The sequence below is a fragment of the Rhinolophus sinicus genome, chromosome 3 (genome assembly GCF_057876585.1).
Source record: "Rhinolophus sinicus isolate RSI-liver-muscle chromosome 3, RSI-T2T, whole genome shotgun sequence".
Taxonomy (NCBI): Eukaryota; Metazoa; Chordata; class Mammalia; order Chiroptera; family Rhinolophidae; genus Rhinolophus; species Rhinolophus sinicus.
Window position 1 is genome coordinate 363926 of NC_142503.1, and position 139583 is coordinate 503508.

At 54.5% G+C, this 139583-nt stretch overlaps 4 protein-coding genes across 27 annotated transcripts; 2 read left to right on the top strand and 2 right to left on the bottom strand.

Moving 5' to 3' along the window:
- Positions 1 to 1621: 1621 nt before the first annotated feature.
- Positions 1622 to 29129, top strand: CEP72 (centrosomal protein 72). 10 transcript variants are annotated; one of them, XR_012495217.2, is made up of 12 exons: positions 1640 to 1791; positions 2152 to 2279; positions 3251 to 3443; positions 5929 to 6037; positions 11724 to 11902; positions 13362 to 13595; positions 16216 to 16496; positions 18020 to 18146; positions 19280 to 19476; positions 24855 to 24978; positions 27154 to 27511; positions 28712 to 28835. XR_012495217.2 is itself a non-coding variant. In XM_074329151.2 (12 exons), exons 1-12 carry the CDS (start codon positions 1710 to 1712, stop codon positions 28869 to 28871), a joined length of 1926 nt encoding a protein of 641 aa, XP_074185252.2. In that variant the 5' UTR covers positions 1640 to 1709; the 3' UTR covers positions 28872 to 29129. The 10 variants fall into 10 exon arrangements, 7 of the variants coding, with proteins under 7 accessions (XP_088652539.1, XP_074185252.2, XP_074185247.2 ...); XM_074329151.2 differs by having other exon boundaries at positions 27154 to 27265; positions 28712 to 29129; XM_074329147.2 differs by lacking the exon at positions 1640 to 1791 and adding an exon at positions 2982 to 3143 and having other exon boundaries at positions 27154 to 27265; positions 28712 to 29129.
- Positions 29130 to 33815: 4686 nt separating this feature from the next.
- On the bottom strand, positions 33816 to 67745 carry TPPP (tubulin polymerization promoting protein). Of its 11 annotated transcripts, none has more exons than XM_088796420.1 (6): positions 67072 to 67342; positions 46712 to 47029; positions 39753 to 39963; positions 36581 to 39560; positions 36175 to 36207; positions 33816 to 35942 (listed from the first exon to the last, which is right to left on the bottom strand). In XM_088796420.1, the coding sequence occupies exons 1-4, from the start codon at positions 67077 to 67079 to the stop codon at positions 39366 to 39368; spliced, it is 732 nt and encodes a 243-aa protein (XP_088652546.1). In that variant the 5' UTR covers positions 67080 to 67342; the 3' UTR covers positions 33816 to 35942; positions 36175 to 36207; positions 36581 to 39365. The 11 variants fall into 11 exon arrangements, with proteins under 11 accessions (XP_088652546.1, XP_088652545.1, XP_088652543.1 ...); XM_088796419.1 differs by having other exon boundaries at positions 36107 to 36207; XM_088796417.1 differs by having other exon boundaries at positions 33816 to 36041; positions 36107 to 36207.
- Positions 67746 to 97617: 29872 nt separating this feature from the next.
- BRD9 (bromodomain containing 9) lies at positions 97618 to 121511 on the bottom strand. 3 transcript variants are annotated; one of them, XM_074329143.2, is made up of 16 exons: positions 121353 to 121511; positions 120406 to 120620; positions 119965 to 120097; positions 118500 to 118560; positions 118012 to 118156; positions 116367 to 116477; positions 115515 to 115627; positions 114155 to 114287; positions 112334 to 112409; positions 111011 to 111106; positions 109888 to 110020; positions 107784 to 107895; positions 104908 to 104946; positions 101984 to 102083; positions 99438 to 99605; positions 97618 to 98482 (listed from the first exon to the last, which is right to left on the bottom strand). In XM_074329143.2, the coding sequence occupies exons 1-16, from the start codon at positions 121402 to 121404 to the stop codon at positions 98382 to 98384; spliced, it is 1788 nt and encodes a 595-aa protein (XP_074185244.1). In that variant the 5' UTR covers positions 121405 to 121511; the 3' UTR covers positions 97618 to 98381. The 3 variants fall into 3 exon arrangements, with proteins under 3 accessions (XP_074185244.1, XP_074185243.1, XP_074185242.1); XM_074329142.2 differs by having other exon boundaries at positions 115515 to 115630; XM_074329141.2 differs by having other exon boundaries at positions 115515 to 115690.
- Positions 121512 to 121569: 58 nt separating this feature from the next.
- Positions 121570 to 138881, top strand: TRIP13 (thyroid hormone receptor interactor 13). 3 transcript variants are annotated; one of them, XM_019744580.3, is made up of 13 exons: positions 121570 to 121793; positions 122626 to 122791; positions 124152 to 124281; positions 124953 to 125008; positions 125727 to 125817; positions 127075 to 127147; positions 130148 to 130211; positions 130971 to 131057; positions 131286 to 131392; positions 134130 to 134283; positions 136285 to 136397; positions 137587 to 137656; positions 138005 to 138881. In XM_019744580.3, the coding sequence occupies exons 1-13, from the start codon at positions 121702 to 121704 to the stop codon at positions 138098 to 138100; spliced, it is 1299 nt and encodes a 432-aa protein (XP_019600139.2). In that variant the 5' UTR covers positions 121570 to 121701; the 3' UTR covers positions 138101 to 138881. The 3 variants fall into 3 exon arrangements, with proteins under 3 accessions (XP_019600139.2, XP_074185246.1, XP_088652547.1); XM_074329145.2 differs by having other exon boundaries at positions 122626 to 122776; positions 138005 to 138240; XM_088796421.1 differs by lacking the exons at positions 130148 to 130211; positions 130971 to 131057; positions 131286 to 131392 and having other exon boundaries at positions 138005 to 138240.
- The last annotated feature ends 702 nt before the right edge of the window (positions 138882 to 139583 follow it).

Genomic DNA, 139583 nt, shown 5'->3' on the forward strand with positions numbered 1-139583 from the left:
AGATTTGTCACCGTAAAAAGTGGAAACAGATGGTCAGCTACAGAACATGGGTTAAATAAATCTGGGTTTAGTTAATGATCTAATGTGACCATTAAAAACGATGTTGAAGACTATTTAGTTATATCGTGTTGAGAAAATGCAAAAAAAAAAGTATATATGAGAATGCTCAGCATAATCTCATTGTTGTAAAATAGACACAGGCTTGGAAGACATACCTGAAGGAGACAGGTGAGAGTGTCAACATTGGTTATCTCTGAGTGGTGGAATATTTAATCTGTGTTCTTCTGAATTTTCCTCCTTTTCTACAATGAATATGCGATACTTCGATACTTCCGTAACAGCACACAAGGTTTTCAGTTTTTATTGGCGCTTCCATTAAAACAGAGAAGCTGACCCTGTTTGTCTGCTGGTGTCCCACAGGACATGTGCAGAGGTCTGCTCTCCACGACTGTGCCCTGAGACTGGGCCATCTGACCTGATGTGACCCCGCAGGAGGAAGCAGCAGGTGTTTGGAGTGTGTGCTGTGCTGACAAGCTACTTGTCTGGGGTGGCGGTGACAGAAGCCTTTTGTCTGTCTTTGTTTGCTTCTGAAAAGCCAGGGTATTTGTTCATTTGTCTCCTGGCTGCACAAAGTTCCACTCAGTGGACACCTGGTGTGGTGACCAACCGCTAGCCTGGGATGTGCGGGAATCCCTCCAGTCTCCTAGGAAGGGGAACGCGGGGAGTATCTGGACCGAAATTGTTACAGGACTCTCTTACTGAGTGTTCTCCAGTCTCAGTAACCTCCTGGCTCAGAGGCCAAAGAGGGCTGTGCACCAGGTTTGAAGTTCTGCTCTGTTCAGGAGAGGTGAGCACCCGACCCACCGCGCACCCCAGCGGCCTGCGTGCACCCCCCACCTGCCCCCACCCAGGCTGTGAAATGCCGGGACGTCACCAACCCTCCTGGGGTGAGGGGGAGCAGGGGCACCCGCAGACACCAGGAGATGGGGTGGGAGGGCTGGGGCATCAGGGCTCCCGCTGGGTGGGGCGGATTCGGACCCGGAAAAGGGTCTCCCCTAAACCCTGTAGATCTCAGGGGCTCCTCATGAAGCCCATAAAGGGCCCAGAGGGCCGGAGACGCCGTGAACCTTCCGGTCAAGACCGCACCTCAGAGATCGCCGGGAAGTTGCGGACTGGGACGGTGGACCGGCCGCCGCCGAGTGACGCGGCGGGAAAGAACTGCGACCCCACGTGCGGGATTCCTGGCAGAACCTGGGGCGCTCCGCACCCAGACACCGGGAAGGCACGGGGCCCGCGGAGTCCCCAGGTGGGGCGGGGCGTCCAGGTGGGGCGGGGCGTCCAGGTGGGGCGGGGCGTCCAGGTGGGGCGGGGCGTCCAGGTGGGGCGGGGCGTCCAGGTGGGGCGGGGTCCCTCGGGCACGCGGTCTTCCCGGGGAGGACACCGCGCCCGGGAGGCGGCATCCCAGGGACTAAGCGGGCAGAGCAGGCCCTGGGGCGGGTTCCTCACCCCGACAATCTGGCCCGTGGCCCCGCCCACCCCGGTCCCGGCCTCCCCGAAGCCCCAGCCACTTCCCCCGCCCCGTGGGTCCTTGGCCCCGCCCTTCCAGCCCCGTCTCAGCGCCCGGCCCCGCCCACGCGGCGGCCCCGCCCCGCGCGGCCCTGGGCGGCCTCACTGCGCAGGCGCGGGCAGGAGGCGTGCAGTTTGAAAGCATGGCGCCGCCGGGGCCGCGGCGGGTGCTGTGTGAGCAGAAGATCCGGGAGGAGAGCGGCCTGGCGCCGCACCGCGATCTGGGTACGCGGCGGCCGCCGGCGGGAGGGCGGCGCTGGCCGAGGGCGCGAGCTTCCCTCCGGGCGGTCAGGCCAGAGGCGCCGGCACACGGATGCGCGGTTCCCGAACGGCCGCAGGCCTGGGGGTGGGGGCGGGGGTGGGGGCGGGGCCGCGGGGCGGGCAGTGGGGGGAGGGGCAGCCTGGGCCTGGGGGCGTTCGGGAGGTGAACACAAGCTCAGACTTTAAATGCGACTCTAATATTGCTCTTCAAACTTGAGAGTTGCCTTATTTTTGTGACTTTTTCAGATTATGACGTTCCTATATCTTTTATGACAATTTATTTTCAATGAAAAATAAGGTTCAAATCTCATAATTTTCTCTTAGCTGAACTTCGGTCCCTGTCTATGCCTGGAACTTACCAAGAGAAGATTACTCACCTGGGAAATTCTTTAATAAATTTAACGGGTCTGAGATCTCTAGATCTCTCACACAACTCCTTGGTTAGTCTAGAGGTAAGTTTCAGTTTGTTTCTGAAACGAACATGTATTGCTGTCAGTAGCAGTGGAAAGTACATTTATAGTTAAACGTGTTCTGCTTGATAATGATGCCCTCATGCTTGTCGTCTGTACACGTAACAGCGATTTCAGTGCTGTGTCATTCTTCTGGTGTTTACAGTGAGCTAGTTTCTTACACATCACATTGCGTCTTTAAACTACTTTGACAACCGAAAGTTACAGCTCTGATGAAGGTGATTGTGTCTTTAAAGGGATACAGAAAGGCCCAAGAGACTAATGTGTGTGGGCCCATCACTCTCCATCCCTTTCCCAGCCGTGTTTTCTCCTCCATCCACTTTCTGATCTGCACATCTGTTTATGGTCTGACTCCTGGTGGCCGCGGGGCCTTGAATGGCAGGGCCACAAGTGCAGGCCTGTGCAGTGGCCTGTCCGGGCAGGGGCTCAGTCCTCACTCGGTCACTGAGGTGGTGGCTAGTGGGAATGCTGTGTAAACATTGCTGGTGGCTTATCTGGAGAGGAAGGCAGGACATTGCCCTGGACCGTGGTGCTTCAGCACCTCTGACACGGGGTCAGGAGCCTGCCCAGAGTCAGAGGCCAGTTCTAGTCCAGGCTGTACCCAGTTCTGGCTCATCTCTCTGCCCTCAGGCCTCAGTGTTCTAATCTGTGACATGGGGCAACAGTGGTGCTCATCCTGTGCAGTTACGTGCAGGTGAATGAAATCAATTGAGCTCGGTATGTGCTGAGAACGCAGCAGGCACCAGCTGTCCCCAGTGGTCACGACTGTGGCAGACGTCTCTGCACAGGCATGTGACCGTGTGCAAGACAGAGAGGACACTCACATTCATGCTCTTCCTGGTAACGGTATGTGTTCAGCGCAGCTTGTTGAGGGGGCTGATGGTTCTGTGACCGCCCGTGGCGCTGCTGATTTTTCCACGTGTGAGCTGATTTGGCGTTTTGTCCTGTGGCAGGGGATTCAGCACCTGGCTGCCCTGGAGCGTCTCAGCCTCTACCACAACTGCGTGTCCTCGCTGGCAGAAGTGTTGAGGCTGCGCTCCTTGCCCGAGCTCAGGGATGTGGACTTGCGACTGAACCCCGTGGTGAAGAATGAGCCCGGTTACCGTCACTTCGTCGTGCACGCGCTCCCGAAGCTCAGGCAGCTGGGTGGGTGCTGACCCCGCGCTTGCTCGCTGGGGCCTGTCTGTCAGGGTCTGTGCTCCCTGGTCGATCGCGCTGTTGGTCTTTCTGAAAAGGGATGGTGACTTTCTGCTCTGATGGCGTGAGGGTCTGTGTCACAGGGTGGGTCTTGCAGGAGAGCCACCTGGGAAGGTGGCAAGGAGCCCCACGGCCACAGATAATACCCAGGGAGGCCAGGAGCACAGGCGTGGGCCGGCTGCTCGGCTCCTGGTTTCCCTCCTAGCTGTTTGCCTGGGCGCGTTCCTGAACTTCTGGTGCCTGTTTCTGCGCATGGTCCCTGGGCTTTGTCTTAGGCTCAGCCGGACAGCTGGACTCTACCTGGAAGGACACAGGACAAGAGGCTCACTGGGCCGCACCCTCCCCAGGGGACCCGGTGACAGGATGAGCCCACACCTGAGCATCCCGTTTCCCCTGACGGGATAGATCTGTGACAGGCTTGCAGGGAGCCGATTCGACATGGCCTGTCAGGAGGGTGACACTCGGGGAGCCACAGGTGCCTTCCCACTGCCTCCCAGCACGTGTCTGCCGTGAGCTGTGTGCCAATGCCCCTCCACGTCGCACTTCCATGGCGCGCTGACCGTGCAGCGCTGAGGTGGGAGGCTCGGGGCCTCATGCCCTTGGTCCTGCAGTGGAGGCGGGTAACGGCCGGTGCCTGTGCTGCAGGAGTGTCTGGATGAGGGGTGTGAGCATAGTGGGTCCTGAGTCCCCAGCCCGCTCACTTCGCAGCGAGGCTGGGGGTGCGTTCATTTAGGGCCTGTTCTCCTTGGGGGCCGACCTCAAGAACCCAGTGACAGCCACCAGGGCAGCATTTGTCACGAGGGTGTGGGGCACCACTGTCCACGTGGTGAACACGGAGCTGTTGGCAGACTGCGGACAAGGTCCTGCTGGTGCCCAGCTGGGGTCTGTGGAAACCCGTCTGCGTGTCTGGGCTGCGAGGGCACTGATGCCGCGGGCGGGCTGTGCCGTGGTTGTTAGTGACCGGCCCCCAGGGGGTCGGTGAGACCTACTCGGAATGTCTAGGTGCCTGGGAGGGTGCAGGCTTCCACTCTACCTTTGACTCCAAATAACACAGGCAGTCGATGGGGGCTCTTTTTCAGAAGCTTCCCAATCCTGATTATGGGAAATGTTTGTAATCTTCAGTCTGAAATCACTCCTTTCCCTTTGTCACAAATGTTTTAGATTCAGACTCTTTCAGTTTTTGTGTGGGGCGGGGATGTGAGAGTCTCCCACACAGTGGGTCACTCAGTGCGGCACCTCTGGCACCCATGGGTGCCCCGTAAGTCAGAGCAGCCAGTGGCTCTGAGCAACTGAAGGGCCCTGCAGGCTGACAGGAGTGGAGCGAACACCTCGCATGGTCCAGGGGTTGTGAGGTCTGGGAGAATGTTGCAGTCAGGAGAGGGCGTAGTTTTGGGGCAAACGAGTTTGCATTTGATTTGAGCCGTATGGAGTTTGAATTTGTAGTTGAACGGTCCAGAGCAGTATTCTGATAGCGAGGGTTTGGAGCTAAGAAGGGAAGGGAAGGCCCAGGGAGGGGAGTTGTGTGTCATCAGCACCAACGAGTGTCTGCACCTGCTCTCAGGTGCAGTGCCAGGGAATGTGGGACAGACAGGCCAGGAGACCAGGCCATGTCTCATGGATGGGGGTCACTGAGGACACGGCAGGGACGGGATTAGGGAGGCGGCTGTGTCCCCAGAGGAACCCCAGCCTGCAGAGGCGTCGCTGCGTGGTTTTCCCAGCTCCTTTGTTTCCCTGTTTGGATGCGACTGTTGCAGCATCACTCATTTGCTGCGGTTCTGCTCTCTGGGCTGTGCCACAGGAAATGCCCGTTGGCAGGCAGCCTCGGAATGGACAGACGTACCATTTGTAACAGTAACCTGTGCTGTCGCATCGCAGCTGTCCACACACCAACTGTGAACATTTGGGAAGCGCGTCACCTTCAGGTCCTGGAGGGAAGCCCTGGAGATGTTGAGTAGAAGCCTTTGAAGCTGGGGCATGCCCGTGGGGACAGTTTAAACTTGTCGTCTGTGTTTCCCAGTCCTGAGGCTCTGAGGGTGCAAATGTTAGGCGTGAGGGCATCTTCTCTCTAGTGTGTCCAGGGTGCTCACGCATGGATACTGTCAGGTGTGTCACGCAGTGCCCGGAACGTGCATTAAAAGAAGGGGCCAGAGGGTGTGCCGGGTGTGGACCTGTACATGCGTTTCTTTCCTGCGGACACAGCCTGACTGCAGAGCGGGGTCTGTGGAGAGAGCTTTGTGCGAGCGGGCAGCATCTCTGGGAAGGAGCCCAGCATCCTTTCCTGGGTTTGCCCAGTGCTGTGGGGGATACTGGCAGGGTCACCCCAAAGGGAACAGCAGGTCCGGAGCAAGCGGTGGCAGCTCTGGGCATGCACAGGGTGGTGCTGGGGTGCCTTGTGGTGTCGTTTGCTAGTGTCTCGGTGGCATTTGCTCCCTAGATGACCGCCCCGTGAGAGAGAGCGAGCGGGAGGCATCCTGGCTGCGTTTGGCTTCAGAGGGATCACTGGACGCCACGCAGAGCTTGCCAGCTGTGGGCAGAGCCGGAAGGTATGAACACGTGTGGTGTGGGAGCGTGCAGACATGCTGAGGCCGGCCTGGTGTTGGGCGTGTAACCAAAGGATGGAGAGCTCCGCATTAGCTCGAGGTCAATTGTTTTGTGGGTGTACGGCCACTGAAAGGGTAGACACGCAGGAGCAGAGGCCCGGGTACCAGCTGGGGCGCAAGGAGACAAGGGACAGAGTCCCTCTTCCTGTAAGTTACCTTTTAATGTTAAAATGTTTACTAAAGTCACACGTGTGAAGTCAAATAGTGCAGAGGCTTCTGGCGAGAAGCATCAGCCCCTCTCCCCGCTGCTGCCCCCGATGGTGCCGACACATTGCCAGGTCTGGCTGTGCACACTTGGAGCAGGACTGCTGGCTGCCACAGCCCCCACCCCACGCCCTGTGACAGCCTGTGGAGTGCACGTCCTGTGTCCTCTGCCCAGGGCCCTGTGGCCAATGCGCCTGCCTCTGCTCAGCCTGTGCCCGCCTGCCATCCCCGCCCTCGGCATCTTCGGGATTCTGCACGTGGTCACGGCTGGTAGTTTCTAAATGCTTTGAAGCCATGGAGAATCTTCAGGCTTTGTGTACGGGTTGATCTAAAGGGTAGAAGTCAGTTCACTGTTTACGGTGCTTGTCATGTACTAGGATGGTGTCCTCCTTTACACCATCTCCTTCAGGCTGAAGCTTTACGAGTTCCCTTTTTCTCCCATTATATGCCTTAGCTCATCCATAAATTCCTCCAATGTGGAGGTCGGCCAACTTTTTTTGTAAAGGACTAAAGAGAGAATATTTGTAGTGCTGAGGGGACACCCTTGCTTTGTTCCCAATCTTTACAGGAAAGCATCTCGTTTCTCACCACCAAGTGTGATATTAGCTGTAGGTTTTTGTAGGTGTTTTTTTTATCAAGTTGAGGAAGTTTCCCTCTGTTCCTGGTTTGCTGACCATTTTTATCATGAATGGAGGCTGGATTTTATCATCTGCTTTTTTTGCATCTATTGATACGATCATGTGATTTTTATTCTGTAGCCTATTGGTGTGATGGATTGCATTGTTTTCCAAATGTTGAATCAGCCTTGTGTACCTGGAATAAATCCCACTTGGTCATGGTGTATAATTCTTTTTATACGTTGTTGGATTCAATTTGCTAATTTTTTTTGAGGATTTTTGTATCTGTGTTCATGAGAGAATAATTTTCTGGTATTGTCTTTGCTGGTTCTGTTATTAAAGTAATTTGGCCTCGTAGAATGAGTTAGGAAGTGTTCCCTCCACTTCTAGAAGAGATCATAGAGAATTGGTACAATTCTTCTTTAAGTGTTTGGTAGAATTCACCAGTGTACCCATCTGGACCTGGTGTTTTAGAAGGCTGTTAATTATTGATTCAATGTCTTTAATTAATGTAAGGCAATTCAGATTATTCATTTCTCCTTGTGTGAATTTTGGTAGATTATTTTTTTCCAGGAACTGGTCCATTTCATCTAGATGATCAAATTTGTGGGCATGGAATTGTTCATAATATTCCTTTATTTCCCTTTGAATGTCCGTGAGATCTATAGTGGTGCCCCCGCTTTCATTTCTGATGTTAGTAATTTGTGTTAACCTGGCATAGATGTTTTTCAATTTTATTGATCTTTTTAAAGAACTTTTGAATTTGTTGATCTTTCTCTATCGATTTCCTGTTTTCAATTTCATTGATTTCTGCTCTAATTTTTTTAAACATAAATTTTATTGGGAAATATTGGGAGACAGTGTGTTTCTCCAGGGCCCATCAGCTCCAAGTCGTTGTCCTTCAATGTAGTTGAGGAGGGTGCAGCTCAGCTCCAAGTCCAGTCGCCGTTTTCAATCTTTAGTTGTAGGAAGCACAACCCACATCCCATGGGGGAATTGAACTGGCAACCTTGTTGTTGAGAGCTCGCACTCTAACCAGCTGAGCCATCCGGCCGCCCCTCTGCTCTAGTGTTTATTATTTTTTTTCTTTTGCTTACTTTGAATTTAATTTGTTCTTCTTTTTCTAGTTTCCTAAGGTAGAATCTTGGATTATTGATTTTAGCTCTTACTGGTTTCTTTTTCTAATATATGCGTTTAATACTATAAATTCCCCTCTCCGCATTGCTTCACTGCATCCCACAAATTTTGAGAAGATATATATTTTTCATTCAGTACAAAATATTTTTAAATTTCTCTTGAGATTTCTTTTTTGACCCATGTGTTATTTGGAAATACGTTGTTTAATCTCCAAGTATTTTGGGATTTTCCAGTTATCTATAATTGATTACTAGTGTAATTCATTGTAGTCTGAGAGCAGATAGTCATATAAGATTTCTCTTCTTTAAGTGTGTAAAAGTCTGTTTATGGCTCAGAATGTGGTAGATCTTGGTGAATGTTCACGTGAGCTTGAGAATGTGTATTCTGCTGTTGGATGATGTCGTCTGTAGATGTCCTTCTACCCAGGCGACTGATGGTGCTATCAAGTTCAGTGTGTCCTGACTGATTGCCAGCCTGCTGGGTCTGGCTGTGTCTGAGGGAGGGCGTTGGAATCTCCCACTGGGATAGTGGAGTCACCTTTCTCTTCGCAGTTCTCTCAGTTTTTGTTGCATGTAGTTTGAAGGTCTACATCATCAAAAAAAAGTTTGGTAGGTGCATGGATGTTAAGGATTGTTTCGGCTTCTTGGAGAATTGACCCCTTTATTGTTATGTGATTGATGCCCGGCTTGATCCCTGATAACTTTGCTTGCTTTGGAGTCTGCTTTTCCTGGTATTATTGTAACTACTCTAGCTTTCTTTTGATTAGTGTCACCTTGGTATACTTGCCTCTATCCCTTTACTTTTAATCCATCTGTGTCTTTATAGTTAAAGTGGGTTTCTTGTAAACAACATATAGTTGGGTCTTGTTTTTTGGTCCATTCTGACAATCTGAGTCTTTTAATTGGTGTATTCATACCATCAATGTTTAGAGTGATTATTGATACAGTTGGATGAATATCTATGATATTTGTTACTGTTTTCTTCTCATTGCCCTTGGTCCTTGCTCCTGTTCTTGTCTCCTGCTCTTTTTCTTCCTTTTGTTGATTTAAATGAACGTTTTATATGATTCCATTCCATTTTCTCTTTTTGCTTAGCATATCAGTTATATTTTTACTTTTTTTAGTGGTTGCCCTACAGTATGCAATATACATTTACAACTAATCCAAGTCCACTTTCAAAGAGCACCACGCTGCTTCCCAGGGAGTGCAAGTGCCTTGTGATAACAAATGCTCCCAGTCCTCCCTCCCTGTCCCTGGGTCATCGCGGTCACTCATGCCCTACTGTTCTACACAAGCATGTATTTTATATGTATACACATGGGCGTATGTCATTGAATACGTTGTTGCTATTATTATTTCAAACTGTTACCTGTTAGGTCAATTAAAAATAAGAATAAAAGTAAAAGTTTTTATTTTACCTTCACTAATTTCTTCTCTAATGCTCTTCCTTTCTTTATGTAGCTCTGAGTTTCTGACTTATAGCCATCTCCTCTCTAAAGAAGTTCTTTTAAGATTTCTTACAAGGGAGGTCTACTGGTAACAAGATTCCCTCAGTTTTTGTTTATCTGAGAAAGTCTTTATTTCTCCTTCATTTTTGAAGGATACCAAATTCTAGATTGGTAGTTTTGTTCTCTCAACACTTTAAATATTTTACGCCACTCTTTCTTGCATGCATGGTTTGAGGTGAAGTCAGATGTAATTCTTATCTCTGTTCCTCCAGGTAAAATGTTTTTTCTGATCTGGCTTTTTTCAAGATTTTTTTTTTTCATTGTCTTTGATATTTTCAGTTTGTATATGGTAGTCATTGATGTGGTTGTTTTGCCATTTAACTTGTCAGTGTTCTCTGAGCTTCCTGGATTTGTGGTTTGGTGTCTGACATTAATTTGAGGAATTTTCAGTCTTTACTGAAATGCTTTTTCTGTTCCTTTCTCTTACTGGTATTCTTATTATGTATATGTTACACCTTTTGTAGTTGTGCCACAATGCTTGAGCATTCTAGTGTGTTTTGTTTTTCAGTCTTTTTTTTTTCCTCTTTGCTTTTCAGTTTTGGAATTTTATTTTTTGGGGGGAGGTCGGGGGGATGGAGAACAGGACTTTATTGGGGAACCGTGTGTACTTCCAGGACTTTTTCCAAGTCAAGTTGTTGTCCTTTCAATCTTAGTTGTGGAGGGCGCAGCTCAGTTCCAGGTTCAATTGCCGTTGTTAGTTACAGGTGGTGCAGCCCACCATCCTTGCAGGAGTCGAAGAGTCGAACCTGCAACCTTGTGGTTGGGAGGACGCGCTCCAACCAACTGAGCCATCTGGTACTGGCCCATGTGGGAATCGAACCAGCAGTCTTCAGCATTAGGAGCACGGAGCTCCAACCGCCTGAGCCACTGGGCCGGCCCCAGTTTTGGAATTTTCTGTTGACACATCCTCAGGCTCAGAGATTCTTTCTTCAGCCGTGTCTTGTCTACAAATGAGCCCATCCAAGGCAGTCTTCATGTCAGTTACAGTGTTTTGATCTCTAGTATCTCTTTTTGATTTTTTTCTTAGAATGTCCATCTCTCTGCTTATGTTTCCCATCTTGCATTTTCATTAGAGCCCTTACATTATTACTCATAGTTGTTTTAAATCTTGGTCTGGTCATTCCAGCATTTCTGTCATATTTGAGTCTGGTTCTAATGCTTCCTCTTCTTTTTCAAGATTGTTTTGGCTATTTGGAGTCCCCTGAGATTCCAGTGCATTTTAGCATGGGTTTTTCTATTTCTACAAAAATATCGTTGGGATTTTGAGAGGGATCGCACTGATTCTGTAGCTCACTTTGAATAGTATTGACATCTTAATGTTAAGTCTTGCTGTCCATGAACATGGGACATGTTTCCATTTACTTGTGTCTCCTCTAATTTCTTTCAGCAACGTTCTGTAGTTCACCTGCTCTTGATAATCTCAGGACTGCACTGTCACAGATTCTGGAGTTCAGAGGACTAACAGACAGTCTGGGCAGCCTCCTTACTATCCAGAGGTGACAGTGGAGGCCCAGCGGGGCTGGAATGTGTCAGAGGTCAGGTTTCTGTGGGCAGAGCCAGGAAGAGAACCCAGGCCCCTACTCTCTGCAGGGATCTGGAAAACTTTGTCGTAGAAAATAGTGCGTTTACCTCTTCACGTGTGATCACTCGTCATAGAATCAGTTATACTTATAATCCCCAGGATATGGTTGAGGATTATTGTGAAAGGTCACTTCTCAAGCTGCCTGTTGGAAATGAGGTCTCTCTGCGTGGAGGGTCACTGTTGGGAGTGAGGTCATCTCAAAAACACCTCACATTTTAGTCACTTAATGTAAACATAGAAGTTTGGACACTGTATCCTTTACCTTTCCTGATCTCGTGGATCACACTGTGATACGCTAGGAAAAGGAGAGCTTTCCGAACTTCCGTTCTTGAACAAATCCTAGTGGGGCTCTGCACATGCTGGGTGCCATGGTGACATCACATGCCCTTGCTCTCCGTCACCAGTTGTCCTGCCGAGTTCCTCCTTAACTTCTTAACTTCTCTTTAGTGGAGGCACAAGACCCATTTCTCTGCCGCTGCACCGGCTGCCCCCGAGACCTGTGGCTGTGCAGGTGTGCGGCCGCGCCCCTCACAGGGTCTGCACGGGCTGGGGCCACAGCACTGAGCTGCCTTTTCTTTGTAGACCGTTCAAGTCCAGAGCCAAGTGCACTGACCCCTCAGCCAAGAAGTGCTTGGTCGTGGACGTGGACGACGAGGCGGTCCTGAGCCTGATTGCCGAATGCGAGTGGGACTTGAGCAACCCTCCTGGGAGCACGAGTTCCAGCCAGAAGGAGAGAGAGGCCGACTTCCACAGTCCCCAAGGTACGCTGCTGCGCCCCATGAAGGCCAGCGGGTCCCCCTCCCCAGCTCTGAGGTGGCCATCGCTGGCTTCACGATGTACCTGTGCTTTCTAGAGAACTGAAATACAGAATCTTCATGCAGTCTTGTAAATGCCAGTAAGTTGGGTTCCAGAATTACAAGAGAAAAGGTCAATGAATTTAAGTTGACAAGCAGCATACCACGTGCTTGTTTCAGTCACTTTAGTCCTCAGCCCCTTCCAGTTACAGGGAAGGGGTAAGACGTCCGAGTGGACAAGAAGGGAACGTGGCCTGTGGCTGGTGGAGCTGCCGTCCGTGTGGGCCTGGCAGGTGTTCGCTGAGCTTTGGGAAGCGCTGAGCGCTTGGCCATAACCCAAGGGTGTGGGGTCTCTGCCGTGCATGGCTTCTCCACCTGTGCACCTCAGCGGGGGCTCTGCTGGCACCAGGACTTGTGCCCAGCTGTAGCTCCGTCTCTTCCTCCATGTGCCTCCTGGGAGGGTTCCATCAAGACTCCAACAGGTCGAGGTGTAAGTTCGGGCTGAAGTCCCAGGAGAGTGCACTTGCTGGCACAAGGGCATCTGCCCTTTGAGCATCTTCGCCAGCTCTTGTCATGGTCAGTCGTCAATGCTGGCAGTTCTCCTGGGTAGGTAGTCGTAGTTCATGATAGCTTCCGTTTTCATTTTCCGGAAGCCCCGTCATGAAAGTCTCTTCACGCGCTTACAGGCCACGTGTATGTCCTGTGGTGATGCTTCTACACCCTTTTCTCTTCTTGGTATGGAGTCATAGGAGCTCCGTATGGTTTGTGGATACAACCTCTTCTCAGATGTAAGGATTGCAAATTTTCTCCCATTCTGTGACTTGCCTTTCATTTTCTCAACGATGCTTCGAAGAGCAGAAGTTTTATTTTTAGTATAGTCCAGTTTAGCAGTTTTTTCTTTATGATTCGTGTTTTGTGCCCTGCAATCTTTCCCCTGACGCTTGTGAAGATTTTCCCTGTAGGTGTCCTGTGGTCTCGGTGTTTAGTCTGTGACCTGCTCTTGGTCTGGATTTGTGAGTGGGCTGTGGGATGGGATGGGTTGCTGCCAACCCCACCCTGCACATCCATTGGTGCTAATACCATTTGTTGAAAAGACTGTCTTCTTTCTCATGTCATAACCTTGGCACGTTTGTTAATTTGGTTGGTTCTGCATTCTGCTCTATGGGTCACCAAGTCTGTCTTTTTACTAGTACCACACCATCTTGACTCTCGGCTGTGTGGTGACCCGTGAGTCAGGCAGGGTCGGTCCCCTGCCTGCAGCAGTGACCACTGCAGCTCATGACAGGGTTGGCTGTTGCACTGTTAACCCACTCAGTCACCTCTTTCTTATCTAAGTGATATACTTAATAGATTTCATACAGTGTCAGAAGCTTAAAATGTAATCTTTAATGAACTAAAACTTGTTAAATGTTCTCTAATAAAATAGAATCCAGACATCTGTTGAATCCTCAGTCAATACAGTACCAGTGTGGGGACTCCATAAAGAAGGGCCATGAGAGGAGAAAAGGCAGCTCCAGAGGGTCTGGTGCAGTGAAACCTCAGAACCTGGACCTCGGAGAGCGCTCGCCCTCGCCCTCGCCCTCGCCCTCGCCGCAGCATGGAGACCAAGTCCGGGCCCGCCGCCCCCGGGGGCCATACATGCACTTCTCCCCACACCCAGGTAATGTCACACAGCCGCGTCAATTGCTCCTTAAGCAGGTAGCTATTGTCACCATGTGTTTTGTCGCTATGGAACTTCTCCTGTTCTCTTTATTAAGCTTGTTTGTTTGTGGAATGCGCCAAAATGTCTTAAGAAAGAACCTCGTACATTGAAATTTATAATACATCCATATTTTAGATTCCTAGTCTGTAAGTATTTTGGTGCATTTACACACACACACACACACACACACACACACACACTTCTAAATACATGGGCCCAGGCTATGACAATAGCTACATTTTAAAAATTAAAGGTGAGGGAAATGAGATATGAGTTAAATTAAGAGTGTTACATGCATGTATATGGCAAAGTGTCAGAAAACCCCCAATATGAGTGAACACAGTACCTTCTGAGGCTTGTTCAGGCTGGTCCCTGGGGCTTTGAAGGCAGGACGAGTTGTGGTGGTGACCTGCCCAGGCTGCCTGTGGTGGCTGCAGAGCAGGGTGTGGTGTTGAGGCCGGGTCACACCCCTGTTATGTTTTCTGCTGTCATTGTCCCGGTGGCTTTTCCCCTGTATTCTGAGACCTCATCAAGATGCCGCGGTATGTGGGTTCATGGCACCCCTGTTTATGCAACTGTCAGAATTCGTCGTTTCACCTCAGTTCACGAACACACACATGCTCGATGCTTAGACCTCTCTGCAACCTGCAGTCCCTGTGGATTTCCAGAGTGAACTTGGAAAGGCTGCCGCAGCAGGACAAGGGACTTTCCTGTCTGTCCATCCAGACTCCCAAAGTCAGCATCGAGCACCTTTGCTCAGTTGTGCCCCTCCGCCTGTGTAAGTGGGTGTGTCCTTGTGTGGGTGTGGTATATATGCACACATGCATGTGCACGCATGTTGTGTACACGTGTGTATGTGTACATGTGTGCTGTGGGAATCTGTCCTTGTGTATGCATGTATGTGTGTGCATGTGTATATGTACATGCATGTGTGGTATGTGTATGTGTATCCGTGTGTAAGTCCATGCGTGTCCCTGTGGATGCATATGTGTACATGGATGTGTGCATGTGCGCGCACGTGTATGTCTGTGTCCCTGTGTATTTATGTGTATGTGCATGTGTGTGTGCTGTGTGTATACGTGTCCCTGTGTAAGCATGTGTTGCACTCATGCACATGTGTGTACGTGTGCATGTGTACACATGTGTATGTCTATGTCCCTGTGTGCGTGTGCGTTCATGTGTATACATGTGTATGTGTACATGTGTGCCTGTGTTGCTGTATGTGTATACATGGGTGTATATCCATGTGTGTGCACACTCTCTGTCATTGTTCTTTTTCTGAACCTTGGAGCGGGATGTCCTGTCACTCCGAAACATTCCTGTGTGTGGTTCTTAACAGCAGGGACACTCTCCAGAATCGGAAATGAACTTTGTCACAGACAGCCTGTTCACATTTCACGGGATGTTCCAGTGACATTGTTTCTTTGTGATCCAGGACCCCGTCCAGGTGCACGCAGCGTCTCTAATTGTCATGTCTCGCCAGACTCCTAGGACCCGAAATGATTTCTCACGATCTTTCTGTCTCTGCACCTTGAAGGTTAAAGCGTTCAGATTTTATTTGTGTTGGTTGACTCCCAGTGTGGCTTGCTCTGCTGATTCCTGGTGGCCAGATTCAGCCGCTTGTTCTGGAGGGTGGGCTCGTGCAGGGGCTGGAGCGGAGTGTGGAGAAAGAAGAGTGCAGGTCAAGGCCAAGGTGACGCGCTGCAGCAGTGCACGGTCTGTGTTTATCCCTAGGCAGGGTGGGGTGGGGTGGAGTGGCCAGTGGGATCGTGGAGGGGGGGTGGGAGGGCCCATCTGTGTGGACCCAGCAAGAGGTGGAGGGACTCGGTAAGTTTGGTCACTGACATGGCGCTGAAGGCGAGTGTGTCAGGTGACCTGTGCCCCAGGCAGACAAGTGACTGTCGTGTACTCAGGTTACGTGCACAGGAGCCTGGGTTTGCTGGGAGGCCAGGCTTGGCTGCGCTCACGGTCAGCCTAGGAGCTGTGTGGATGCCAGTGCAGTTTGGGAATGCAGAGGGGACCCCACAGGAGACGCCTGGTGGGAGGGCGGCCTCCTAAGGTGGACCTGAGCCTGGGTGGGGAACCAGACAGGAGGGTCCCAGGGCTCAGGGCCAAGGAGCTTCAAGAGGAGAGCAGGGAGGGCTGGGCCCTGGGCCCTGGTCCAGCCTCTTCTACGGACCCTGGTCCACAGCGTGCTGGGCCCGAGCTGCCCAGGTGTGACCCTTGCCTCCTCTGGGTGCTGGGTGGCGCTGGTATGAGCCCACCAGGGGACGTGGTTCAGAGGCTGTGGGGCCATGCGCGGCCCTGGGGGCAGGAAAGTCGCAGGAGCTGATCCGTGAACGGTCTCCCATAGGAACAGTGCTGGGGTCCGCTCTCATTTCCAAATGTCAGCTTTTTGCTCATCTTTGTCGTACGTGATTTTGGGAAGAAAACACATAGTAATGCTTCAGTCCTGTCACTCTTTGATGGATTTCCCGTGTGTATACATGCATACACACGCGTACGCATGCGTGTACACACTGGTCACTGCACCCAGGGAACTTGGCTGACGAGGGCTCTGTTGTTCCCTGTGTTACAGATGCCACAGACGTCGAGGACTCAGCCCCCTCTTCTCAGAAATCAAGTTTGTCAGCACAGAACGTATTCAAGCCCTCGCCTTCTCCCGAAAAGTACAGGAAGCAGAGCGTGCCTGGCGGGAGGTCCCAGGCGCCTGCCGCCCAGGCCTGTGTGAGCTGCCTGGAGGGTGGTCTGCGCGGGCACAGTGGCTCCCAGGGCAGCAGCCAGACGGCCTGTTCCCCCTCAGAGGTGTCGGAGCCCGGCGAGCAGAGGCCCCTTGGCACACGTGGCTCCGACATGGGGGTGAGTGGGCGTTGTCATCGGTCACACTCCTGAGATAAACACTCTTCCTTCGTGTTTGCCCCTGAGTGTTTGGCAGTGTGCCCCTGTGTGTCAGGGTCCAGACACGATGGGCCGGCTGCCCGCTGGTCACTGCCGGTCGTGGGTCGAGCCTGTTCCTACAAGTGGCCTGGCCGCTGTCCGGCTGCCCCTTCAGCCTGTCGCTGTCTCCCTGTCTGGGTGGAGGGGAGAATGTGCTTGTGCCTGAGGGGGGACGTGCGTGGGCCTTTCCTGTTGGCCAGGAGGAACACGGCCAAGTGCAGAACTGCGCCCGCGGCCTCGCACACTCACTGTGGTCATCCTCGTGGAGAGGGCAGTACCTGTGTGGGGAAGACAGAAATCTCAGTGACCGAACTGGGTCCACTGTGGGGACCTTGGCCTGTCACCGTGCCTGTCGCCCTGGCCGAGTGTCCAGATGCTGCTTCGGATCTGGGATGGTCTCAGCTTCAGCTTTGGGAGTGAGCAGTGGGGCCTTAGTGTTAGCACCCTGACCGGTTACCCTGTGACCTCGGCAGAGCAGTGCTCCTTTGGTGTTCTCACTCCTGGGGGCCTGAGGACACGTCCACCACCGCTGTGTTCCCTGGGGCTCCTGGGGTAGGCAGCGGTGGCAAGAGGTGAGGGGTGTCCCACTGACGTGGCTTTACCTGCCCTGGCCCAGGTTGTCCCATCACTCAGGCACTCACTGGCTGTTCCAGAAGTTCTTTAGTAGAAAGGCCTTTCATATGTTAAGTGCCAGTGAAAGGCGAGACTCTCACTGGCTTGCTGCCTGGGAGACAGATGGAAGCTTTTCCTCTTTCCCGGTCCAATGCGCGGTAAGTGTTCCCTGCGCACTTGGGAAGTGGGCAGGAGGGCAGGAGCCATGCCCCTTCAGTAATTCTTACAATTGGTAGTCATTCTTGTAAAGGTAGGAACAGAGTGCCAACTGAATGCTGGCGATGGCTTGCTGTGTGTAGAGGCCCCCGCGGCCGCTGGTGTGCTCGGACGCTGGGCTCTGCCCAGTAGCCGCTGTGTGTGACTTCACTATATGGGGGCCTTTCGCGCCAGTGGCCACGCAGGCCGCTGGCTCTGAGGGGTGTCTGCCGTCCTGGAGTCAATGTGGACTGGTCAGGGGGTTTCTGTGGGAGTCCCCACAGCCGCAGCCCTTACACGGTCACGGTGGGTTACATGGCCCTGTGTCAGTGCAGACCCGTGGTACAACGCCTCAGTTTAGGTCTTGCATCCTCCATTAGCCATTCGTCCTGGTGTGACATGTTACCCTGCCCCACAGACGTGGACACCTGGCACTGAGCTCTCGGAACCTGCCCACCGCCACATGTCGAGAGGGGGTGAATCTTGTATGTCACCCCCTGTGGATTTGTGCAGGGGCTGGTGTGCAGGCTCCGTGGATAAGGGTATTGGCGTGGTGCCTGGTGGGCACCGAGCTTGTGGTGTCAGAAGCCTTGTGTTGGGAACTGAAAGCCGGTGCCATGGTTCTGTTTCTGTCCCAGGTGTCTCCCAAACAGTACCCGTCCAGGAAGGCTACCCTGGAGGTGACACTTCTGGAAGTGCTTCTCGACCTGGTGGACAGGTACTGGAGTGGCTGCAAGTCCCTGCACAGCAACGAGGCGTTCCTGGGTGAGTTGGGAGGGACGGTCAGCTCGTCAGCACTGGCGGCACTGTGTCAGCAGGTGTTCGTCCTCCTGCTGGGTTCTGGGCCCCGGTCCGGGCTGGACCCGGCCTCCCTCTGTCAGCCGTCAGTGTGGCCGCTGCGCTGTAGGGAGCCTGTCCGTGTCCTCATAGCAGCTGGGGGTCCCTTAGCTGTGGGACACGAGGGACGCCACGCAGGCCTGTGGCTGTTGGCTCCCTCCTGCTGGCTCTGGGGTTTGTGAGATGCCTCGTCACCTGGTTTTGTTGGAAGTGCCGTTCACAGGTGTTTGCTTCTCATGGCTCTGTTTTCATGTGAGGATTTGGAGAGATTAAAAAGCTGTTGCTGTTGTGTCCGAATCCTCTGAGATTGTGTGCAGGGCCCGGGATTCGCTGAGATTTTGGTGGAAATGACTGAGGTCCAGGAGGATGGTCCCTCCCCCGAGTGGACTTGGGTTTGCTGTGTGCAGGAGTAATTGGGGACCCTCCCACCCAGAGTTGGGGTGTGAGGCAGGATGGTGCATCCCTGGGGCTACCTTTCTCTTTCTCCTGCAGCCTGGGGTGCAGCCGTCAGTGTCCCAGTGGGAACAGGGGCTTGCCAGCTGTCTCCTTCCTAGCACGCCCTGGGCCCTGCCTGGCCGTCATCTTAGCCACCACCAGAGGCTCCTGGGTTCTCCGTCTGCTCAGTCTGTCGGCCCCTCAGCCTCTCCTCCTGGGATCGGGAATCCTCGAGACGCTGGAGCCTGGAGGCCGACCCCATAAACCTACACCCTCTTGTTAGGGCCGCCGTGGGCCCGGCCTGTGGTACAGACTGCTGTCCACAGTCCTGCAGCTGCCAGGTGGGGCGCTGAAGGGGCGAGGCAGGCTGCGAGGGCAGCGAGCCACAGCACGCCAGGCCTCCCCTCTCCGGAGGGCCACCTTTCTCTAGAGTAAAACTGCTCCTCTGGATGTAGCAAAGCCTGAGCGAACGTCGTTTCAGGGGTGCCCACGTCTCTGCTAGTCTCCAGGCCTGTAGTGTTTTTGAGGCATGTAGTGTGTGACATTCAAAATATATTGAACACATCTTGTTCACACTTCTCCCTTTCCACGTAAATGCTATAATAACACTTGATTTTTGCTTGAAGCTCAGGCAAGACGTATTTTGTCATCTGCTCAAGAATTTTCAGCAGCTCAGGACAATTCGACAATTCTGAATGAAGAAATTAGGTACCTGACTCTCGAAAACAAAGCTTTGCACGATCGCCTGGTTGAGCAGCAGCAGCAACATGGCGTGAAGATGAGTGAGGTGGTGTCGGAGCTCAGCAGCACCCGGAAGGAGATGGTGAGCCACGTCCTGGTGTCATTTCCCTTTGTTCACAGATGGGGGGAAATGTCTTGACTCTGCACTGCCCCCCAGCCACTGTCAGGCTGCAGCTGGAGCTCCTCTCCTGCCCTGCCAGGATCACAAAGCCTCTCCTCACCTGGGCGGGCTCTGTCGCTCCCAGACCCCATGGCCCCAGTGACGTGCAGGTGGCAGCATCACTGCTCCTCCCAGCTCTGCCTCTCCTGGGCGGCTGCCCTCTTATGAGAAAGGCTGAGTGGGAGAGACAGAGAGAAGGTGAAGCTGGGCTTGAGGTAGAGCTTTTGTGGCTCCACGTTCTCTGGTCCAGGTTCCCGAGGCTACTGATGAGAGAGGTTCCAGTTAGCTGGGTGATCCTGGGGTTTCTGCTGCTGTCCTGCCTGCACGAGCCAACCACGGGACCAAGGTCCTGTTGGACCTGAGGGAATTTCTACCAGCAGGTGGCACCCAATGGCAGCCAGAGCCAGCACAGCTGGGCCAGCAGCTGAGCCCAAGACTCCTGGCTGGGCAGGGCCGCCCTTGTCCTTTGTAACCTCACTGTAAGACCATCACACATAAATGTGTACAGTGAAGAAGAAGAAAGATCTCAAATTAACAATGTAACTTTACACCTCAAAGAACTAGAAAAAGAACAACAAACTAAACCCAAAGTTGACAGAAGGAATAAAATAAAGAGTAGAGCAGAAATAAAGAGAATAGAAAAATAATAGGAAAAATCAACAAAATTGAATTGGGTTTTTGAAAAAATATACAAAATCGACCAACCCTACACTAGACTAAGAGAGAAGACTCAAGACTCAAAATTAGAAATGAAAGCGGAGACGTTACAATGGATGCCTTAGAAATATAAAGAATCATAAGGAACTATTCTGAATGATTATATACGAACATATTGAATAACCTAGAAGAAATTAATAAATTCTTGAAAACATACAACCTACCAAGACTGTATTAAGAAGGAATAAAGCCCAAACAAACCAATAACAAATAAGGAGATTGAGTAGTAATCAAAAAGCTCCCCCGAAAGAAATGCCCAGGTCCAGATGGCTTCATGGCTGAGTTCTACCAAACATTTAAAGAAAACTCAATACCGATCCTTCAAAAGCTCTTTCAAAAAACAGAAGTAGAGGGAACACTTTCAAACTCGTTTTGTGAAGCAGCATCTGATACCAAAGCCAGATAGAGACACCCCAAGAAAGAAAACTGCAGGCCAATATTTCTGATGAACGCAGATGTGAAAACAATAATGTACTGGCAAACCAAATTCAACAGCACATCAGGAAGATTTTATACCATGACAAGTGGGATCTTCCCCTGGAATGCAAAGGTGGTTCAACATATGCATATTAATACACCACATTAACAGATTGAAAGATAAAAGCAATTGATAGATGCAGAAAAAGCATTTGACAAAAGCTCAGTATCCATTTGTGATAAAACAAATTCTCAACAAAATGGTATAAAAGAAAATTTCCTCAACACAATAATGGCCGTTTATGTAAAGGCACAGCTACCATCATGACCAGTGGGAGAAAATGGAAGACTTTTTCTCTGAGACCCAGTGCACATGAAGGCTGCCCACTCTCAGCACTTGTATTCAACCTACTAGTACTGGAGCTACTAGCAAGAGCAAGCAGACAAGAAAGGGAAATGAAAGGCCCAAATCAGAAAGGAAGAAGTAGATTATCTCTATTTGCAGATGACCTGGTCATATATACATAGACAACACTAATGATTTCACACCAGAAAAAAAAGAAACAAAACCTGTTAGAACTAATAAATTCAGTGAAGTTGCAGGATACAAAATCAACATAACAAAAATCAGTTGTGTTTCTTTTCTACCAACAATTTATCTGGAAAGGAAACCCAAGGAAATATTCCTATTTATGGTAGCATCAACAATATTAGGAATAAGTTTAACCAAGGAGTTTAAAAATATTAACACTGAAAACTATAAGACATTGATGAAAGAAATTGAAGAAGATGCAGATGAATGGAAGGAAAGCCCATGTTCATGACCGGGAAGATTAATGTTGTCAAAATGTCCATACGTCCAAATTGATCTGCAGAGTCAACACAGTCCCTATACAAATTCCAATGGTAATTTTCACAGAAATAGAAAAAACAATTTTAAAAACTGTAATTATTTTTCTTGTAATTTGTATTCTTCTTTTTCTAGTTCCATAAAAGACCCCAAAGCAATCTTGGGAAAGAACAGCGATGTGGCATCTCTGTCCCCATTGCAGGCTGTACTGCAGGCCAGTCGTCCAGGCAGCATGGTCTTGGCATAGGAGCAGACATGTAGATTGTTGAAACAGATCAGTGAGCCCAGAAATAAACCCCACTGTATCTGGTTCAACTAATTTCCCACAAGGACATCAAGAACACACACTGGGAAAAGGACAATCTCTTTAATAAGTGGTGCTGGGAACACTGGACAGCCACATGCAAAAGAATGAAACTGAACCCTTACCTTACAGCATACACAAAAATTAAAATGGACGCAAGACTTAAATGTAAGACGAAACCGTAAAACTCCTAGAAGAAAACATAGGAAAAAGCTCCTTGATGTGGACTTGGCAGTGATTTTGTTCGATATGACACCAAAATAGCAGACAACAAAGGCAAAAAAACAAAAACAAAAGAAACTAGTGGGACCACATCAAGCTAAAAAGCTACACAGCAAAAGAAACAATCACCAGAATGAAAAGGCAACCTATGAAATGGGAGAAAATATTTGCAAACCACATATCTGATAAGGGGTTAATATTCAGAATATATTAAAAAACTCATATAGCTCCACAGCAAAAAAGAAACAGCCTCATTAAAAATGGGCAGAGGATCTGAATAGACATTTCTCCGAAAAGGACACACAGGTGGCCAACAGGTACTTGAAAAGATGCTCAGTGTCACTAGTCATCAGGGAAATGCAAACTAAAACCACAGTGAGCTATCACCTCACACCTGTAAGAATGAGCATCATCAGTAAATCAAAACACCTGTTGGCGAGGCTGTGGAGAAAAGGAGACCCTCTTCCACTGTTGGTGGGATTGCAGATTGGTGCAGCCACTGTGGAAAACAGGATGGAGTTTCCTTAAGAAATTAAAAGAACTACCGTGTGATCCAATCATCCCCGTCCTGGGTAGATACCTGTAGGAAATAAAATCAGTAGCATGAAGAGATACCTGCCCCCGAGGTCCACTGCAGCGTTATTCATGGTGGCCGAGGTGTGGGAGCAACCTCAGTGCCCATTGGTGGGTGGGTGGGTGGATCAAGAATGTGTGTCCGTACAGTGGACACCACTCATCCTCGGGAATAGGAAACCCTGCCATTTATGACAACATGGTGGCCCTGGAGGGCGCTGGAGTAAGATTGGTGAGAAGAACTGCATGGTCTCTCTTACATGTGGAATGTGAAATGTCCAGGCCACAGAGGCAGAGCATAGACAGGGTGTCAGGCAGGAGGTGGGGCATCAGGGTGGTGCTGGTCAGAGGCAGAGCTGTGCTGTGCAGGACGAGCAGGTTTAGAGCTAGGGGACAGTGATGACTGGGTGACACAAGTGAATCTGGAAATGGCTACGAGTAGATTGTAGGTGTGCTCGTCACAAAGCACAGTAACTGAGAACACATGTTAATGTCACTTGACTGTAGTAGTGATTTCGCTCCGTACATCAAATGTCAAATGTACACCTTAAGTATATACAGTTTTTTACTTAAAAAGAGACCATGGTACATCACCTCACTAATCACTGCAGTGGGTTTTATTGTGTGGAAACCACTGAGGGAGCCCTCCTTTTAAAAACTCACCACTGACGGGCTGTCATGGGGGTGAGGGGCAGGCTGTGGAGATGCAGCCGGCCAGTTGGAGCAGGTAGGCCCGCTGCGGAGCCCCTCCACCTGATGTGCAGTGCCTCAAACAGCAGATGCTGGGTCCTGCGCGCCAGGAGCCCCGTATGCGTGGCCTGTACGTCGGGCTGGGGGTCAGGGCTGTGCTCTCCGCAGGCCTCCAGGCCCTCTCGGGTGGCCAGCGGCCTCACGTGACCTCCCGTCAGGCGTGAGTTGTCACTGTTGGTTAGGAGCCAGTGAGCACACGAGGGCACGAGTACCCGTGGCCATCTCAGCATCCACCCGCTGCACCTCCCAGGCTCAGCCTCCTCGTTTGTGGAAAGTGTTGAAGGCAGCTGCAAGATTGCTGGGAAACACACGTGTCTGCAAGTGCCTGTTCCCTTGTCCTTTCTAAGGGCAGACCGCAGCCAGCTCTTCAGAAGCCTGACAGCGTGGACCCCACACCGAAAGGTGTGCACTGGTCAGTGTTCATGGCGCTCTATCTGCTCATAGCAAATCTGTGATGGAAAAGAGACAGAGAAAGCAGACCACCATGCACATACTTTTGGAAAAGAGTGACACATCCTCAAGAAGAGCCCCAGGCAGGTCCTTCAGGAGGTGGCCCCAGGAGGTGACAGCTCAATGTACCTCACTGCCCGAGACCTTCCAGTGGGACGGGATGTGGAGGTGGAGAGAGTGACACTGACGAGCCTGACCCGGGTTGGCTGAGGCAAGTGTGTGTGTGTGTGTATCTTAGTTTTTATCAAAAAAGTTTAAAAAGTTAAAAAAAAAATTAAATAGGAAACTTACAAAATAAAGATATAAAGAAAGAAAATAGTTTTTACACCTATACCATGTATTTCTGTTTTAAGTTGTGTTTTTACAAGAGTTGAAATGTTAAAAAATGTAAAAGCTTATAAAGTAAAGAAGCTACTGTAAGCTAAGGTTAATTTATCATTGAAGAAAGAAAAAAAATTTAAAATAAACTGAGTGTAGCCTCAGCATGCAGTGTTTACGTCTGCAGTCGTGCACAGTCACGTCCCAGGCTGTCACATCCACTCCCCACTGACTCACCCGGCGCCACGCCAGTCCTGTAGACTCCGTTCTTGGTGAGTGTCCTGTCCAGGTGTGCCATCTTTACCTTCTACACCGTGTGCCCGCTGTGCCCTGGCTCTGGTTAGCTTCCCAAATACCATGTGTTCCAACCTTCTGCAGTCCTTGGTGCCCTCACGCGCTTCCAGGCTTGTGGCCCAGGAGCAGGAGGCTGCAGCACGCAGCCCAGGGGTGCAGTGGGCGGTGCCCTCCTGCCTCTGTCATGTTCACAGACGACGGATCACCTAGCAACACATTTCTCAGAACTGCAGGCCCCTAGTTAGGTGGCCTGTGACTGTACTGCTCTTCCCATTGTGATTCAGCAGTTCTGACTCGAAACAGGAAGCTGGTGTCCGGTGGTTTCAAAGGTTTTCCTTTAACGTTCTGTGTGCCTTCTACCGAATTGGACTTGTCTGCTTTAAGTGTACTGTTCTGTGTCCTTAGGATGACTTGAGGCAGCATTTAGACAGATCTGTGGAGGAGAACAGTAGCTTAAAGTCTCTTCTGTTCAGCATGAAAGAAGTAAGAAATGCAGACACTTCAGCTACGTTAAATGTGCAAATCACTGGTGAGTTGCCAGTTCCTGTGGTACCTCTGCTCGGTTCAAACGCCCCTATGGAGGCTTCATCTCCAATTATTCACAGGATTCAGGAACCGCAGATACCATAAAGCGGGCTGCTGTGCGAGTTGGAGCGGGCGCACTGCTCCATTCCCTTGCCGCCTCAGCCGCTCGGGCATGTGGCACGTGCGGGTGGCCACCCTCTGCTCAGCCTGGACTGTCCCGCGCAGGCGCAGTGCTCCTCCTTGGTCCCTGGCCTTCCAGACTCAGATCGTTTTCATTTCCCTCTCTTCACTTTCTTTGATTCTGTTTTGCCATTTTTACAAAAGTGCTCTCGGTATTTCCCATTCAGATACCGGGCTCTTGAATGAGGTGTCGGCGGTCTGTTTTCCATGGTGTGAAGTGGGTTCTCTTGAAGGTGTTGATTTCAGAGGACGGACAGTTTGAGCACCTTTTCCCATCCGTACCTCTCAGGCGCCCCAGAACTTCTACTTAAAGGGCCACGTGGTCCATACTTCTGGTTCAGGGCCTTCTGGCGTCTGTGCCAAGTACTCACCGTGGCCTTTGTCACGTGAACGTAGCCACCCGTAGTCACCCTGGTCTCTTTGCCCATCGTGTTTATTGGGCCATTGTACTGAGTGTAAAGAGTGATTTACAGTCCTTTCATTTAAATTTTTATTTAAAAACTTCCCCTTTTCACCTTGTTTCTTTCCGATGTCATATGTTTCTTTCCATTGTCATGTTCACTTGCTCTTGGGTTCCTTCTAGTTGAGCCTTCATTTCTTGCGAAGCTTCCCTTTGCTGCTCATTTCTTGCCTGACTGCAGCCACGTCCTTTCTCACACTCTCCGATTCTGACGTAGGTGCTTCCTTCACTGCTGGTATAATTTCCTTTGTCTGGTTCATTTTAACACGGGCAGTTATGGTTTCAATCGGTTCTGGGCATGGCTTTCATTGTCTGAAGGGGCGCTGTTGTGCTCAAATAGTTACTTGTGAGGGGGTTGGCCTCGACTTCCCCGTTGTTCATTGTCATGAATTCCTAGAAGGAGCAAGTCAGGCAGCTTTTCTAACTTTGCAGATACATATGGCAGCCTCCATTGGGGGCTTCAGGCCCTGTTCCCTCCCCCACTTCTCTCTGGTGTCCTGTCCTGCTCAACCTGGACCCCTCACCAGCTGTTTGCAGGGACCGGCAGGCCAGCCTCGAGGGGTCATGGTGGCTCCAGCTCCTTGAGACCGCACGGGACCTGGCTTTACTTTATTAGGGGAGACTGACTCTCCCTCACGCCCGCCCTGGGTCCCTAGCTGGCCTGGGATTTCCCATGAAAATGGGACACAAGAGGGCTCCCACCTGCAGGGCTGTGGCTGTCTTAGCTTTGGGGTCGTGAGGCTACCTGATCGCCAGGGTTTTAACGTTGTCTGTGGGGTTCTGGTCTTGGCCTCCCATTACTCTTGGTGTTAACTGGTGTGTGGCTTCTTCCCAGGGGGCACAGGTCCGGAGGGGTGTTTTCTTGTCTGAGCACATGGCTGTGGCACTCCTGAGAAGGACCTTTGTCATCGTCACCTCCCCCCGCCCCCCACCGCCCTGCTCCCTGCCTCCCTGCGCAGGCTTTGCCATCGCCTCGGGTGTGCTGTGGTCCTGCAGGGCTGTGTCTGCATGTGGATTTATGGGTAGCCTGGTTTTGGATTGGGGAGCCAATAAATAGTATCTTTCTTCTCCCCTTGAGAAGGAAACCCAGAGAGAAGCAGGAGTCATGTAGATGGATGCAAACACATGCTCGGCCATGAGACCAGAGGGCACACCAGAGACTTGGGGCCACCGTGGGCATCCGTCACTTCTCCCCAAAGCTGCAGGCCCTCCCCTTGGGCAGAGGTCACTGCGCTGTGGAAGGGAGGCCTGAGGGTTGCCCTGCCAGCAGGCAGACCACCTGTCACCACTCTGCCCTCTCCATAGGGGTGCAGTTCCTCAGGGTTCCTGGGGGCAGATCCCCACAGCTTCACCCCGAGGAGGGAGCTGGAGCGGGACCTTCTTTGTTCACCCCCCTCTGAGTTGCTCACAGAAGCTCACCTTTCCCAAGCTGCATTCTTTCTCTTGTATCGCCGGTCCAGTTTAACCTCTAGAATTGTTTTAGTCTTCCAAATGTATAAATGAATTTCACTAAATAGCGCTGCCGACTTTCCCTTTCAGGGCTTCAGACAGGCGTGCAGAGGCTGTCAGGTGAGGTCATGGCGTTACAGCAGCACCTGGAGCATTGTGACGAGATCCGGAAGCTCACACACATGCTGCAGGAGAGTCACAGGTACACAGAGGGCACCGTGTTCTGGGGCCAGGCATTGGAATGCTGACGTTCCTTCCTGCCGCAGCGGCCTCTGAGGTGTGACCAGGGCCATGAGGGGAGGGGCACATGAGGGACGCTGGTCAGTGACGGGAGCCTGCGTCCCGAGGGCCCTGGGCCTTGACGTGTGCTGTCCCCTCAGCATGGTCGTGTCTGTTCACTAAGCAACACGGAGATACCACCTTTAGCCCCTGGGGGGCTGTGGTGGAGGTGAGAAGGGAACTGGGGGTGTGGGTGTTGTCAAGGCAGGACGTCAGGTTTTCTTTAGAGAATTGTGTCCTGGAAACTGGGTGGAGGCTGTATAGACAGGAAGTTGCCTCGGGGGGAGGCGGGCTGCTGTCGGGGTGCGGCTGTGTGAGCCCCAGTGCCTGCGGCCAGTGCCCACACCCCTGCCCTTTCCTCCACTGTCCTTGCTTGTCCTCTCTCTCCTCGGCTGAGGCTACCACATCTCCCCGGATTTGGGTGCAGTCTGGTCATAGGTGGATCCAGGCTGTGACCTTTCAGGGTTGAAGGCCACAGACCCTGTGGGCCTATTATAGGCACAAGTCACAGGGCAGGGGCTCCTGAGAGACAGGCCTGACTGAGATGGGCAGAGGCAGGGAGGTGACGCAGCCACGAGTACAGGGATTGGCCGGCGAGGCGAGATCACTGCCTGAACTTGATGGGGCCACCTGGCAGGTCACTCGGAGCTGGCCCTGTGGGTTGGTGTGGATGGGGTGGGGGTGGGGTGGCGTCCACCTTGCCAGGGGCTGTGTCAGGTCCAAGCAAACAGGCTGCTACCCTGCGACCTCAGGGAAAAGCGGCCCTGCTCTCGCCCACTTCTTGTGATGCCACAGTTGCGTCTGGGTCACTGCTAACTGGGTCACTGCTAACTGGCAGGGCAATTTGGAGATGCTAGGATCAGTAGAATACAGCAGCAGCTTCTCTGCAAAAAGCCTTCTAAAATTAAAAATGGTTGAGAATATTAAAAAATCAGGACTTTCAGTTGTTACTGTTACAATGTCAGAATCATTTAGAGTCCTTTATACTTGACCAGGAATTGGAAATATTTCAGTCTTGGGTCTTTTCTAGAATCAGGCCATTGCTCTGCCAGCCGTGGACTACGGTGGTCTTCTCAGTGCCCCTGTGTGGCTGGGGCATTGAGAGCCATGGGTTCACTGTTGAGTCCATTTATCCCTCCCCCGGTGCCGAGGGGGCCTGCAGGGTGGCGTGATGGCCAAGGGGCCGACAGACCTGCCCACCCGGTCTGGGGGCAAGGGGGGCAGAGGGGCAGTGGCTGAGGGAGCTTGAGGGGTGTGCGAGGGACAGGACGGCCTGCGGTCTGGCCAGCCGTGGGTCAGGAGGGAGGGTGCTGCTGGCGGGCACAACCGCAGGTCAGCAAACGGGACTTCCGGCCCTGTGTCCCCGCAGCTCCCTGGTCAGCACCAACGAGCACCTGCTGCAGGAGCTGGACCGGGCGCGGGCGCTGCATGGGGCTGAGGTGCAGCAGCTGCACTGGAGCTACCAGGCGCTCAAGAGGACCCTGGGCCTGTCCCCGCACGGCAGCACCCACCCGCCCTGCGCCACCTAAGCCCCCCACGCGGCGGCCTGTGTGCTCGCTATTCAGGGCCCGCAGCTCCATCTTCCAAAACGCCTGAGAGGACAGGGTACGCAGGCCCTTCCCGGGTTTCCAAACAAAACAAATCCGTAAGTTTCATCAGGCATCTTGAGATCAAGAAAATGCTGCATTTTGTTGCCCCATGTGAAAAAGAGCGTGTGTGATGATTGAAGAAAAGTTTTTTGTGAACAATTAGTCCTTATTTAATAAACGAATACATTGTTCTAAAAAGTGGCTCTTCACAAATGATAACTGAGTTTCTCACTGACTTGTATAAAATGAGATATGCTCCCTGGTTGGTGAGCAGAAACAAGTTCTAGGACTTCATAAAATAACATTCATAGTTGTGGGAATTGTTAAAAACTATTGTTTTTTGATAGTAACATCCCACAGTAAAACTAACTCTCGTTCACAGTGTGTTTCTGAAAATGGTGTCATAACAGGGCATAAAATTAGATGTGTAGTTTGGAAACGTCCATCTTCTGTGACACTTGCCGTCTTCAGCAAAACAAAGGAACTTTTTAGAACCCTGTTTAACTGACTGAGGAAGAAGCTGCTGTGTGGCTGTCAGCCTTGTGTCCCGAGGACAGTCGGAGGGGCGCCGGCCGTCCCCTGAGAGGGGACTCAGGCTTGGGTCCTTTCCAGTTACCTTCTGGCCACGGCGGTGGCCGATAGCACCAGGTTTTGTAATTGAGCTGGGAAATGTGTCACACCAAATGTAGTTTCTGTGTGTGGGCTGGGGTTTCTGTCATCACCAGATCATTTCTAATTGATTTGAAAGATTTTAGTATTAATGCATTTTCAGCTGGTAGAAAACGATCACCATGCTGTCACTTCATGCTCCTCTTTTTAGGATTTCACTGAGTTTCTTGGATCTGTAACTTTGTATTTTGCATCAGATTTGGGAAAGTTTTGGTCGCCATTTCTTCAGATTTCTTGTTTGACCCAATACCTATCTACGTATCTGTCTGTATCTCCCTCTCCTCCCAGACTCCAGCTTCACTTACGCGGGACCACTGGATATTGTCCCCACAGGTCACTGAACTCGGGTCTTTGTTCTCAGGGATTAAGCTGGGGTCTGGTCCGTTGCCCTGGTGCCAAGTTTACTGATCTTCTGCCTTTTACCTGCGGCTGAGCCTGTACAGTGAATTTTTAATTTCAGAAATTATATGTATTTTAGTTCTGAAATTCCATCTGGTTCTTTGTTTACTAAGGTTTTATTTCCCATTCTGTCCATGTTTAAGTCCTGACTCATGTTCTTGGTAGCTTTTCTATAGATAACGTTTGGTTCTCTGCAAAGTGGTTATACCAACTAACAGCCCCACTAGCGAAATGTGATGGTTTTTGTTGGCCTGTTTTCAGCACGACTGTTGAAAGTTTTAGTATCTTCATTCTAGAGGGTGTGTCATATTCCTCCCGTAGTTTTAATTTGCTTCCCCCTAGTTATCTCACATGTTTATTGGCCACCTGGACTTTGTCTTTGTAAAGTGCCTCTTTCAGGTGTTTTCCCCCATTTTCCTGTTGGATAATCTGTCTCCTGTTTAGCTGTAGGAGTTATAGTAGTACTGTGTGGATTACATTTGCAAATAGCTTTTTCTTGTCTTTCGCTTTTTAATGGTGTCTTGATGAAGGGAAATTTTAAACTTTCATATAGTCCAGTTTATCAGTCTTTTTCATTATGCTTAAAGAATTTTTGATCCAAATTTTTAAAAATATTTGTGGTCATGAAGATACTGTGTTATCTTCTAAAATATGTTATAGTTTTGTCTATTTTGAAGACGAAAATATATATTCTCCATGGAACTGATTTGTGTGCGTGTTGTGAGGTTAAGGATCCAATTTCATTGTTTTCACACGTGAGTCCAATTAGCCTCCATCATCGCTGACAAAACTCCATGGTCACCAGTGGTGTGTGGCTGAGCCTCTGTTCTCCCCACGGGCTGCCCTGTCCATCTCTGCACGGCAAGGCCTTCCGTGGCACGTGCAGTCTGTCTTGGCTGTTTTGACGCTTTGCAGTTCACAGATTTTAGAATCAGCAGGTTAAGTTGGGCGTCCGTTTGAGATTTCACTGCTCGGTTTGGGAAGAATGGACATGTAGGTAACAGTGGGCCTTCCAAACTGCCCCCTTGTTAGCGCTTCTCTAATGCACATCATTATAGTTTTACCATTTTCTCCATCGAGGTCATATGCATCTTTTGTTACATTTAGTCCTAGGTTTTTCTTGTTTTGTGATGTCATTCTAAAAGATATATATTTTAAATTTGTTGGGATTTCATTTTCTAATTATTTGTTGCTGTTACATATGGAAATCCAGTTGAGTTTTGTATATTATTAATTCTATGTCTTGTTAAGCTCTTATTAATTTTAATAATTTATCCATAGTTATTTTAGCCTTTCTAAAACACAGTCATGTTTCCTGTGAGTAATGAGTTCTTGTTTTCTTTCCCATTCCTTTACTATGCGTTACTTTATTTTCTTTTTGTTTTGTTTTGCTGTTTGCTTTTTCATGCTGGCTGGTACTTCTGGTGCAATATGGATTAAAAGTGGTAATAGAATTCTAGATAATAAATAAAAGGTGAAGTTTGAGCATTTCACCACTAAATTTGTGATCGGTTTTTTGTAGATGGCCTTTCTCAGGTTAAAGAAGTTCCTTTTGTTGTTAATTTTCTAAGAATTGTACATCATGAATGGATGAATTTTATCAGACACTTTTCTGCAACTATTGAGATGTACATGTGTATGATTTTTCTCCTGTGTCCTCGGCTTGGTTAATTACCATAATTTGCTAATGTGAAAAGCACCTTACATTTCTGGGACGAGAACAACTTAGTAATAATGGGTTTTCCTTCACAGACAAATTGTTGTATTTGATTTGTTAACATTTTGTTTAGGATTTTGTATTCTAGGTAAAGCACTTAATGTCTAACTTTGGGCGATTATTTAAGTTCTCTGTCCTTGAGTTCTTCGTTTGTAAAATGGGCTGGTACCAGGTTTTCCCGAAAAAAAAAGCCCCAGTTAAGATCATCAGCCAGATGGACACATTTAGTGCGTTATGACGATGTTCCGAAGAAGATGACATGACTGTATTTGAATAAATGTAGATTGTTGTACATGAAAAAATAAGACCTCCCCTGAAAATACACCCTAATGCGTCTTTTGGAGCACAAATTAATGTAAGACCTGGTCTTATTTTCAGGGAAACACGGTAGTAGTGCCTGCCTTGTAGGTTGTTGTGAAGGTGGAATGAATTATTGTAAATAATGTTGTAGGCACTGACCCATAGGAAGCACAATGTCAACTGTTTGCGTGGTAGGCCACTCTGATAGCTTCCCTTCCCTCGGTGACCTTGCTAGCTGTGTCGTAAGATTAGAAGTCTGTTCTCTTCTGTTGGAAGAGATCCCTGCTGACCCCAGTTGGACTCTCTGTGAGAGAGAAATAGATTCTGTTGTGTCCAGCCCCTGAGATTTCGGGGGTTTTCCACTGTGGTTGGTGCTTCCTTACCCTACATCTGTGTGGGCTTCCATTTCTTCTTGAGTTAGTTTTCCTGAGTTATGCATCTCTAGGAAGTTGTTCAGGTGCCTAATTTTCAATTTTTTTTTGGCCTAACACGCAGTCCTTTAGTGCCATTTTAATAATAGCTTCAACATTTGAAGTTGTGTCCCTGAGGCAGATGGAGGGCGTGTGTCCTCCTTCAAGTAAGACCTGGCCGTTCAGGGGAAGGGATGCACGTAAGAGACGACCTCCAGCTGCTCGTGGCCTCGGGCTCTGCCTCAGCTGTCATCCGGGGCCCAAGTCAGTGACCGAGGCGGTGGGCCACTGGGGCCTGGCCCTCCTGCCACGGGGTTACCTCTGACAGGCCATCTCCAGAGACCCTGTGGGGCTGGCAAGACTGAGGGCTGCATTGTGGTCTGGAGGCTTCCCTGCTCCTGCGTCCCCCCCGGTTCCCCGCTAACCGCGTGGCACCTGCTCTGCCCACCTCACTGCCCGTGTCGTCCTCCTCGTGCTTCTCGTCCGCGCCCCCAGAAGCTCGTCAGCTTGATCAGTCCTTCCAGAGAACCAGCCGTGGCCTTCGTCCTTCTTTTCATTTTCAGTTTCCGCTTTTACCTCTGTTTTCAGCCGTGCTGAAACTAGTGACACATGTGGCTTAAAAATACTGTCTTACCAATTTTCTTGTTCTGTTTCCTCCTCTTGCTTTATCAGCTAATATTATTGACATGTTTTAGTTTAAACCTGTCATCTCATTTTTTGCTGTTTTTCTGTGATTGTTTTTCCTCTCTACTGTTGCTGTTTTTAGACCTTTTATCATTTAGCATTTCGTCTATGCTAGTTTGGAAGCTGCGTCCTCCTTTCTGCTATATTATCACCGTTCGTGTTTGTTCATCAGCCCGTCTGCCCCCTCGGACATGGTGCACGGCCATACGCTCTAAGTGCCTGCGACCCTTGTTTTCCCGTGGGGTTTTCACACTCCCGCCCAAGTATTTGTCGTCACTTGTGGGAGTTACTTACTATTCATTCTTTGCTCCACTTTCCTTCCTCCCACGTCCGACGTTCCATCTGTGATCACTTTCCTCCTGCATTTAGAATTTCTACTGATGTCTCCTGGTGAGAGTTCCTCTGGTGTTGTTTAAAATGCCTTCATCTTCTCTCCGTTTTTGAAAACTTTCGCTGGGCTGGGCGGGGCTGTCAGGCTGGCAGTTACCTGATGATGTCGTCCCTACCTTTGGGGGCTGCTGTGCTTGTTTGTAACGTGGTGTGGCTGCGCTGGACGAGACCAGGCCTCGGACACAGCAGATGTCTGGCCCACTGGCTCCTCATGAGGTCGGGTCAGGGGTCGCCTATTTGAGGAAGCGAAGGCTGTCTTGGGTTGTTAGTGCCTGTGTGTGACTGCTGGTTCAGACACTGAGGATAACGGAGGGCCACAGTTAACACCTTTATTGTCACTTTACCATTTGACACAATGTTAACAGCAGTGGACAAAGGAGGCGCAATGTGCAGACAGACATGAGCTATTTCACTGAAGGTCCCAGGCCAGGCCTTGACAGCGACCCCGCTCCTCGCACTCTGCGGGGTGGACAGCAGGGCCACCCCAGTCCACGAACGTTCCCGTGAGTGCGGTTTAGACTTTCTGAGTCAGGACACCCATGACATCGACATGACGAGCCATCACCCTGATAAAGTGATAGACTCGTTACTCCCTCACATAACAGAACAGTGTAAAAATATATTGCATGTGTATGTAAATCTATTTCCCTTTCCTGAAATCAGTTAGTGCAAAACTATGACCCTTTCAAGTTTCTTTCAGTTGTGCGTTTCCTTTGTTGTTTGGCTTGGTTTGGTTTTTCAAGAGTCTAAAGGGAGAGAGGGTTAACTGAAGCATCTCCAAGCATGGGTGACCACACCCGACTCACCCAGGGCCACCCCCACCCCCCACCCCAGCCACACTGTCCATGTGCCGCAAAGGCCACTGGGCTTCACAAAGTGTTCAGTAGTAAGTCAGTGGCAGGAAGCTATTCAGGGTCAGTGTTTTAAGATATTCTAGCCTATTGATAATTTCACAGTACAGCTGAATTGTCAGCCTGTGCTGTATTGAACAGGTGACAAGGTGTCCTCGTGTGGCGTGTGCCGTAGGACGGGGTGTGGGAGCCAGCGTGTATATAAATAAATGCCCAGACTGGGTCTGCAAGGGCTCCCCAGGGAAGGGCCAGAGGGCGGCTAGTTTAGGTTTCATGGGCTATGACATCTGTCAACCCCTCCCCACGAAGCAGCCACAGTGCCTCAGACACAGGTGTGGCCTCTGCCATTAAAGCTGTTCACAGAGATAGGCAGCTGTGCTGGCCCAGGGTGCAGACTGTGAGCCTCTGCCTGTGGCCGTGGTTCTTTCACTCCGTGGGGGGGGGGGGGGGGCGGAATGGCCAGTGGCCTGCCTGGAGCTCAGCCCTGGGGTGCAGGTGAGCAGGACAGACGGGGGTGGTGCCAGGGAAGTGCCCCTCGGGCAGGCTTCTGCCCAACAGAGGCACACCTGCTAAAATTCTCATGTCTCAAAACTAGGCCCAAGGGTATTAACAGTGTAAAAATACTCCAGTACAAATATATAGTATTTTGAACTTACACAGTTTGAACTGCAATTTTGGTAAAGCTAACTCTGTTACTGACCTTTCCCTAATTGCTTCTCCTATGGCGTTAATAGAAATAAACAGTATTCTGGTACGATGAGAGCTCTCAGACATGCTCCTTCTACTGTTCTCTCCTGATATTTAGACACCGTCAGCACTGTCCTTCCTCAGCTCGAGCCCCGTCACCTGGGTGTCCTCCCCTCAGGACGTGTCCCGTCACCTGGGTGTCCTCCCCTCAGGACGTGTCCCGTCACCTGAGTGTCCTCCCCTCAGGACGTGTCCCGTCACCTGGGTGTCCTCCCCTCAGGACGTGTCCCGTCACCTGAGTGTCCTCCCCTCAGGACGTGTCCCGTCACCTGGGTGTCCTCCCCTCAGGACGTGTCCCGTCACCTGGGTGTCCTCCCCTCAGGACGTGTCCCGTCACCTGGGTGTCCTCCCCTCAGGACGTGTCCCGTCACCTGGGTGTCCTCCCCTCAGGACGTGCCCCGTCACCTGGGTGTCCTCCCCTCAGGACGTGCCCCGTCACCTGGGTGTCCTCCCCTCAGGATGTGTCCCGTCACCTGGGTGTCCTCCCCTCAGGACGTGTCCCGTCACCTGGGTGTCCTCCCCTCAGGACGTGTCCCGTCACCTGGGTGTCCTCCCCTCAGGACGTGCCCCGTCACCTGAGTGTCCTCCCCTCAGGACGTGTCCCGTCACCTGAGTGTCCTCCCCTCAGGACGTGTCCCGTCACCTGGGTGTCCTCCCCTCAGGACGTGTCCCGTCACCTGGGTGTCCTCCCCTCAGGACGTGTCCCGTCAGCACTGTCCTTCCTCAGCTCGAGCCCCGTCACCTGGGTGTCCTCCCCTCAGGACGTGTCCCGTCACCTGAGTGTCCTCCCCTCAGGACGTGTCCCGTCACCTGGGTGTCCTCCCCTCAGGACGTGTCCCGTCACCTGGGTGTCCTCCCCTCAGGACGTGTCCCGTCAGCACTGTCCTTCCTCAGCTCGAGCCCCATCACCTGGGTGTCCTCCCCTCAGGACGTGTCCCGTCACCTGGGTGTCCTCCCCTCAGGACATGTCCCGTCAGCACTGTCCTTCCTCAGCTCGAGCCCCATCACCTGAGTGTCCTCCCCTCAGGACGTGTCCCGTCACCTGAGTGTCCTCCTCTCAGGACGTGTCCCGTCACCTGGGTGTCCTCCCTCAGGACGTGCCCCGTCACCTGAGTGTCCTCCCCTCAGGACGTGTCCCGTCACCTGGGTGTCCTCCCCTCAGGACGTGTCCCGCCACCTGGGTGTCCTCCCCCAGGACGTGTCCCGTCACCTGGGTGTCCTCCCCTCAGGACGTGTCCCGTCACCTGGGTGTCCTCCCCTCAGGACGTGTCCCGCCACCTGGGTGTCCTCCCCTCAGGACGTGTCCCGCCACCTGGGTGTCCTCCCCTCAGGACGTGTCCCGCCACCTGGGTGTCCTCCCCTCAGGACGTGTCCCGTCACCTGGGTGTCCTCCCCTCAGGACGTGTCCCGCCACCTGGGTGTCCTCCCCTCAGGACGTGTCCCATCACCTGGGTGTCCTCCCCTCAGGACGTGCCCCGTCACCTGGGTGTCCTCCCTCAGGACAGCCCTGTCACCGGGTGCCTGCTTTGCGTCCTCTAGTCACAGGTGACATGCAGTGTGTGACCACGGTCAGGAGCAGCTGACTGGAATGCATAAGCACGTGCACACAAACACACCCTGCGAGCCTCACAGCAGCCGGAACCTGATGGCTGCTCGTGCGTGTTTCATGCGGTGAGCTTGGAGTCCACATACGTGTCATGTGTTCAAAGCCTGCACACCAACGCAGTAAAGAACAACAGATGGTGTTAGAGGGACAGAATGGTGACCAGTTTGTCTCATGACTCAGTTTCCGCCTCTTCTTGCTTGCCTGCTTGGGAGGGTGGGTTTGCAGAGCCACACTGACTGGAGGAGGCTGCGTCCTGGCGTGTATGTGGCTGACGGAGCCTGCGGACGGGCAGGGGATGCAGGAGACCCCAGTGGCACCTCGGTGCTGTGGTCCAGGCCCCTGGGCCGGTGTGTGGGGTTCTCCCTGGGGGGCTGGGACCGCGAGGCCACCGGGGAGCAGCTGTGTGCACTTGACCCTCACTGGTGACACGCAAAGGGAAGCGCTGCTGTAAGGGTCAGCGGAGTGACCGGTCCTTTCTTGTCGAGCAGGTCACCTGCACCGGCCTGTGGGATAGGCTGGTGCTCCACAGGCCAGGACCGCCTCATGGGAAGACGGGGGCTCCAGTCCAAGGTGGGCTCTGCGGCCAGGACCCCAAGGACGGGAACTCATGTCGTTTCTTTTGCTTAGACCCCACTTTCCCAGTGAGTTCCTGGCAGCCAGACCCCCACTGGGGTCGGACCTTCCATGTGGAGGCCATTCTTGCCTGAAGACAACACTCTCGGACCGGGGACCATGTCCTGGTGTCGGGCACCCTCTCGTGTCCTGGGGGCGAGAGCTCTGAGAAGGGGCAGCATCCGTGGTGCCCAAGTGACATGCGTTCTTCTACGGGCTGTGGCATGGGGACCCTGTGCTGTCCTCTCTGGTGTGCACGCTGTGGGGACCGAGGTCCTGGATTCCAGTGTCTGTGACGGTGGGGACTGGGCTATTCACGGGCAGGAGACCCCCGTCCCCGGCGGTGTCTCCGGGCCCTGGGGAGGAGCCCTGCTCTGTGACCACCGATGAGAACGTCACCGGCCATGGAACATGGGCTGTGGTTTGTCAAGAAACACGGGGCATGTTCGGTTGTCTTCAGACATGCTTCCCACAGGTTTCACACAAGGTCCAGCCTGGGCCGGGGGGGAGCACAGGGCGAGGGCTGGCCTCCTGCCTGCCTTTCCCCCAGACCTCCGTCCTCAGTTTCCCTGCCCGGCCAGGCACTTAGGATCCCCAAGTTAGAAACTTTCGAGGCAGTAGTGAGACTGTGGCCTAAAAGTGACCCTTGAAGCCTGCGCTCTGTGATTTCCTCCGTTCCAGTGCCACACGCTGGGAGCTCCCAGTGCCTCAGAACAAAGCTGCCTGCAGAGGACATCACCACCCTCAAGTGAGGGCCTGCAGGGGGGTGGCAAGGGGCCTGGGGGAGACCGTTGCTTCAGAGGAGCCATGTCATCTGGGAGCGCTGGCCCTGAGCCTGTCGGGCGGGGCTTGGAGGCGCGTGTGTGCGCCACGGCAGTGCTGGTTCCTGTTTAGCTGCGTGTCTAGGAAGGGGGTGCAGAGCGCACAGTGGGGTGGCCAGGCTCCAGGAAGCATTTCCCCGAGGCTGCCATGGGCTTCTGCCAGGACCAGCTCCAGGACACATGGTCCAGCTGGTCACACATCAGGTTGTGGATCCGTTTATGTGCTGCTGCCAAGCGCCACCCTGACCTGGCTTTGTGCGGTTTCCTCGCTCAAGGGTTAGGACAGCCCAGGAGGCTTGATCCCAGGGGCCTTGTGCTGTGAGCGAAAAGGGGCAGCCTCGTCCACCCTCAGCCTCGACCCTGGAGCCCAGAGCGGGCACGGGCAGAAGACACCTGTCACGTGGCTGCCCGTGCAGGAGCCTCAGAGCCAACAGGGGCTTGTGACCTGGAGACACAGGGCCAGCAGGAAGAGAGTCACAGAAGCAGGGTGTCCAGAACCTTTCCAGATCCGTTTTGAGGATAAAGAAACAGTTATGGTTTCTTCTCGTTTCTCATTTAAAAACCGAAATGACCTGTCGTCCTTCCTTTCAAACTTCTAACTTCACACATCAAATCACTTTCCTTGGGTCCACTGAGGGGCGTTCTTTCCTGGCTCACCTTCCTTTGCACACCAGCCTTCACTTACATGAGTGCACTTAGCACAGACCTGGTTCGTGGGCGTGGGTGTGCGTGTGCACGAGTGTGGGTGGGCATGTGAGTGCGTGAGTGCATGTGTGTCAGCGTGAGTGTCATGTGCGAGCGTGCACCGGGGCCCACACCTGCACAAGGCCTTGCAGACACTGCCGTCCGGTTCCGGATTCTCCCGTTTCACCGCTGCTGGTGTGTTAGTGCACGCTGCCCTGCGGCTCCTGGGAGAGTCTGCCAGCCAGGAGGTCCCCTCTGACAGGGTCCCCCTTCGCCTGCAAACCAGGTGGCCGTGTGGTCTGGTCCCAGAAGACTCTGGAAATGACCAATTGTTGACTTACCAGCACGGGACGAGGCAGGTGTGTTAGAGGAAGGTCTGAGTTCAGGGGCCCACCTGGGGTTGGAGAGGAGTGCGCCGGGGTCCCAGGCAGGAGGCAGGCTTGAGTGTCACCCTCAGCCACCTGCCCGGGCATCTGAGTTCTGCCCCAGTGAGTCCAGGAATGTAACGAAGTGTGAGGCGATGTGGGCCCACGACGGAGGACGGCTACTTGCCCCCCTGCACCTTCTGGTCGTAGGTGCCCGCATGCTTGTACCCTGGCACGTAGCCGGACTCGTCCACGAGGTCCACGCGCCCGGCCTTGCCTTTGCCTCTGCCCGACGGGTCGAAGCGTTCCTTGTGGGAGCCCGTGAACTTGGTCGTGTCCGTGAGCCGCGACACGGTGGGGGACGAGATGGCTTTCTGCAGGAGGAGCAGGGAAGGTTAGCCGCACAGGGAGGGGAGGTCCCCGCACGACGCACGACGGGCACTGAGGGGGGCGGCCTGGGCCAGCCCGCACCCCGGTGACTGAAGGCTTCGTCCTGTCTTTATGGCCCTGCCACCCGTTCCCCAGACCTCACGTGTCACGCTCCCCAAGGGACCCTCCTCGCTCACCGTCACCCCTGAGATGATGGGGGCCTTGCCCTCGATGAGCCTGTGCACCTCGCGCACGGCCTCCTCGCTGCTCTTTTCCTTGAACCTCTTCTTGGCCAGCTCCTCCAGCGCCTCCTGGAACTGCTCGAACGTGATGGTCCGGCAGCCCTTCCCTCTGCAGGGAGAGAGGACGCAGGGCCACCAGCCACTCGCACGGCCACTGGCTTCCATGCTGCAGAACCAGCTGCTCTGAGCAGTCGCTGGGCTGTGACCCGGCACCTGACCACATGGGTGAACCCCAACCTCGCCCAGGGGCCTGATGGGGGTGCCCAGCCCTGCCCGGGAGCCCTGCCCGGGACCCCCGCCCGCCTCTCCCTTCCCCTCCCCCAGCTCTTCCTTCCCCCTGCCCCCCTCCCTCCCTTTCTCCTCCCCTTCCCCTCTCCCTACCCTCCCCCTTCCTCCTCCTCCTGCCCTCCCCTTCCCTGCCTACAGTGTTTACACCCAACAGTCCGTTGCCATTGGCAACAATAGCAAATATAAATTGTCTTGGAAAACAGCTTAAAGGAAGCACGTCCTTTATGAACAACTGGACATTGAAACGAAGCCGTTGTCTGGTTCTAAACGGGGTATATTTGTGGCCTCCAGTCAGGGAAGGACTTTCAGAAAAGTTACTGTGACAAGCTCAGTGGATCCAAACCACAAGGGAGACGCCTGGATCCTGCCTGGGGCCAGGGAGTCTGCGTCAGGGTTACCACGCGGCCAGGCGGGGCGCCCCCCAGGACGCGGCCAGGAGGGGCGCCCCCCAGGACGTGGAGCCGGCTGCGTGAGGAGCGGGGCGCCCAACGTTTCCTTCAAACGCATCTGATGGGAGAAGCTCTGAACTGGCTCGTCATCTTTTATAATTTTAACTGGAAAACATTCTTGCCACTTTAACTGGGTCTTTCCCAGCTATTCCATTCAGTGTGTTTTGAATGTTTTAAAATCAGAGATGGCGTGAAGGGGCCCCCTGGTTCCCACCCAGGGTGGATAACAGCCGAAACCACCCAAGTTCAAGACTCACATCTCAGCCCCAGGACGACACGCAGGGACAGGCCCCTGTGACGACAGGACACACAGGATTTACAGCAAAGGCTACTGAGTGGAGGAAGGAGCATGTGTGTAACACACGGAGCTGGAAGACCGACATCCCCAGGGAAAGGGATGAGCTCCGATCTGCCTTGTGCCATGTACAAAAGTTAACCCAGACGGATCAAAGTCCTAAATTTATCATAAAGCCTAAAACTAAAACTTCTGGGAGAACATCTAAGAGAAAGTCTCTGTGACCTTGGGTTAGACAAAGATTTCTTAGAAATGACACCAGGAAACAGTCCATGAAAGAAAAGAAGATGAACTGGATTTCACCAAAGTCTTAAATGCCATTTTCTTCAAAAGACACTAATGAAAAGACAAACCACAGACTGGGAGAAAATACAAAGCACACGTCTGATAAAGGACTGTATCTCAAATAGACAAAGAACTCTTAAAACTCAACAAGAAGAAGGAACCCAGTGTACAAAATTGGGCAGAATCGCTGAACCAGACCTGGTTCAAAGACCTGTGGGGGGCAAAGCGGCCAGTCCACAGGGAGGGCCCAAAGGCCCTGACGGAAGAAGACGACGTCCCCCATGCATGGGGACGCGGGGCCAGCACCCAGACGCAGCCGCTGCGGGGACGCAGCATGGCGTCCACTGTGGAAGGCAGTTTGGCAGTTTCTTAAGGTCACGACCCCACAACTCCCGGGTTTTCCCTCGAGAAATGAAAACGAGCTCACACGGAGTCACTGTTCACTCACAGTTCTCAGTCACCAAGACCCAGAAACGCCGGCGGTGAGCGGACAGACACGCTTTGGCACATCCATAGCCCACATGGGGTCCACCTGCACTAGTGACACGTGTGTCTGAAAACACAGGACATGCAAAGCAACACCCCCACAGTCAGGAGAGCTGAGCGGAGGCCGCAGCCGACCTCACCCCAGGGAGGCCCCTCGGGAGGGGGACCAGGAGCATTCAGAGCCGTCTGTCCTGAGGGCGCTTCTCCCCACAAGGACCACAGGGCAGGGGCTGGGTGGCTGGTGGACACAGGGCTTCATCAGACTCCGTGTTTGGCGGTGGGTTCCGCCCCATGGAGCTCTTGGCCATGAAACCCATCAACACGCTGAGGCCTGCGGTGCCAGGTTGGATGAATCGGGATCCCATGCAGGGCCGTTCTGGGCCGCTGCCCTCAGCCTGGCTGCCTAGAGTGGTGTAAACATGGCCTCTTTTCTCCCTCTGGACCCTGCGGGGTGGGTAACCTCTAGAGCCACAGGCCTGTTTGTTTGTCCTGGGCTGTCACAAGCACTCCTGTCTCTTGTCACGGCCTGCCTGGGATGGCACATGAATGCCAGCCCTGACGGCCAACCCTCTGACCAGCCACTGGGGCACTCGGCCGTCTCAGGGCACCCGGCACCAGGCGCCACCAGTGTGACTCACTCAGCCCAGGGGTGGGGGACGGCCAACGGGGGCTCCGGTCAGAGGCCACATTCAGATCGGGGTGGACGTCCAGGCCCAGGGCCCTGGCTCGCCTACTCCACCTGGCCAGGCCAGTGTCCCCAAGTGTCCCCACTGTGACTGGCGGGTGGGTCTGGGAACCTTCCCCAGGGGACTCAGTCTCCTGCTGCTGGGAGAGTCCACAGCAGGTTCTAGAATGATAACGCCAGTCCCTTCCCTGGAGACACGATCACCTTACACAGCTCTCGGCACACAGAGCGGGCCTGTTCTCGAGTCCACAGGACGGCGGTGCGCCCACACCGGCCCTGCTCTGACGGCAGCTGTTGTGCTGGAAAGCCAGCCCAGCAGCGATGGGGGCCCGTGACCTGGGGCTACGCTCTGCTTCCCAGTCCCTGCGTCCCCTGGGCCTGAAGGCCCAGCTCAGGGCAGGCAAGGGGTCAGGCTGGCTGCTCCTGAAAGACCAGGGCCCCGGGGGCCAGCCCAGACCTGCAAGGACAGATGTGTGTGTCCAGTAACATGAAGGCTCCCAGGCTCTGGCCAGTGTCCCAGGATGGAGAACAGGACCCCCAACCCCTCCTGAAAGGCACAGCCAGATTCCCGGGGGGGGGGGGGGGCGGTCAGAGAAAGTGCTGGCTCTCCCAGGCTCCCCCAGGTGACCTGTCCAGACAGCAGCCTGGCTGGCCAGGACACCAGTGTGGGCAGGAAGCGAGGGGTTGAGGGGGGCATCGGAGGTACTGCCAAGGATCAGAGAGAGGGAGCCTCTGGGATACACCCATCAGCTCTGGGCCAGTGGGGGAACGGGCTCCTGGGGGACCTGTGCCTGTTGGGGATGTGACACCTGGGGCGCCTGATGTGCTTGGGGAGGGTGCAGCTGCTCTGATCGGCCTCTGCTGGAGACAGCACCCCTCGCCCCCTCCAGTGACCGGCCCCCCGAGCCCCCCCAACTGGGCCCCAGCAGGTGCAGAGCCAGGAGCGCAGACCCAGCCCCCGCCCATGGATGGCAGGGTGCTCAGCTCTCAGGTGGGGCAGGCAAGGTGCCAACCTGCCTGAAGGGGCAGCTGTGACCCTCACATTCAGTTACACTCCCCTAATTAGAAAAAAAGTCCTCCTAAGTGTGTGTGTGCCTAGGGTGGCCGGACATGGGGTGGGGGGTGCCTGGGGCTGGACTTAACCCTGTGAGGGGCGGGGCCCTAGAGGCTCAGGGCGGAAGCCACTGGACACCCTGCACTGCCTGGGTGGCCACAAGAGGGCCCCACAGAGGATTCGCCAACAGCCTCCCTGATGCTGAGACCCTAACACCTAAACTGAAAGCCCAGCTGGGGGCACCCTCCCTCCAGGGCCCTCGCCACCAGCTGGAGGGAGGTACTGGGGCAGGAAAGGCCCAGCGTGGAGCTGCTGGACGCCCTTCACTCTAGGAGTGTGGCCCATTCAGCCCCCAGGCCCAGGAGCAGGGAGGGAGCCCCTGGGCACTGAGCAGGCACTGCCACCAGCCCTGTCAGGTCACTGTCATCGGTGGTGTTTCTTGGACATCATATCACACGCAGAGCTCTCTGCCCACTCCAGCAGCCCCCACCCAACAACGGCGCTCTCATGGGGGCTTGCGGTCCGACAGCTTCCTGGGTGCACATCGCTTGGGTCCGTTACCCCAGAGCCGAGGGGTCCCTGCCTCAGACAACTCTCACGTGTCCTGGCTATGGCTGTGGCGTGTGTGGCAAGAACACAGCAGCTTTCCAGGTCGCCTGCTTCCTCCTAACCTGGGACCAGATGCTGGACTCGGGCTAGTTGTGTCAGCATGAGTCGCAGGAAACAGGCTGCTGCTATGTGAACACACAGCACCCGGGAGACAGTCGGGAGGTGGCAGAGGCTGCAGCAGACACCTGCCCTCCTCTGCCCCTTGGTCCGCCTCTGCCCCTGCAGGCCGGGGACGCCAGTGTCTGCCCCGCACATGCAGGCCAGGCAGGCAGGACGGAACTGGACGTTGCCATCCACAGCCCCCAAGTGGCTTGTGCATGTAAAGTCCTGATTAATTAATATTTCAGACTGACCATCGTCTGTCCTTTGGGGCGGGGAGGGTGCCCGAGTCTTTGTCTAGGTAACAATAGTCTTCCGTCCAGACCTGCTATAAAGCTGCAAGAAATCTGTTTAAAATGTAACGCATAGTAACATGAAAACAGACAGGCGCTGCCATGGTGACAGGATGTAAACAAAGGCTGCAGATACCCCAGCTGGCGCCCTGGCAACCTCCCCAAACAGGAAGGGCCAGCTTTTCTCCACCAAATGGGCGACTCTGAGGTCCCACACCCATCTTGCAGGACCCCACGACCCTGCCTGGGGACTGTCCCCCCACGACCTCTCCCAGGCCCTGTTCCCCCAACGATACTGCCTGCCTCTTCCATCCCAAGGACAAGGCATGAGCCCCCACCATACCCTGCGTGATGCCCAGCAAGCCACCCAGGCATGGGGACCCCACCTCCCTTCTAGGGGTCTCTGTGGCTGCCACTCTGTGACCTTGACTGTGTGGTGACCAGGACCCCTCACTGGGCTGGGGCCACAGCTGCCCATTCTGTTCCGCATCCCCCTACAGTGACCTGAGGCAGAGACAGCCCTGCCTTCTGCAGTGGGGAGCCCGCTGTGCCCAGGAGCCAGGGACCAGGCCTCAGGCACGAAGTATCCGAGCAGCTGACATCCTGCCTCCCAGGACGGCACTGGGAGCAGGTGGGCTCCTTCCCAGTACCCACTCATGCTGTGACCCAGCAGGTCCCAGTGGGCACCTGCTTCCCGCACACGGGCTTCTGGCCTATGCAGCGAACTCGTCCTCTGAATGAGCCACCTCGCCTCCTGCAAGGAAGTGCAGAGCCTGTGTGTGCACGCTCGTGTGCATGCGTGTGTGCATGTGTGCTGTGGGCTTGTGCACACATGAATATATGCATGTCTACGTGTGTGTGGGCTGTGAGCTCATGTGTGCACACGTGTGCAATGGCTACATGCAGTAGCTTGAAGGCAACTTACTGCTGAGGAATTAAGAGCGAGGGAAGGAAGAGTAGCCACCACCCTGACACAGCAAGTCTGGACCAGTGCCGTGGGCGTGGGAACCGGTGGCACTCCTCTCGCCTCCCTCCCAGCCCTTCTGGAACATTCCCCGACAGAAACAGCTCTTGGGGTTCCTTTGCTTCTGCATCTGTCCCCTCTGTCTTTCCTGAACACATTGAGTTTACACAGGCCAACTCTACGGGCCTGTAGGACCTGCCCGGGGACTGAGGGAGGGACCATGCTGAGCCCCGTGAGCCCTGCCCCCCACTGCGCCCTTCCCCCCGGGCCTGCATGCTCCTCTAACCCTGGGCCTTCAGACGGCACAGGCTCACTGGAAATGGGGAGCTCCAAGATCCCATGTCCCCTTAGTGTGTCTGATCTGTCCAACTGGAGTAAATCTTACTGGTTCCCACTGTTCAGGTGAGGCTGGAAAGGTGGGGTCCCCGCCACCTGACGAGTGCCTGTCTCCTGTGCTCCATCATTTTCGGCGCCACCTCCACCCTGCCCCAGCCAGGCCACCCCAGGGCAACCTCCCGCCTCATGGGAACAAGCTAACCCCAGGATAGCCGGCCTGTGGCTCTGCAGGGACTGGCAGTGATGGCTGCCCCTCAGCCTCAGGTGGCTGTCACCTAGGGCATCGGGGAGACCTCACCTCACAGCATTTCCACACACAGTGGTGACATGAAGTCACAGCCTCTGGGGAAGCAACTTAAGAAAGTATTCACGACCTCTGTGCTCAGAGCAGGACGGATGGAGCAGCCAGGCCACTAAGCGGAGGGCGCGGGTGACCTGAGACGGAACATGGGCCAAACTAAGCGGGAATGACGCCATTTTCCAGCAACAGGCATGACCTGGACAGAGAGGGCTGGACAGTTGGTGGCTCTGGGGGACGCTGTTAATTTTCTCAGGTGTGGTCGTGGGTTGTGGACGGCAGGAGAATGTCCTGGCACTTCACAGGTGCCCAGCAGAACCCTGCCTGCACGAGCCCCCAGCGTCTAGGAGAAAGGGTGTGTGCAGCGAGCGTGGACACTCACGCACGCATGCACGCACAGAGGAAGCACGGGGGCACTGCTCAGACTCCATGCTCACTGTCATCTTGGCCACACTCTGCCTCATCTGTGGTCATTTCCCCAAGTGGAGGGGACCCCACGGAGGGGCTGGCTGGCAGGGCCGGGTGAGACCCCGCTGGCACCTCCAACAGGCTTCACAGCTCAGCACGGGCGGCCACCTCTCAGACTCGGCCACCTGAGACCCCCAAGCCCCGTTGGCAGGGCCCCCGACACGGGGTGTTCTGGCTCCAATCCCTGGGCACCTGACTCTGGGATCGGAAGGGTCTGGAAGCATCACACCTCCTTGCAGCCCTAAGCACAAACCCCAGCCGCCCAGACGCGTGTCCGGCCCACACAGCGAGCCCAGTGCACTTACTTGATTTTGCTGAAGACAATGTCCACGTCGGTGACAGTCACATTCTTCCCGTCGATCACCTGGCAGTCCTTGCACAGTTTCGACCAGTTCTTCCCGTGCAGCTCCTTGCCCGTGGCTCTGGTGTCCCCGTGCACCGCAAACCGCCGGAAGGCCTCCTCCAGGGCGCTGAGCTCGGGGGCCGCGGCCGCCCCCTCGGGGGTGCCTTCTGACTCCAAGGACAGCCGCTTAGCCGCCTTGTCCTTCGCGGGGTCCCCCGGGGACTTTGGGGGTGTCTTGTTGGCGGCCTTGGCGGGCTTGGCCTTGCTGTCGGCCATGTTCCTGGGGAGGAAGGATGGCATAGGGTTATTCTGTTTCTGGGGGCCGCTGCCCACTTACAGGACACGGCAGGGACCCGGGGACCTGCGGAGCCAAGCCTTGGGCAGAGGGGCCAGAACCCTGTCCAGGTGGCCACAGCTGGATGCCGCTGGGCAAGGCACTGCCCCTCGAGTACCAGCACCCTGCCAGCCATTGCTGGGTCACCCCTCCCCAAACAGTCAAATCCATCAGCAATGGCAGGACCGTGGGGGTGCCCCCCCCCCCACGCTCTCCCCTCCTCTGGGGATTCCCAGAACGATACCCGTCCCAGGGCCATGCAGTACTGCCATCCTTGGAGAAGGGGTACAGAATCCATCCTGCTGCCCCTGCCTCGGGGCTGAGACTGCTGTCCTCGTGCAGGTGGGAAGAGGGAACCTGGCGTCTGCCAGGGACACTGAGGGCTGAGCAGGGGCTGCGTCAGATCCCCAAACCCAGCTGGGTCCCCGTGGGGCTGAGGACAGGAGCCCGTGCAGGCTTTGGGAGCACAGGGCTAAGCTCCGCTGCCTCCACTGGTGGCCGGGGACGGCGTGGGGGGGACCCCAATTGCCCAACCCAGGCAAAGCTCCAGAGGAGCACCCGCCAGGGAGAATGGACAGGGGCTCAATGAGAGGAGCGAACTCGGTCGGGGCCACCAAGCGAGCTGGCTCGGGACCCTGCCGCTCAGTGAAAATCCCCTTCAAATCTGCTTTGTCAACACCAGTTAGGACAGAGGCAGAGGCGGGGAGGGGTCCTGGTGACCCTGCTGAACTCAAGACCAAACAGGCTGCCAGCAGCCGGACTCACATGCCCACGACCACCAGGTGAACATTCTCGGGGGCCTCACGGGCGCCGTCCCACCCTGTCCCCCTCTGTGATGGCATAAAAAGTAGACCTGTTGTTGGGAGAATTCCCGGATGCGGGGACAGGGCCGTGGGTGCCTGCAGGGCACAGGGGACAAAGGGTCTGGGCACCTGCAGGGGACGGGGCTGTGGGCGCCTGCAGGGCACAGGGGACAAAGGGTGTGGGCACCTGCAGGGGATGGGGACGGGGCTGTGGGCGCCTGCAGGGCACAGGGGATGCTATCTCTGCACAGACTCCAGTGCCAAGGTGAGTCGGGTGTCAGTGGAATGGCTTCCCGGCTTATCGCTGACACCATTTCTTTGAAACAGGAGCTTCTCACCTGCAGCCAAGGGCAGCTGAGTGCTCACCAAGTGCTCACCATGGCACTTCTGCAGCTCAAGGCCCAGGAAGGAAAGCGGCTCGGAAAGTTCTAGAAGCTGAGTCGGCTTATGAGAATGTGGGGACACATGTGTCTGTGTGTGTGTAAGAAGCCTCTTAGGATGCCTCAAACTCAGTGGACCTTCTGTGGTCCAGGCCACATCACATGGGAGAAGAAAACCCGCCAAAGTGACACTGGGGAGAGCTGTCCCTGGGTGTCAGAATTACAGGTCCTTTCTCCTCGTGCTTTTCTGCATTTTGCAGATTTCCTCCAGGCGCCATTTCATAGTGAGGGCCCGGGTCAGCGCTCCGGGAGCCAACAGCAAGCCCCCCGGGGTGTGGCGGGTCGAGCACCCCGCCAAGGTCAGAGGAGACGGACCCCTGTGAAGTGCTCTGGACATGTGCTAACAGACACGTAGGGCAGGCTCTCTGGGAAGCTGAGTCGCCAGGGACCTGAGAATGAAGGACACAGGGCACAGATGTGGGCTCAGGCACAGCGCACCCCTCAGCCGCCAGCTCGGCTCGCTGGTGGCTACACCTGCAGTCACTGAAAGTGAGGACTGAACACGATGTCACAAGTTCTGTTTTCTTGAGGTTTACCTGGAAAAGGCAATAACCACTGAAACAAACACGGGACAGGTGCATGAGGGGAAACGGAGGCAGGTAGATGCAGCACTGATTTGCCACCAAGTGCAGGAGAAGTGTGAGTGGGAATGAGCCACACGAAGGCACTGGCATGTGCCGCCCTGAACCCCACTGGACAGCTGGGGTTCCTCCCAGCCCATAACCACCCACGATGGTAAGCAGGTGGGAGAGGAAAGTGCACTCAGCCAGGCTGGCACCAGGAGACAAGGACGGCGCTTTAAATGTTCTGAGAGAAAACCCTACTGACTGGGGCTTCTGCACCCACACCACTGTCCCCAGGGGTGGGGGCCAAGACCGGCTGCAGACAGACAAGCTTGGTGGCTCTGCCACACTCACCAACAGGTATTGGTGACGGTCAGTGTGGCAGGAATCCACGGGGACCCGGGGAGGGCACCTGGGGGAAAGTGCACCGAGGCGCCACGGAGCCCGCGAGGCCGGTGCCGGAGGGTCTCACGCACAGTCCCCTCAGACTGCGCCTGGGGTCAGCTGGCCCAGGGCCTTTCCCATAAAGCAGATGGCAGCAGTGACACTGGACGTCTCCTCCTGGAACTGTCAACGCCATTTCGGGGCCGTTACTGGGTGTGTTGCTGGGTTTTCTTTAGGGATCAGCTTGGAGCCCGTTCTCTGACACGGTGGAGGCCACGGTGGACAGAAGGCACTGGGGCAACGACCGTCCTCCCTGACCACTCTGTCTGGGCGGGGCTCCTGACCTCGCAGTGGCAGAGGTGACGCAGCCACAAGACCCTGTCTGGGTTCCCCTTTGTTTCACTATGAACATGCATCATGTTAATAAAATGTGCTGAGACTGACTTGAACAAATGTGACGGAAGGATGAGACCCTGCGAGCCAGGAGGGGAAGCGTCCAAGGGAACCGTTTGCTCTCGCGGGAAGCGGGACTTGAGCAGGCAGGTGACAGCAGGACAGGAGCCAGAGCCATAAGGGACAGGGACTGTGGCTTCCAGGCTGTTCTTCCATGTTTGAATTGCTCTAATAAACCCATGTGCTATTTCCACAATAATGTGATAACAATCAATTTCATTTAAAAAGAAACCAAGGTCTACTGCAGGGGCGTCCAAACTGTGGCCCGCGGGCCAACTGCGGCCCGCAATCCATTGTTAATTGGCCCGCAGCAAATTCCAAAAATGTATTTAGTTTACTTAAATAAACCAGCTGAGGCAATATGTACTTCCCCTCGAGTGAGTGGCCCGGCTGTTTGTGTATTTTACCGCATATGGCCCTTGGTAAAAAATGTTGAAAAAAGTTTGGACACCCCTGGTCTACTGGAATAGAGGTGTCCAGACAGACCCTGCCGTGCCAGCGATGACAGGCTCTCAAGGGGCCCCTCCCAGCACGGGCCTCCAGCCCCCCGCAGCCTGGCTTCTCTCCCCCCATGGAGGCTACGGCTCCCCTATTTTCCTGCCCCCATTGCTGCTGGGGGTGCAGTGAGTCTGAACCCTGGGTGGCCTCCCAGGCCCCTTCCCACCTGTGCCACCCACTTTCCACCATGATGAAAAATAAACTCATTTAGAGGAAGAGGCTGCCAGGAAGTCAAATACCAACCCACCAAATGCAGCATTAAACGGAGGACCTCTGGGGTGTGGACCACACTCTTAGGTGTGTACTGCACCCCCAGGTGTGCACCCTGCATCCAGGTGTGTCCCCTGCACCCAGGTGTGTCCCCTGCACCCCCAGGTGTGCACCCTGCATCCAGGTGTGTCCCCTGCACCCAGGCGTGTCCCCGGCATCCAGGTATCTCCCCTGCATCCAGGCTGTGTCCCCTGCACCCAGGTGTGTCCCCTGCATCCAGGTGTGTCCCCTGAACCCCCAGGTGTGTGCTCTGAACTCCCAGGTGTGTGCCTTGCATCCAGGTGTGTGCCCGAGAGCCAACCCTGCCCTAGCCAAGATGTCCCTTACAGGGCACAGGTCAGCCTATGGTAGGAGTGGAGGCCTACCAGGTATGACCAGGTGTCATGGAGCCTGGGTGCACAGGAGGCTCTGTCCTTGCTCCCTCAGTGTGAGGATTTTCAACAGTTCGGGAAAGCACCAGTGAGTCAAGTTCTGACTTATTTCATGGTTGGCTCAGGACCCCCAGCTCCCTGTGAAACCCAGTTTCTCTCCTTGCCCTCTCCAGTCTGCTTCTGTGGAGGGAGCCCAGACCCTGTGGGATGTTTGGAGGGTGGAGAGGGAGGAAGAGGAGAGCACAGAGGGGCAGGGAGGCCACAGAAGGCTGAGGGACACACCTGTGAAATGCAGATGGGGAGCTGGGACCTGCCTTCCCAGACAAGAGCTGGGTTCCCCTGGGATCCCTCTTCTGCTGGCCTCAGGGACCCCGGGCAGGAGGACAGCTGTGCCCCTCTCTGTCCCTGGGCCTCTGACTGAGCAGCCCACCATAGGCCCGTTCCGTGTGGGACCCCAGTGGTGAGCCCCTTAGCAGCTCGGCGAGGGGCGAGGGGCGGGCAGGTGAGCTGGGGGAGCCAGCACGTCCAGTCCTGTGTGAGCCATCAGCTCGGCCAGGTCCCACTTGAGGCAGGGCAGGAGCTGTCCTAGAGCTCAGGAGGGGACTGACACAGAACTCACACTGGCATAGGGACAGACTGTTACTGGAGGTGCATTTTCAAAGGAGGGCTGGAGAGGGCAAGGCAGACTGAAGGTGGAATTACAGATCACTGTGGCAGAAGGTGTGTGAGGGGGGCACTTGGTGCCCAGAGGGCTGTCGCCCCGAAAGAGTAAAACAAAAGCCCCAGTCCTGGTGACCCCATCCAGACCTGGGGACACCTGTCCACCGTGCTCTACAGACCATCCCACTGCTGAGGCCAGGCTGAGGCTCAGACCCCACGTTATCACCCTGGCCCACCGCCCCCTCACGGGCTATAGATGCTCCAAATACGGACTGTGACAAGGTTCCTATTTACAGAACAATGTTCCCTGAAATCCTGCTTAAGACTTGACTGTCTGAAGCGAAACCTATAGGAAAAACAACACAGGACAGACCCTACCTAACATGTGACAGTCACAGTAGCCACATGACATCAGCACACAGCACCCCAACCAGGAGGACTGAAAAATCTGTAGTGACGTGTAGCGACGTGCCTGCAACAGTGCCAGGTATGTCTGAAAACAGGACCAGGTGTGTCTGTGAGTAGGCCAGGTGTGTGTCCGAGAGCAGGCCAGGTGTGTCTGAGAGCAGACCAGGTGTATGTCTGAGAGCAGGCCAGGTGTCTGAGAGCAGACCAGGTATGTCTGTGAGCAGACCAGGTGTGTCTGAGAGCAGGCCAGGTGTATGTCTGAGAGCAGACCAGGTGTATGTCTGAGAGCAGGCCAGGTGTCTGAGAGCAGACCAGGTGTGTCTGAGAGCAGGCCAGGTGTGTCTGAGAGCAGGCCAGGTGTGTCTGAGAGCAGGGCTAGGTGTGTCTGAGAGCAGACCAGGTGTATGTCTGAGAGCAGGCCAGGTGTGTCTGAGAGCAGACCAGGTGTGTCTGTGAGCAGGGCTAGGTGTGTCTGAGAGCAGACCAGGTGTGTCTGATAGCAGGCCAGGTATGTCTGAGAGCAGGCCAGGTGTGTCTGAGAGCAGGCCAGGTGTGTCTGAGAGCAGACCAGGTGTATGTCTGAGAGCAGGCCAGGTGTCTGAGAGCAGGCCAGGTGTGTCTGAGAGCAGACCAGGTGTGTCTGAGAGCAGACCAGGTGTGTCTGAGAGCAGGCCAGGTGTGTCTGAGAGCAGACCAGGTGTGTGTCCGAGAGCAGGCCAGGTGTGTCTGAGAGCAGACCAGGTGTATGTCTGAGAGCAGGCCAGGTGTCTGAGAGCAGACCAGGTATGTCTGTGAGCAGACCAGGTGTGTCTGAGAGCAGGCCAGGTGTATGTCTGAGAGCAGACCAGGTGTATGTCTGAGAGCAGGCCAGGTGTCTGAGAGCAGACCAGGTGTGTCTGAGAGCAGGCCAGGTGTGTCTGAGAGCAGGCCAGGTGTGTCTGAGAGCAGGGCTAGGTGTGTCTGAGAGCAGACCAGGTGTATGTCTGAGAGCAGGCCAGGTGTGTCTGAGAGCAGACCAGGTGTGTCTGTGAGCAGGGCTAGGTGTGTCTGAGAGCAGACCAGGTGTGTCTGATAGCAGGCCAGGTATGTCTGAGAGCAGGCCAGGTGTGTCTGAGAGCAGGCCAGGTGTGTCTGAGAGCAGACCAGGTGTATGTCTGAGAGCAGGCCAGGTGTCTGAGAGCAGGCCAGGTGTGTCTGAGAGCAGACCAGGTGTGTCTGAGAGCAGACCAGGTGTGTCTGAGAGCAGGCCAGGTGTGTCTGAGAGCAGACCAGGTGTATGTCTGAGAGCAGGCCAGGTGTGTCTGAGAGCAGACCAGGTGTATGTCTGAGAGCAGGCCAGGTGTCTGAGAGCAGGCCAGGTGTGTCTGAGAGCAGGCCAGGTGTGTCTGAGAGCAGGCCAGGTGTGTCTGAGAGCAGACCAGGTGTCTGAGAGCAGGCCAGGTGTCTGAGAGCAGGCCAGGTATGTCTGAGAGTAGGCCAGGTGTGTCTGAGAGCAGGCCAGGTGTATGTCTGAGAGCAGGCCAGGTGTGTCTGAGAGCAGACCAGGTGTATGTCTGAGAGCAGGCCAGGTGTGTCTGAGAGCAGACCAGGTGTATGTCTGAGAGCAGGCCAGGTGTCTGAGAGCAGGCCAGGTGTGTCTGAGAGCAGACCAGGTGTCTGAGAGCAGGCCAGGTGTGTCTGAAGCAGGCCAGGTGTCTGAGAGCAGGCCAGGTGTGTCTGAGAGCAGACCAGGTGTGTCTGAGAGCAGGCCAGGTGTGTCTGAGAGCAGACCAGGTGTATGTCTGAGAGCAGGCCAGGTGTCTGAGAGCAGACCAGGTGTGTCTGAGAGCAGGCCAGGTGTGTCTGAGAGCAGGCCAGGTGTCTGAGAACAGACCAGGTGTGTCTGAGAGCAGACCAGGTGTGTCTGAGAGCAGACCAGGTGTGTCTGAGAGCAGGCCAGGTGTCTGAGAGCAGGCCAGGTGTATGTCTGAGAGCAGGCCAGGTGTGTCTGAGAGCAGACCAGGTGTGTCTGAGAGCAGACCAGGTGTGTCTGAGAGCAGGCCAGGTGTCTGAGAGCAGACCAGGTGTGTCTGAGAGCAGGCCAGGTGTCTGGTAGTGGGTCCGGGTGTGATTGTAAAGGTGGCAGCAATGGCAGCTTGGTGACCCCCTGGTCCCCCTTACTGCACAGGGTGTGGTGTGCCTTGGAGGTGAAGATGCGTGTGCCTGCTTTCTCAGGTATAAATCAATTCCACTGTTGGGCTCCCCAAGCCCACGCTCAGCACCTCGTTCCCGATGCCCCACCAGCTCCTTTGTCCTGTCCCCAAGCTACACTCCCACCTGCAGGGCTCCTGCGACCCGACCAGGCCAGTCAGACTGACCATCTTGCCCTTTGTAACCAGGTGCCCTCCAGCCCCCTCTCGGCCTCCAACCCCTTCCTACCTCCCCCACATATTCTGGTGGCACTGCCTGTGGTACGCTGGGCAACACCAACACACTGTCCTCCTCAGGTGGGCGCTGCGTACAACCAAATGGCCGAGGTGGCTGGAGTGAGGGCCTGTGGATAGCTGTGCTAACCCCAGGGCGGGCAGCAAGAGACAGCATGCAGAGTGGGGCAAGGTGGGGGCCAGCAGGACCTGCCAAGGGGACCCAGAGCTCACACCCCCTCCCCGGGGCTGTGTGAGACCCTGCTGCCGGCCCTTCTCCCTGGGGACCTCTGACAGAGCAGCAGTACAGTCGGGCTCCCAGGGACACCTCCACTCCCGACCCCAGGTGCTTCCTCTACTGCGTTGCCTGCCCTGGGCCCCGCTAGCCCTCCTGGGAGGACCCACAGCCAGAGGCCCCAGGGCCCAGGGCTCCATCCACCTCCGGAAACTGAGTCCCCATCCTGGAGGGGCACAGCCCTGCCCCCCACACCCTTAAGCAACCCCAGCACAGGACATGTGGTGGATGGAACACCTGGGCAAGAGTGATGACAGCCCTGCTCCACAGAGAGACGTTCTGCACCCAGGGCCACCTGGGTCCCACCAGGAGGCAGACGCTCCTGCCAAACAACCAGGTGGGGGCGTCTCACTCGGTGACAGGGCACATAGTCTTAACTTGGGAACCTTCTGGTCACTAAGGTTATGCAGAAGCCCTGCTGGAGAAGTCCCTGTTAGGAGCGTGGGGCCTGCCACATTCCGACACCTGCAGCCTGGTGGACCCTCGAGCTTCCCTGCGGCCACAGCTGTGACTACAGTCTCGGCTTGGGGACCTGTCAGTAACCTCTTTCTCCAAAGGTGCAGTGCCAGCCCCCTCAATGGGCTGCAGCCCCCAGGATGTGTGTCGCAAGCTGGCCTGGCAAACAGGCAGCGGGCCCTGCTGTGCTGTGTGGGAACGAGGTGTCTCCTGGGCTTGAGACAGATGCTGCCACAGGCCCTGCAGGTGGGAAAGGGCTCCTGGGACAGTGGGCGTCAGAGGAAGCCATTGGCCCCCCTGGAGGGGCCTGAGCGTCTCTGGTCCTCCTCACGCTCGGCAGATGCCACCAGCATCTCACACCAAGCGGTCAGGTGCACGCCCGCCACTAGGGCCAAAGGCTGGAGCCCCTGGACGGTCGCTGGGCCCCCTGATGTGACCCGAAGGCCCAGGGACCGTGGGAGAAACCTCGTGGGCCCTGGAAGTGCAGGTGTTCCTGAGGGGCCGATAAACTGGCTCCTGCTCAGACCACCTGCAGGGGGGGTGGGCAGCGAGGGGGCAGCTCCGGGGATGAGAGCTGAATAAAGGGCACCTGTGTGGAGACTCTGGGTACAGGAAGCACCTCCAGACTGTGCCGGACTCTCAGAGGCAACCGGGGGGCTCCAAGGAAAGTGGCCAGGAGAGGAAGAAGCAGGGAGAGGGGCTGTGTCCCTGCCGCCCAGCCTCCATGGCAGTCGGCTCCATTAGGGTCTGGTCCCAGGACACAGACCAGGAGGCACAGGGATTGGGAAATAATGGCAACAGCCCCAGAGAGATGCCAACCACAACTGCCCCGGAAGCACCCAAGGGTCAGCTGGTCTGGGGGCAGCCTTCTGCTGCTGAGGCTGTCTGTCCACCCGCACAGGCCCTGCCACCCACCATGACACTGCCAGGGTATTTGGGTGTGTGCGTGAGAACCTCAGCAAAGGTCAGGGTGGGACAGCAAATTCCAAAGGCCACAGCAGCCTGAAGCCGAGAGGCGTTGGAGAACGCTTGGCTTATCCCCTCCCCACTTCCATCCCACCACCACCCATCCGGGTCTCAGGCCCCCAGTATCGGGTTTTGGGAGTTTGGGTCCTGTCCTCAGCACGGGCAGAGCCCACCCCACCCCCACAAACAGCCCAGGGGAACAAAGGCCATGACAAGTCGAGGGTCCCCCGGGCCAGCCCGGCACAGCACCCTGCCCCCCATCTTCAGCTCTTTATCTGAGTCCATTTGAGTACAACACGGCTCTTTGGCAATTGTTCACGTTTTTAATCATATACCCCACCCCCACCCCATGGCTGCCTGGACACTTGACGTGAATGACACTCGTGTCAGCCGAGGGCCGTCCCAGGCAGTGGGAGCTTCCAGAGCTGGACAAAGCGGCCTTTGCTGAGTCCACAGGCTCCTGCCAAGCATGCAGGGACGGTCTCTGTAGCCTCAGGCGAGCGTGGTGCACAGCCTGCCACCCCCAGCGCCCACCTTCAAGTCCTGTTGTTGAGAAGCCCCAACCCATTGAGCTGGCCAGACTGGGGTATCGGAGTGGGGTGCAGCCCAGAAGGTCCCCAGGTCAAACAGTCTGAGACTAAATCACGGCCCCTCCGCTCCGTTAGCAGGTCAAATGCAATTTCTCTCAGTCACGGGAGAAGCAAGAGCGGAGTGGGCACGCTGGCATCTTCCCCAGGCCACCCGGCCACCTCAGAGCCGTGCCCATGCTGCCATGGCCATCCTGCAGCGAGCTCACCCTGGACCCACATGGGGCCTGGGCAGGACGGGGACCAGTGGGGACAGTGGCAGGCCCCGACAGGCTGTGCACTCTCCAAAGACGGCCGCGAGCAGCCTTTCCAGAAAGGGAAACTGAGGAAGACGGAGACTGCTGAGGGGGGACACCTTAACCCCACCCACGGGACAAAGCACTCCTGTGGGGGACCCCACAGACACGCTCCCCTACCCCTCAGAATTGGCGTCCACTGCAGGAACTTCTCCAGTCACCAAGGAGCTGGTGGTTTCAGAGGAACCCTTAGCTTTCCAGGAGCCACACTTCGCCCCAGCCCCTGGCGCCCAGCGGCGCTGGTCTCTGTCAGCGTGTTTTGTATGAAATCCAAGAACATAGCCGGCCAGCATGGCTGAGGGGAGCGTGTGAGCACAGGGAGCTAAGAAGACGAGGCTCTGTGAGGGCCGAGGGGGAGCTCTGCAGGACGACAGGGACACCCCACTCCTGACAGGCGCCTCAGGACAGCAAGCCACTGGGAGGGCAGGTCCCCCAGCACCAATGGGAACAGAGGAACACGGGGCTCGTGGCCGCCTGCCCACTCGGGGACTCGCAAGGCCCTCACAGCGGCCCCCAGGCCAGCAGGGTACGCGGCTCCCAGACGTCTGCCCAGCCCTGTCACAGCCCGTCTGCCAACAGAGCCCCCAGCAGGAGTCCAAGCCACCAAGCAGGACAGAAGGACCCAGGGAAGGCAGGGACCACACAGTGCAGACAGATGGAGGGCAGGAGGAAACTCCAACAGACAGGCGTCCACCATGAGGGGTCTGACACCCACCCTCGCGTGGAAAGCGCCCAGAGGGCTAGAAGAGGGCACTTGGAGAACCATCGGCTCTCTGATCCCTCCCTCAGTCAGCAGCACAAACCCCCTGCCCACAAGGAACTAGTGGGGGCGGGGGTCTCAGCCTGCAGCTGACCTGGGGTCAGGAGGGTTCCCTATGCAGGGGGAAGTGCAGAGGGGTGAATGTTCGTCCAAATTAGCGGTGCCCCATCCTCACCCCGGGAACCTGTGAATGGGAACTTGTTTGGAAAAAGGGTCTTCGCAGATGTGGTCGGACCAAAGGTGCTGAGGTGACGTCAACCTGGGTCATCCAGGCGGCCTGAACCCAGTGACAGTGTCCTTCTGTGACAGACGAGGAGAGACACAGACATAGGGGGCCGCCACGTGGATACCAGGGCCACCAGGAACCCCAGGACCTGGCAGAAGCAGGAAGGACCGTCCCCAGGAATCTCCAGAGGGAGTGTGGCCCTGTGACACCTGGGTCTCACACTTCTGGCCCTAGAGCTAGGACAGGACAAGTTTCTGTGTTACAGCCGCTCCAGGAGCCTCACACAGGTGCAACCATAAGGATGAGCGACCTAAAGGCCCAGAGGGGGCTGTGCCGTCAGGGCTGGCAGGGGCCCTATGTGATGGATCGCAGAGGCCCCTGGAGGTCCCCCTAAGCCAGGATGGGCTCTGAGTAGGTGATGCCAAATGACACCTGTCCTCTGAGACACCCATGCTGGCCTCGGTGGGAAGTCTTAGGGCAGAGAAAAGGACGCATGCACATCCAAGGTGAGGAAATACTGGGTGAAGCACTGACAGGAAGCCTGTGAATTCACGGGCAGGTAAACCTGCATGTGCAGCTGCCAGGTGGCCTCTTCCTGGTGGGGACGCATCCCCGTTGGGTGAGCCTGAGGCCACAGTGGCTCCCTTTCGCCTCTCCCTTTGAGGGCACCCAGGGCCAAACCGACAAGCACAGCACCTGACGGCAGGTCACAGAGTACTGGAGATTTGCTCAGGCCGGAGCTGCAAGGCTGACCATGGGGCCAAGAGGGACGCAACCAGGAAGCACAGGGGACCTGCGGGAAAGGGCCACTGGCCAGTTCAGCCTGGCTCACAGAGAACCACAGCATCGTGTCTGCTCGCCTCAGAGATGTGTCCCCAGGCAGCCAGCGTGGGAAGAGGCCCGGAGAGCACTGCAGTCGGAACGAAAGCTGGAGGGCGGCCCTGGGTGGGACGCGGGGGGACCTGGTGCGGGTGTGAGGTGCGGCTGCACCAGCTTGGTGGGCATGGGCTCATGTCTGCAAACACCTGGCCAGGCAGCACATGTCACCCTGCCACCATCAGAACTGACCGAGCGCTTTGAAAATGCAGATGCCACAGTCCTGTGCCCTGAGACCAGGCCCACGCGCCCACAGGGCGGTAAGAGTGGACAACAGAAAAGCCATTGTCCCCAGCACAGCCAGATGCTAACAGGGTAGAGGAAGGTAACTGGCCAGGCCCCAGGGAAGAGGCCCTGGCAAGCAAGCCACATGCGCGGGCCACTGTCCGTGGGCACTGGCTGGTGCGGGAAGAGGAGACAGGCACTCTGCAGGCCGAGCACTGCTTGACAGCTCTTCCCGCAGGGACCCGCCCACAAGTAAGGGTGAGCCCGCAGGAGACCGCGTCATCTCAGCCCCTCTACCCACAACTGCATTGAGGTGACCCCAGATTAAGCGCACCCCCAAATGCTGGCATGACACATGTAAATACTCTCTGGAGGAAGAGACTGCCATCTGAGATCTCCATATATTTCTATGAACGTATTTAGATTACAATCTACTACACAGTAAAAACCAACCAGGCACACGAGGGGGAAAAACCGCAGGACAACAGACAGCACAGAGGCCCCAGGGTCCCAGTACTGGCGCTTGACACTGAGAATGTGTGCTGTGTGCAAGGCAGGAGAGGACAAGATGGGGGATTCCAGCAAAGACTGGCAACTACACAAATGTAGAGAGCAGCTTTGAAAAAGAACATCTTAGAAATTCTAGCCCTAAAAATACAATAACTAAACTTCAGAACTCAGTGGATGGGTTCAACAGCAGGGCTGACTCAACACAGCTTTAAAAAGAACTTGTGAATTGGAAATACCCAAAAGAAAACACCTAGATGTGGTGGAAACGTGTACCTGTACACATATGTACATAAGTGTGTGTACATAATACACACAAACATGAAAATTAGTGAGCTGAGTAGACATCTAAGAAAAACCTTCAGCAAGGTAAGGACGAAAACAAACATAAAATAATGAAAATAAATGTAAAAATTCATTAGAAAACAAACACAACACAGAGGACCTGTGTCAGAGTTCTAACACGACTGAAATTGCTCAATACTGGGGCAATTAATCAAGAAAAAGAAAGAGAAAGTCAAAATACGCAGTGTCAGGAATGGAAAATGGAGCCATCCCTATAAATTCTACAGACAGTAAAAGATCAAAATATCATAAGAGAATATTACAAACAACTTTAGACCAATATATTTGATGATTTCAGTGAAACACACAGTCCTAAAAACAAAACAAAAGCCACTTTGTCGAATGGTAACAAGAAGAAACAGATTCTTATAGTTACTTTAAGAATTATTCCTATAATTATTAAGGACTTGAATGCTTATATATTTCTCATGAGAAAACCCTCCAGGCATGGAGTTTTTCACTGGCAGACTTTACCTTATATCAAAAGAAGAGCTAAATGCCAATCTTAGAGAAATTCTTCCAGAGAAGAGTAAGAGATGGAACAACCATTTTATGACTAAAATAATCCCGGTACCAAAACCCGATAAGGGGGTTACAATAAAATTTTATGTCAATGTCACTTATGAACATAGATGCAAAAATCCTAAACAAAATATTAACAAACAGAGTCAAGTAAGATATAAAAAGAATCGATACCTTACAGTCAAGTCGGGTTTATGCCAGGAATGCAAGGCTGGTTTAAGATTAACATTCACCCATATAATTAATCACACTAACAGGATAGAGGATAAAAATGATATTATCATCTTAATAAATGTGGGCAATGCCTTTGACGGAGTTCAGTACGTAGTCACCAAAAGAATTCTTAGCAAATTAAAAAGGAAGGAAATTAATTTGATAAAAGGTACCTATCAAAATACTATACAAATTATCACACTTAACAATGAAACACTGAAAGATTTTCTTTTCAAATTAGAATAAGACGAGGACGCTGTCAGCACTTCTATTCACTGTGCCAGTACAGTAAGACAGAAAAGGACATAAAAATTGGAAATAAAACTGTCATTATCTGCAGTTTCTACGTCTATACATAATGCAATGGAACCCCAGGGGATTATTAGAATCCAAAAGCGAGCTTAGCAATGTTGCTGGATACATGGTCAGCATATAAAAAATCTATTTTATTTCCATGTAGCAGCAAAGCCAGACTATCAGAAGTATTCAGAAATACACTATTTAAAATAGTGTGAAGAAATCTCAATTACCTAGGAATAAACCTAACAGAAGATGTGCAAAACCACTGACAAAGAAAACTATGAGGCATTATTGAAAAACAAAAGGTCTAAACAATGGTATTATGAACATGGATTAAAATCTGAATACACAAAGATGCCAGTTATCCCTAAATTCGTCCACAGTTTTAATCTAATCCAAATGAAAATTCCAACAATTTGTATGTCTGGGTATCTAGACATGCTGAACCTAAAATACCAGGGGTGCCAAATAAATGTATACACATTTTAAGAGATGTTATCTGTGTATTACTTTTCAAAGTTGAATTGAATTACGGTAGCAATGTGCAGTATGACGTTCGCTCAAATGATGGCGTTAATCAAATGAATGCTAGTGTCACCATGCGACAGGCAGGAGTCAAAGAAAATGGCAGAAGCACGGCTGTCATTCGAGGAGTGCAAGGCCATTTTGAAGTGGTATTTGAAATTCGAGAACGTTGTGGAAGTACAACAACAGTGGAGGAGCGAGTATGCAACAGAACCTCCAACACGCCTACCAATTGCACGCACTCGTGATAAGTGTGAGACGCATGGTGCTGCGTGACATGCACCAGGGAAGGTCCCAGATGCCTCGCACAGCAACACGTCTGGCTCTTCTGCTGTGGTGTTGGGACAGTTTACACGCTCGCCACAGACGTCTACCCAACAACGTTCGCCATGATCAGAAGTGTGTGGACGCTGATGGGAACCACTCTGAGCACCCCTTACCAATATATATTGAGTATGACAATTTCAATACAGTTTCCTTTCTTAAAACGTATATACATTTTTTTGGCACCCTGTGTATATGTATAAAGGCCATGGGCTGAAATAACCGAGTGACCTTGAAGGAACAGGTGGGAAGATGTGCTCCCACCTTGACACAAAGCTCTGGACAGGAAGACGGTGTGGTGTGTGGTCCTGGGGCGAGGAGGGAACTAAACCAGTGGGACGGAAGAAAGCCCCAAAGAGACCCAAGTACACAGGCACACTAGTCTTTACAAAGGTGGCCCTGCAGGAAAAAAGGGGAAAGAATGTTTTCAGTGAATGGAGATGGGTTGATGGAATAGAGGCAAGGGCCAATAAAAGGGCCTCCTAGCACCGTGGGTTCAGGTTCACGGAGGGTTGGAGCCGGGTAGGAGCCGCAGGAAGACATCCCACGAGAGGGTCCCATGTCCTCGGAGCAGGAAAACTCACTACACAGGACACACGCATCACTATCCCTGAAGGAAAATAGCACCAGGTTGAAATGAAGAACTTGTGTTCATCCAAAAGTCTCACTGAGGGAGGGAAAAGGCAAGCGGTGGGCAGGAGGAGTCTCCCCCAAAAGGAAGCCGGGCTCATCCCCGTGGCTGTAAGGAACCCTGCAATGGGCGAGGGCGAGGGAGAGGCAGGCGGGGACGTGACCAGGCATTGGTGAGAGCACCCCGTGTGCCGTGACGTGTGCGAGTAAACCCCAACCAGACACCCCCATACGGTCCAGAACGGCTGACAGTCGACTCAAAAGGGTGACAAGGGCTCAGGACAGGGAGGGAGGGGGGTAATAGCCAAGTACAGGCACAGCTTCCAGCTGCCCTGGAGTCACCTTGGCCACATGCACACAGCAGAGATCTGGGTGCCGAGAACCCACTCTGCACATGGGTGGTCACCCCAGAAACACTCGTGTGCGCCCTCCTGAGAGCACTGAAGGGGGCTCAGGCAGCTGGGTTCAGCACGGCCACAATGGAAGAGCCACACGCCCCTCACCCACACGGCGCTGTACGCTGGTGGTGGGCTCCCGGCAGGGAACATGTACACACGCAGGGAGGCTCCGCCAGCGCACACGAGGGGTTGCTCACAGGAGAATCCAGACTCTGGCTTCACAAATACAGAGGTGACAAGCACAGTGGTAGGTCCTCAAACCACAGCAAAGGCAGACCCTTCCTGCAGGGACAGAGAAGAGAGTAGCCACCACATCTGGCCTGGGTACGTGTGGGTGCCAGCACCCCAGCCAAGGCCGGGCTGGGACAGGAGGCCAGATGAGCTCCAGACTCATGCAGGCACGCAGGCTCGCAGCTGACCCCGCACCCAGAGGCAGGTGGGACATCTGGCACGGGCACCCAGGAGCTCTGAGGCCACAGGCAGAAGGGGAGTGGCCGTGGGAGAGGCGCTGAAGGCCAAGGGAACTGACACGTGGGACAGGTGTGCAGACAAGAGGGCAGTCACCTGTGAGAGCTCAGTGGCCTGAATCATGGTGCTGAGGTCTTGTGGGAGAAGGCCTGGTGGGGCCCAGAGTGTGGGTGGGGCTGCGTGGAGAAAAGTCCCGGGAGATGAACCCATGGCTGTGTGGCCAGGTGAGGGGTCCCGGGTGGGGAGGCAGGAGTCAGCTGTGCGGCAATTCAGGCAGAAATTAAAGAGGGCTCAGAGAAAAGGGGCGGGGAGAAGACCCTGGCGCAGAGGACCTGACAGCCAGGAGGCAGACGCCGGCCCCCAGGACACGCAATGCCAGGGACAAAGAACGCAAACCAGAGCAGCCTGGCAAGCAACAGGAATCAGGACCAGGGCGCAGCAGGAAAGGTGGCCGAGGGGCATCTCCCCTGAGAGGTGGGCCCTGCCCCCAGGAAAGGAAAGCAGCTGGCCAAGGAGACAAGGCCGGGGAAGAGCAGGGCCAGGAAGGGGGCAGGTGGACGCCTGACCACGGGGGCGGGGCAAGAGGAGGACAGGACTTGGACGCACAGGCCTGTGCAGGCCGCCAGTGACCATCAAAGGCTGAAGGCACAGGCGTGGGACACAAGGGGTCCCCAGAAGCATCAGTGGAGGGGCACCTGTACCTCCCAGTGACGGCCACCTCATGCCTCTCCCGCCACGTGCTCCCTCCCCCAGAACCTGGTCACCTTGGTGACTGTCTCCATCACTGACTCCTGAAGTCACAGCATGAAGGGCAAGACTCCTGTCACCAGGTTCTCTCTGGGGACCTGTAACAGGAAACCCTGAACCGACAGGCGAGGGGTCCCACCCCCTGAAGCCTGCATTCTGGGAAGACCCCCACAGAGACAGAGGAGCCCCCGCTGTGCCAGCCAGCCAAACCTAGGCGTGTGGCTGAGCAGAGGAGCCTCAAAGCCCACCCGGCCAAGGCCAAGGCCGGGCAACAGAGAAGTCGCACAGGCTGAGCCCTGAGGGCGGCAGATTCGTGAGCAAGGCGAATGCTGTCACTGTCCTAACCCCTGGTTGGCGGTGGGCTGTTGTACAGCTTTACAGAACCAGAGCGGGGTGGGGAGCTGGGAGGGACTGAGGGTCAGAGAGAGGATGGCGGTGGGGACCACGAAACGCACACGGTCCTTAAGGCCAGCGCACAGCCCAGGGCTGCAATCTGGTCTGACGTGGGGGGCATCTAGGTTAACACTGAGTCTGGGGCAGGACCCCTGGGTGTGAAGCATGCCCCCTCCACCCCGCTGAACCCTCCCCAAGAGGAGATGAGACAGGAGGAAAACGGGGCCTAAACGTGGCCACCTGAAGGATGCTGCCTGTTTTGGGACATTCCCACTGGAGTGAGAGCTCCCCAGGGCAGAGGCCACACCGGCACCTGGCACCTGGCACCTGGCACCTGGCAGGTGCTCAGCAGACATCTGTTGAACAAATGGGTGCAACAGGGTTACAGGATGAGAGCTTGGGAAAAGTGGTCCAGCAGGAGGTCACGCGGAGCCCACAAGGGCGCCCCACTTATCATGCCAAGAAAATCAGGGACGAGGGACACACTGGGGACGTGCTGAGACAACACGCCCTGGGAGAGGAGGACAGAAGAGCAAAGAGGGGCTCCAGGTAGTTTAAATTTTAAGCTTAAAAAATTAAGGACCCACCCTTCCCTTTCACACATCTACTTGAAAAAAGAAAACGGCGGTGTGCCCAGGTCGCACCAGGATGAGCTCACACGTCCTACGGCTGAGGACAGCTCAGGCTTCTGAGCGTGGGGAGTGGCAGACATTCCAGAGGGGTGTCAAAGTCAGACAGCCACCCTTTTCTGATACTCGGAAAGACTTCCTCCATTTCTTCACCAAGGGGCTGCATTTGCACGTTTAGACATTAAGTCACATGTCACAACTGAGCTGTCATTGCATGCTACTGTAGTTAAAGGGGAGACATGGAAGCTGAAAATACAGTCACCTGGCACATCAGGGAGCGAGTTGTGGAGACAGTATGCCACGTTCCTGTGGGGAGCTGCCCTTCCCCCACATGTGGTGCTTGGGGGCTGCCAATGGACCAGAGACCCTACACCCTCCCCTGTGACCACAGCAGGGCCAATTAAAGCCATTGCCAGGAACTGGCACACGGCATGAGTGGGCATGCCGTGATGGGGCTGGTGTGGGTCCTGCCCTGTGGCTACCTCTCCACCCAAAGAGGATGCTGGCCTCCCCAGGAGGGCTGACCAGTACAGAGGGCCCGCTCCCTCTTTCCCAGCAAACACCTGTTTCTTAAAGCAACAGGACTGGGTGGCTGTCCATTCTCCTGCCTAGTCCCAGTGTCGGCCTGGCCCAGGCTTTGTGGGTTTAGGGGGACTCAGCACCGTGCCCAGCACCCTCGGGCCAGAGGGATTTCCAGACGACACCAGGCTGGGCTCAGAGCCTGGACCTCATGGCCCGAGGGGGACCTGATACTCAGGGTGCAGGAGGCCCCTTGCCTCAGGACCAACAGAGGCCTGCCTTGTTCACGCCCCTCCCCCAGCCCCAGCAACAGCACCAGCCAGAAACAGGCCTGGCTCCAAGTGGGTGCCACCTCTCCCCAGGGAGATCGAAATTCTCACTTCTACAGGGAGCCAATCTGCTGCTGTCCTCCCTGCTTCCCCATGGGGGGACGCTCCCCTAAGGACAGTCTTCTCTTAAACTTCAGTGATGAGTGGCTTTAATTTTCTTTGTGACATTCACACATTTTCCACCATGAGCATGTATTACCTTGTATATAGTTGAAACAGTTATTTATTCCAACTTCAAGGAGTTAGGCAGACTCCTTCCTCTCATCTCTACAAAGATGAAGAATATTTTACTGCAGGCCTTAAATTATGGTAGCTTTCTGAGCCATAGATCCCTTCGGAAGCCATGAAAGCCACAGAGCCTTTCCCAGGGAACTGCATGCCCTCAGGTGGCATGCATTTTGCAGGAGCTGAGCTCCCAGGAAGTTCACCTGCACCCCTCCCCCATCACTCATCACTGATTCAGACCATGTGATGGGAACAGGGCTGGTACCAGAGACGGGATCATGGGATCCAGCTGAAGGCATCTCCAGCCTTGCTGTCTGTCTCTGCCCCCTCCACCCCTCCCCACTTCCTGCCTGAGCCAAACTCTCCCTCCTCAGCCCCATCACCCCATCCCCAGATGTGATCCCAGTGCACTGGGAGCTCAGACCAGTGTTTACTCATCACCTCCTAGGGGCCAAGGGCTGGTCTGTGCTCTGTGACAACCCCACCCCACCCGCCCAGCTTGTCGACCTCTCTGAGAGGTTGGCCATGGGGAGTGCTGGAAGGCAGGCAGTGGGGGCCGTGGGAGCGGTGACCTTTTATCAGCGACCTGCAGGGGCTCCTCAAGTAGCCAATAAAAGTCAGGGGAACCAGCCAATGAGCGCGCAGGTGGATGACAGCATAACCGCTCATCCTAAAAGGTGTCGGATCCCCAGAGAACACAGACGCCTATCAAAATAGCAGTCACAGCTGAGAAGCACGGATGGATTTTCTTCCCAGCCTTTGCAAGGCTTCGTTTACATAACCGAAACCGCAGAAGAAAGGGCTCCTGGGGGTGCTCCCTCCAAGGGGGCGCTGCTCCCCAGAGGTGTGTGGGAAACGCACCGGCAGCAGCCCCCTTATCTTGACTGCAGGTCACACACTCACAAAATGCAATGAGAAAACAGAACACCTCTCCGGGAAGCTTCGATTCGCGTACTGTAGGCCTGACACTCTCACCTGGACATAATGGTGACAGCTGCGCCCACCGAGAGGGGCTGGGACCCCGAGAGGGGCGGCGCGGTCCTTGACGCAGGATCACGGTCATTCTGGGCCCCTGCACACGACAGGCCCCTTCTGTGCCCGAGGACCCCCTACAATTCGTGCTGAAGCACAGTGGCTTCATTTCAAACCCCTCCAGCCCTAATTTCCCGCCGTCTCGCTGGCAGCGGGCACCGCAGGCCCGAGCGTCGGTAAACAGAGCTCACGGAGCCGGGCAAGGGGGGGGCGGGCGTGCGGCGGCGCGGGGAGAAAGGGTCGCAAGGGGCCCGACGCGAAGCAAGGCACAGCGCCGCGCTCAGGGCCCGACTCGAAACCCGTGCTCTGCGCGGCGTCACCCCGCCCGCGTCCCCAGACCCCCGCCCCACGCAGCTCGCACCTCCCGGCAGCCTCCCGGCGAGGGCGCAGGTGGCAGGCGGAGCGGCGGGCGAGGACCCTGTGTGCCTGGCGGGTGCCCGTCCGCGCCGCGCCCGGGAACCGAGCCGCACCGCTACTCACCTCGACACGCAGCGACTGCAGCGGCGGCGCCTCCGCGACTCGGCCGCGCGCTACCGGGTGCCCGGCGGAGCGCTCGCGCCGCCACCGCCCCCGGCCCCGCCCCGGGCCGCCCCCACTGGTCCGCTCGCGGCCCCGGCCCCGCCCCCAGGCCCAGGCCCCGCCCACCGGGGAACTGGCCGGGCGCTCGGAGGCCGGTCGGAGCGCCCCCTCTGCCTTACAAGGCCGGCTCGGCTCAGGCACCGCGGCCAGCGGCTCAGCGCGTCGGGCCGTGGGAACCCCGCGGGGCGGTGCCCGTGCGGCCGCAGCTGGCGCTCCGGGGCTCCCGGAACCGCGGGCCGGGTCCCCGCGCCCCCGCAGGAGGCGGGCGGACGAGGGTGGTGACGGCGGGAGGATGAATGGGCGCGCGGACGGGCCTTCCCGGGTGGGGCGGTGGGGGCGCTGGCCCCCTCGCAGAGACGCTCGGGACACGAGGGGGACCGGGGTGCGGGTGCTCGGACGCCACGGAGGGTGCGCAGATCGGGGCGGGGAGTGGAGCCGCGCCCCGAGTTCGGGGACACCCGGGGCGGGGGTGGAAGTGCGGTGAGCGCCTGGGTGGGGCACCGAGGCGGGGAAGCATGTCCGTGCGGGGCGCCGTGCGCGGTGCGCAGCGGGGCTGCCTTTCCCGGGGACAAGCAGCGGCTGCGCCCCCACCTCCACCCACACTCCAGCTTGAGGCCTTCCTTCTTCCTCGGGAAGGACGATGTGGCCATCCTCCGGTTACCTGTGTGAGAAGCGCCGTCCTGTAAGCCTCCTCCAGTTTCTCCTCGTGCCCCTTCCCCACCGGCTGGCTCTGCGCTGGGGAGGGGCTGTGTCAGCTTTCAGCAGAAGCTACTTGCTCAGCAGGAGGTGGAGGGGCAGGATGATGGGGAGGTACTGGCCTGAGTGCTGGGACTTGGGGTGCAGCAGTCTCCCTCTGACTGCCCCCCTCCCCAGGGCCCCTCAGTGGAAGAGCTGTCCTCAGGCCGTTGAGCGTCTCAGCCTCCTAGGGGAGGGTGATCTTTGGTCACTTCCAACTTCACTGCTGTGGTTCCCTTGAAGCTGGCCAAGGAACCACCACCCAGGGTCTGTCCTCACCAATCTGGCTGCAGATCTCCCACACACCCCTCCAGGTGTCCTGCTGGCGGCGTGTCCCTTGAGACCCAAGTGCCTGTGGCAGGGGTCAGCATGTGGGAGCAATGTTTCAGGCTTCACCTCAGATCCCAGCCAGGTCAGGGAGACTGGCAAAGGCAGCAGAGGAAGTTGGGGTGCAGAGCCAGAGAAGGGGCAATGGGTGTTGGCTGTCCACCAAGCCACCAGTCCACGAGTGAGAGGAGGTTGTTTTCTGCACTCAGGCAGCCAGGGAGAGGCAGGCGGAGGGCAGGCGGCTGGTGCTCAGCCCCCATCCCTCCCCACAGTGGGCCTGGGATGTCTCCACCCCTCCAGTTTCCAGTTCTGCTCAAAACTGGCCCGAAAATGGGCTTCTCATTCTGATGGTCAGAAAAGTCCTGCACTCCGGAGCCAGGTGAGTCTGAAAAGATCTGGGAGAACGGGAAGCTCAGGTGTGTGTCCCAAGTCCCCGCTCTGCCGCTTCACGCTTCTGCTGTTTAGGTTGAAGCTAGGCTTCTCTGTGTCCACAGGGCCCTCAGCACTGCTGTGGCCAGGAACTGACTATCAACAATGCAAATGAAATAAACACATCACATGTAACGCATCACTGTTATGTTCCCATCATTGTATTAGCCATGTGACTGTCTAGTCCACTTTTCAGAACCTGCACAAGCGCTCTGACATAAATGTGGTGATTTTGCCGATGGTAGAAGTGCAGTGGGAGGTGAGCACTGGGCTTCAGAAGCAGAAATGGTACAGGAATGGGGCCACCTGGGAGCAGGGGCGAGGTGTGGGGAGGAGGGTGCCTGGCAGGGCCCTGAGCCAGCGGGCTCAGCACACCGGCCCCAGGACAAGGGTGGAGCCTGGGCTGCCGCCCAGCGTTTCAGACCTGGGGCTCCCTCTGCTTCTGGACTGTCAGCGGCCTGAGCTGGGTAGCTGTGTGTCCCCTTTGTGAAGACTCCTGGGGGTCTGAGAGTGAAGTTTTATTGTGAGTTCAAGGGTGTGTTGTTTCATAACAGAGTCAGTTCAGTCCGCACTTAGAAAATCACCTAAAATGACGGCACAGGCTCTTACCAGGCTGGGAAAATCCCCTCACGATAGAATTGCGCAGTTTATCCTAATAGAATTGCGGCAGGCGGACTCACCCTGCCTGCTGGACACTGCACCCTGGCTCTTGGTCCACTGAAACGTGGATGACCTCCCTCTATCCTCTGGTTGTTAGAACCGGCTCACAGTTGGTGGGTATCTGTCCACACCTTGGCCACACAGAGGCTTTGCAGGTAAGCTGGAATCATCTATGTTTGTAGGACACTTTCCTGGGGCCCAGGGAACAGAAGAACGCACACTGGCAGTTTAAACCACAGAAATCCTCGCACAGCTCCGGGGCCAGAGGTTCCAAGTCAAGGGGTCAACGGGCTGCCCTCCCTCCAGAGGCTCTAGGGGTGACCTTTCTGCATCCTCCAGCCCAGGTGCTCCAAGTGTCCCTGGGCTTGTGGCCTTGTCACTCCAACCTCTTCCTCCATCTTCACATGCCCCCCTCAACCCCACCCCACCCCCATCTGTCTTCCTCCCTGTGTCTCTCATAACGACACTCTCACTGGATTTAGGGCCACTTGGATAATGCAGGATGATCTCATGTCCAGGTCCCTAATTATATGTGCTGAGCCCCTTTCTCCAAATGAAGTCACATTCTGAGGTTCTGGTGCACTGTCACCCAGTACAGATGCTCTTTCTGGTTCTCCAGGCGGTGGTCATCTCTGCCCAGCTGCCACTGTAGAAGGAGACGCCCCTGGCTGCTCCCTCTGGCGTCCTGAGTGGGTTTTGTGTCGCACAGTTGGGAGCATGTGCCAGGTGGCTCCGGTGGGCTGGGCAGGAGAGGGCTCTGACACCGGCTCCCTGCCCGCTCTCCACTGAAAGGCCACCCAAAAGCCAAAGATTTAAAATTTACTAAGACTGATTTCAAGTTTATTGCCATTAAAATTAATTTTTATTATTTTCTATAACATGTCCTAAAGAATTATGAGGCATTTCCCTAAAAGTTACTTAAACTCATACACTTATGAACATCACAAATCAGCAAAAGTAAAAACATGGCCTTGAAATCCGCTGAAGTAACCATGGCTACATTATTCTAGGAGGACAGCAGATTTAAAGTGGACATTTTACTCAGCTTGGAAGCCATATTTTAAGGGGCATTCACAATTAGAAAACCAGCCCATGGTGGGGGTAAGGAGGTAGGGAGAGCATCTTGGGGGTCACAGGCCCACTCCCTCTGAATCTTCTGAATCTTCAGGTGTGGGCCTCTGGGGACTCAGTGCAGGGCCTGCTTCGGGCTCATCGGAAACCATGGAGGCAGAGCCGAACTCCACGCTGTGAATCGGAGACGTGTGGGTCCTGGTCCGTCCCTGGTCTGCCTGGCTGGATGGCTCGGTCCAGCACTGATATACCTGCTTTGGCAGCTGGCTGGGCTCACACACCTTTGGGATGGCCTGTGCCTCCTCCAGCTCCTTTGAGGTGAAAAGGGGGTGGACGTCACACTCAGGGTCTCCTGGCTCTCTGCAAGGGTGTCCCTAGGCTGCTGTGATAGCCCATTCTGGCTGGAGCCATGCAGAGTTCAGGAGCAGAAGGTGTCAGCAGCTGGGCTGGCACAGGCCCCCCAGGCTCCTGCAGAACAAAGGAAAGTCACTGTGAGTCCCATGAGGAAGGGTGCAGGGGGCCTGTCAAGCCCTGGGCACACGGGAGCAGAGCCTGGCTCTGTTTACAACTGAGACCAAGGCCAGGTTCTTGGCACACCTTGCCAGGAGGCGGGGCTGCTCCTGGGGAGAATACCGGGGTTTACCCACAGAGCCCACTCACAGCTGGGTTCCAGTGGCATTCCCTGTTGCACTCCACCTGCCCATTGGGATGGGCGGCCAGGAAGCTTAAGGAATGATGTCTTCCACACAGGTGGTTTTCTGTTCTTATTGTGAAATAGGTCACATATGCAGGAGGAGACTGCGTGAAACATTTCTGTCCATTAACACAAGAGTGTGACAGCCCACGTGAGCACGCAGGGAGAGGGTCTCCTGTGTGTCCTCTGGTCACATCCCTCCCTTTTCCTCCCCTCCCCCATGGCCAGTACAGGAACCTGCGGCTGCACTGCCCCCATTTCCACAAATGCGGAGAGTACCGGTCTCATGTGGCACGCCTCCCCAAAACACAGGCCTTGTCTCCTGCCTGGCTGAAATGCGGGTGCAGGCGTTTCTTGCTTCTGCCACTCCATGTGACGTCCTCTCATTCCAAAGTGATGCAGCATTTCATCTCATGAACGTCCAGTTTGCTTGCCTGGCCTCCTCTGCCGGGCGTCTGACCTGCTCCCAGCTAGGGGCTCTCATGAACAATGCTCAGGTCTCCTGGTGCGTTCAGGCAAGACTTTCTCTGAGACTCACGCCTGGATGGGAAGCCGTGGGCCTCAGGCAGCTGGTGCTCAGCTGCAGGACAGGCCACTGCCGGGTCTGCAAAGTGGTGCCTCAGCCCCCGCCCAGCAACGCGGTGCCATCCCTTCTCACCCCCTTGCCAGTGCTCAGGACCCTGACACTCATTCTGCTCGTGTGGTGGGCGTATCATGGACCTAGTGTGCTTTCAGGTAGCATTGCTGTGATTACGGACACACTTAAGCACTTTTCGTGTTTCTTGGCCCTTCATGTTCCCTCTTCTCTGAAGTCCCCATTCAGTTGTTTCTTACTGAGTCAGAATTTTTATATATTCTGGGTGATAGTCCTTTGTCAGTTATGTGTTACTAATATTTTTCCAATTTTTGGTGTGAGTTTTCGCTTTTAATGGCACCTTTTGATACCCACAAGTTCTTCATTTTAGCGTAGTCTCATTTATGCAGATCTTCCTTTACAGTTAGTGTCTTTAAAAGAAAAAAATCTTACGTAACAAATCCTTATAGACCCAGAAGGCATGGAAATGTTCTCCAGTATTATCTTCCAAACACTTGTCTACATTTTCCTTATGTTTTGTCTTCATCGACTTGGAGTGATTTCTGTGAGCAGTACTTGCAGGGTTCTACTCTCACTAGTGTTTTCCCACGTGGGCACCAGATTGTTCCAGCAGCATTTATTATGAAATCTATCCATCCCTACTCACCAATCACATCTGCCAAAAATTCAGCGTCTGTGTGTCCATGGGCTTTCTATTGGCATGTCTCGTCCCCCTCCCTGGTCTCTACGTTGCTTTCTGCACAGATACCCCCGTCTTTAATGAACCAAGCTCTGAGGAGGTGGTCAGCCAGGTCTCCCTGCACTGCCCTTTTTCTTCTTGAGTGTCTTGGCTGAGTATTATATATGCATTTTAGAATCAGCTTTCCAAGTTACATCGTGCACTTGTATACCCTGTAAGGGGTAGGGGATTCATGAACGTTTCATTGACTGGGAAATGTGCTATATCCTTCCAACAAAACCTACACTCCATTGAAGTTACACATCCTTCTTTGTTCAGTTCTCTCTAAGTTTTATAAAGTTTTCTTCAGGTCTTGCACATTTTTTGTTAGGTTGATTCCTACGGATGTCATTTAAAAAAAAAAAAATGCTCTTGTAGGGCCGGCCCTGTGGCTCAGGCGGTTGGAGCTCTGTGTGCCTAACGCCGAAGGTTGCCGGTTCGATTCCCACATGGGCCAGTGGGCTCTCAATCACAAGGTTGCCAGTTCAATTCCTCAACTCCCGCAAGGGATGGTGGGCAGCGCCCCCTGCAACTAAGCTTAAACACGGCACCTTGAGCTGAGCTGCCGCTGAGCTGCCGCTGAGCTCCCAGATGGCTCAGTTGGTTGGAGTGTGTCCTCTCAACCACAAGGTTGCCAGTTTGAGTCCCGCAAGGGATGGCGGGCTGCGCCCCCTGCAACTAGAAAATGGCAACTGGACCTGGAGCTGAGCTGCACCCTCCACAATTACGATTGAAAGGATAACAACTTGACTTGGAAAAAATCCTGGAAGTACACACTCTTCCCCCATAAAGTCCTGTCCCCCTTCCCCAATAAGACCTTTTAAAAAATTGCTCTTGTAAATGGTATATTTTTCATTTTCTAACGTTTATTACTCATATGTAAAAATGTCTATTTCCTCCTCGTTCTTAAAAGATACCTCAGGTATAGAATCCTAGATTGGCTTCCCCACCATATCAACAGTCTGGTTCACTCCATTCTGGCTTCCATTTGGGTGAATGAATTGAGTTAATCACTGACTCCTTGGAAGAGAATGTCTTTTATCACTGGGTATTTAAAAGTATGTACTTTCTTCATCTCAGGCGTTTGTCAGTTTGCTTATGATGTCTCTACAGTTTGATTCACCATTTTTAGGTTGTTGGACTTTGTGAATCTGTGACTGGGTATCTTATAACAGTGTTGGCAAACTCTCAGACATCATCCCTTTAAATAGTGTCTCTTCACAATGTTCCCTGTGTCTGGGGCCCTGCTAACACATGCCATAGACTTCACACTCACTTTCCTTCCTGTTTTGCGTGTCTTTGTGTATCTACTGAAATCACTTCTTCAGCTCTGATTTCTAGTTCACCAATTCAGTATTCAGCTGTGACTCATGTGTTTTTAAGTTAATCAGTCAACTTTTTACTTCAGTGATATTTTCAGCATTCCTATAAGTTCTAGTTGGTTCCTTTTTTGAATGTGCTTGGCAATTTCCAAGTTGTTTTCTTCTGCTATAGTTCCGTTGCTTCTCGCTCATAGTGCTTTGTTTCCATGTACAGTCATTTTTTATTGAGAGTTGCTCATTTCCTTAGTAGTTTTATTGGTGAAAAGTCGGATGAAAAGGCAGCCTGGGATGACGGTCAGCTCCTCAGAGTGGATTCCTGCCTGTCACCTGGAAATGACTCGTGCAGAACAACTCTATATTGTCAGCTTGAGGAGTTTGGGGACCACCGAGACAGCACAAAGTCAGGGACAGTCTGTTGTTCCAAAAGTCCGCAGTGGGCTTCCTCTTTTCCTTTCAGTTCCTAGGTTTGAGCCGCTGATGATTCCTCAGTCCTTTGTGGGTGCAGAGTGGGCTCCTTCCTCTTCCTCACCACTGTGAGGACGCAGTCATTTGCTGGTCCCAGTTTTATGCGCTAACTTACTGGCCTCCCATTTGGCTGTGCTCTGAGCTGGGTCTTCTCTTTCTACCCCTGGACAGTGGGGAAAAGAAGGAGAAAGCGCCAGACTGCAGCAGCCCCATGTGCAGTGTCTCGGCAATTTAGTGCTAACTGGAAAGGGCGACCCCTAATGATCCAAACATTACGTACACAGTGTCCTTTCTGTAACATGAATGTTACTGCGGGTATGTACTTGTTAGAAGTGTATAATCTCAAACACTAATTAAAAAGAGAACATGAGAATGGAGAACGCCAGTAGGGTACAAGGATGGAGGGTGGGGACCACATTGGCACACGGAGGCCATGTCAGGACCCTGCCCTTTTTTGGATGGTTGTCCTTCTCTTATCAAAGATCAATAATGAAAACGTTGAGTAAATTAAACAAGCAGGTCATGCACAGATCAATGACAGGTGTGTGTCCTTAACCAAGGGTTATGGTTAACCCAGTTCTGTGCACCAAGGTCCAAAGCAAGTGTGTGTGGGAGGCAACTGCCATTTCCTGGGCCGCACTCTGAGCCGTTCCCGGGTGACAGTGTGCGTGAGTCCTTATCGTGTCTCCACACGCACCCCCTCTGTGAAGTAGAGGTCAGTACCCCCGCTTTCCCCATGGAGAAACAGACGCACAGGTTTGGGACACTTGCTCAAGGTGATTGGGGCAGTAAGGTCGCCACAGCACAGTGGCACCAGGTCTGTGTGCTGCCAGAGTCCAAGGGCACTCTGGTGCCCATCAGGGTCCGATCACCACAGGGCGCTGCAGGCTCTGGATCCCCCCCCAGACAGGGGAGCCAGGGCAGCTGGGCTGTCACAGTGACAGGATCCCATGGGCTCTGCACTGGTAGGGTGTCACAGGCGGGTGTTGGGGTGTCATCAGACTTCGTGGGTGTGGGTGTGTGGTGCAAGGCTGAGGTCTCACCTTCTGTGGACAGCATGTGCCTCTTAAGTGGAGGCAAAGACCACGCATCAATTTCCGGTGTGTCCGTCTGAGTCTGTGGCCAAAGAAGCTAAATTAGGCCCCTATCAGAAGGGGAAGGGAAACCCACTGTGCAGGCCCCTTGAGGCACTGTGAGGAGCACCGGGAAGCCTGAGGCCAGCAGGGACCACAGCCTTCAGCCCTAGGGCAGTCTGGCCTCCTGAGCCATGGTCTGCCTGGGGACTGCCCATGTACCCGAGCTCACGGAACCCCGGGCCTGCACACACAACCTGTCCCCGGGTCACAGCACTTCTCGTCTGCACACTTCCTCACTCAGTTGGCTTTTCACTCCTGCCTGGGTCAACCTCCCACACTCACATGCTGTACTTTTTGACCATCCATTACACACACACCATCTTTAGTCCCCGTTTCCTACACACAGACTTATTCCCCAACATTCATTCTAAAATGTTCCAAACATACAGAGAGTTGAGAGAATTATTTAGAGAACACCCATAAAAATTAATATAAGACCCAGTCTTATTTAACTATAAGATCGGGTCTTTATAATTTAATATTCTAATATAATATAATATAATACCGGGTCTTATATTAATTTTTGCTCCAAAAGACGCATTAGAGCTGATTGTCCGGCTAGGTCTTATTTTCGGGGAAACAGGGTTGTACTATGAGTATTTTAAAAGTATTGTTCTATAGTTTTCATAGCTAGAATGTTCAATGGTTCCAACCCTTAAAAGACCTGAATATTCTGCCTGTCTTACTGAATCATTCACCGGATTTGGATTTTCAGGTTTCTCATTATTAGGAAGAAAGTTACAGTGAGCGTCTTTGCATAAAGCTTTGTCTTTACGTCAAGGTGATAAACAAGTGCGTGCGTCCTGTGCATTGGTTCCTGTGCTCGTACATGGATAGTCTCATCGCATCTTTATAAAAACCTTCTAGACAGGTAATCTTTTCATCCCCATTTTGCAGGTGAGGACGCAAGCACAGGCGCATGAGCTTCCCCACGCAGATCAAACCCAGGAAGCCTACAGGCTATTGTCATTCTCAGGAGTGTGATTCCTGGGGCAGAGTTTACTGATGGGTGAACCCAAAGGAAGGTCTTCAAAAAATAAAGCTTAGGCTCCAATGTACAGCATGGTGACTGTCTTTGACATTTGCTAACAGAGTAGATCTTAAGGGTTCTCACCAAAAAAATGGGGGGGGCAACTATGGGAGATAATGGATGTGTTCATTCCTTTGAGTGTGGTGCTCAGCTCACAGTGTATATGTGTGTCATGTTATTCTTGATTGTATAGTGCTTTGGTACCACAGCACAGGAAACTGCCTGCTGCAAGATGACAAACACTGATTACATGGTGTCTCCAAGAAGTGGTACAGTTTTACCACTGAAATGTCGGTGTCTGATCAATTTTGAATTAAATTCCTTATAGAGTTGAAGTAGGTACTGAGTCATTTTGATTTCAATACCGATATCCAATTCTCCCGGCACCGTTCTTGAAATTACTCTCATTTCTCACAGTGGATTGATTTGGTACCATTTAGAATCAAGGGGCCAGGCGGGTAAAGATTTCTCTGTGGAATTTTCATTCTCTTTCCTAGATCTATAGGTGTATCTTATGCCGGTCTCACATTCTCTTGATTCCTGTAGATTTATACTAAATTTCAAAGTCAAGTTGTATGATTCCTCCATTTTGGTGCTCCATTCAAAATTGTTTTTTGGCTACTCTGTGTTTTCTAAATTTTCATACACATTTAGAACCAGCTTGTCTCTTTCCTTAAATAAAAAAAAAGGCCACTGGGGAATTCAACAGGGATTGTGGGAACTTCAATTCCGAGGGGGTCTTGGATCCTCCATTTAGCTCCATTTGAGGCCCAGGGCCAGCGGCCCCACTCGCCTTTGTCAAAGGGACAGTCTCTGGGCCAATGACAGCGACAGAAGTGAGACTTGAGCACCTCAACAACAGCTCCCACACCTTCTTTTTCATTCTGCCACTTGGGACAGGAAAGAATACTTGTGAACAAACAAGGCCCTGGCTCTGGGGAGTGAGCTCAAATCAAAATGGAAAGAAAGCAAATAAAAATTATAAAATTAGCAGAGAATATGGAGGATGTTTCTGTAAAGTCAGAATAGGGAAGACTTTTTGAAATAAGACAGTTAAGAAGAGAATATAGCTAATTTCCAGATAAAACTACTCTAGTGAGATTGCGACTTACCTTCGTGCAGATGAAAGCGGGTTATCTGCTTGCTGTGGGGATAATGAAAATACAGAAAACAAAGACACGTTGTTGACGCTGAGCTTATCTTACACAAAATCCAAGGCAATGTTTAGTCGATTTTGACTCCCCTGGGTCCTGGGCAAGGACCTCACTGTGGGGACAGCACCCTCCTCCCAGCCCTCGTGACATGTGTACCTACCCTGTTTTTCCCTTGTCTTTCCTAAAATACCATGAATGGGACCAGTGGTTCATAGGGTAAATGTATATTTCAGTTTTTAAGAAGCTGCCTCACCTCCAGAGTGGTGGACTTTTCAGTTCCACTAGGAATGTGGGAGACTGCCAGTTTCCCCCGCTTCACCGACATGTGCTGCAAGTATTGCTGGTCTTTTCGACTGTAGCCACTCTGACAGCGTGCAGCGGTACCTTCTGCTTTTCACCTGATCCCCTAATGCTGAGTGAGGCCAGCCAGCTTTCCTTGAGCTCATTTGTCACCCACAGATCCACGTTGGTGTACAGTTTGTACAAATCTCTTGCCCACTTAAAAACTGGGTCCTTTTTCTCATAATTGGTGTTGAAAGTTCTTTATTCTGGACACAGTGTCTGATTTGCAAATATTGTATTTTTGTGTGTGGCTCATATTTTCATCTCTTCATGGTGACCTTGGAGGAGCAAGTGTTTTTACCATTGATTCATAAGGGGCAGCTGCAGAAAGGGGCGGCCCTAAGGGAGTCAGCCCTGCTGGCGTGGTCCTCTGAGAGGGAATGCAGAAAAGATGTAGCACACACACACACACACACACACACACACACACACACGCACAGGCACTGCCTCATTCACACGTGCACACTCACACACAAACATCATCCCCATACTGTACACTCTCACACACGGACACGTCATACACACATTATCACCCCAAACACACACACACATCACCCCCCACACACACACAGGCACTATATGACACTCACATGCACACCCAAATATAAATATCACCCCACCCACAACCAGACACATACACACACCACACACACATCTTATACACACACCATACACACACACACGCATGCACACACACACCTTACACACACACCACACTCACATCTCACACACACACCTTACACACACATCATGCACACATGCACACGCACACACACACAGGCACTGCATCACACTCACATGCACACTTACAAGACCATGCACACACAGAAGGAGAGGACTGTGACTAAGTGGTCCTGTCCACAAGCTGACCTAGGGCCTTGTCCCAGGCCTGGATACACAAAAAGAATGATGCATGGGGACTTCTGTACCTTTGCGAAGGGCAGATTTTTCCACAGGACTGAGGCTTTTGGTGTCTTCAGGCTCTGGCTTTCTCAGATAAGCAAGACTACTTAGGCCATCGCACACTAGAAAGGAGAAATGAACAAAAGGCAGAACTGCCATCAGCTGTGCACAGTGCCCACACACAAGTGGGCAGCACGGGGCCCAGTCCCAGACCCCAGGGCCCCACCCCACAAAGCCGGGGACTGCTCCCTAACCCGGAACCCCGGGAGCTACTGGACGGCCTCTCCAGAGCCCATCTGGCTGTGGGCAGCGGCCACAGCTCCTTCCCCGTTGCAGGAGCGGCTGCCCTGCCTGCCTCAGAGCCCACAAAGTGGACGTGCACCTACAGCGAGTGGCAGCTGGGACACTGGCTCCAGCATGTGGCAAGTCACCACAGGTTCTCAAAAGAAAGGCTGAGGTCTGTTTGTCAATGGAAAAGCAGTGTCAGTGAGAATGGGTTCTGTGCCTGTTTCACCAGTGTGCTTCATGAGGGGCCATCTTTCCATTCGTCTCCCTGGAAACCAACAGGCACACAGCAGCTGGTTTACAATCGTGTCTGCAAAGTGAGGCCCCCCACAAGCCGACTTGCAGCTCGCCCAGGTCAGGGCTCGAGGAGCAGAAGCCCACCCCTTCCCTGGTGGTCTGCACCCACTTTTGTTTCTGCTGTGATGGGCCTGCTTCTCTTTCTGATTAACTCCACCTGGCTCTTATTGCATTCTTCCACATTCCCTCTGACCTGGGTCAGAGTTGGAGGCCATACACTCACACGTGTTTATATTCCAGAGGAATAGCCATTCCTTTGCATGGGTTTACACAAATGCCACCCACAGCAGCTTGCGAGCAGGCCCTGCGTGACTCCGAGCACCCGGTCACTCTGTGTCATGTGAAACGTTGACATGTGACATAACGAGGAAGTAGAGGACACACAGCACAGAACTTTGGACCCGACAGGTGAGGAACCTGGAGCCCACAGCGCAGTGTGCAGTAAACGGACGACCGCCCGTGTTCCCTCCAACATCACCCGGTGCGCACACACCAGCTCGGGCCGTCTGTGGGACCCTGCTCGCCCTCAGTACCGTCCAAGATGCTTTCTCTTCCTTTGGCCACAAAGGTGGCTTTTCTTCACACCTGTGCTGCGGGCACTCTCCACGTTCGCACGTCTTCCCAGCAGACCTTGCCCTCACCAGGGCGTCACTTCCACGTGCGTTCTGAGGATTCAGCATGATGTCCCTCTCCCCAGCTTTGAAATGGAGCGCCCCACTGCTGACAGCGTCTGTGTCCCCAGCAGTGCCCACTACAGGGCATTCATCCCTTTGTACCCCGTCCTCTGGACTGCTGGGCCTAGGGACTTGCAGAAAAGCTGACTGCCGGAACGTTGTTTCCATGACTGGGTCACAGAGGCTGGCTTCATCTTGCCTCCCACTCTCTTGTCCTCTCATTTGCTGCTCTGATGATGCCAGCTGTCCTGTTGTGAGATGCTGTGTCCGTCCCGCAAGGGAAGGAGGCCACTGGCCAGGAACTCACGAGGACTGAGCCTGCCAACAACCTGCTGGGGAGCCTGGAGGGTCCTCCCCAGTCAGATGAGACCACAGCCCCTGCCAGCAGCTTTGACTGGTGCCTCACAGGAGACCCAGGGCCAGAGGACCCTGGCAAGCTGGACTCCTGACCCACGGACACCGAGGCAGTAAGCACACGCTGTTTGACGTGCCCACGCTTCAGGGTGGTTTTACTATAACTGACATCCCAACTTCTGCCTGGAAACCTACTCTTTGATGTCCAAACCCCTAAAGTAGATAGGGGACCAACTCATGTGCTGGTCTCCTGTCAGGGGGTCTCCTCCTGAGCGCGCCTACCACAGTCAGTGTGGCACCACTACCCTCCTGGTTGCCCGAGTTGGAACCCTGGAGGACTCTGTCCTCAGATCTCCAGTTTGCCATTAAGTCCTGGGATTTGTGGTTCTCCAGTGTCCCCTCTCTCGTGCCCGTGAACTCATCATGTATGTCCTGAGTGGCTGCCGCAGGCCCCCAGCCCGGATTGCCTGCCCAGCTTGTCCCCTGCAGCCTGTGGTGCACACTGCTGCCGGGCGCTGTCTCCAAGTGCACCCTCGAACCCTCAACCCCCACTCAGCCTGCAGCGTGCTCAGCAGCTTTAGGAACAGCCTCGCTGACCAGGCCTTCGGGCGCTGTTTTAGGACACTTCTCTGGCTCAGCTAGGGATGTCCCCCACTAGACCAACTGGCACAGCCCTTCTAGGTCCACCTTCTCTTAGGGAGCAGCCGTCATGACTTTCAAAGAAAGGCTTTGGGCTGGGGGAAGTCATGCCTCCGCAATCCAGGGGCTCGATGGACCATGCCACGTGCCGCCGACCACCCCGAGTGCACACAATCAAGCCACCGGTCCTCCTGCAGCACGTCTGCCTAGTGGACACGCTGTCACTGAGCTGAGTGTCTTCATGGTTAAGATTTCTGGTTGGTGCTGTTCTCTTTCCATGGTCCTGCCTCATAGATTCCATTTCTCTCTGAATGTGTTAACCTACAGCTTTTCCATCTCTCGTGTTTTCCCCAGGCTTCAGGGTAGAACTTGCCCAGCTGTCTCTCGTGGTGCTGGTTTGTCCTTTGGGCTTGGAGTTGGTTGCTGGCAGAGGCCGGGGGGTGGGTGAGGGAAGGGCCACCTGACTCGGGACACCTGTGAACATAAGGGGGCAAAGACCAGCTGATGTGGACGGGGGGGCGTGGGAGGTACATATGCAGGTGGATGTGGAAAATGAGTAGGTACCAAGCACCACCAGGCTGATGATGGCCAACAGCAACACGGACACCTTGATGCTCAGGACCACTGGGGTCTTCGTCCTCGGGGGAAACAGTCAGGAACAGCAGCCACGTGCCCTGACTGCTGATGGCTGTGGAGACAAGGGAGACACACCTGCATCCAGCATCTGCTGACACGGCAGCACCTCTCCTCAGGTGAGCACCATGGGACAGAGCTTGGCAGCGGGGGAGGCAATACCAGCCTGAGTGAGGTGAGCCTGTCCTCCTTACCCAGGTGAGCACCTCTCAGCCCATGTGAGCTCTTTCTCCTCAACCAGGTGAACATCTGCTTGCCCAGGTGAGCGCCTCCTCCTAACCCAGTTGTGTGCCCTGCCTTACCTACGTGCCCTGGCAGCCCCTCCTGACTGCAGTGGGCATTGTGATTCCACTTTATGGGTCTTGAAAGTGAGGCTGGGAGAAGGGAACTACTATGTCCAGGTCATAGAGCCTGACCTCTCTGCCTCATCCCATCACCACCCTGTCCTGCAGGCCACAGCCTCGCCGGGCCCTCTCCTTTCTTCACCAGCCACACTCAAGAAGTACTGGAAGGCTACAGCCAACACCTTGTGGCATTTCTAGGATACAGCCACACGGCTTCCAAAAGTAAATGGGAGAAAAGTCTCGAAGGTTGTGTGAGTGGGACGGCTAAAGTCTCTGCTCCACAGCAAATTCTGGAAAAGTGCTTGAGTCCAGGTACCTTCGTGGTACCCAAAGGTGATGGCCACACATGGCCATATTGTGTGGCTATGGACAGAGTCTGATGCCCCAGGGGTGGCAGTGCCATGTGGTGGGGCTGGGTTGTACCCACCATGAGAGCAACGCATCCCAGGGAACTGGAGGTTCAGAATCCCTGTGGAATCTTCCAGAACAGTGAGCCCAGGAAGTGGCTTCCGCTCCCAGTCGAGGAATTCACCTGGAGCCCATCAATTGCACCATGGCTCCAGGACCAGCAAGTCCCAGAGAGGCCAGCCTCACCTCACCCTGCTCACGTGGTGCTGCCCAGCACCTCCTGCCCTCTCCTGCTCTCCTCAGAGCCAGCAAAGTGAGGGGCCCAGTCAACAGGACACTTGACCAGTGACAAAGGACAGGGGAAATGCACAAAGACCATGCCCTGAGCACCTGGTGTGTCGAGGTCTCGCTCACCAGACGCGAGCCACATTCCCATTCCATCTGTGGGGCCGAGTGTGGAACCAGCAGCCACCAGTGTGGACAGAGGCGCTGCAGGGCCCGCCACGTGCAGCTCACAGAGCTCGTTCTCCAAGGGACGTTCCCAGGCTGCTGGGCACCAAGGCTGCCCCCCTGACTGAGGCCTCCTGTGGGGCGTGTCAGGGAGGGTGGCGGGCGGAGGCCTGGGGCAGCTCTTCCTGCTGAGCAGGGTCTGGTCTCACTGAGCCCCGCCATTCACTTTTGCGGCACCCCAGGCCGCAGCACCCCAGGCCCGTCCCCAGACAGCTCTGCCTCGTGCCCCACACTGATCCCGTCCATGACCAAATGTGAGGGCTAGGGTGCAGAACCCACTCTCTGATGCCTGATACTGCCTGGGGGATCAGAAAGCTGCTGGGCTGATGTGTGGACTCTAGTCCCTCTGCCCCAGGAGAGTACCAGCCTCCCTCCCCCAAACAGGCTGACAGCTCCTGGAAGGAGGGCTTTGACCTGGAAGACAGCTGGGGGCGTGGCCGAGACACACAGAAACCCGAGGAGAAGCAAACCCGGGGAGCAGCACTTACCTCCATAGTGGGGTCCACACAGAGCCTCTCTGGCTTGACCCAGTGATGGCTGAAGATGTATATCATGATGATAATGACGCAGAGCAAACTGGCGAAGGCGGAGGCCACGGAGCTGAAGAACCACCTACGGGAGACACAGGGCTCAGAGCGCGAGACAGCAGCGCTGCCAGCAGTGAGCAGCGCCCGTGCGTCCCCACAGCAGGTCAGCCCAGCACATCCTGAGTGCTGCTCGGGTCGCATGGGGAAGCTAAGCCCTTTCTCCTCCCGCTCTCTGTCCTTGGAGCATTTCTTTCAGGCGCTCTAGGTGACATCACTGATTCGTAACCACCACTGATCACACCTACAGTCTCATATTGCCTCACAACATACAGACGTGATCTCATTTAATCCCCAAAAGAGGCTGAGAAGAGAGGACCAGCCCAGCTCACAGAGGGAAACTGAGGCTCAGAGACGGGCTGTTAGCTGCCCAGGCCACCTGGGCCCACCTAGATGACCGGTGCAGGCTTCCACCTCGTCCCGCCCTGCAGCCCGTGGCCGCCTGCCTTCCCCTGCTCCCACTTGTCCAGCCCAGGGCTCCTTCCCAGCCACAACTCCCTGCACCCTCCCCTCAGCCCTGGAACCGTGGAAAATGAGCCCTTAAGGGCTCTTAGTCTGAGGTCGGGCTCATGTCCACTGCAGTTGAACAGAAGCCCCATGTGACCAAGTGGAGCTCCCCGGTACCATCAAGGGCACTGGACTCGGAAGCTAGGGGTGCATCCTGGAGACGCTCGGATGGCACGCGGGCTCCCTGCGGCTGGTTGGCGCCCACAGGCAGGCAAGGAGGAGCCTGACCTCTGTGCCTGCAGACCACACACCCTTCTGAAGCCCATGGGCACACCTGTGCCACACACAGTTAGACCCCACACCTGTGCCACACACAGTTAGACCCCACACCTGTGCCACACACAAAACCACGCCTGCCCCGTGTCTGTGCTCAAGGCACAGAACAATCCATCCATCCGAAAAGCAAACTCTGGGTAGCCCTCTCGGAGTACGCGTTCGCTAAAACGTCTTCCATCAGTCCTTGTGCTATTCTAGTTTTTAAAAACGATTCCTCTTCATTTTCAATGTTAGACAGCGTCTTTTGTTCACCTGAAAGTTAGTTGATTCCATTATTCTGTTATACAACTTCTTTTTTTCTTCTTTCCTCCATTTATTCAGTAAATAAACTGAAAAAGGCCTGGTGGGAGTGGTCGAAAGAAGGCCGAGGTGCTCCGTAGATTTTACAACGGACGCTGGCTTCGGCCGGGTCGATTGTCATTGCAGTGACGTAAGCAATGCAATATAAGAAAAACACTCCGCTGGTCACCTGAGGGGTGGTGTGTCAAGGAAACAGCCCTCATCCTGGTCAGCACGGCGCCACATGTCCCGGCCCTGGTGTCCGGCCAGGAGCTGTGGGCCCACCTGTTGGCAGGACTCAGCACAGCCTCTCTTGTTTCTCATTCCTTGTTCCAGGAAGCCAAAGCAGGGGCTGTTGGAAGGAAACTCTCACCCTGGAGCCAGGGCCCCACGAGGTGAACCATTGTTCACCTGAGAGTGTGGCTCCCACTTGTCTCACTAAGGCAGCGGGAAGGCCTGTGCAAGCAGGCGGCACCAGGCCACATGCTGAAGTTTGCCCTTGGGTGAGAGCAGGGGGTCTGCACAGGGGTTACCAATGCATGGGTGGCATTCTGAGCTTATGTTCAAGACAGAAAGAGCAGGCAGAGGGGAGGGAGGACTCACACACCGGCCAGTGAGCTTCGGGGTGAGTGGGCGGTCTCCCCAGTGAGCTTGGGGGGGTGAGTGGGCGGTCTCCTCAGTGAGCTTGGGGGGGGAGTGGGCGGCCTCCCCAGTGAGCTTCGGGTGCGTGGGCGGCCTTCCCGTGAGCTTCGGGGGGAGTGGGCGGTCTCCCCATAGGACCCACAGGATCCTGCGTGCTCCCAATCCCTTCAGAGCCTCATGGTAGAATCAAGCCCTGACATCCCGCTTCTGCACCTCCCTGCAAGTCAGCCTCGGTGTGGAGCCATCTGGGCGCTGGGATCCTGTGTGGATGAGCGTCCGTCACAGACGTCCACAGGTGCAAGAAGCCTGAGTGGGGGCTGCTACTGGCCAAGGAGGCTCATCCCGCCTTCATTCTGTGGCCTCTAGCAACCGGTGCGGACACAGGGCCCTAGGGGCCCAGTGTGGGTGTGGAAGCTGTGGGGTCCACGGCTGGGGGGGGAGCTGAGATGACCCTGATGAGGGCGGGCGAGAGCCAAGTGAAGAGAGTCAGACAGAGCCAGGGGAGGAGCTGGAACGTGGGGGGAAGGTGAGCTAGCTGGCAACCAGCCAGGCCCTGGGGGTTCTCTGCAGGGGACAGGACTGACCAGACTCTTCCAGTACCACGTGGGGGACCAAGTGACACGCAGACCCTTCCAAGGCCAGTGGGGCTCAGTGGGGGTAAGGCATGCCGAAGCCGGTGTCAGCCATGAGGACTACACAGCTGACCTGCTGCACTGCCAGCACTGAGCGGAACGAGGCCAGGCCCCTGTACAAGGCGTGGGGTGGAGGGGGGAGGTGCTCAGTGGCTGAGCCAGGCCTCATGGTCACAGCCAGTGACACTAACATGGACCTGGCACGCTGGTCCCCTGCACCTGCTCCCTGAAGCCTGAGGTTCAGGCCAGACGCATACAGCACTGTTTGTGTGGTCACTGGGGCAACAGGAGTACATCCTGACCAGCAGGCAGGACACAGCGGTGACAGCCCAAGACAGTGAGAAGCAGCACTGGGCCCAGGTGCAGGCCCTTCCTGTGCAGTCCTGGAATAGAATGGCCCTTGTCAGAAAATGGTGGGCTAGGTGGCCAGGGGGACAGCCGGGAGGCATGTGGGTGGGCAGGAGGGGTTGGCATGGTCAGGGGGACAGCCGGGGGCCTGTGGGTGGACAGGAGGGGTCAGGGTGGCCAGGGGGACAGCCGGGGGCATGTGGGTGGAGAGGAGTGTGGGTGGGGTGGCCAGGTGGGGCCTTCCCCTGGGCTGCAGGTGTGGTTGGGACTGAGGTGTGTGGCCCAAGCCCTTTGGTCCCCCCTACACTGGGCTCCCACATGAGACAACTTCCCGGGAGTGTGGGGGACAGCATGGCCAGCACTCGGACCCTCAGCCTCAAAGGGAGGCGCCGGGCACCTGACCTCGGTTTGCCCGGCAAACCCTGGAGAGCTCCATGCAGCCAATTTCCCGAGCCGTCCCAAACTAGCAGGGCTGCAGACAGGCATCCCCCCGGAACAAAGAGGTGAGGCTTCCAGGGGGAGGGGACCCCAAGATGCTAGGGCGGCATTCCGCCAAACGCAGTGGGCAAAGCTGACCACAGCCCCTGGGACACGAAGCTGTCCAAAGCGAGAACATGTGTGGGAGACAGCCCACCCGCTCGCCTGACCAAACGCCTCGGCCGGCAGCTCAGCACTCAGCCCAGTCTGCGTCAGCCCTGGATACGCAGGTCACCCACAGGGGTGACATTGCTGAGCGAAGGTCAGCCACATCTAGCCCAGCGTGACCTGGCCGTTCACACTCGGTGAGCTTCACTGAGGGTGGGCTGAGCCCCTGGAATAGAACGGTCACAGGGTGGGTGCCACACCTGCACTGTCTTAGGTTCAAGTTCCTAATAAAAAGGAAGGAGGGTCGGGGTCACACTTTCACTACAAATCAGGAGGTGCCTGGCCTGCCCTGAGGCTCCCTGGGAGTTGTTCTGAGAACAGGCTGGAAGGTCCCCTAGCAGCAGTCTGTGTTTAATAAATGAACAGCCCGAGGGGCCGGCCCAGGACACGCCCCTCTCACTGCTGACCTCTCCTGCCTGCTGCAGGGAGAGGAGGAGCAGGGCCCACAGCAGGCTCCCACTGCCACAGTCACACCCTGGGGCCAGGCCAGCCCTGGAGTCACAGCCCAGCTTCCCTGTCCTTGCTTGGAGCTTCTCCACCATTGCCTGAGCTCACTTTGCCTCTGGCCAGGATGTCAGGTTAATAAAGTTCTATCAGATTCCAGTGCCATGGGCACAATGCCCCGCACGGATCAGACCGCCAAAAGAAGCACTGCCTCAGGGGTCGCCAATACTGGACGTTGGCCTCTACCCTACACAGAGGTCTGCCTTCCCTGTCCCTTCCCTGTTTCCACTGGGGGACCCCACCCTGCCCTCCACAGGGCCGCGGGCCAGGGGCCTTGCAGGTGCTCAGTGATGCTGGCGCCCCCCAGTGGCCAGAGCATAGCGCCCAAGTGCATCTGTAGAAGCCTGAGGGCCGTGGGGCGGGGGCGTGGCCAGAGGCAGGAGACTGGAAGGAAAATGTGTCCAAAGGCAGCTGAGCTCTGGACAGCTAGGGAAGCCGCAGTGCGCCCACCACTTAGGACAAGCGGGAGGGGCAGCACAGAGAGGGCGCTCAGTCCCTGGGGGTGGGGAAGACCAGGGCAGGTGTGAGCAGGGCGTGAGGTGAGCCTGGCCTCGTCACTGCGCTGCACAGCGCGACCCCTGGACTAAGACACAGGGCCAAAGAGAAACGAGATGATGGGTTATAACCCAGCACGTGAGCAAGACCCACAGTTCGGGGCTGAACTGGGTCCCAAAGGACACTGAAGTCCTAACCCTCAGGACCTGCGAATGTGACCTTATTTTTCGGATGAAGTCCTTAAGGTGGGTCCTAATCCACGTGACTGGTGCCCTTATAAGAGGAGATTAGGACACAGACATGCACAGGGGAACAAGTACAGAAGGACAGAGAGGAGGCGGCCATCTACCAGCCCAGGGACACCTGAGGCCACAAAGCTGGGAAAGAGGCCTGGAACGGGTCCTGTCCTAGAGCCTTCAGAGGGAGCACAGCCCTGCCCCCACCTTGACATTGGACTTCTGGCCTCAGAACTGAGAGAGAATACATTTCTTTGATTAAGCCACCCTGTCTATGGCACCCACTATGGCAGCAACCAGGGGAAACTCACGCAGCACAGTCCATGCTGCCGCCAAGGAGCTGCTGGCCTGGCTGCCACCTGCAAACAGGCTGACGTTATAAGAGGACCAAACAAGAGACACGGATCCCATGCTGCCCTCACGCACCCCGCTGAGCTGTAAAGGCAGACGTCTCTGGGGTACCCCACAGAGCACGGCCACCCGGGAGGACCTCAGATGTGAAAGCCCACAGCGAGCCATGTGAAGGCTGACCTGGAAAGCTCTGCGTGGGACAGGGCTCCACAGCACACACCCGACAGAGGCTGGGCTGTATGTGCTGATGTCCTTCCTTACTAAACTCACTTTTCTTCATTGGACAACACACACTGACCCCTGTACATCCTTGGGAAAGCTGCGGTGGGTCAGGTCTCCACCTCCCCCAGTCCCCCGGCTCCCTGTCCCCACCCCAGGACCCTGGCCGCCCCCCTCCCCACCAGGCGCAGTCTCCCTACACCGGGGGCAGGTGAGGGGCGGACACTGCTGTGTGAGCGTCTTTACATTTAGCCAGGACCCTGAGCCAGTGAGACACACAGAGAACAGATGTGTGAGGGTTCAGGCTCCGTGACAATGGGGGTGCACAGGGTGAGGAGTGGGGAGCGGGAGAGGACACCTGTGGGTGACTCAGGGTGGAGGACAGAGCACAGAGGAGTGTCACAGCAGGCACAGGAGCCCCTCTGTCTGAGGAGACCTCCCGTGGCCCTGCCCCACCCTAGACCGCAGGCAGGTGCTGCCCTCCCTAAAGGATACAGCGTAGGTGACGTACTGCCACTCACGAGGCAGCATGGGGATGAAGACACAGAACACGGCCAACACATGGGTCAGGAACATGGCCCAAGCCACCACCTGGAAGGGATCGAAGGGCTTCGACCAGCCGTTCACTCTGGACCGGCGAGGTGGCAATGTCCCCTTCGCCCTGATGATACAGTCTGGGATGACCCGTCTGTGGCTCCCGCGGCAGCAGTCCATCTGCAAGATGGAGGAAGGGAGCACAGCAGACCGTGGGCCTTCTGCCGCAGCCCAGCATGGCTGGGAGACCCCAGAGGCAGGAACCCACCACCCAGCATCGCCCGGGGCCTGCTGTTGATGGCAGAGTTGGCAGGGCGGGGCCAGAGTGGGGCCAGAGTGGGCAGGGGGTCCTCCATGGGGGACCAAAGGCAGTCCTGTAGAACCTACCCGAGCCACAGTCACCATGCAGCTCTGGGAAATGGAAGGGGCACCCACCCAGAAGGACCCAGGGGTGGGCAGGGGACAGTCTGCAGCAAGTGCACGGACTGTCTGAAGACCCATCAGTGCCGGAGGAAAACCCACATGAGCATGAGGCCCTCACCCCGGGGAAACCGAGGCCATGCAGGGAAAGCAGAGTCTGCTGCTGTGACCCGGTGATGTGTGTACTCAACTGAAATCTGCCCTCAGAATTCTTCCTGAAAGTTCCCCTCAAGCACAGCACCAGAGACCACATTTCCAGAGAGTTCTGTGTTAGTCCTCCCAGGACAGGGAAGACCCGCCGACATCCAGGCATCCTGGTGTCACCCAGGGATAGCGGCTGGGAGGGACTGTGGTCCCTTCTGTCCAGTCAGGTGGGCAGGAGCCACCGGGATAAGAAAGGACATGGCGTTGGTTGGGGAGACTGTGGAACAGTGAGGGTGTGGGGGAGGGGTGGACGATGTCTCACAGCTGCTGCAGGGGGACTTTTGGAAAACTCTGCCACATTATGCACTGTGCAGAGCCCTTCATGTCCCTTCAGAATAAAATGCGCAGGAAATGTAGTTGATAAAACTGAATTTCTTTGGGAAGAGACTTTTGTTGGAAAATATTCAAAGACTATTTCTTATGAGCTATAAATTCCCTTGGGGATTTTCCTAAGAGCGTGTTTCAGCGGCTGTTCACTCTGATACTCTGGGTGTGACACCAGGTAGACATGAGGCTGCAGTGGCCCCGAGCTTCCTTGGGTTACATGAGAATTTCAGGGAGACCTGCGACAAGACCACATTTATAAAACAGGCGGTGGGGGGAAGAGAACACAGAAAGGTAGTATTTGTATAAAAACACGATTCCCACATCAAAACCACATGCAGCTACAAGGCCAACCACAGAAAACACATGGCCGAAAGTCAAAATCCCAGAGTGGGGAAGGCAACATCACGGAATTATCGCAGATCTGGGAACAGAGGTGATGAAGTGATTATTACGAGAGAAAATTTCAATGACATGGAGACAATGTTACCCCTGGGATTTTGCACAAAAGGCAATGTAGAGGATGTAAGAGAAGAAACAAGGAAAAAAGGGGAAGAAAATGTGTCTGCAATTCAAGGGATTCAAGACTTTAGACCTGAAGCTTCAAGAGCCAGACAGGAGTCGTGACAAAAAGAAATAAGATTACCTACACTAACTATACGGACACCTGAAAGCGGGAACTGGCTTCCGATTTTGTAGAATTTAAAACAGAGCAGCTCTTCCAGTTCAGAGAGTACTTTGAACCAAAATAGACACAGCCAAGCTATCAGTCAAGCATGAGAGCGAAAGGAACGTGTGAAGCCTTGGAACGTGTGAAGACTCAAAGTACCTCACACAAGTTTACTCCATCAAATCGGAAAATTACCCACAGCAGTGAGCAAACGAACCTACAAGTATGTCTGAATCTACAATAAAATCAACTTGAAATAACGCCTGATGACAGAGCAATGAGCCTGTGAGACGCGCGGCGTGTATGCTCGGCCCCGATTTCCTAGGACACAGACCTGCACACCGTGGTGAAGTCTGCCACTCTCCAAGGCTCTGTGGGTTCTTCAGGGACAGAGGGCACCTGGGAGAGAGCAGATGGTGAGTGAGCGGGGCCGGTTTGCCCCCTCATCCCGACCTCCCCCCTCAGCAGGGTCTTCACTTGTCTTCCTAAATGAAAACCAAGAGTCCTTTTCACCTAGTGTGAAATATGTGCAAAGGGAAATCGTGTGTTTTCTAGTTCAAATTCTTATCTCTTAGGAGATCAGATCAGTTCAAACAAACTGGAACCAAACCCCTGGCTATCAACAAATGTGCCACTTCCTGTTTCCTTCTGGGTGAAAGCTGCACAATTAAAGTGGGCTCCCTGGGAGCACCCCCCAGTCTCTCTGTGCGGACAGGGGGCCCTATCTGGTGACAACCCCCTTCCCCAGAGGACACGCAGGGAGCCACGCGAGGTAATCAGAGCCATCCACCTCCAGCCACCCATCCACAACTTTGAGGACCCTGTGCTTGGGGCCTGGCCTTCTGGGAAACAGCACTTCCTGCTGGAGATTCAGCTCTACCCTGCCTGCCAGCGCCGGCCGCCTGCCAGTCCCATGCTTCCTCCACCAAGCCCACTGTGAAGTGTGGAGTGGGAGGGGGTGCTGCTGAGGACCCAGGGTTACGGCAGCAGCACAGTGGAGTCTGTGTGTCCCAGGGACAGACAGCAGTGGCCAGGGCAGGTACCGACTCCCTCCCCAGCCAGCAACAGCAGCAGACCAGCAGGCAGCTCCACCACGCGGCCCCCCTGGTCAGGCCCCAGCTCCGCCATGCAGGCCACCTAGTCAGGCCCCAGCTCCGCCACGCGTCCACCCTGGTCAGTGCGTAGCTTTCCAAGGGGAGTACTTCGAAGGTGACCATAGTGATATTCAGCAATGAGGTGGGTGGCACTTTTTCTAGGATGAGTTTGCGAACTTAATTGTCTGACCACGTGCACACCACAACCACACACACACACCACGTGCACAAACCACTGACAAACACACATCATACACATTGAACACAGACCACTACACATACATATCACATACATACATACCACACACACAAACGTACACATCACACACACCCCAGCACAATACACCCACCACACCACACATATACACACACCCCACACACAACACACCCACCACAGCACAATACACCCATCACACCACACAAAATCCACTCACACACGCTCGCATATACCTCACCATTCACACACACACTCATTTTGGTTTCTGGACTCATTTCTCACTTCTGACCTCTTTCATGTGGTTTCCTTGGCCTGGAATCTTGACTCACCTCTGCCCCTCCCCCAGCACTCACCTTGTGCCCCGTCCTAGTGTTACTTCCTCTCCATGTCCTCCCAGGCAGCCCCACCAAGTCTGAGTTGGGCCCTTCATTTATTCCTTCCATAGATGTTTTAATTAATCCCGATTCATTCTAAGGACTAGGAACATCCATGATGTCATTGTAGGGCAGACTTCTAGTGTTGGGCCCAGAAAATTAGCCCTGTTTGGGGCTTGATGGTGCCTGGGTCCCCTTTCTGCCCTATTTCAGTTCCTGCCTTGTTTTTCATTGTCCCTCAGCTTTATAGTCTGTGTTTTGGTCCACGATGCATCGGAGCTGAAATGACCCCCCAAGGTAGTGCTCACCTCCAGGCCCCCGGAGCCCCAACACAACCATGGCCGACATTCATGGAGCTTTGCCAAGCCGGCCCATGGTTACGGAGGGAGGCAGAAGGGGTGGCTTAGCCAATGGGCGGGTGACCACCCTGCCAGGACCTCCTGCCTCCCCTCTTCTGCGGGTGTAGAAACAGCCCCTTCTCACACTGGGCCTGTCCTCCCTGGGGACAAGGCGTTCTGGCACACCCACACACAGGCTAAGGATGCTGACCTGGGCACTCCCAACAGCATCTTTATGACACCACGACCTCTGTGCAAACATTCCTGAACTCTGTCACGGAACACAGATCCCAACAGCTTCTGAGTCAGTATTCTGTCTGCTCTGAGTCCTGCTGGGTCCTGGTACCTTCATGGACCTCCAGAGGGTAAAGCTGTAGTGCCCTGGTGAAAACAGAAAATAAAGCACTTACCTCCCTAACAGCCAGAACCCACTCTTCACAAGTATCACAAATGTCCTGGCTGAACAGAAAAACATGCACACGTCTGGCTCAGCCCAGGCCACACTGAGGAGGACTGCCCAGGCAGGACCTCAGGGGCTCCCTGGTTGACACGCCCAGGGTACCTCAGAAAGCCAGGGCCCCACTGCCAGGTGTGGGGGAGGGAGGGTGGGCACAGCCCCCTGGACACGCCCCACTGCCAGGTGTAGTGAGGACAAGCCCAGGCCCTCTGGAGACCCCGTGGAGAAGGTGCCCACACACCTGGTGGCCAGTGAGCAGCGTCACCCTTTATCACCTGACTTGATTCCTTTTACATGGTCCTCAGTTGTGACTAGAACACTTCCTATCACAGCCCCTCAGTGAAAAAGGGGTCAGCTCATGCCGCCTGACCTGCTTCAGAAGCTCAGTGCCCGAGGAGCCGATCCTAACTTTCCTCGTCACACGTGGCCCCGTCAGCTGTTTTGCTCCAGGAGCCCAGACTCGCAGTCTGTCACACTGTCCAGGGCGTGGGCGTCTCTGGGTCACATGCAGGGACCATGGCACAGACACAGCCGCCTGAGCTTGGAGGCCCTGTGGGCTGGTCCCTTGGTGGCCACAAAGGGGCCGTGGCAGAAGGAGAGGCAGGAAGTGAGGGACACATGAATACTCTGTGCCGAGTGGGGGGTACGGGGGTGTCACGTGTCGGGGAGGGTTTTCTCCCAAGGATGGCCAGCCAGAGGGGTCACAGCACCCTCCCTCGTGCCCTGCTTTTTGCCTCAGTGTCTCAATCCTTAAGCTCCAGAAATTCCCAGTTCCTGCCTGTGGGGTCCAAGTATTCCTATCAGAAGGCCCCCACATGTGGGCCGATCCCCAGTCCCTTCCTTGGTGGGGATGGGGAGGGTAGACAGGGTAAGCTCATTTTCCGTCCGCAGAGGTGGCTTCCTGTGGGCTCCACTGGTCCTGGGCACCATGAAACTTCCTAGGGAAGCCACTGGCGCCGGGGCATTCTGAGCAGCGGAGGGCTGGCTGTGCTTCTCCAACATGTGCTGTGTGCGGCCCTGCTACCAGGCGCCTGTGGTGGCCAGGGGTCTGTCTCCCAGTAGACAGCTGGGCCCAGACATACAGAGGCACAAGACACAGAGAAACGAGCAGGTCACTGGGCTGCCTGGGCAGGGCCAGGGGCTGTTTGGAGGGAAGGGGCTCTTCACGAGTTAGGGCTTATGTTGTGTGACACGTGGCCATGACAGCCTTTCTGGAGAGCCAGGGACCTCTCCGCTGGGCAGGGACCCAGGCCCACAGGGCTGGTGCTGCGACTGACCTCTGGTCATGGTCAGTTCAGCCATTAGTTCCCAGCCGCCCGGCCTCGCCCTCACCTGGGCTTCCATTTCTTACATGAGGCAGTGCCATCCGAAGGGGCAGTGAAGGAGCAAAGCATCATTGGGATGACAGGGACGCTTATCCTGGAAACTGCGCCTGACCACGGGCGAGCAGGAGGAGACAGGCCTGGGAGGCTCTTCTGGGATCACCAGCCTCTCAGGCCCCAGGGGATGATGGGGTATGGGGGCTGAGTCCCCAGGCCACTGTGGGGTGGGTGGTAGCCTCCCAGGGCCCCTAGACACCAGTACTGCCTGTGGGCAGGCCTGAGCTGGCACCAACAGAGCTGCACTGACCTCCACCCAGAAACTGCATGCAAGTGAGGTAAGAGCCCAGACGCCCACAGCTGACCAGGCAGCCACCAGGACTGCCAGGCACCGCTGTCCATGGTGCTGCCCAGGCCAGGCCCTTATCGGGCTCCCACCAGGTGCCAGGCCAATGTGGTACCAAAGAGACCCAGGGCAGACAGTCAGGCTGCCAACAGCACATGGAGGCAGAGGTTGTGGGAGACATCAGAGCCGTGATCATCAGTAACTAAAAACCAGGGTACTGCACCCCTTGGAGAGGGCAGTCCGTTTACGGCACCTTCACTTTCAACAGGACGTGACTCTGAGAAAGCCCATAGCTCGTGGACAGCAATGTCACCGCTCCTGTGCATGGCAATGCATCATCCAGCTCTGGCCGTGTCGTCTTCACAGTGCTTCAAAGGGCTTCCCCGTAACTGAAGATGAACACCATCTGATCTTGCACAGAACGTGCTTCTCCAGACACGTGTGCAGCGCACGGATGGTGCAGGGTGGCCACTCAGCCATCGCTCTGGAAGCTGGTGACCTCAAGACCAGGGGTCCTGAAGGCCGACGGGCCCCAGGGCAGCTCCCCTGACACTGAAGGAGGCCACCAGGAGGGTGTGGGAGGTCACACTACTCCAGGGCACCCCAAGTCCACAGGTGGTGGTCTCCAGCCTGACCCAGATCCAAGGCGACCTCAGCTGCTCACGCCTTTGAGAAATGACCCTCCCTTGGCAATGTCTTTGCTTCCTGGAAATAACTTTAGAAGCTGCAAAATCAGGGCCTGCTCACTGTATAAACATTAGGAAACAGGCATGAGAATGGAGAACCTGCAGAGGGCCTCCCCTGTGCAGACGCAGAAGGGAGTTGACCAGGAGCACTGTGAAAGCGTTACAGCCACTCTTGTCCCCTCAGCGGTTGGCCCTTCCCACAACGCAGACCCGCCTGCACTGACTTTGTGGAATGGACGACACCTCATCACCTGTGACTGACCGACATGCCTGAAACTCAGGCCGTCCACTTCAATCTGTTGTAAGCAATGCTCTGTCACTGCATGCAGTCCTGCTGTGCACACAGCTGAGATCCTGGGGGTGCCCCTCACTGCAGGGAGAGAGGGGGTGGGACGGGGTGGGCCGGGCAGGGACACGCATATACACACACACGTGGGCTGACAGAAACGCTCTGGACTCACAGTGACGGGGGCTGCACAGCACCGTGAGTGTACAAACGCCACTGAGCTGCGTATTTAAAATAGGTAACGGATCGTTTATGTCATGTGCATTTTACCAACACAAGACTCCACAGAACACGAAGGCCTTGCGTCCGCGTCTTCCCGTCCTGAGGCTTCCTGCCCTGCAGGCCTGGAGCTTTCTGAGTGGAAGGCCATGGGCCCGTGTTTTGGGGCCTCTGCTGCCTGCACTGTCTGCCACCCTGGGAGGTGGACGCCACTCCCTTCGGGGAGGTCTGGGGCCCTGGGCGGTGCCACAGTGCACTCTGCCCAGTCGCACTGGCACTGGAATGAACTTGGGTCACGGAAGGGCAGTCTCCTGGGAGGTGCCCCCACCCAGAATCTGCCCTCCATCCCATGTTCAGGGACCCCCACCTGAGTCCTAGTGGAGGCAGAGCCCCTCTCCCATCGCAGGCTGGAGACCCAGCTTCTGCCCCCCCAGCCTTGCTGACATCGCATGTCAATGCAGAGACGAGCGGCTGGGGTGAGGCTGCAGGGCAGTGAGGACGCAGTGGCTCTGAGGCCAGCAGAGGGCCAGCTGCAGGGCTGGGGCCAGCTGCAGGGCTGGGGCCAGCTGCAGGGCTGGGGCCAGCTGCAGGGCTGGGGACAGCTCTGCAGCCGCGGGGCTTGCACTCCTTTGCTGAAGCCGTTAGTAAATTCCTTTCCTGCTTCCACCAGCCACAGCTGCTTCCTGATGCTTCATCTGTGATGTGTACCTTTCACCAGACATCTATGGAGGACCCTGAGATTCCAGACAGGGCTTCAGCCAGTCCTCGTCGCCCAGGCAGGCAGTGGCCAGCAGGGCCGTGTCCAGTGGTGCTTGTGGGGCCAAGGACGTCACACTACCCACTGCCTCCCAGTCACACATGTTCTCCCCCAGGACTGACCCACCCCAGGAAATAACGGACTCTGCAGTTTTCTGTTTTCACCATGAGGTAACAGAGCAGGAAGCTGTGTGGGGTGGGTGCAACCCCAGACATCACTGTGGGTACCAGAATTGGACTGGACCGCGCGAGACTGTGACCAGGAAGAATGGACACTGTAACCTCATGTGACAAAGGTTTTTTACTGAAAAGCCACTCAAAAGGGGACACCTAGCAGTGCTGTAAATAATTTTACGCATTTACAGTCTTTGTGCTTCTTTTTAAGATCTGTACTTACAGTGTGCAAATATAAACAGGCGTCCAGTAAACACATCAGAACAGAAAACGTGTAAGACTTGCCCGTAACTGGTGGGGCAGCTGGTGGCCTCTAAGTCTCCCAGCAGGAAGTACCCCTTTCTCAGGCATGTGAACTAACCCTCAACTCCCAGCCTGTCCTGGGCCAGGACGGGGCACGGCCAGCTCCCCACAGGCTCCTGTGTGGCTCCCATGGTGACCTGCCTCAGAAATGTGGGGATGTGGGGCCCGGGGGGCAAAGAACATGCAGGACCCCCAACACATGTAGACAGGTGCTCCCTCGTCTGCTGCCCCAGGGGCGCTCATGGAGGATGTGGGCAGAACAGGTACGTCCACACCGGCCTCCGAGAAGGGCTGTACCGACGCCGTTGAGGCTCAGACAGACCACACCAGCTTCATAGGCTCTTGTCACACACCCTTTATGTAGGATTTCCACGATTCAGGGTTCACGGCTGTCTACAGAAACACTGCATCTGTGTGCAGCCGACATGATATCAGAGACAATTCACCACCGCCCCGGCTGCTTCCTGCACGCCAGAGGGGACAACACAAAAGTATGTCTCACGAAAAGCACTCTACGTGCAAATGAAAACTTAGAAAATAAAAACAAACAATCCAAGACTATCTACAAGGCTAGCTCTTTGTAGAGGCTGCAGGTTCTGGAGACTGAAGAAACTCGTACGGGTCGTGGGTCACCTCTGGCTGCTCACCAACACTGAGGCGAGAAGGGCTTCCTGCAAGCGAGGGAAAGACGGGCCATTTCAACGGGTCTGCACATATGGCCCAGGCACAGCAGGTGCTGGGCCGAAGTCATGTGTCTGTGTCTCTGCTGTCAGCACAGCCCAGGACTCAGCCAGAGCAATGGCGCCCAGGCCACCCCCACCTCTCCCAGGGTACAGGACACCCCCACCTCTCCCAGGGTACACGCCACCCCCCATCTCTCCCAGGGTACAGGCCAACCCATCATCTCTCTAGGGAACCTACTTCGTGTGCCGTTTATCACAAGGTTAATGGGACCGAAAACACTGGTCCTTATTCAGAGCTTTTGTCAAACCTCTACAGATGATACCCCTACCCCTCAAATGCCAAGACTTATTCTCTGAAAGAATCATTCAATATTTGTATCTGGGAACTGAAACTGTAGCGTGGACACAGCCCAGCAAATTGAAGGAGCCTCAGGGCAAATGTTTGGTCCCCTTCCTGGTGGGGTTGTGACATCCTGGCAGGGTACTGAAGAGCCAACACAGCCACTCATTAAACACGACGTCCCCTGCCCAAGGAAGGTGATGTGCTCTCTCCAAATAAGAGTCCTGGAGGAGGGCACTTGTTCAAACACTGTTTTAGGACTGAAAACAGGAACACTGGGAAGAAGCACTCATTTCCAACATCTAACTCCATGTGGCTGTCAGGGTCCTGGCCTCGTTCTGTCCCGACCAAGGGCCTCAGGAGGCAGCCACCTGGGACTCTTCCTGACACGTGGACTGCTGGCATCTCCTGGCCAAGGTCACACATTTCTAACACTAACTAAATTCCACTCCAATACGTCACTTCAGGGCAGCCGCCTGATGAGGGAGGCCCGTCCTCTGTGCCCTCACGAGCTCCGGCCCCCGGGGTCCCCAGTCTGCCCTGACTGGCCTCATCCCCGTGCGGCGGGGGTGTCTGGGCCTGAGGCCCGGGGGGCTGCCTTACCCAGGTGGTGCTGGTCCCTGTCCGAGGTATTGGACAGGGAGCTGAGGTTGGACGACGGCCGGGAGCCCCCGCGCTCTGCCTGCGCCTCCTGCAGGTCCTGCAAGAGCTTCGTCGTCTCGTCCAAGTGCAGGTGGCCGTCATCATGGTCCAGCTCCTTCTTCACTTTCCCTGCCAAACACAGGACGACGGGACATCGGCCCAGGTCACCAGGCAGCGTGGAGCGCACTGCATGCTGGCACTAGCAGTGTGCACCGTGACCTCTCCCTCGTCACTATGCGCACTCAGGACGACCCCTCAGGTGACGCCAGAGGAGCACGAGCAGCTCACAGGGCAGGGGGACACGGTGGGAGTGCACTGGAGGGGGAGGAGGACGACGGGAGGGGTGACGCGCTGACAAGGAGCCAGGTGCCAGCTCAGCGTGAGCCACTGCACGCACAGGACTGGCCTCCTGTTGTAACAATCAGAAAGCAGGACGGTGTGAGCGGAGGCCTGCCGACACCGGGACCGGGCACAGGCCACAGCCAGGGGGGGACCTGCGGGGCCGGGCAGTGAGCCGGTGAGGACGCGCTGCCCGGCTTGCGAGTGAGAACCCGCGCAAGCATGGTCCTGCATCCGCCAGGGAGGTCAACAGCTCACACACGCTGTGACCACCTGTGTCCCCAGCATGTGGAAGGGTGTGGCCTCCACCAAATGCAGCTCTGTGCCCACCCTAAGAATGTGTCAGAGGAAACCGTGGACAGGCACCACAGCTCCAGGTTGCCCCACGGCCCGTCCGAGCAAGGCCCAGCACGGGTCAGAGGCATGCGACCAAGTCTAGCACCCAACAGCGTCACTGCAGAGCCTGGATAAACCACCAGCAGGCAGGTGACAGAGCAGGAACACACAGCTAACCAGGGAGGAACACCATAGAGACGCGGGGACGGGCAGACGGTGCGTTCAAACAGCGACTGGGAACACGCTCCCCGTGTTAGAGAAGGCACGGGGGACGATGGCGCTGGGAAGGCGGAACGGAGCTGGATGAACACGGAAACCCCAGGAGGCTCCATGGCAGCTCGGCCCTCGAGGACACAGCACGGGATGGCCCCCCACTCAGCAGAGACTCAACAACAAATGGGCAGAATCAGGGCACAGCCAAACTTCCCACATTTGATCAAAGATAAACCCCTGGGACCAAGAAACTGAATGTAACCCAGGAAGAATAAACCTAAAGGAAAGCTCACCAGGCACCTTAGGACCAAACTGCCGACAACCAGCAGGAAGGAGGAAGGAACCCTGACACGCAGCCAGAGGAACAAAGTGTGGTGTGCACTTTGTCCAAAGCAGAGCGTCACCGGAGCAGCTCGAACCACTCGCCTCTGCAGCCCAGGCTGCCCGTGGCCGGTGGCTGGGATTTCAGAAGGGCTGCCACCACCCGAGTGACAGGAGGGCTCACTGTGCCTCGGCCACCTGTGATCACAGGGTTAAGCTGAACGCCCGCTTTCCTTCTGGGAGCCCGGCACTGGGGGTGTGCCGAGCAGAGGGGCGACGCTGTCACACTGCTGCCGGGACACAGGGGAGGGGGCTGTGGACGCGGCACCTGGTCTCCAGGCTCTCCCCATGTGCCTTTCCTTTGTGGAGTGTGGTCAGTGTCCTTTTGCTGTAATAAACTGCAGCCATGAGGACAACCATATGCTGAGGTCCTAGGGAATCAGCAAACCTGGGGATGGCCTTGGGGATCCCCGAATACTGGGAGAATAGAAAACCAACAGCAAGATGGCAGACATGAGTCCAGTCACACCAGCAGCTACATTACACTCAAATGGGCTAAAGACACTGCAACCAGAAGGCAGAGTGTCAGGATGGATAACAAAGCAAGACCGTACTTCATGCTCCTGATGGTCTGACAAAACCACCTCGGCGCTATCTACACTGGCCTGTCACTGTGTGTGTGGGGGGTCTGTTTTGTGCCTTTCAGGAGGTTTAGCAGAATCTCCAGCCTCCACATGTGATGCCAGAAGCACGGCAGCCCAACTGTGACACACACAGGTACCTCCAGACATGGCCACAGGTCCCCCGGGGGAGCTGCTCCTGGTGAAAGCACAGGTACGTCCAAGGAAAAGAGGGGAGAAGCTGCACCACGACCACCACCAGAGACCCGGAGCTGGGATGGCAGCGTGGACTTCTAAACACCGAATGCTGGGTAGGATGTGGGGGGCACTGCCCACAATGGGGTCAGCAGGCCCCAGGGGAACATGCCGGAGGCACACGCGAGCACTGAGGCACTGATGCAGGCGCAGCAGGATGGAAGGGCCCAGCAATCTGAAAGCTGCAGCCTGAATCGGGAAGGAGACCCAGGAAGCCTGGCCCATAGCCATCTGCAGGGGGCCCCGAGGACAGGGGGCCACCCCGCCAGGCTGGGCCACCTTCCTGGGAGCCGGGATGGGCAGCACGTGACAGCCCCGTGCCCCTGGGGACCGCCTCTCAGGCTGTGTGGAAACAAGGCACCAGGAGCTGAGCCTCCCGACCCAACCACAGTGCGACAGGGGGTCGCTCCCGGCACAACCTACCCAGAGAGCCGAGCATGGAGATGTCCAGAGAGACGTCAGAATACGACTTCACTGACACAAAATCCAGCACGGAGCTGCCATCTCCTAGGGAGTCCCCAGCCTGCAGAGGACAGGAAACAGAAAAGGAAAGACAGCTAAGTGGGCAGTGAGCACCACTGGGAGGACGGGCCTGCAGTCGTGTCCACTCCCAGGAGTAGGCGAGACCAAGCTGTGTCCAGTCCATGCCGCGGCCCAGGGACCAGTGGAGGTGAGCCCACGAGGAGCCACCACCGAGAACAGCAATGCCAGACGGACGGACAAAGGCTGCTGGCTCTCTGGGGACCTGCGGGTGCGGAGGGAGCGTGAGGCAGACAGCATCAGGTAGGTGCACAGAACCTGAAGAGCCCACCGCTACTTCTCAGGGACTTCACGTAAGTCACGTGGCAGGTTGCAAACCACAGCACTCTCTTTCCTCCTCGCAGGGAGCCTCCCGAGCCACACACTGCAGCCCCCCAGCGCTCCTGCCCTTGGGGTGCACCTGTGCTCCTCTGTGGAAATGGCCGTGTCAATTCCAGCTTTGCATGGTACAGAAATGTCCCCACCTTCTCTGAGACCTTCTCCCCTACCACACACATATCTTCTTCCATCCCATTTGTGACTCTCTGAACACTAGGATTTTAGGGTTCACATGTAGCTATATTTTAAGCAAACATTTCAGGGGCCATCTAAGTACTCGAAATTCTGCCAAATCACATTCACTCACTGGAGTGCCAAGTCCTAAATCACTATAGACAATTTAGTGTCAAAAGACGGTGCCGTCCCCCACTGGACACTTTGGAGTGTCACTGTCTTTTCACCAAATAGTTAAGAAACAAAAGCGCCACATGCCGGACACTGCGAGTCCGTGGGCCTGGCTTGTGCAGATGCCCTTCCACGCCCCCCACTCCACCCTCGGCCGTCTCCCGGGGCTTGGACAGGACCCGCACTGCCCGCTCGGTGGGAGAAGGTGTCTACCTCCATCCAGCGACTCACAGGGACCCAGTGACGGGAGGGAGCTGAGGCTGCTGCTCCCGAGCAGGGGGCACCAGGCCTATAACCCCGTGCCTGTTGGGTTGTCTTGGCCTCGGTGTGAGCCCTCTGCCATCGGGCTTTCTTGGCCTCGGTGACCCGTGAATTTTCTTCTATCCTTGGCTTTCGTAAAACCTACCTCTGTCTGTGCCAAGTGATCTCTCCCAAGAGGAACTGTTACTGTCACGACTCTGACCATCAGCACATCAGGCTGAGCTCATGGTCACAGAGCCTGGTGATGGGCCAGGCCCCACAACAACCCGACCTCTGTCCATTTCATTGCGTCCCGCTCATGCCCCTCATGGTGTCATCCTTCCTCATAACCAGAGACTGAGGCTTAGAGTTGTCAGTCACCCCACACAGGGCCCTTATTCCTCAGACTCAGGGGGGACCATCCCACAGTGTGTCTTCCAGGGATGTTACAGGTTTACGTGACGATGCTACAGCACAAAGCCATCTGGAGCTCATACAGATCCTGAAAACTGGTTTGCTCACACCTTATTCCACCAGTAAAAGGGCACTAGAAGCAGATTCCCAAGGGACCACCGCAGAGCAACGCCCCCCCACACACACACGTGTGCACATATCCCAAAGAGCATTCCCAAGCTGGACCGCCCCAGGGCTCACCTACGGGGAACCAATCTGGCATTGACCTTCCCATTGGCCACTTCTGCTCGCCAAGTGAGGAGGTCTCCATTCTGAGACACCATTGAAAATGTTACCATTGAAGCTGGTGCCTTTGAGAATGTTAAAAAGTGAAGCCTAAGGCAGAAACATCTGGGAGCCGAGTGGTGACAGAAGCATATCACCAGATACCACGAGGGGCACGAGCAGGATGGAATGAAATGGACAGAGGTGGGCGCCTCGTCATGTGGCAATGCCAGGAGGCCCCATGTGGACAGCAAAGCAGAGAATGGAGCGGAGACCCGGGACGGAGATGGCCACGGCCTCCAGGGGTCCGGAGAGGGGTGGAGAGAGGGTGCTGTGTGACAACCGCACAAGGAGTGACAAGGGGCCCCTTCTGAAAGCTGTCCACAAGGAGGCCCTGGTGACCGAGCAGGGGTGTGTGCCAGGCTCCCAGCTCAAGGTGGCCTGCTCACGTGCCAGCTCTTCAAAGACGTGTGCGGGCTTACGCTCTATACCACAGCGTCTGCAGAACCCCGGCTGCCTCTTGTACCCAGCTGCACTGGCAGCCACATCTACCCTCGGAAGAGACGCCGTGTCACCTTTGGTATGTCACTCAACAGGTGTCAACCACGGGAGGCTGACGCTCCTGCCCATGTAACACCTGAGGCCCAGGCGCACGTCCTGCCCAGCGTCCTGGCATCTCTGCTCCAACACCAGGACTGTGTTCAAAGCCCACTGTCAACACGTGCACGCCAAGGGATTCCCAAGGGACAGATGGGGGGAATCTTAGCGAACCATGGTTTCCTCGGAGACCATCTATGCTGGGCGCTGGTGAGGCCCCGAGGACCTAGTGCTGCCAAGCTCGTCCTGCTCACGAGTGTGCAGCACACATGCGCCCAGCCGCCAGCACAGGGCACCTGCCTGATGGTGTGTGCACCTCAGGACCTGAAGGACCCACTGCAGACAACGTCCCCTGCACGCCCTGCAGGCCCCAGGGCAGGACCTCCCCCGCCCACCACCCGGCACCTATGCATTCCTGAGTCTGGATTTACAGGTGTTTACTGGGGCTTTACACCCTGCACCCTAAGCCATTAAAATGGGGGGAAGGGCGAGACTACCACTTAATTGTATTCATCAGAAACGCAATTAGTCTCTAAATAAGACAGTACACGGCACTCTCTCAACCACCCCATTTCAAAGCCGGAGCAGGCCCGCCCTCTGGGCCCTACTTACACGTCTGTGGGACTCACCTTCACTTCATCTGGGGGCTTCATCGGGATGTTTCTCCTCTGCAAAGCAAAACAGGCGGGAAACCAGTTGTTCCAAAATGATTGTATACAGAAGGACCATTCATCCACGTCATAGACACACGTGACGGCTTTCTGACTGCTCCTGGGCTGTCCTCATCATGTTCCCTCTCTGTTGTGAATCAGAGCCGGACCCCGACGCTTCTATGTAGCCAGCAGGTGACTAACCCACCTAACCCCACCCATAGACCACCAGTACACCCAGCGCCAGCCATGATTCCGGAAGGGCTGAGTGCCCATGAGCACAGCAGGCAAGATGGAGGGGAAGGGGCGAGAGGACACCCACCCTTGTTTCTGCAGCATCAGATGGCGGAAAACAAAAAGGAAAACATCAGACGTTGTACCTGAGTCTCAAGGGCAGCTCAGGAAAACACCGGGCCTGGGCCTGGTGGTTCCATGTAGGAGACCCAATCCGCCTGACACCAGCTCAAGTCCTGATGGGGCAGGATGCCCGATGCTGCCACTGCCCTCGGACTGGCAGAGCTATGGGGCCATGTGTCCTATTCATTGGCCAGCACAGCGCCTGGAAGAGGGCTCAAGCTTGACCACTACTGTGTGACCAGCCTGCATGCTGCCCTGAGCCACTGTCCTGTGATGTGGCAGGAGCATCACCCTGAAAATACCCTGCTGCACACATACCCCAAAACAGCCATTCCATTTGCACAGGTTTGTATCTGCGACCTGTTGTTCAAATAATGTTTCTGAGATTCATTTGTGTTATGACTGTCACAAACTTTTAAACAGAAAAATAAGTACTGCCTTATTTTCACAAGTTTTCTCCCGTCAATTTCCTTTAACGTACACATCTGAGTATATTTAATGCTGTGGCACATCTTTAAAACTATGTGGCTGCAACAGAAGTTCACTATCAGGTCATGAAACTGGAACCTAGAGAGGAACCCCAGGCGCGAGCACAGCACAGGCCTCCTGCTGTAAGCAGCACACAGCGTGCAGACGGTGTTTCCAACGCTGGGCCTGAAGGCAACACCACGAGGACACTTTCACCCCATGGCACAAAGAGCGGCACTGAGAGCCCAGCTGCCACGCCGAGGCAAGGAGATCACAGGCCGGGCCGTCTGGAGGAGAGCACACTGCTCAGGGCAGGAGCCGGGCACGTCCACGTGAAATGCTACCAGGCTGGCGCGCAGGGCAGACCCATGCCAACTCCACGCAGACAGAGCAGACCTCACAATGAAACTACGTCCATCAGAAGAGACCCTCAAAGGGCTACTTCTTAGTATTTGAACCAAACCGACCCTAGAATAAACGCTGCCTGGAATGACCGTAAAAAGCTTAAAAACAAGATCAGATGATTCACAAGTAACAACTCTGCCAAAATGCACAGCGACAGTCTTAACGGACGAAGACAAATCCAGGTCAGCCTCGTCCAACGGAAAAATAACGTAAACTCAGACATGTGAATTTTCTAGCAGCCACATTAAAATTACCCTTAATGTGCAACTAGTCTTAACAGATTTTACTGAACCCATTAAAAACATTTTTATTTTACCATGAAAGCCAAATAAAATAATTACTGAGATAGTTTTACTTTTTTTTTTTTTAACCAGTCTCATCCAGCCAGACAATGAAACAGCAAGTCGTGGCCAATAACCCAGAGGAAAATCTGCCAATACAAACAGATCCAGAATAACAGAAATGACAGTTAGTTGACAAGGACTTGAAATGTGATGAGCATGTCCAAAGATTTAAAGGAAAACACGAACATAATGAGAGAGAATGGATGATGCAAAAAAGAACAGAACTCGAGATGGAAAACACCACATCTTCAATGAAAAATCCACTGGCTGGGACTAAGTAGATTCAGACGTGGTATAAGATAAGAATACGAAACTTGAAGTCAGGGCAACACAAACTATCCAAACAAAGAGGAGGAAAAAAAAGACTTTATAAAAAAAAAAAAAAAGACTTCAGTAACATGTGGGATATATCAGGACATCTAACAAATGTGTCAAAGTCACAGAAAAGCTGAAAGGGGTGCAGGCAAATGATAATTGAAGAAATAATGGCTGAAAATCTTCCAAATTTCTTGAAAATTGTAAACCAATAGGGCCAAGAAACTCAACAAATCAAAAGCAGAATAAACAAAGAAAAGTACCCTAAGACTCATCGAAAATAAGTTGCTGAAAATCAGTTATAAAGAGTAAAATTTAAAAGCATCCAAAGCAAAAGTCCACAAACTTTCTCCCAAGGACAGCAAAGATTTGAGGTTTGAGGCCGCAAATAGCTCCCAGCACAGTCTTTGTTTTCTCACAACCTTCAAAAAATGTAAAATACATTCTTAGCTTGTGAGCTAGTTTGTCAGTCCATGATCTTGACCAAAAAAGACATATTACAAATGGAACACGAAGATAAAAGTGACTGAAGACATTTCAGAAACAGTGTAAGTCAGACATCTTTTAAAGCAGAAGGCAAAAAAAGCCAACCTATTAATTCCAGACCCAAGGACAACAAATTTCAAAACTGAATTTAAAGACTTTTCTCAAAGAAAAGCTGAACAAATTCACTAGGAGAAATATTAAAGAAAATTCTTCAGGACACAGGAAAATGACAGCTGAAAAATGGAAGAAATTTGGTTATACACAAAGTTATGAAGTGTGTCAGAAACGGTGAACACGAGATATATAGAGAAGACTTTGTAATGTTCCTTTTAGAGACAACTGCCAGTTGAAAGTAAAAATGAAAAATGGAAAATCCATGAGGGAGGAAGTGTTAGCAATGCTCTCAACACAGCATTCTCCCCCAGAACCCAGTCGTGTGGACGGGCTCTTTCTACAGGAGTGGTACCACGCGCAGCCCACCTGCCTCAGCTGGAAGAGCATCCGCGAGTGGTCTCCACCTGTGATCTGGTCCAGGAGGTCGTCCACCATTCTCTTGCTGTAGCTCCCAGCATCCTTCACGAACTCCTGCAGGCTGGAAGGGGCCACGGGAGGACATGCTGGATGAACACTACGCTCCAATCTCCCCGACTCTGCTGCCACGAAGGCCGGCGGAGCAGCGCACAGGAGCCGGTGGCACTGGCCCCACCCCCACCTGCTCCACCTGGTCTTATGAGAGCTGCCAACCTCCCGCACAGGGTGGGTGTGGGCGTGGACCAACAGACTCATCAGATCTTCAGTGTCCACGACCCAAAAACGCGACAGAGATCTCAACAACAAATTAATTTCAAAAAAGTGAGGTGAAGAGCCGTGGATACATATACATAAGGCGACTTACACTAACTTCTGCAAAAAAGCACATTCATGTCTATTTGTATTTGGCGCAAAAATACACGTAGACTGAGGAGAGATGCACAGTGTAAATGGCCACCTACTGGGGAGGGGACGGGTGTGGGGGAAGGCTCTCCAAGAACATCTTCTAGTGTCACTTTGATTCTGGAGCCACTTTAGCGCCTTAAAAACCAAAATAATGCTGACCAAAAACTGTAAAAAGGCGGCAGAGAATGAAATGCCACGGTCCCAGCTTCAAAGCCGGGGGAAGGCTCAGAAGGAGGGCGCAGACTTCAAAGACCTTCACACAGAGCGAGGAGGTGCCAGCCTGGTGGCGACAACACCAGTGTCTACCAGGAGTGTTCAGAACAAAGCACGATGACCGTGAGAAGGGGCAGGCCTGGCCAGCACACTCCGCATGGCCCGGAAGTGGCCAGGGCAGAGCGCCTGGAATAGGTGGCGGGGGTGTCCAGGAGCCCTGTCCGCTTGCAGCTCGTGCGCTGGAACCTTCGCTGTGTAGCACAATCCCTGTTTCAGGGGCAGGTACCCGGGGAAGGCTAGCCTGGTCCAGTTACATGGTGCCACCCGAACAAAAGGTGACTGGTGTCCCTCAAGAGCTGTGAGCACACTGCCAGGGGACCGGGGACGGCAGCAAGGAGTGAAGGGGGCAGTCACCAGCCTGTGACATCATCCTCTCCTAGAAGAAATTTCCTTCTCAGTTTTCTATTTTCACTTCTTTTTTTCATGAAAACCCGGGTTAGGCATTCATTTACTGTATTAGGACTGATTTCTTGTTTATTTTTCAAATAAGTTGTTCCTTTTTTGAAATAATCCTTTTTTGAAATAAAACAAAGATCTAAAATGGAAAAATTCCACTGCTCAGAGGCCAGCAAAATTTAGTTTCCCCATAGAAAATTACTAAAATTCTACAAGCGTGACCAATTTCTCCTTTGCCACAGAAAACAAAACACACACAAAAACATCTGTATAGAAATGCAGTACGTCTATAACTTTACTATTATGATTCATCTTAGCCTATGTCCCCAGAATTCCCATGTTGAAGCCCTAACGCCCCCAGTCCCTCAGATGTGACTGCATTTGGAGATGAGGACTTTATTTTAAAGGGTGATTAAGTGACAATGACGCCTGTATGATAGCCCCTAACTCCCTGATTGGCGTCTTTGTAGCAAGTGATTAGGGCACACACACACACACACACACACACACTGACAACAACGGGACAACACAGAGGCTTCAGAAGGAAGCAGCCCTGCTGACACCTGCATCCTGGACTTCTGGCCTCCAGGACTGGATAGCAGATGTCTGTTGCTCACGCTGTATGCTGTGCTTGTTACTCAGCCCGAGCTGATTCATACAGCCGCCGAGAACCACATCTCAACACAATGGTGAAACAAACTTACTAAACACACACAGGTGATCACACACACGTTTTTCACAACCGTTCCCTGGACCATCACCTCCTTAAAACTGACTTAGTCACCCGAACATCAAGACCAGCCCTCAACAGACCAGTGCGTTACTGAAAACGACGTGGAACTTTCTGCTGCAGTTTGATCCTGCTGCCCGTGGCTGTCTCTCCCACTCGCCCACGAACAGGCCCCAAGGTGCACTGCAGGAAAAGGGCTCCGGGTGCAAAGCGAGCAAGAAGCCCACCGTACAGCCATGCCTGGCTTACCTCAGCGCACACTGCACGCCTGTCTCGTCTCCATAGGCAGAATACAGCAGCTCCGCTTCATCTGATCCAAGGTCCCCAAATACCGAGTTGTTCTGCATTGAAAGTGCAGTGCTGGCACTTGAGAGAAAAGTGACTAAGAGGAAAGAAAGGGAAGCACCGGAAACCTCAGGTTACACTCCAAGTGCACCGTGAACAAGACGCACGCACTCCGGCACTGTCCCTGTGGGCTGCTCTCCCACACACGCCCCCCCAGCCACACCGTCTTCTCTAACGCAATCTTGCTCCTGAGTCCAGCTGAACTGGCAGAAGCTTTGGAGGCAAAACGAGCAGAATGGTTTCGTCACCGTCGTTGACGTCCATGGCCAAGGCTGCAGAGAACGGCTAAATGTCCTGGGAGGGAGTGAGCGCTACTGGAGGGCAGCTGGGTGCTGGCTCATGTGTCCCTCACCGCCCCCTCCCCGACATCTGGGAACCATAGCTATAGAGGTCAGCTCTTGCCGAGGGGACGTAAAGGGGGTTGGATGGTGGCTGCCCTGAAGGAGATACGTGCTAGCATCTCCGTGAATGCTGTCAGGGGCCTGGAGGTTGGCATCTGAGGTACGGAAGGGCAAGCAGCAGCCAGGCCTCTCTCTGCTGGGCACCAGTAGCACCCCAGTGTGACAAAATGTCCTCTGGGAGCAAACAGCTGCACACACTGACACATTCCAGAACCAGAAAGCCGACCACGTATAGAAATGCGGCCAAGGCCCCGCCCCTGCTGGGCCAGCCCCCTCTCTGTGGAGACCTCCACCCACAGACCACGCTCTGTTGCAGGCATATCGCACCCCTCCAAACAGATGAAACGTGAGTTTGTTGGAGAAAATGAAATTCCCACCACTAGACCATGACCTGGCTCCAAGGGTCCCAGCAGCCACCACTGTGGCGGGCGGCAGCCCATCCAGAGAATTCCATGAAGCCCAGGGCTGAGACCCACCGACCAACAAAGAGCAGATGGCCAAGGGGGAGCTCGTCCTGTGTAATTTCATCGCCATCACTTTCAAATTGGGATCTGGATACAGTCCTGACAACAGGTGAGTCAAGACGACCATGGAAGAGCCACCGGGCCCACGCTCCCCGCTCTCACCTTTGCTCCTTCTCTCATCTTTGAAGCCCAGCGTGGTGAAGCCGGGCAGCAGCTTGCTGCAGAGGGAACTCAGGTCCACGGGGTGGGTCTCCTCCTCTACAAGGAGAGCGCGCTGTAAGTGGACGATTCGCGAAGCCCCCGCCAGCCAGCACCGCCAGCTCTCTCCACCTCACAGCGCGTGGGAGCAAAGCCGGGGATCCCACAAACACCACCTAAAACCAAATCTACCAAAGCCAGCCAGCGTTCTCCAACCTTAACTGCACTCCAACTTTCACTGTGATTACCCCAAAGTCAAAAGCACGAAAAGCATCAGCTCCCTGACCATGACATCGGCAACATAACATACCCACTGACCGCTCAGCATCTAAGAAATGTTGCACGGGTCAGAGAAGCAGCAGGGGAACCCCCACCTCTGCGTGCCCTGCAAACGTATGTTTCCTGTGCAAGCTTGTTAACCACACACTGGTCATGTGACCTGAGTGGGGTTCAAGTCCACAATCAGAATCTCAATCTGGCCACTGTCTTTCTTAGTGGGCGATCAGCTCGTGTATTCTCTTCCCGAGAACATTAAGAAATTGGTTAGAGCTTTACTCCATATACATCAGAGAATGCCAAGTAAACCTGAAGGTCAAGGGCTGGGTGGAAGAACGCTGCCAGGAAGGCCAGGCCCATGGGGGCTGCCCATGTCCACCTGTGTGACACCGAGGGACAGTGTTTCACCTTCCGCGTGTGTGCACACGAGCACGTCCAAATCCAGTGGGTTCTGCTTTTCTTCAAAGGTAAGCCTTTGAAATCTTTTTCAAGGTGATGGAGAAGTGTAAAAATACGTCTTAAACACCATACAAGCTGGATGGACCCAGGGTTCACGCCCCCTTCGAGATCTTTCTTGACGTAATTATCAAAGGGGGGCTTCTCAGGAAACTTGTGTGGAGCTGACAGTTACCTTTCAGGCTTTGAGTGGGGCCAGGCTGGGCACCGGTTTCCGATGTGTGAGGTGAACCCAGCAGCAGGGCACCCAGCCCTAAGCCTGCAGCTTCGCGGGAGCACAATCCCCATCCTGCTGCTGTCCTGGGGACCCCGAGTCTGACCAGCGCCTCCACCCACACTGGACGACGCCCCAGTCAGCCTGTTTAGCACAAGTTTGGGGAGAGGAGGGCGGGAAACCAGCCGAGGCTGCGCATCCCCACAGGTTACTGCCCGTGTCACGCACACCAGGGAAAACGATCATCACAAACAAGTCGCAGGTTTTAAATCACCCAATAGGAGCAAGTAGAGGTCAGGAGACAAAAGACTAAGGAGAAAACGAGCCCGAGGGCCACCCACCGTCGGCGTCTGGCTCGGCCGTGTTGACCACGCTGTAGAGCAGGCCCCCATCTGCGCTCTTCTTCAGGTAGCCCATCTGCAAGGAAGCGTGCCTGAGCTCGGGCCCGGAGCGCCGGCCCTGAGCACCCACAGAGGCTTCTACTGAAGCACCAGCAAAACAGGCAGCGGCGTGGGCCCCGCTGGGACAAGTCCCGAAGGGCCGCCAAGGTCACGGGCTCTCCATGAACGAAGACCAGACGCCCTTGTCGTGCCCTCCCTGGGGCCTGAGACCCACCTGCAGAGGATTGTGCACACGAGTGCAGTGACAGGATTTCTGAGAAAGGCAACTCAGGACCCCTCCTACAGGGAGCTCTGGGACCAGAATACGCAGGGAACACGTTTCCCAGTCATTAAGAAGCATCAGCAAGACGAGTGACCAGACACTGCATCACGTCACTGCCAGGCAGCCCAGAGGCTCCATCTCTAAGGCACGTGGGAGCTATTTCCACTTAGAAACCAACCACCAAGAGCAGCTCCCCCTCCACTGGTCCTGAGGGCCGGGAAGAGGCGGCACGCACGTGTCAGTGTGCGTGGGAGGGTGTGGGGAGGGCTGCCCACCGGCCTGGGTGCTGGAGCTCCAGGTGGGGGCCGGACGTCCGAGTGGGAGCAGCCACCGGCGGGGAACAGGGCCCAAGCAGGGTGAGTGGGGCACGGGGAGCGGGACGGGACACTGGCTACGCTTGGTCAAGTAAGTGTCCTGAGGTAACGGAAGCCAGGTTTCTCACTGTGGAATTACAAAACTGGAAAGGAGAGCAGTGAGCACGGGGACGTTGGGTGGCATCAAGTTCCAGTGTGAAAACACGGTGTTTGGAGAATGGAAACGCAGACGTCCGGCGAGGCTCCCTCTAGGAGCTGTATGTGCACAGTGGCCTTCCTTGCTGTCCCTGAGGGCCACCCCCAGAGCCCACAGTGTGGTTTCTGAACTCTATTCCCCACTGCGGAACCAGGGCTTCTTGGAGAAACAGCCGATACAGGGCTGAATGCAACAGGGGTACAGACCAGCAGATCCCAGAGAAGCACAATGTGAGCCGTACAGGAAGCCTCAAGCCTTCCAACAGGCATGTTCAAAATTGGTAAAAAGGAATAGGCGAAATTAATCTTAATAGGGTTTATGTGACCTGATGTATCCACAAGGTATTTCAAAATTTTTTACAGTCCGCTGTGCGTTTTGCAAACTCAGTGTGACAAAAAGAATGTAAAGTTCTAATAAGTTTTCACACGGACTACACATTATGAAATAAAATTTTGGATACATGCGAATTCCATCTGTGTCCTTGTCACACGACCACCAGGAGGCGTAAGCTGCCTCCGTGACCCGGCAGCTTTTATGGGAAGTGCTGGCCTAGGTCTGTGGCAGACATATGCTCAAAGCATGTGGGCCTCTTCCTGAGGACCAGCGACCCGCCGGCCGGGCGGCCAGGCTCCCCCGGCCACAGCTGGGCCGGTCCGTGAGCGACTGACTGCAGGGCACACGGAGCCGTGAGCACAGGCAGCCGACCTGCAGCAGAAAAGCCCGCCGGGCTCACCTGTAACTCTCAGGCTCAGCCCGATCTGAGCATCAGCCCCGAGGACCCCTCATGACCCCCCACCCCCCAAGACAAGGTCAGCGACCCCGACTGCAGCTTGCACGCCTGATCTGGACCCTGCAGTGACAAACGCACCCCCAGCACAGCAACGCAGCTCTGGCTAGACACGCAGACACCCTGACAGTCGGCAACTCTTGATTCTGACGCTGTGCTGCTGTCCTGCCAGACGACACACCCGCCCCGCTGGCAGTGCTACCTTGCCACCTGGGAGGACTCGGCTGATCCTGTCCCGAGCCTCGTCGGCCGCGTGCTCCACCAAGGCCAGCACGTGCTCCTCCGCTGTGCTGTCAGTCAGGCTGCAAGCGTTTCCTTCTGGCTCAAACATGCAGCTACAAGGCAGGAAGACCACACGAGTCACTGGGGCACGTGGCGCACACCACGCCCGCCTCCCATGCTCAACACCTAACGGCAGCCCCGAAGCCACGCAGGGCGCCAGCAGGAGTGGCCTAAAGTGCACATCTAACCACAGTAAAACAAGATGCTTTCAGGAAGAGGAAGCCAAGCACACTTTCCACATTGCTCACGTCTCGACTACATGTTTCAGTGGCTTTAAGGAAAATAGAAGAAACATCACACGACAGGAGCCTGGCTGGTTAAAGCATCATTCAAGGCGCCATTAGAAAAACGTGACAGAAATCCCACGGAGGCTGAGGAGCAGGTGGTGAGCCAGGCTGGAGAGCAGCCCCACGCAAGGCCACGGGCGCCCCGAGACTTCAGCAGGCCAGCCTCACACTCTGTGTGAAGGACTTCTTAACTCAAACAGCTGAGAGGAACTACAGGCAGTGCCCAAGGGAGGCTGCCTGTGCTGTGGAAGGTTCTGAAAGTAGGTGGGCGGAACCCCTCCTAGCAGCCCGGGGAGCAAGCCTGGCCTGGGGGGTCCTTAGCCCCCCGACAGGCGCAGCGCTGAGCTGCAGGAGCAGGGAACTCAGGCAGTGTGATGAGAAACGCATGTTGCCACGCGTGGTGCTTGCTCAACACTGCACAGCTGTGTCCCAGCCCGGACATGTAAGCCCAGGTCACCAGCACGTGTCCTGCATGTGAGAAGGCTTCTTAGGAATGAAGGGTCAAGTACGCACAATGGCACGTGTGGGAACAGGAGTGCCAGTGAGCAGAGGGCACGCCACGCACCAGAGACAGAGCCTGCGCACACGTGGCGTGCTTGTGTCAGCCTTGCTGCCGCTAGTGTCCGTCAGAGTGACAGCGTGTCTCCTCCAGGACAAGTCACTGTGCTGCCTGGAGAACAGTGTGCCTGCACGTGGACAGTGTGGCTCTCACACAAACCACTCCCTGCAGATCTGCCCACAGGTCCCACGGCCTCCTGACACCTCCCAGGGGTCATGGTGATATTCGTTACCCACACACTACAGTCACCTCCCTCTCAAGGTGGGCAGGGAAGGACGGGAGCGTCCCTCTGCACGTGGACCTAAACTGCTGAGGAGCCATGCCCCTCCCGCCAGGCGGCATGAGCAGCCCTTCTGTCCCTAAGCGACACTGAGCGCCTGGCACGGTCCCCAAGGCGGGGGTGCGAGTCCACAGGCCGGCGCCCTGCCCTTTACCTGATGACTTCTCTACTCGGCCTTTTGGATTTCTTGGCAGTTTCTACGTGTACAGGCGCCACTTCGGGAGCGGGCTCCTCAACGGCTGTGTGCTCACTGCCCAGGAGAGCTGCCTGCTGAGAAAAATCCATGTTCTGCATGAACGACACGCTGCGCTTCAGAGCTAACAGCCGCTCCTAGAAGCAGAAAGCACAGAGCGGCAAGGACTTTACCTCTCCCTCACATCAAGGTGCCATGACGATGGGATGCATGGGGTGGCCACAGCCTCACCTGGCCTAACCGCTAACCTGCCATGCGGTGCAGCGGGACGTGGCCACGGGGTCAACATGGAGAGTGCGGCCAACTGGCTGGTGAGTGCTCGGAGCTGGCACAGGGGAGCAGGCCAGAGATCTGGGCTGCACCTCACCTACGGGCTCAGCGGGCTCAAGGCGCGGGTCCTAGACATGGGACACATGCAACCTGGCTTATGGGACAGACCCGGGAAGCCACTCAGGATGGCAGAATGGCCCGGCTGGGCTCAGTGAGGCAGCCACACAAAACAAACCCAAAAGGCTGGCTGCAATCCAGTGAGACAGACACCCGGCTTGAGGCCAACAGATCCGGGACTTTCCACCAACCCTAAAGGAGACGTCACAGCTAGGCCAGGAGCGGTAGCAGGAAGAGGGTGCCTGGAGGAGAGGGACGTGGAGAGGCGGCCTGGGCGTCTACCCTAGAGCAGAGGGGTCCCCACCGCGGCCAGTGGCGGATGGATGGAAGCATGCCATTCACTGGGAGGGAGTTTCTGTTTAGGCATAAACCACGCAGAGGAGAACTCTCGTTTCTGTGGCTGCTCGCTCTCAGTGGGTCTCTTACTTTGCTCATCATCTTAAAGCCTGCGTGAAGAATCTTCTTAGCTAACTTGTAGTACACAGTGTCTGGTCTGTTGTATGTCATTGCATTATCACACATCAGTTTGAAATCTGCCTGAAAAAAGAAAAAAATTCCATCAGCTTTGAACCATCATGCAGACAACAGAGGCCAAAAGGAAGAGCCTGAAATTGAGTGGGAAACAATGAAATTCGGCTCTTTGATTAAAAAGGTAACTTTAAAACTCGGAGACATTTTCCTAATTGTTCATTGGTCTTAAGTCACATGAAACCAAGTCTAACTCCTTAGTGAGCTTCACGAGGAAGAGAACGGCTCCCTGTGCTTCCTCGCGTCTCCGTCTTCGCCCCTCTCTTCTGGAGGAGCTGGGACACAAATAAGATCGAAGGCCGACAACGGGTTACGGGAAAGTCCAGGGATGAACTGAGAGGTGGGCAGTCATGTCCTCTGTTTCTGCACTTTTCCATGTGACTTAAAATTTTGTCTGAGACAGTTATTCTAGCACTAGAAGAAAAACACTTCCTCCTAAAATAAAATCTTATTGAATAACAATCTGTATTAAAATTATTTGAAACACTGGTATTTTAACATCCTAACCAAGTCATTTAGCAAACACCTGCCACAGGTGAATCAGATGTCAGTATGGATGATGACCACTAAAGTCACACATTGATGTAGCATGTGCCATCTGGGGACCTTACAGGTCATGGTGCCAGTGTCCCCAGGCCTGGGACAGAGGCCGTGAAGCCCCCGGGGACCATCACAGGTCCCGACTGTTTCGGGTTCAGAAAACTCTCTTCAGGACAAGAGGCGGGGTGTACACTGCTCTCACCTTGGCTTTGTCACCGGGCAAGAGACCAGATCAGGGCAGAGTTCAGAAAGGCAGAGGACTTCAGGTATGGTTACTGTTACCTCCTGCCCTCTGGGACGCCCCCACCCCGTAGAAATCTTCCTTTTCTCCTGCTCTCCTTTTAGCCTGGCACGATGTTTCTGCAGGTCAGCAAATGCTCTCTGTTATGTTTCCGGTAAATATGGAAAAGCCAACCTTTCCTAAAGCTAATAGGCCTAAGAAAGAAACCTAATCCTTTTTCTACACATGCTGCTGCCAACACCGTCCAGCCTTCCTTTCGAACCCCAGGGTTTCGACCCCACCAGCGTTTCTGTCTCTCACAGTTGGTAGGTACTATGAAGAAAGAACATTGCCAGCAAAGAACTCAGAGGATGCAAGAATTTATTATTCTAAAGACACCAAACTCCCAGTTATGTGACAAAAACTAAGACTGAGAAAAGTTATATTGCTAAAACCACCCATTCTGAAACCAGGCCACACAGGACACATGCCTGTGACCCATCATGTCCTGTTTATGTCAGCACAGTAACTTATAAAAAAAAAAAAAAAAGAAATGCATTTCTAACAGCATGTAACATGCACGCTAGCTTCTAGACCAAACACAAGAGAAAATGACAACCAACCCATTTCCTTCATGCTGTATTTGTGAAATACCAGCTCAAACACAAACACCTGCGAAAATGTGCAACCGGAAATGACCTGAAATGAACGAAGTGTTTACTGGACATAAACTGACACCGAGCCTCCTCCTAAGAATTATTTCAGGAACCGAAATTCACTTACCTTAAATTCCGTGACTGACTTATATTCATTAGCTACGATTTTGTCTTTCATCGTGCCAAAATCCATTGGATGTTTTATTATCATTGAGTATCCAGGAGCAATTGCGTCCGTGACAGGAAAAGCAAAAAATCCATGAGGATCTTTTCTGAAAACAAAATCACCTGTATTTAAACTGGTAAGCCCCTAAAATCTAAATTTCTAAATGACACAAAATCCTTCACAATACAAAAATTGATACAATTGATCAAAGTTTGGTTCTTAAAAAGAAAAAATACAACTTATGCTTTTAAAGCTGTGGTATGTATTTTGGACACACTAAAAGTTCCCATACTAGCATCATGGCTCTGGCCATGACATTTACATGATAGCATCACCGATACCCCCATGCTGACTGGGTAGATGGAGCCCCCACTCTGCTCATACATGGTGCTTGCCCACCCTGTCAGACCAGCGTCCCCAAAAACAGGCCCTTCGGAAACACTCTTTACCTCTGGAGCTGGCGGAGGAAATGCTCCAGTAGCTGTTGAATAGGCGTGCTCTCGTTTTCAGCTGATGATTTAAAAAAAAAAAAAAATTGAACAAAAAGAGTTTGCTATGACTTCACTGCAGAGCTCCAATGTCAGTGCGTGCGATCTGTTTCGAGTTCTACAGCATTTTAGTAAGAAAGTTCAAGTAAGAACTGGACACAAACATCAAGGAGAGTCAGCCTCGGCTCCTGGCACAAAGCTCAGCTGGGGGGGAAGGAGTACCCACGTTTCAGTCCCCAAACTCAACAGTGCCAACATCCCCTGGAACAACAACCCGGAGCTACAACTAACTCAGCAAACTATTTCCAGCCCCTATCACTGGGCCGGGTACATTCCAGACAAGGTAAGAAGGGGGGAACAAAGGCTTCGGACACAGAAGATCACCTTGGGAGTCCTACACTTCTCGGTTCGCCTGTCTGTCACCTGCAAAGTGAAGCTAAGAATACCCACCGCATGGGGATTCCTGTGAGCACTGCAGTTGTTAGCTACGTCTCTGGGCCCACATGTGAAAACAGTTTTGGAGAATGAAAACGCAGACGCCCGTCAAAGCTCCCTCTAGGAGCTGTATGTGCACAGTGGCCTTCCTTGCTCTGTCCCTAAGGGCCACCCCCAGCGCCCAGAGTGTGGTTTCTGAACGCTATTCCCCACTGCGGAACCAGGGCTTCTTGGAGAAACGGCCAATATAGGGCTGAATGCAACAGGGGTGCAGACCAGCAGGTCCTCAACAGAGATGCTCTTCCGAGTGACCAGGGAGGCCCAAGAGAGCAACATCTGATCATTAGCTCTGCAGGTAACCTGGGGAGGGGGCAACAGGGGGAGCGCTGGTGTACCACCTCTAGCAGGTAAGTCCGATCGAGCTGATAATCACCAGCGACTGTTCTGACTTTGCACATGTTCATTTTAGGGGCTGTTGTTTGTGCCTGACCTTCTCTGCTCCCCAACATGCCAGCAGCCCGAATCCCACCTGTTCACCATGGCAATGACTGCCAGAAAACCACACCCCCCATGATGGCAACACAATACCTCCCACCTCCCCCAGCAAGAAAAGAAACATCCGAAGAGCAAAGTATCTGGAAGCCTTTGAGGGTAGTGACCACACACAAAGCAGAGGGCTCCAAAGCTCCCCTCTGGCAGAGCAAGCCCAGCTCCCAGGGTGTCTGAAGGCCTGCAGACCCGACTCCAGCACTAGCCTCCTCCCATCTATGCTTCTCAGCTCGGGGGCTTAAAGAAAAAGGCCAGAGCGGCAGCTGGCCAAGCCCTGCTCCAGAAGTACCTCAGCTCTAGCTCACACCCTGTGAGGCCCTGGCCAGAAAACTCCCTCCCTCTCTCAATCCCTCCCCACCTCCATGTGCTTCTCCCAAAGGGACACAGCGCAGACCTCTAGTTCACAGTGACAAGCTCCAACGCTCCAGATGCCAGCACTTGCCTGGCTGTGTCCGGCACGCTCGGACAGGCCGATCGGGGGGCGGCTCCACCTCTACCTTCTTCCCAGGATCAAAGTCATCGGCCTCTCCCTCTGTGTCACAGTGTTCCTTTTCCCGTTTCCGCTTCTTCTCTTCCTGGGAAGCAGAGGCAAGCAATGCAAGCAGTTTTAAACAGACCTCCTGTTTCTAAGGGGAAACATGAAGCTAAGAGAAAAAACCACCTTCCAGAGGCTCTTCTCCTTGCAGACTCCACCCTTGCAAAGCCCCTCCCCAGGGGTCAGGTGAGAAGCGATGCACAGAGAGCCAGGACTGAAGCAACTACCTCCGTGGTCTACGTTTTGCTACAAACAGAACGCCCCATTCCCTACGCCCTGGGACACCCGTCCTCTGCCCCCCAAGGGTCTCCGCCCCCCAAGGGTCTCGGGGCCACCACCTTCCTTTACCTTTCGCTTCCTCCTCTCTTCATCATCCAGATATTTCTCCTTCTCTGACTTTTTCTTCTTTTTCTTCTTCTTCTCTTTGTGCCTCTCTCGCTCGTGATCTGACCTATCGTCGTAGTAACTGGAGTCGTGACCAGACCCCGAGAGCTCAGTCACTTCGCTTCCTCCAACCTTGAGGACCAGCTTCAGGGGCTTCTCCAAGGGCTTGTCTGTGTAATCTGCAGAGACAAGGTGGCCCTCAGCACGTGAGCTTAGAGGAAGCCCCGCCCCCAGCTGGGTGGCCTGGTGGCCCAATGCGCAGGTGCCACAGGGAGAAGCCACAGGGAGAAGCCCGAGGCCATGACAGAGGAGGGACCTGTGTTTCCCTGCACATAAGACCCCCCTGGACAATCAGCTCTAATGCGTCTTTTGGAGCAAAAGTTCACCTAAGAACAGGTCTTGCATTATAACACCTGGCATTACGTCACGTGAGACCTGGTATTGTGTTGCATTCTATTATGTTACATTACGTTACGTTACATCAGACCAGCTCTTATATTAGTGTTCGCTCCAAAAGACGCGTTAGCGCTGACTGCCCGTCTAGGTCTGATTCCGGGGAAACACAGAAGGCCGAGCGGGGACCGCCACGCCGTCGGGGGACGGGGGCAGAGCCGAGGGCCGAGTCTTCTCCCCTCACCCACGGTCCGCAGGGAGCCACGCAGGGGGTTCCTGTCACCCGGTCGGGGCAGGAGCAAGGCCAGGACCTGGGACCTCGTAGCCGATCCCGGGTCCCCCAACCCTCGGCTCCATTCAGTCCCTTGTGCTGACACGGGGACGGAGTGGCCCGGGCCCCGGCAGGGGCGGCGGGAGGGCGGGGAGCGTCTCCGGGAGACGCAGACGCTCGGCTTCTGTCCAGGACGCGAGCCTGGAGCCCCCGCCCGCCGCAGGCACAACGCGCGCCCGCCGCTCACCCTCGTACGACGAGCGCCACTCGGTCTTGTGCTTCTTGTGCTTCTTGCCCATGGCGGCGGCGGGCGCGGGGCGGGGGCGGCAGGAGCGCGGGCGCAGCGCGGGTACCAGCACCCGGCGGCCCAGGCCCCGCGGAGACCGCTGGGCCGCGCCGGAAGCAGGCGCCGCGGCCGGAAGTGGCCCCGCCCGCCGGATGAGCGCTTCCGGGTCAGAGTTCGCCGAGCTGCTCGCGGCCGATTCAAACCGCGGGCGGGGCCGGCGGGCGCTTAGGAGGCTGTGGCGACGGGGCGCGGCGTGAGGCCGGGGCCGCCTCGCTCCGACCGGGTCCCCGGAGTTCCCTGCGGCGGCGCCATGGAGCAGGCGGCGGGCGACCTGAAGCAGGCGCTGCCCTGCGTGGCGGAGGCGCCGACGGTCCACGTGGAAGTGCACCAGCGGAGCGGCAGGTGCGCCCGACCCCGAGCGGCGCCCGCGGAGGCCGCCGGGCCCCCGGAGGCTGGCACGGGCCACTTTCGCGGGGCTCCCGGGCTGGGGCAGAGCGGTGTGGCCCTGGGAGCCAGCGTTTCTCAGGCCCTTCCGTCGTGCCCGGTCCCCCGGCCTGGTGCCCGGCCGCGCGGGCCAACCCCCCACTAGCGACCTGGCGACGGGTCCGGCGAGGCTGGCGTCCAGAGGAAGGCGCCTGGGGCGGTGCCGTGGGCTTCACAGCCCCGCAGGCGGGCCGGCCTCGGGCTGTGAGCAGAATGTCCCGCTGAGCGGGGCCGCGGGCGGGCGCAGCGTGGTGGCCACGCTCCTCGGTGCGGGCTCGGAACCGGTCGGGGGTTGGCGGGCCGAGCGGGGCCGCGAACGCCTCGGCGTGAGTCCCAGGCCTGGAGCGCTTGTTAAAATGCAGACTCGTAACCTGAGCCCACAGCTAGAGAAGTTCCGTCTCGTTAATGATAGGAATAGTCAGCGTTCATTGAGTGCTTTGTTCCTAAACGCTTAGAACGGGTTCACTGATCTGCATCGCAGCTCAGTGTAGCAAGAACTCCTGCCGCTAATGCCCCTCATCTAACGGGGAGCCGAGCCGGGGCTCGGGGTCCTGGGGCCACTGCCTGAGGGCGAACAGCTGGCAGGCAAGCCGTGGCTCCAGGTTTGGTCACCAGGCGGCCCCTCCCTCCTGTACTCTTAAGGACTCTTAACTACTGCACTTTCAAGTGTCTGCCCTGATTATTTCTTTAAAATGATTGTTACAGTCTTGTTTTCTAACTTAGAACTGATCTGTGTGTTTTGTTTGCTTAGCACGGCAAAAAAAGAAGATATAAAACTGAGTGTGAGAAAGCTACTTAACAGACACAATATTGTGTTTGGTGATTACACGTGGACTGAGTTTGATGACCCTTTTCTGACCAGAAATCTGCAGTCTGTTTCTATTGTTGACACAGAATTGAAGGTGAGAGACCCACAGGTAAGTTACTAATTCCCAGTACCGGGATCTGGTTAACCGTTAGCTGAGTCCAGAATCGGTACCATGCATGGCAGCTTGCTGCTGTGGTCGGTGTATGTCAGACTGGTTTACTCGTGTGTCGGTTTGCCGATCAAAGCACTGGCTGGCTGGGAGTAGACATGGCCCCTGTGTCAGCCTCGACCAGTGCAGTCGGGAGGCACACCGGAAACCCGGGACTCGCACGGTGGGCTGCCCTGCTCAGCCTGCGTGCCTCCTGTCTCATGCTTTCCGTCAGCAACATGTATGGAGCGCTCAGCGTGTGGGAGGCCGTGGGAGGTATGGGACAACAGAGAGGGGGGGTGGGCTGGCCTTCTCGGCGCTTCCCCTGGTCCAGCAGAATTCATACCCCTCTGCTTACAGAGTTCGTGTGTGGGAGCTGAGAGGGGCTTTGTGTGGGCGTGTGGCTGAGTGGGGCAGCTCTGTCACTATTGTAGAAACAGCCCAACATGTCGGCTTTGGGACAGTGTGCCTGTAGTTTCTGTCTTAGAAGGAATCAGTTTGGAAGAATTGATATGGCACTGACATTTCTTCAACGAGGTGGACCTCCCTCTTATATTAGGACTAACATTTGTGGCGTTCTCGGAGTTTTATCCACACCGAGATGTGATGTTACTGTACTTGATTTTGGCCAGCCTGCGGGGAACCAGGGAGCTTTCCGACACTTGTGGAAGGACAGAGTAGCACAGCGTAACTGGGGGGCCTGGGTGCTCACCACGAAACATTTTAATGTTCTCATTTCTGAAGAAGTTTGTCTTAACAGATAATTATTGTCAACAATAATTGACAATTTGAAATATTTTAATTATCAGAGATGTCTGAACAAATCTGACACATTCACACCAAATATGATGAAATAACCATGACAAAGAATGAGGTTTCTATCTACCGTACTGGCATAGAAATGTCTCTATGCTCTAGTACTAAGTGGGAAAAGCACAGTTAGAAAACTGAGTGGTAGAATCGCTTTTTGGTCAAATGCGTGTGAGTGTGTTTGAGACTAATATCTATGAGGTTGGATGTAGGGAACTTACATTCTTCTATATTTGCATTTTTTCAACAAGTGTGTGTTGACTTTTGTAATTACAAAAACAATAAAGTTGTTGTAGGACCCCAAAAGGGGAGGGAGGGGTACACATTTTAAAACGAACTAATAGTAAATCTGAAATACAATCATAGTCTTTCATCTAATCTAAAAACTGGTCTTTAACATTCTGTACATTCAATCTTTATTTTTGGACTTTGACACCTAATTTTTATAGCTGGAATTAAAAGCGAGTTATTTTCCGTGTGTACGTGTTTGTTTGGTTTCTCCTGCTCACAGCCCATCGACTTGAGCACGTGCACTATTGCCCTTCACACCTTCCAGCTGAATGAAGATGGTCCCAGCAGTGAGAACCTGGAGGAAGAGACAGAAAGTATAACTGCGGCAAATCATTGGCTTCTGCCCGCAGGTACTTGTGACAGTGACCGTGGGGGCAGTGTGCTGAGCCCACGAGGTCAGAGCATGGCACACCGAGGCGTGCCAAGTGGGTTAGCCAAGGAAATGGCCATTGTTTTGTAGGGTTTTAGGGTGTTTTAGCGCTTCTGAAATGGAAAGTAGATCACAGCAGAGGAAAGTGGGAATTCCTTTGGACGGGTCCTTGCAGATAGAATGCAACCTTGCTCTTTGCTGCCCAGTGGGTCCGTCCTGCCGGACCACTCCTCCCCCCGACCTTCTTCTTGGTGCTTCTCCAGAGACTTGCTGATGGGTTCTCGCAGGCAGAGTCCTGGGGTTAATTCACTCATCAGGTTTTATGCCGATGTCCTCACGGCTGGACTAGACCTGCCACTCTGCCTCGCCCAAGTGTTGGCTTGTGGGGAGAGTGGTGGGCCATGTCATAGCGCAGATCCAGAGAAGACAGTTGTGCATAATGATGACAAAAAGGTTACTCTTCCCCAGTTAATTATCGGTCAGAAGTCCTACGTCACTTGTGTTTATTTTGCGTCTTTAAAAAATTACCATCCCTGTAATCAGAATCTTAGCATGCCACGTGTGGCGCAGTGGAGCGCACATCGGTGGTTTGGCATTTCTAGCCGGTCGGTGTAATGCTTTCCTTAAGTTAGGTTTTTGTCTTTTTCTCAGCGGAATTCCATGGGCTGTGGGACAGCCTGGTGTATGATGTGGAAGTCAAATCTCATGTAAGTTGCCCGTTTTCCCAGAAGGCCCATTTGTAGTAGAATCGCTATAGTGTTGGTCTCCAGCACCGGGGAGCCCTGTGACACAAATGGGCTTTTGGGAACCGCTGCCCGCCAGCAGCCTGCGTCCTGCGTGTCTGTTCCCTAGGGTTGCTCCCAAGTGGAGTTGGTCTCTGGGGCGTCTCCTGAGGGGGAAGAGGGGTGCAGAAGGTGACGACAGCTTCTGTTGGGTTTTACTCCTAGGCACCCCCGGGGGCTGAGGGGCAGAGTGTGGGCAGACAGGTGGGCGGGATTCAGCGAGCACGATGTGGGGATACTCGAAGTCCGTACCCCATTCCTCTGGCCCCCGTCTGCTCTGGGAAGCCACCCTGAGCCCAGGGAGTCCTGGCTGCTGGCATCTTGTAGTAAGTGTGCTACGGGTGTTGGCCCCAAGGAAGAGGCGTCCCCCTTCTTGAACAGTCCCATCGTCATTGTGTGCGATGCTGGCATTTTACAGAAAAAGGCCGTGTTCCTCCTTTCCACTCGCGGTAATAATCAGCACGTGCCCTCTTTGTCTTGCGTTAGCGTTCTGCAGTGAAAGCTTGTGAGGTGTGCAGGAAGCGACTGGCACGGCAGCCACGTGGAGCCACCGCGCTCCTTCCCTGCCGCTCACGTGGCAGCGCGTTTGGTGGCAGCCTCTGCCTGTCGGCACCTGTATCTGTATTTTCCTTTCTCCACTCAGCTCCTCGATTACGTGATGACAGCGTTACTGTTTTCAGACAAGAACGTGGACAGCAATCTGATCACATGGAACCGGGTGGTGCTACTCCACGGTAACGGCGCGGGGCTGTGTGTGGCGTCAGCGTTGTTCATAGCTCTGTCCGTCTGCGAGGAGTCACTGCGCTCCTGTGGTGGGGGCCACAGTTGTCCTCGAGTGCTCCTTGTCCCCGAAGCCAGTGCAGCCCCTGTCTGTGCGTTTGCTACCTGACCCTTCATTGGCCGCCATCCGATTACTGCCCTGTGACTTTTCCAGTATTACTAAACTTTTTGGTGAATTCTCTTATTGCCTCAACTGACCATAAACTCCTTGGGGTAGAAATTGCCGTGTATTTCTTTGTAGCTTTCTTAGAGCTTCACTTTGAGTCGTAAACTGCAGAAACCCCACTTCACAGAAGTTCTGTCTGAGTGTTCTCAGAGGAAGAGCGTGGGTGTTTTTCTTAACGTCACTGGATGGAAAGGAATCTAGGATACACAAATTATAGTGAGGTAGGAACTCAGAGTACCTAGCTTCTTTATACCAGTTAAGATGGTGTAAATGCTTATATGCAATCTTAAAAAAGGTATCTTTTAAATAGTAGATACCCCGGTACCTTGTCTTGATACCAGATTCAGAGTAGGCGATCAGTAGCTATTTCAATAAGTGAAATAAATTATTTTCCATTTAGAATTTGTTACATGTCCCCTTTTTGATTACTGAAAATGCTTGCAGAAACTCAGTTGAACGTGTCAGCATTTTCTGTTAGATGCAAGGCGTTGTAGGTGACATAGCAAGAAGCTGTACACACAAGGCCCTCACTTTGCCGCTCGATTAGTGTGGGTGCAGGCCCTGGTAGAGAGAGCCAGGAAGGCGGTGCTGCTGTGGGCCGCAGGCAGCACGCTTCAGGGCTCGAGTCCTGGTGTTGTCAGCAAAGGTGTATGGGGCTTGCGAAAAGTGCCTGAAGGCCTGGATTTCACGGGACATGTGGCGATGACGAGGGTGTCGGGGAAGCTGGGAAATGCAGCACTCAGAGCTGAGCGGCCCTTGGCCCAGAGGTGGGACTTTGTTGAGCAGTGGAAGCTAAGACCAGAGACACGAGTTCAAACTGGAAGAGAGAGGGAGAGACTTGTAAAGTGCATTGGTGATATTGCATGGCACTTAAACGCTGCTAGCAGACTTGTTTGTGAGTTAGCAAGCAGCGCTCGTAATACCATTCACAGCATCGAAAACTCTGCTCCTTCTTTCGTATTCTGTGGAAAAGACAATTGCTGCTGTTTTCAGAAATTTGTCACAGCCCTGACTTCCCCACATCTGTGCTTGAATTTTGCTGCAGGTCCTCCGGGAACTGGCAAAACATCCCTGTGTCGAGCGCTGGCCCAGAAACTGACCATCCGACTTTCGAGCAGGTATCTTGGTGACTGGAGAGAGGGGAAGGTCCCTGCCTTTCATTTACAACAGTGGGAGCGGTCTCTGTTTGTTAATCGTTTTACATAAACAGCAGGTCCGTCTGTCAGTGTAAATCAACCAGTTCCTCTGTCATCAGCATCGTCTTGAGTTACGATTTCGATCTTTTTAAGTTTATGGACACTTGTTTGGTAAGCAGCACATGTCTGTCCTGGTGAGAGTGGCACATGTACCTCAGAGAACGTGTTTCTGCTCCTGTGGGTGGGATGACTCGTGGGTGTCAGCTCAGGGTACTTGACGTCCATGCTGGTGGCCTGGTCTGTTGTCACTTACTGGAGAGGCGTGGCCAAGCCTCTGATGGTGCACTTGTCTGTTTCAGTCTCCTCTGGGTTTGTAGTTTCATCACATTTGGATGAAATTAGTTTTCTCAACTAATTTCCCTGTCCCCCCTTTCTGGGAGTCCATTTATTTACATGTTAGACTGTCTGATATTATCCCACAGGCCACTGATGTGCCTTTTTTTTTCTCCGGGTTTTGAATTTTTCTTTGTTTCATTTTGGACTTTTTTGCAGTATCTACTTTGCTTTTAATTCCATTCAATGAAATTTTCATTTCTGAGAGCATATTTCTCAGAGGTTCTGTTTGGTTCCTTTTATACTTTCCATTCCCCTTTTCATTGTGTTCTTCTTAAAATCCTTGAGCAAATGGGTAATAGCCATTTTAATGTTCAGATAATTTTCTTTTAATGTGGACGTTGGGATTTGAAGTGTCTGAGTTACCTACCTGAAGTGTTCTGGTAGCATGTCAGTTATTTGCGATTTGGTATGATCCTTTTGAGGGTCAGTTTTAAGCTTTCTTAGAGAGGGGTCTAGGTGTCCTCTAGGGGCCGCCTGGAGTCTCAGCTGGACACCAGGAACGCATAATGAGTACTCTCTGCTCCGGCAACCCGGAATTTGAACACGCCCAGCCTGCTGTTCAGCTCACACAGGGGCACAGCCTGATGGCTTTCCCTGCTCATATGTGTCCAACTGTTCAGTAAAGACTCGAGGGACCCCGCGATGGTTTCTGGCACTTAATTCCTGAAAATCTCCCTCCGCTCTGGAACTCTGCTCTGCAACCTCCAGCTGCCTCAGGCTCTTTGAACTCTGACCTCTGTCTCCTCCACTTAGTATGATGGCCGTGCCCTTCCTGGGTCATGTCCCGGTGCTCCAGGCAGAGAGACAGGGTGCCTGCAGAGCTCACCTCATTTCCCTTCTCTCGGGTCCCAGTTCTCAGATGCCTCTTGGCCAGTGTCCTTTACAGACGTTTCGTTTATTTTGTCCAGTTTTCTAATTGATGAAGGCAAAGGGTTATTCTGGTACCTGCTACTCCAGTTTGGCTTTAGAAAAGGAAATGCTGTGAGGTTTACTTTTGAATATATTTTCTTTTCAAAATGTCTTGTATTTGTACATAGGAAAATTTCTTTATTTCAACTCTTTATTTTATGTTTAGTGACTTGGCCTTCATCTTAACATACTGTAGTGCCACCTGTGTTTTAAAGATCTCTAGGGACAGGTTTCTAAAACAGCAGAGTGAAGATGTTATTACAAGAAATAGAACTTTTCCCAGTACAGTCAGGCACCGTATGCTATGTTTCAGTCACCCACAGACCACATATACGACGGTGGTCCTGTAGGGTTACAACGGAGGTGAAAAACCCTCCCGCCTGGTGACATCACAGCTGTTTCACCGCACCCCTCACGTCTTTGTGGTGACCCAACCTACTGCGTGTTTCTGGTGAAAACACCTACTGCTCTGCCAATCGCATGAAGGAACAGCACATACAGTGACGTGCAGGGCGCACTGCTTGACAATGGCAATACACGGCTGCACTACTGGCGTGTGTGTTCAGTTTTTATCCTCACTTTACAGTGGACCCTCTACTGAGAGAAGTTTGCTGTGACACAGTGTGCGGGTTACGCCTCAGCAGCCTCCCCCATCTCGTAATCACATCCTATCCTGTGCTGGACTGAGTCCCGTGATGTTTTACGTGGTGACGTGCTGCACAGGCCTGAAGCCCGGGCGTGCAGTGGGCTGGGCCGTCACTGATGTTCTCACAACAATGAAATCTCCTGACGACACATTTCTCAGAACGTATCCCATCATTAAGTGACACGTAACCATACCAAGAGCTGGAAACAATGTATTTATTTTGTGGCTCAGAAACAGCACACGAAACCTTTGTTGCTTCCTTAATAATCAAAATGCTTTATAATTAACTTTAATATTCAATCCAATCTTTATTTCGTTAGGGAGTCTGTCTCCCTTCTCTCTCTTTTGTAAACAACTAGTAAATGGTCTTTTCCTCTTTTTTTAGTGGAAAGTCAATGATACTTTTTGACAGTAATTTTTCTTCTGTGGGCTTTTGACAAGAACAAAACTGAAGACGGCCTAGGAGCCGGCTTCTCTCCCGCCTCAGTCTGGTTCCCTGTCTGAGTCTAGTGAGGACTCAGTGCGTCCGGATGTCTCGGCCACCTCCTGCGTGATGGGAGTGTTAGCGCTAGACTTCCATCCATGAGTGTGTGCTAAGGTCGTCCAAGCATTCAGAGCAGTAAGTGATTTTGTGCCGTCGTACTCGAGGGTTTTGTGGAAGGAAGAGAAAATGTTCAGCTCCAGTCTAAACTTGTGATGTTTATATATTGATTTGTTTGCTGGATTACTACCAATAATACGTTTTAAATGTAGAAATGTCAATTGCAAGTAGGTTAAAAATAAAAGGGGTTGTACTCTTGCTTTAATTCAAGTGAAGATATCACTCAGTGTGAAAAACCTTGCTTTGCTTCCACTAGAACTTTTGGTTGTGTCCTGTTAGATTTTTCACACTTAGCATGCAGGCTTCCTGACCCATCAGTTCGCTGTCAGTAGATACAACGATTGAACAAGTCAGTAGTTTCCGCAGGCAGGGCAGTGGGAGAACTGGGGCCAATCGTGAAGTGGGTGTCTTAACTCTTTTATCATCCTAGGTACCGGTATGGCCAGTTAATTGAGATAAACAGCCACAGCCTCTTTTCTAAATGGTTTTCAGAAGTAAGTATTAATATTCTAATTCTCTGGATTGTCGACCATGTTGTTGAAAAGGTGTCGTGTATATTAGGCAAACTTTCTGTGGGGCTTCCTTTCTGGTCAGAGGAAAGTTCCACAGCTAAACAGTAACGTGGAAATGGTCTGAGGCCCGAGAGCCGGGGCACATGTAAACCCGTGACTGGTGGGACAGCACATTCAGTGTTATCTGAGGAGGGAGGGGACCCCAAGTTCTGACCTGGGCTGCACCCCTCACCTAAGAATGCCCTCGGGCTCTGAGCCTCATGCCACCATCTGTGAATGGGGGCTTGGCAAGGTGACATCACGAGGGCCCCTGACCTCTGAAGCATTCTGCTGTGTCAGCAGGCCCGTCTGGCAGATGGGAGTGGGGACAGGGAGTGTCCATCAGGGGTGGCCTGGCCAGTTTACATGTTTGCAGCCGTGACCCATCTCATGGCTGGTATAAGGACAGCTGGGAAAGGGACAGTAAGAGGCAGGCAGACAGGTGTGCCATGTGGCCCTGGAAGGGAGGCGTGTTGACTCAAGTCTTGGCGTCCTGGCACCTGAGACGGGGAGGCGGGGCTTTGGGTGGACCTCCTCCCCTGCAGGCCTGGCTTCTGGGACTCGGAGTTCTTCGAGGGCCATCAGGAGACCGAGCTTGTGGGGCCACTTGGGGTCAGCAGGGCCAGGCAGGGACAGTGGATGCATGTGTGCCCCAGGCAGTGTGACGAGTGCCTGGCAGCACTAAGAGTGTGTTGGTTCCAGAGTGGCAAGCTGGTGACTAAGATGTTCCAGAAGATCCAGGACCTGATCGATGACAAGGACGCTCTGGTGTTCGTGCTGATTGATGAGGTCGGTGTGTCCACCTGCGGAGTGGGGATCCCGGCTGCGTCAGCTCTCACTGCTACCCGGCCGCTGTCGGCACGCGCTGCCCTCCATGGCACCCCACATGTTGAGCTGGCACAGGCGGGCTCCTGCACACCCACTCATTTGTTCATTCACTCTCTCAGTGGATGTGTTTCGTGGCTGCCCTGTGGGGCCAGGCACGGTCATTTTTGACCCATTGCTCCGTCCCCACAGGTGGAGAGCCTCACAGCTGCCCGCAATGCCTGCAGGGCGGGCACCGAACCTTCAGATGCCATCCGCGTGGTCAATGCCGTCTTGACCCAAATCGATCAGATTAAAAGGTAATACAGTCACGTGCTGCTTAACAACGGATACGTTCTGAGAAATGCGTTGCTAGGTGATCCATCGTCTGTGAACATGACAGAGGCAGGAGGGCACCGCCCACTGCACCCCTGGGCTGCGTGCTGCAGCCTCCTGCTCCTGGGCCACAAGCCTGGAAGCGCGTGAGGGCACCAAGGACCGCAGGCAGTTGGAACACATGGTATTTGGGCAGCTAACGAGAGCCAGGGCACAGCGAGCACACGGTGTAGAAGGTGAAGTGTGTGCACGTGCACACACGTTTGGACAGGGCTCTGGGGGGAAAGAAGGAAAAAGGGAGAGAGTGGGAGAGGAGGGATGGAAAGACACCCAGGGAAATAAGCCTGAGATGAGAAATAATAAAGAAGACGAGGGAAACGGAAGGGAAATGAGCTTGAGCACAAGCGTGTGCAGGGCCGCCTCTGGCTCCCTCGCCAACCCCGGGCTCCCAGCCGCGAGTGGTGCCTGGTGGGAGGACAGCGTCCTGAGCCTCCCCATCCAGTCAGACCACCCAGAGCCAACGGTAAGGTCAGCGCTGTAGGCGGATCCAGCCTTTGCTCAGCATCGCCAGCAAACCTGTGTTTCTAATGCATCGTGACCTCATGGACCCACCATCACCGAAATGGTGTGAAGCAGTGTGTGGCTGTAAAGGACCAGACACCCAGTGACGTGACGTGACAGGTCGCAGAGAGGATGTGTGAGGGTCACAGACCTTTCTGCCCTACTCCACTTCTCCTAATGAAACATGCGTCTGCCGTGCAGTGTCGGCTCTTTGTCCACTTCTGAGTGGCGTACACTAACTGCATTTTAGGACTTACGCACTTTATAAAGTATTAAAATGGGAACCAGACCTTGGGCCTGGTGAAAACTTATGCCCTCCCTGCTGAGCAGCATAAAAGGAAGTGTGGGTGCTCTGTCCCCACGTGCCAGCACCATGGTGTGTGTTGCAGCTGAGGTGCTGACACTGGGCGGAGTGCCATCTGCTCGCCCTTCGTGGACCCAGGTGTCACATCTGCACCGTCCAGCCATGCAGGTCCAGGGCCTGTGCTCAGGACACCAGCATTCCCGCTGTAGGGAGCGAGCCCCACAGACCTGACTCCTGGGGCAGTGACGGCCTGAACCAGAACCCCAGCTGTTCTTCACGGGACATCCACGCTCCCTCCACCACCCGGCATCCTGCTTGTTCTCCGGTGTCTGCTCCCGGGGTGCCAGGGCTCCCGAGTGTTGCCCAGAAGCCAGCTCGTTGGATGTGCAGTGACAGTGACCACACTGCTCAGCAGTGTGTTGGCTCAGCCCTCGCCGCTGTTGGCTGTGGAGAATGTCGGGCTTCTTGGAGGTGTGCTTGTCTCCTGCACTCAGCTGCAGGGGCCTCCTGCTTCCCGCCCTCCCGCAGGCGAGCCTCGTGGGACGTGGAGCCCCTCCTTGGGGCTGCTTCTGTCCCTCCCTGATTGGCTGCTCCGTCTGGTTTCTGCCCCGTGCTCAGCCGAGTGCTCAGTTTTCTCTTCCTGGAACTTCCCTCAGCGTTTTCCTCCATCTTCACTCCTGACTACCTCAGTTTCTGCTGCCGGAGTTTCCCCACCGTCTCTTCAGGGGCCCTTGCACAGCCTGTTCGCAGCTTTCTGTCATCTGGCATTACTCATGGTCCAAGTGGGTGAGTCCCAGTCACAGACCTGTGTGTCCACCGTGAGCAAACGTCAGACACGCTCCCAGGCTGCTCATTCTGCACTGAAGCCCCAACTTCCTGGGTTCCCGTGACAACGATGGCTGCATCGTGCACCCGCCACTCAAGCCAGGACATGTCACCCTGACACTCCTCCTGTTGCTGGGTGTGTGGACTCGGGAAGCAGCAGAGACACGTGTTTGCCCGGTTTCTCTCGCCTGCCTTGCCTCATGTTGCGTTATACCCTGGTTCAGGCCCCTCTCTGGGTGACCCTTGCACGCCTGCCTCTATGCAGGTCAGATGCTTTGTAACAAACTCCCTCTGGGACGTGATTCCAGCCACATGGCTCCCTCTGCGTCCCCACTCAGCTGCTGGGCTGAGCAGCCAGCTCCCCTGCTCTGCCCAGGCTCCTGGGACCCGTGTGCCCTGCCACAGGGCAGCACTCCTCATGCCAGCGTCCGGGTGAAGCCCACCCTCTCAGGTGCGTCCCCGGCCACACCTGTGTGCTACCAGCGGGCCCTGTGCCCACAGCCACCAGGCCCTGTGCCAGCCCATGTTGCTGAGCAGAGCAATGACAGTGGCCTTGTGGAACCTGGAAGCTAACGGAGAAGTGGCTGGTACTCGGGATAAATAATTCAGCTCCACCGTGTTGGGGTGACGGGACCTGTGAGATGAGCAGTCATGTCCCAGCCGAGCGGTCAGGGACACTCCACAGAGATGGCAGCTTCACCACAGTTGAAGGAGGCAAGGGAACAGTCAGCAGGAGTCTAGGAGAGCTTTCCAGAAGGCAGAGGAGCAGATGGAGCACAGGCCCCAAGAGTGTTCCTGGCACGTTGTGCTGTGGCCAGGACAGCCTAATGGGAGTGAGGGGTTCGGCAGTAGCTCGGGTGAGGGCCATGGGAGGCCTTGCGGGCCGGCGTTGGGACAGTGGGTGCGCCCAGCCCAATGATGGTGGTTGAACGCCCAGGACCTTCAAGGGCATGTGACACTCCCCGTGTAGGGGAGGCTATAGTCAGGTCACTGAGGCATGGGGTGACCGGTCCTTGCTCTTCTGCCTCCAGGCACTCCAACGTGGTGATTCTGACCACTTCCAACATCACGGAGAGGATCGACGTGGCTTTCGTGGACCGTGCAGACATCAGGCAGTACATCGGGCCGCCGTCTGCAGCAGCCATCTTCAAAATCTACCTGTCCTGTTTAGAAGAACTGATGAAGGTGCCAGGGTTTTCTTTCTTTGTACTGATCAGTCAGTAGATTTCTTATGTTTTCACAATTCCTGGCATAGCATAATAGGCCAGTATGGAATGAGGGCGTTTGACATGGCATTAACCCTTTAGATTGAGATTTTCAGTTTATTGTATCGGGCAGGTTGCACTAACAGAATTACGGCCACTGACTCAGTGTTTGCTTCCTTGAGCACAAAACGGTCACCACACGCCCTGATAGTTGCTCTCCCTGCAGGTGATGAGTGGGAGGGGTGGGCTGTGGTCAGCCTTCCCAGCCTGGCCCGGTTCTCACAGCCTTTGCAAGTGACCCACTCTCTGGGCTTCCGTTTCCTCCCTGGAAAGAATAGTAGTGTTCCTGGTTCACAGGTCATAGTTCACAGGGAGGCCATCCTGACTGGAGGTCATAGTTCACGGGGAGGTCATCCTGACTGGAGGTCTAGTTCACAGGGAGGTCATCCTGACTAGATGTCATTGCTCACAGGGAGTTCCTTCTGACTGGAGGTCATAGTTCACAGGCTGTCATCGGTTGCAGTGTTTGTGTCCCTTTGGTCACGAGTTTTAGCGATGGCCATGAGCACAGCAGCAGTGAGTGTGGTGATGGTCACTGTCAATCTCTTGTAACTCAGTCTAACGGAGCTGCCGTGTGCCTGGTGCCAGGAGCTCCGGGCACTCGGGGGACGGGCGGTAACCATCCCAGCCCACAAATGGGCGTTGACATGGTGATCACAGTAATGGCGTCATTGTAACTGCTGGTGGGGTGGGATCGACGACCCCAGCCTGCAGCCACCACCTGGCACCGTGGACCTGGGGCCCCAGCATCCTCAACAAGGATGGCACAGCATCTGCGACGGGGGCGGGAGCTGGTCTCAGCACTGGTCTTGGAGCTGGGCCGTGCTGGCCTGGTGTGCACATCCGGCCTGCTTTCTGGCGTGGGAGATGGAGCGGGGCCCTGGGGAGCTTTAACGCAAGTCCCAAGTGACAGGCAGAGTGTTGTGCCGCAGTGTTGCTGCCCAGGAACCAGTGCGATGGCGGGTCCAGCTGGAGGCCACCGAGGGCCTTCAGTGTGGTGTCGTGCTCACACTTGTGCTGTGAGTCCCGGGGCTGGGTAAGGTTACAAGTGCACAGTCTTCCTGGGAGCTGAGCGTGTGTCTAGACAGCTTGTGGTAAGTTAAGGCATTCCGATGTTGCCTTGGAGATTTGGCCAGTCCTGAAGGCATGTGACTGTGGTCCTCTGTCAGGAGCCTGCCGTCTGCCATGCTCACTCAATTAATGTTGGACGGCGTGTGTCAGTGGAGGGGCAGCCGGGAGCCTGAGGCAGGCAGGAAAGTCACAACACACCGAACGCGAACTTCTGAATTTACCCATGACCTTCATCAAACCTCCAGCATGGGCTTTCTCCTCTCCGGGTTCCCAAGTCGAAACAGTTCATGTCCGAATTCATTAAGTAGTGGTCATTTGGTCATCATGGCAGCCTGACAGTTCAGTGTGGTGACTGGCAAAGAGTGTCCAGTGTACAGTCATGTGGTCTGCATGGCGAACACGGTGGCTCAGCTCCTGGGTCTGTCATTCCACCGAGTGAGGGTCTTATCTTACAAACAGCAAACAGACCCTACTTGAAAGGCAGGTCAAGTCCTGGCTCCCGGGCCCAACTCTGCCATCTAGCTTGTGACACGTCCTTGAAACCGAGTAACAAACTGGACTCCTGCCCGGACATGCGGTGACGACACATTTTGGCCAAAAGCACAGAGGAGACTGGGTCACTGCTGGGTTCTGAGACGTGTTTTATTTGTGTTGTTTAAGAAGCGTGTGGGGTGGGGTGGGGACAGGTGTGCACGCGCACCCACGAGGGGAGCGGGGAACCAGCCTGTTTCCTGGTCGGCTGTGCATGGGAAGTGCTCTCTGTTTGCGTTTCTGTGAGACGTGATTTGGTTTGTGTTCGCTCACTAAGTGCTGTCCTGTTGCTGACGTGTGCGTCCCACCCTGTCCCCAGTGTCAGATCATATACCCTCGCCAGCAGCTGCTGACCCTCCGTGAGCTGGAGATGATCGGCTTCATTGAAAACAACGTGTCGAAGTTAAGCCTCCTTCTAAGTGAAATTTCAAGGTGCGATTGACCTCGTTTTTGTAACCAACAAGAAAAGTCCATTCACTACAGTAATGGGGTAGTCTTAATTGACTGTAGCCATCTGGGTAGTGGTTTGGGGGTCAGAGGAAAGGAAGTTGAGTCCTGAGTCATCACACACAGGCTGGGGGAGCCCCCTCGTCCCCGAGTTCCTGGACCAGAGGATGGAGGTCCACTGCCCTCCCGAAGGGGCCATCAGCTAATGGGAAAAAGTGCTACGCTTATATCTGCAGACTGATGTTCAAATTGAGGTTTTCTTGGTGCGTTAATGATTTCTTAAGCAATATCTGTTAAATGTTTACAAATTGGCAAGGAGAAAATAAGAGAAGCTTTTCCTTAAATTAGCAAAGGAAATAACTGCAGGGTTATATGCTTGGTGCTTTGGGAAAGAAAAGACCGTGTGTGGTCCTGCCCTGGGCGCCAAGAGACGCGTAGCACGTGAACACCGGGAGTCTCTGGCACGCGTGTGAGGCCCAGGGCTGGTAGCGCTTTCAAGGCCTCTGGTGACATTGGGGGTCAAGGGAGGGTGGGAAATGGAGCAGTGTCTCAGAGGACAGTTTGAATTCGGATAAACTGGAGAGAAAATGGGAAGGTCATGGGCACCGTGTGTGTAGGGACCTCAGGTGGGTTGCACTGCAAAGAGCAGGTAATGGCACTGGGGGCGCTGAGGGCTGAGGGGGCAGCTTCCGAGTTCTGACCAGCGAGTCTGAACTTTATTCTGAGACCGTGAGGCACGTGGAAGCTTTTGAACAAAGCATGAAGAATGGTATTTTTCAAAGGTGTTTTTTTTCGGATTATATGGTGAAGTGGTTTAAGTGGTGGAAATGGGACGGGGGTGCAGTTCAGAGCCTTGGACAAAAGTTACTGAAGACGTGAACCAGCCTAATTGCCTGGGTAATCTGTGCTGCGAGCCGTGCCCACCGCATCAAGCTCTGTGCCTGGCACTCTCAGGCAGGCGGGCATCCGGTCCCTGAGCACAGCGGCGCCTGTGGGTGACATGTCAGGGCAACAGGGACCCCGTCCCACCTGAACGGTAGCTGAGGACTCAGGGAGAGCAGCCCCACTCCAAAGGCCGTGGGAGAAGGGACATTCAGAGACTGGGGTGGGAAACTAGCCCTGACACACAACTGTTTGTGCGGACTGACGTCCCCAAACTTGGTTATGTTCACAGGAGGAGCGAGGGCCTCAGCGGCCGTGTCCTAAGAAAACTCCCGTTTCTGGCTCACGCGCTGTACATCCAGGTGAGTGTTCCGCAGCCACCCTCGCCTCTGGGCACCCTCCTCACCCACTCTTGCAGCAGGGTGTGACCTCGCTGGGAGTCACACTGAACACCGTTGGGATGTCTGCCTTCTTTTCCTCCATTTCCAAAGGGACAGGCTCCTGGGCAGTAGGAGGCGTTGACCTTAACGGCGGGGCCCTCTTGAGCCCTTTGGGAGGAGGTGGCCATGCTGGGCTTGACTCACACAGGACAGCTGTGGAACCGCTGCCCAGAGTCGTCCCCTCTGTTCTCTGCACCGTGGGTAGGATGGGTGCAGCCAGTGGCACCCCAAGGGCGAGGGCCACCCCACAATGCCTGTGTATTCTTCCAGGCCCCCACCGTCACCATTGAGGGCTTCCTCCAGGCCCTGTCTCTGGCAGTGGACAAGCAGTTTGAAGACAGGAAGAAGCTTTCCTCTTGCACTTGATCTGGGCTCCTCCACCTGCGGTTTTCAAATAGTGAACACAGTGAGCGACACTGCCCTGGAGATCTCCATATAACACGGCTGGGCCTGCAGAGCCAAGCGTTATTGATGGAAGTGTGTTGCACTTACATACTTCCAATGCACATTAAAGGCACGTGGCCTGTCATTTTCACTGTCTGAAAGGGTCGTACTTCAAGGTCTATTGTCTGTAAAGAACTGTCTAGATGTTTTTATTTCATCCTTCCGCCAGTCGATCAGACACAAAATGCTGACAAATTTTGTTTAATAAAGATGATTAATATGGTTAGGGAAACAAGGATTTGATTGTAGCATTAAAAATGTACACGTCACTCAGGATAGAAGGCGGCATTTGCTCTCTGACGTGAGCTTGTTTTCTTTAGCGCACATCTCCAAGACTACTTCATGAATAAGGAAAACCTATTCCTGTGTCCTAGAAACCGAGAAAAAATTCTAGGTAAAGTGTTCCATGCAGTAGTCAGACATGGTCCTCTGTGGGAGAGCTGCAGCCCTCAGCGTTCAGTTGAAACGTGTGTGTGGAAACGCCCCTCATAACCAGCATTATCACAGCTCAAATGAGTCACGTTCACAGATGTGAAATAAATTGGCTGATAATTGGTATATTCCACCAATTATGTATTAGAATATTATGTTTGCTTTTGTCTCGTGCTAAAATAAATTTCATATTAGTGTTTTATACATATTTTTAAAGAACATTTTACCTTTTGTTACATCTTTTTAAGTATTAAACTTTTTCCAGAATGTTCTCATTTTGTTTCTCTTATCACTCTCGAATGCTTTGAATTTTATTTAAGAATTGCTCACACGATTACTTAACTTTTAGCCTGTTTTATGCTTTGAGGGAGAAGCACAGAAGAAGCTGTGCCCATTTCATGGGAGCTGCACACAGCCATGGGGAGGGGTTCTCAGGCTGGCGGAGGAGGACCCCCCAGGTCGTGGCACATGCAGGTTTCGTCCCGGTGCCAGCTGTCATCCTTGGCTCCAGCCAGATGCAGAAGCAGATCTCATGAGTCCTGTCTTGGAGACCAGAGCCTGGCTCCGGTTTCCTGAAGACCTTGAAATGGGGTCTGTGGGCACTGGGGCAGGAGGGGGGCACTCCACGCTGCAGTATTGGGGCTGAAGCAGTTGAGGACTGTGAAACAACTTCATTTCACAGGTTTGCTGCTGAAATGCCCAATGTCTGGATATCCAGGTGGAAGGAAAGGCCCTGAGAAGAGGGAGAGTACAGGCTCTGTGGCTGGTGAGACACACGGTTAGGGAGACAGACCAGGGAGGAGAGAGCCGAGAGAGGGACGGGGATGGGGACAGATGGGGTGGGGCCTTGGAGCCCTGTGGGCTGAGGATAGGAGATCTGGGTGGGGGCTCCACCACATCTAGACACATTTCCCAGAAAGTGGCTTCCAGAGGTTCTGTTCTGTGGGTGTGGCTGATGTGACTGCCCGTGGGC

Bases quoted from the DNA above. Each gene is read 5' to 3' on its own strand.
- CEP72 (XM_074329151.2), top strand. From the start codon at position 1,710: ATGGCGCCGCCGGGGCCGCGGCGGGTGCTGTGTGAGCAGAAGATCCGG. The intron at 6,038-11,723 runs GTATGAACACGT...TTTTCTTTGTAG, and splicing joins GCTGTGGGCAGAGCCGGAAG to ACCGTTCAAGTCCAGAGCCA. The intron at 11,903-13,361 runs GTACGCTGCTGC...CTAATAAAATAG, and splicing joins CGACTTCCACAGTCCCCAAG to AATCCAGACATCTGTTGAAT.
- TPPP (XM_088796420.1), bottom strand. The intron at 39,964-46,711 runs GTAAGTGCACTG...CTGGTTCTGCAG, and splicing joins ATTGTCTTCAGCAAAATCAA to CATGGAAGCCAGTGGCCGTG. The intron at 39,561-39,752 runs GTGAGCGAGGAG...CTCCTCCTGCAG, and splicing joins CCATCATCTCAGGGGTGACG to AAAGCCATCTCGTCCCCCAC.
- BRD9 (XM_074329141.2), bottom strand. From the start codon at position 121,404: ATGGGCAAGAAGCACAAGAAGCACAAGACCGAGTGGCGCTCGTCGTAC. The intron at 118,561-119,964 runs GCAAGTGCTGGC...TTAAATCATCAG, and splicing joins AGCGTGCCGGACACAGCCAG to CTGAAAACGAGAGCACGCCT. The intron at 116,478-118,011 runs GTAAGTGAATTT...TTCTTTTTTCAG, and splicing joins AGTCAGTCACGGAATTTAAG to GCAGATTTCAAACTGATGTG.
- TRIP13 (XM_019744580.3), top strand. From the start codon at position 121,702: ATGGAGCAGGCGGCGGGCGACCTGAAGCAGGCGCTGCCCTGCGTGGCG. The intron at 121,794-122,625 runs GTGCGCCCGACC...TTGTTTGCTTAG, and splicing joins GTGCACCAGCGGAGCGGCAG to CACGGCAAAAAAAGAAGATA. The intron at 137,657-138,004 runs GTGAGTGTTCCG...GTATTCTTCCAG, and splicing joins CTCACGCGCTGTACATCCAG to GCCCCCACCGTCACCATTGA.